This window comes from Nelumbo lutea, chromosome 4 (assembly GCF_056320005.1).
Source record: "Nelumbo lutea isolate HS-2025 chromosome 4, American lotus-T2T, whole genome shotgun sequence".
NCBI classification, from domain to species: domain Eukaryota; kingdom Viridiplantae; phylum Streptophyta; class Magnoliopsida; order Proteales; family Nelumbonaceae; genus Nelumbo; species Nelumbo lutea.
In genome coordinates this window covers 23,496,005-23,640,183 of record NC_142687.1, presented here as the reverse complement: position 1 = coordinate 23,640,183, position 144,179 = coordinate 23,496,005, and the positions used below count along the sequence as shown (strand labels likewise).

At 39.0% G+C, this 144,179-nt stretch overlaps 6 protein-coding genes and 3 long non-coding RNA genes across 10 annotated transcripts; 5 read left to right on the top strand and 4 right to left on the bottom strand.

Moving 5' to 3' along the window:
- The first annotated feature begins 22,627 nt into the window (after positions 1–22,627).
- LOC148854631 (uncharacterized) lies at positions 22,628–23,976 on the top strand. Its single transcript, XM_088941412.1, has one exon. The coding sequence runs from the start codon at positions 23,155–23,157 to the stop codon at positions 23,665–23,667; it is 513 nt and encodes a 170-aa protein (XP_088797538.1). The 5' UTR covers positions 22,628–23,154; the 3' UTR covers positions 23,668–23,976.
- A 13,130-nt stretch (positions 23,977–37,106) lies between these two features.
- Positions 37,107–37,633, bottom strand: LOC148854630 (uncharacterized). The gene is made up of 2 exons (XR_016112366.1): positions 37,564–37,633; positions 37,107–37,474 (listed from the first exon to the last, which is right to left on the bottom strand). It is a non-coding gene; the product is annotated as an uncharacterized LOC148854630 (long non-coding RNA).
- Positions 37,634–39,029: 1,396 nt separating this feature from the next.
- Positions 39,030–42,058, bottom strand: LOC148854629 (6-phosphogluconate dehydrogenase, decarboxylating 2). Its single transcript, XM_088982601.1, has 2 exons — positions 41,731–42,058; positions 39,030–40,764 (listed from the first exon to the last, which is right to left on the bottom strand). The coding sequence occupies exon 2, from the start codon at positions 40,753–40,755 to the stop codon at positions 39,295–39,297; it is 1,461 nt and encodes a 486-aa protein (XP_088838727.1). The 5' UTR covers positions 40,756–40,764; positions 41,731–42,058; the 3' UTR covers positions 39,030–39,294.
- Positions 42,059–57,563: 15,505 nt separating this feature from the next.
- Positions 57,564–58,640, top strand: LOC148854628 (Acyl-CoA N-acyltransferases (NAT) superfamily protein). The gene has a single exon (XM_088982246.1). The coding sequence runs from the start codon at positions 58,034–58,036 to the stop codon at positions 58,604–58,606; it is 573 nt and encodes a 190-aa protein (XP_088838372.1). The 5' UTR covers positions 57,564–58,033; the 3' UTR covers positions 58,607–58,640.
- A 4,481-nt stretch (positions 58,641–63,121) lies between these two features.
- Positions 63,122–108,850, top strand: SPPA (signal peptide peptidase). Its single transcript, XM_088984207.1, is given in 15 exon segments — positions 63,122–63,372; positions 63,375–63,617; positions 63,619–63,657; positions 65,460–65,643; positions 66,955–67,092; positions 69,747–69,917; positions 70,001–70,104; positions 81,370–81,437; positions 82,179–82,345; positions 84,322–84,391; positions 89,814–89,968; positions 106,255–106,360; positions 106,660–106,747; positions 106,834–106,977; positions 108,241–108,850. Coding segments are annotated over 15 exon segments (2,115 nt in total). The 5' UTR covers positions 63,122–63,165; the 3' UTR covers positions 108,472–108,850.
- Positions 108,851–109,040: 190 nt separating this feature from the next.
- On the bottom strand, positions 109,041–111,109 carry LOC148854626 (uncharacterized). Its single transcript, XR_016112865.1, has 2 exons — positions 110,413–111,109; positions 109,041–109,461 (listed from the first exon to the last, which is right to left on the bottom strand). It is a non-coding gene; the product is annotated as an uncharacterized LOC148854626 (long non-coding RNA).
- Positions 111,110–113,324: 2,215 nt separating this feature from the next.
- LOC148854625 (uncharacterized) lies at positions 113,325–114,264 on the bottom strand. The gene is made up of 2 exons (XR_016113370.1): positions 113,841–114,264; positions 113,325–113,765 (listed from the first exon to the last, which is right to left on the bottom strand). It is a non-coding gene; the product is annotated as an uncharacterized LOC148854625 (long non-coding RNA).
- Positions 114,265–117,039: 2,775 nt separating this feature from the next.
- Positions 117,040–119,998, top strand: LOC148854624 (putative galacturonosyltransferase 9). Its single transcript, XM_088982600.1, has 3 exons — positions 117,040–117,887; positions 117,977–119,224; positions 119,350–119,998. The coding sequence occupies exons 1-3, from the start codon at positions 117,714–117,716 to the stop codon at positions 119,623–119,625; spliced, it is 1,698 nt and encodes a 565-aa protein (XP_088838726.1). The 5' UTR covers positions 117,040–117,713; the 3' UTR covers positions 119,626–119,998.
- Positions 119,999–130,182: 10,184 nt separating this feature from the next.
- Positions 130,183–137,429, top strand: LOC148854623 (Pentatricopeptide repeat (PPR) superfamily protein). 2 transcript variants are annotated; one of them, XR_016112365.1, is made up of 2 exons: positions 130,183–134,049; positions 137,030–137,429. XR_016112365.1 is itself a non-coding variant. In XM_088982599.1 (1 exon), the coding sequence occupies exon 1, from the start codon at positions 130,566–130,568 to the stop codon at positions 133,524–133,526; it is 2,961 nt and encodes a 986-aa protein (XP_088838725.1). In that variant the 5' UTR covers positions 130,183–130,565; the 3' UTR covers positions 133,527–134,366. The 2 variants fall into 2 exon arrangements, 1 of the variants encoding a protein (XP_088838725.1); XM_088982599.1 differs by lacking the exon at positions 137,030–137,429 and having other exon boundaries at positions 130,183–134,366.
- Positions 137,430–144,179: the final 6,750 nt, after the last annotated feature.

The following is a 144,179-nucleotide window of genomic DNA, read 5'->3' as shown; positions in this document are numbered from 1 at the left end:
ACCGACTTAGTTCTTAGTTCAAACATGAAGTTCCAAAGCCCATTAGGCCACCTGGTTTTTGAATGGTTGCAAGAAACTTTGGATTAGTGAATAGTGATTAATGAACAACTTTTGTGATTAACTTTTCATTTAAATTTTATCATAGGAGATGGCTGAAATGATGTTCAATTTATGATTGTTTTTTAAATTAGCAAGATTTTATCATAGGGATGAACTTAGAACCGAAACCGACTCAACCTAACTCAAACCGACCAAGTCGATTTTGCTTAACACTAGGTAGGTTTCAGTTTCTATATCAGGTAACCCGACCAGGTCGAATCGGTTGAAAAAACCGCAATAAACCGATCCAACCCGACCCGTAAACCTACCAAAAGGTGAGGAAAGGTTTAATTACTTATTAAAAACGTCAAGGGAGGTATTGCCTCATTAAAATCTTGAACGTATCTTGAAAGGTGAGGGGAGGTTTAAGTAATTATTAGAAACATCAAGGGAGGAATAAGTATTTTACCCAGGCATGATTGATGAGTAATTTTGATATTTTAAAAACTTTTAAAAATATATATTTATATTTCTGTTAAATTTCTAACATGCAACTAATGGAAGGAGTCGATAAACAGATTTTACGCCAAAGGTCAAGGGAGGTCAGGTTTAAATACGTATTAGAAACGTCAGGGGGGGTATAAGTATTTTACCCCTCATAAAATTCAACTTTTAATAGATAATGACTGATCTGAACTGTCCATCAAAAACAAAGATCTCTGGATTTGCTACTCGTTCATTTCCTTATATTAAAAGAGACCCGTTCCATGCATGCATGGATTGGTGTTAAAAAGGTGCACATGTTTCATAGGAAATTGATCATGTTTGGTTTTCTAACAAAAGGGAACTAATTAAACTGGTTGCAAGCGAGTTTAAAAAGGGTCATGTTTTATTTTTTTTAAATTCAAAATATCAAAAAATTCTTAAGGGGTTGATAAGCAATATGAGCAGGTTGACGCATGGTTTTCAAACCGCCATTAACCCAGATGGTTAGACCGATCAGCCCAGGAATCATTTAGGTAACTGGTTCCGTTTTTTCCCAAACCCAATTCTTGGTCAAAAACCATCGAATCAGTAATGACCTATTGACCCAGACGGTCGAACTGTTGATCCGTTCAATAGTTTTTGGTCATTTTTTATTTTTAATTATTTTTTAATTTTTGTTGTCAAAACAGACTGTCATTCGAAATGGACGGTCAACACAAAAATCAGTGGCTATAACGATTTCGTTTTTAGGTCATTTTTTTAAACCATGGGTTGGTGTAGATAATACATTTTAAGTATACAGAGTAAATATAATAACAAGTATTCTAGTTTTTATACAAAAAAATATATCATTCATAAATACTCAGATTACAAATTCAAGATATAGGATCAAAAGAAAAGTGAAAGATGCAAACAGCACAAAAGTCATGAGACCCTGAAAAGGAGGACCATCAACCTCCAACATAGATCATTTCAACTATTATTTGAGTTTTACATTACAACCACAGCATAAAAGATCTCTGTACTTTGGGATAATCGCATTAGCCAGCCCCCAAACTTTTGTTTGCGACAAATATCCACCCTGGACATTTAGATTGATTGTAACACCTTGCCCTTGACTTGTCAACTGGGTTGATTGTGAGGTTGAAACTATTAAATTGTCCTTTTGAAATTCAATGGATTAATAATGGTAATTAATTAGTGAGCTGAAAGTAAAATACTAAACTGTTGAAAAAATATGTTAATATACTCTTCATGAAATTTATCCTTTTAAACATAAAATATAATAATAATTATGAAAAAAAAGGAAATGTTTATATGCTTATATCAGTTATATAGTTGGTTCATGTTTGAACCAGTTACAGTTTCGAACAATAAGAATCAGTCCTGACCCAAACAAATAAAAAATATGAAACCAGAACCCACATAATGGGTTCGATCGACAACCTTACGGTGGAGACACAATAAAAATAATTATAAAGGGTAGTTTGGGGTTTAGAAATATTTAAAGTGGTACAAGGACAGTGATATATAAGAATATTCCACAGAATTAACTGAGAGAATACCAATGGCGGTGGAAAAGTACTGGAATCTCAAAATTCATGGTGGGTCTTTCAAACGAAAGTTGAGGGGTTAAAGTGTCTGTGATTATAAGCATAAAATCTTGAACCGACAACGTAAAAATATGGATTCAAATCCTAGAGCACACTCGGGATTTGTTCGCCTTAAGGATATGTTTGGTTTAATGGAAAAGGCAGGGAATGAAAAGGAAAGGAGGGGAACTATGTATAAATCTTATATAAGTTTTTTTACCTTTGTCTTCTTTTCCATGCCTTTTCCTTGAAATCAAACACAGCTTTTACATCCTAAAGTCCCACGTATATTATAGATGGGAGAATGGATTCAGTCTTCATAAAATCTTATTCATAATGTATTCATAGCTGTGCATTAGGAATATCTCCTTATTTGTTTTAATTCATGGGGAGATATTCCCAATGCATAGTTGCAAGTATGGTTTTGTGAGGACTGAATCTGATTTACATGGATGGTTATTTTCATTGTTAGATTTTACTCTCCAAAAATAAATAAGTTCTTATTCTTGTTCTACATATTGTTGTATAGTGTGGGCAATGTAAATAGTCATGAATGAACGTGCAGTAGCTGATAGTTGTGATTAGTTATATAGCCTGCGATATATAGCAGTGAGAGCATTGTTTTAAAAGGCTTAAGCATCAAAGCATGAAGCTTATGCTTTGAAATGAGGTGTTCAGACTTTGACTTAGGGCTTAAGCCTCACAACAAATAAGCCTTTGTTAGAGTGAGGTGTAAGTTTCAAGCCTCAAGGCATGAAGAGTAGTTTGAACCGTAAAAAGGCATAAGCCTTAAGTATTAATGATTATTTAACGATTTTATGTAAAAAAATATATTTTATGATTTTTTTATAGTTCAAAATATATGGAAGTAGGCCAAATGAATAAAAGGATAAATTGCCAAAACCTCCCCTAAAGTTTGGCAATTGTAATTACCTCCCCTAAACCTTTTGGCACAGTTGCAAGTAGACTCTCTCAGTTAGAATCCTCTATATAACAAGAGACACAAATTCTCAAAAAAAAAACCCATGCAATTATTATTGAGGTTGGTTTCTAAAAAAAAATACAAACTTTATAAACAATAAAAAATAGAAAATTTAAAGTTGCAACATTACCTTTAAATGATTGATATTAGGGGAAATTTTGAAAAAAAAAAATCAAATTCATATAAGAGACTGGAAGGGTTTGGACTAGCGATTCATATGAAGAGAAATGGCTCTTTTTAGATGATTCTAACAAAAGGAATCTAATTGCAACTATGTCATAGAGTTCATGGGAGGTGATTGCAATTACTAAATTTTAGGGGTTGTTTCAGCAATTTACCTTAAATAAAAAGTGTAAAAATGAAAAAACCATTAGGACAAATCAAGTTCTGTTAGTTTCTCTTAGTGTTTTAGGAGAGTCTATTATAAATAAAAGAGTAAAAGGGGCCAATCAAGTTTTTGGTTTCTCTTGGATATATCAAGATTTAACACCCCGAGTTTGTTATTAAATAATCAAAATCTAATGTCCAATGATATAGATCATTCTTCATATGTTTCCTTTCTTCTAAATCGATCATTTGAATTATTGGAGAACTTCGCATTTTAAAACAGGAAATGTAAAATATTTATAATTGTTAGTTGATTATTTATTATTTTATTTAATGCATTGGGCTTAACTCAAGATAGCCCAACTCAGCCTCAGACCTTAATTTTCATATTAGGCAGCCCGAAGAACTTTGTGTTAGATTCATTTAGTTTGAAATATTTCACAGATGAAATCATAACCTTCCACCATCATAGAAATCACCTCATAGCAGATACAGGACGGATGAGAGCCCGTTAACCGTTCAGATCGTTCTCCACTGCAGGATGGAATATTGCAGAATCATGCATTGGGTCAAGTAATGATGCTGCTTATTTTTTTGCCACGTAGAGTAATCGTTGGCCACGAGTTTGTTCTGTCAGCCAACGGACCACATCAGCCTTATAAACTGTTTTAAGGGCATGGGCCCCCCCACCCCCCACCCAAAAGGGCTATTTCTTTTCATAAGCTACACGAGTTCTGGCTGGGGTAAGCCATTGCAAATTGCACGTTTTAGGCCCAAAATTGAGCCCAAACTGAAACACTATAAAAGATTGAGCAATGAGATGCACATATGTGTTGGTTAAGCCCGGTAAAGAGTATGATGCCTTGAACACCGTAGATCCGTTAGAATCATGTAAGCCCACAGTGTTATTGTTATGTAAGGGACAGATTTGAGCAACCTGTATGGTTAGAATTCCTCAGTTTAGAGGGGCTTATCAGATCCAAAGAATTCGGCTCAGGCCCAATGCTTATCCTTCAAACAAAGGCTTTTAGGTTTTATCCTAAATTGGTCATGTGGGTCGACACCCACTCCAATGTAGCAGGTCTCGAGTTCAACTTGAGAGAGGTAAAAGCAAATGACCTCAATAGTGAAATTTGCTAATCGTTGTGACCCCTACTCCAGATTTCAGATCTGCGCCCCACGACGTCCCATAGCACATCCATAGCGCATCCCCGCATTGTATTGGGAACATCTCCTGATGATGACATCACTGAGAGATGTTTCCAATAAGGATGCGCCACAGGACATTGTGGGCCGCCCCCTTGTGGGGCATAGATGTGAATTCCTACTCCAATATAGTATATCTTGAATTTGCAACAGAATTAGGGGGTGTTCTATAGTATGGATGAAAAAATTGTGGATATGGACTGGTCCACACCACACCTTGTGACAAGATTAATCCACACCACAACATAATCCATAGATGTTCTGAACTGTGGATAGATTGTGTGAACCAAGCCAGTCCACACCCACGGTGGGTTCTGTAGGTGTGGTGTGGACCGATCCACACCACATTTTTCGATTCCATGTATTTTATATACATTTTATGGGAGATCTACATAGTTGATCATGAATGTTTAATTTTTGCATTTTACATGGTAAATAAATTGAAAAAAAAGGCACCAATATGTAGACAACACTTGCATTTTTAAATACTTAAAAATATTATTTTAAATAATAAAAAATAAAATATTAATATTTTAAATATTATTTTATTGATAAAAAGATTTAAATAATGAAAATAAGAATTGAGAAGGAGAACCGTCATACTTGTGCTAGAATTAGCATTAAAAGATTAATGAAAGTAATTAGACCAATGTAACATAAGTGCGTTACACTAAAACCTTCCCACAAATTGCCCACGCCATAATGTTGACCATCTAGGAGAAAAAATTATGGACGATAAATTGGGGTGTGGCTCGTCCCTATTCGTGCTATTTTGTCAATGGAGATCGTCCACACATATCAGAACACCATATCTTACTACAGACATGACCAAAATGGTCATATTTATGATATTTACACACTATCGAACGCCACCTTAATTAATTCACAACATATATCACTTTACATTGTGTATATGAGATACCGCATAACACTTTGTAGAATTTGTGTGGTGTGGTTCAAGCTATCAAATTTTGACTACAAACATAATGCCTATTCTACTATGGGGTGGTGTAGTTGAGAAAATACCACCCAATTTCTCGGCTACATTACAAAACACCCCCTATATATAAATTTAGGAAATTTTTTAATGTTTCTATTGGGAATTTATTAATTCGTCATTTAAGCTACTTGAAATTACGGGTGCAAACCATATCCATTTGTCCCAAATCGGATCGGAATCTTATTTTGTTAAGACCATCCCAATTTGATATGTTTGTAATTGGATCAAATATGGATTGAGTTGAGATGACCAACCTCTGAAAAATGATTTGAGAAATCTCATTTCTATAATTAATACTCATGTTTGAAAAATACTTTATCTTCCTCAGCATTTTACATGCAACCAAACACTGAAAAATATTAATTTTCAGGAAAAATATTATTTTCCTTTCATTTCATGCACAACCAAATGGAGCCCAACAGATTAAAGTGCAACTGCCTGCTTATTGCCTTGTAGATTCCGGAACCCTTTTAGTTTTAGAAGCACAGTAGCAAAACAAAAGCAATTTTAGCAGTAAGATGGCATTATAATAATAAAGATCTCCTTGTAATATATAATTGCAAAAAAAACTAAAAGGAAAAGAAATTCTTATCTTCTGATACTTCTTTTTGAGAAGTTCTGAACTTGTGCTGGGTGGCCCCCCCAGTGGAAGATCTTATGTTTCACTTTCTAATCTCTAGGATCCTCCACCCACTATGCCAAACATGGCATTCAAATTAAAGATAATATAAAATTATCCATTTTGGCCAGATTTTTATTTAACCATGCCCACCAAGTGTTGGCAAATAGTTCTCAATGGCGTTCACTCATATGCACCATGATTGATCCTTATCCGTTGGCTTAATCTGGCTGACCCTGAACGTGGTCCTGCTATTCACATACCTGCTAAGTTCTAACCATATCGTTTTCATCAGTATGGGCTCCTAATGTTAGGGTGGACCGTGGGAGGTCCAGGTGTAGAAATGTCTAAGCCTAATCCAATCATCCACTATTGGCATTGGCCACCCTATACAAGGGAAATTAAACAAGACAGGTTCTCCTTAAAACCAGGTTAGAGTTAGAAACAGACAACCCCAACTAGGATAAGAAACCGGGTGGATTTGAACGAGTTGGACTAAGAATTGGCACCACTGCATGGATTTATGCTTCACAGTAGCCTCCATCAGATCTGTCAGATGGATGATTACTACGCCAGTATGAACTGAGACATCTGCTCCACATAATACATTCCTATGTTCTCTGACTTCTGTCCAACATGAAATTTAATTTCTGGCAGGAAAATTTAAAGCTCTAAGAAGTATTGGGCCCCTTTGCCCCTCCTTGCTCAAAAGAATATGTAATTAACCACATTAACAAGGACCCAATTTCTAGTTTCCACACAAACATAAACAATGTTGGATTGGAACTGGACCTGGTGTTAGGTTATCCAGGTCTCCATTTAGCCAATCTAAACTCAGTTGGGTCCATGGAATAGAGCTGTCTCTTAACCATAGTCTGTGGAGTGTGGACTTTTTTCATGAAAAAGGGAGAAAGGATCAACCGAAAGCATATCCAATATTCCAGAACAAGTAAACGTTATAATAAATTAAGGCTAGCTTGTATCATTATATCTCTTTCTTTGCTTGTTTGCAGAGATTTGGACCTTGCTTTAATCTAGGTGCTACTAATATCTTAGAATAAGCATAAGGGTTCACTTGGATTCTCATTCATTAATGATGGCGCACAAGTGATGGAAATTGGAGAACCCAAAAAGGTCAGATCTCATATTTGCTCAAATCGCCTCTCCATCTTGAATTGAGTGCCCTGCCTTAATTGGTCCCAGGTGGGGCTCGTCCCTTTGAAAATGGAGAAATAAAGAGAAATCTTTAATTAATGCATTTCACATTTAGGAGGCCGTCTGAGAAGAGCTGAAATCGCTGAACTGAATGATTTGTTGCTTTGTTTTTAGTAAAGAATTTGTTCCATTGATGGCTAAAGCTCAATGAGATGATTGTTGTACCTTTCAATATTTTATTCATCAACAGACAAAAGTATTAAGCCATTCGATTCATCCACTTTAGTCTTTGTGAAACCTCCCTTAAATGGTTTCTATTATACATTCCTCCTACAGGCAGTGTTTTCATTCTATCACTGACTCGCATGGTTAAACCATTCATTTGGCCACGATTTTCGGTTCTGTATACCTAAAATCCAGGATTTGTTCAAAACTCCGTATGATTAAGCCATTCGAACTATCATTTGATCACGATTTTGGGTTGGGTTTGACTAAAATCTAAGATTTTTTCAAAACTATTCAAACTGTTAACCCATACGGCAGGATCATAGATTGTATATTTAATGTATATGCAAATTTTGAGAGGCCATAATTTTGTATTTGGATGTTTCATGGAGTGTTTTTTGTTTTTTTTTCTTAATTTTGGATAACTTTATGAGATCTATGCATCCGAACGTACCTTGCCCTGCTATTTTCATCTCAAAACCTTTTTTTAGCCTCAATTTGCAATTTTTAACATTCTTACAAATACAAAAATTAAAAATTGAATTAAAAATATAAATTAAATTATAAAAGTATACATATATTACATGTAAAATATAATTATTGATAAAATATTATATTTATACATCATACAAGCATACATATATTAAATGTACTAGTGTAGATAGTGTGACTTGTTCAACCCGAATGGTCGAGCCGATTGACCCACAACCTAGAGGCAAAAACGCTTCAAACTCCATATCAGTTTTTAAAACATTGCATAGGACTATTAGTATGTGCTTGGCATCGATGCCGCATATACAGAAAATAGTGTTGTATATATGTGGGTTGGAAGCACCGTTTTCTCTTTTTATTTTTTGTTTGGAAACGTGGCCGCCAGGTAGGACGTTTCCTGGGACAACAATAATACATTTTGTTTGGTATCAATGCTCGATATTAGACCTATTCATGAGCCGGGTGGCCCGACGGGCCGGCCTGGCCCCCGGACGGGCTTGAACAGGCTTTTTGGCCCGTGGACTTAACCTCGGGCCAAAAAGCCTGGCCCGACCTATAGTTAAACCTAAGTAAAAACCCTATGTGATGTCTATTTCAACAATTTTTTTTTATTTAAGAAGGTTGTCAATTCACTTGTAGGCCCATTGTTCATTTAAATAGGGGAAAAACATCTGAATTAAAATAGATAATGTTCATTTGAATAGGGAAAAGTTTGAATTTCTTTTATTAGGTCGGGCTCGGGCTTCGGGCTTTTTATCAGGGCCGGCTCGGGCCTAACATTTTTCTGTTAATAAAGAGTAAAAGCCCGACCCGACCCAGCCTGGCAAATGAACATGTTTACTCCATATCTGTTTTTAGTAATAGTACCCATTATAGGAAGTCCACATTAATGCCACATCATGTCTTCGTTAGCATCAACAAGCTCCAAATTGAAAAAGCATCAAATTCAACATTTTGCTATATTATGTCTTCTCAATTTTCAAGATATGACCATTTTTTTATGAAAAAATGATTAAAACACCGATTTTTCCAACGTGGCACTGATGTATCATCGTTTTCTATAGGAATGATACCTTAATTGATTGGTGAAATGACAAATTCTAGAGAGAGAAACATTAAAATGTGTATTCTAAGTCTGAGAATTAGTCACTTTGTATTGAAAATATCGGAGACTTCCAGTTCACCCCTCCTAGAGCAGAGAGACACAAATGATCATGAGAGAATTGGAAACTATATTGGGAACACCCAGGCAATAAATGCATGAGGATGGATACGCGTCAATTGCATGATATAAGCTTATGCATGAGTTGTTGATAATTGACATCTCGTATAGAGCAAAAAGTACTTCTAGCAAGTGAGTTAGATAGATAGATATTAATTAACATCTACATTGTAGCAAACTGTTTTTTGTTTTTGACATAACTACCCAGTTTCTTGAAATCCTTGAAAATCAAAAAACCAATTCTATGAATGAATAGGCGATATTGGCTTATTTCTTTTGTTAATTCATATGTGAATTATATCTATATGAATGAACCATATAACTGAAATTTCGTCTAGCTAATCTCAGCGCGAGCTGGTCTTAAGTGAGGTCTGAGTCGGATTGAAAAGTGGCGGATGACAGACTCAATTTTTCCAGCTCGATCCGGTATGAACCCCAAAACCAATGTTGTAAGATTTGGGCCAAAGACAAAACCATTTCGATCACTGAGAAGAACTAAAAAATAGCAACATTGTGAATTATCTTTTTAAGATGTCGTGTCATATTTGTTATCAAAATAGGTTATAAGGAGAACTTGCATATATATCGAGGTAGGTTTAACCAGGTGTAAAAAGGATCGAATTTGAATCAAATCAAACAATATCTGAATATTTGAATTCGATCGATTAATTATCTTAATTAATTAATAAATGTTTTATTTATATAAAAATATATATAAGTTATTTACATATTTTAATTATTATATATAAAAATGATATAAAATATTTAAATAGTTTATATATTATATAAAAATTAAATAATTGATCGATTTTAAATATTTATCGAATTGAATCAGATGATATCCAAATTCCATCGATTATGATATTTAAATTATCCAAATTTAATTTAATTATATTGAACCTTAAATTTCGAATACTATTAACACTCCTATACGAGGGCGGAGGGTATATAAAAAGGTAAAAACCCGCATCCTCATCGAAATTTCCTAATGCACGATTGTATGTATCTTTCTTCTTTGTGGGCAGCCCATCCAAACTCGTTTAAACAGTCAATTCCTGTTTCTAATATGGTCTGATTGTCCGGTCCGGTCTGCTTCTACATAAACCGAAAAAACAGTAATAAACTAACAGTGGCGGGTATATATGGATTTGTCTTAGCTTGGTTGGTGGGTCAAGTCAATAGCCGTTTCTGTACTTGAAAGGGTAATTTGGTGGATACCAGAAGAAGTTTTGGAGTTTTTGAAATTTGATCAGTATAGAAGCAGCACGTGCTTCACATCTGCACACCGCAATGCCTCACATTACATTTCCACCTTGTATTGAGAATATTTCTTGATAACAATTACAGGAAATGATGAAAAGATGTTCTTAATACACGGTGGGAATTCGCTGCGGGGGCATTGTGAGGCGCCCTAGTGTGGGGCAGTGGAAGTCATTCTGGGAAGGAAAAAGGAGCAGCCTTTTGTTATTTATTTATTTATTTATTTTTATTCAAGCATAAAAGGAGTGACTCCTGAACCATAAGGCATTCTGGGAACAACGGTGAACATTCAAGTAGCTTGTGCATTGCTCTATCCTTGGAATCCGTAAGGCAAAAGAAAGAGATCTATACTTTTAATTAATTGGAGGGCATTTTAGTAACTCAAAGAAAAACAACCCAGTTAGTCTTTTCTGACTCCTGAACCAAGCACGGTGCAAATTCCAATCCTAAATCAATTCTATAAGAATGAGACATCGTGAAATTCATCTGCCTGTACTTTTACAAAGCTACCAAGAGAGAGAAAAAGAGAAAATAAGTGCCCCAAGAGAAGAGAAGAGAAGAGAAATACAGAGAGAGAGAGATGGAGATGGGACCTGCAAGTGCAACTCCGCCTGCATCTGCTACTGGCGGATTCGGGGGATGGAATTCTCCACTACCATACCTCTTCGGTGGCATAGCAGCCACGTTGGGTCTCATCGCTTTGGCATTGCTGATCTTGACCTGCACTCACCGAAAGCCTTCCACTTATTCGTCGCATGAAACTGAGGAGAAAACAACAAAGCCCACCAGCCCACCGCCCGACACCGAGTACAGGGTTGTCGTTCTCATGCCTGGAGACAACGAGCCAACATTCATCGCAAAGCCCGTCTCTTCAGCCAACATCAGTAGCAGTGATGAACAGGTTTAATAGTTACTGCTGCTCCATCGCTGGTCTTCAACAACTTCTTCAGAAGATACGAGAACGAGAGAGGAGGAGAAAGATTAATTTTGTTGTTGTCATATGCCTGATCATATTGTTGAACTTGAAGCTTTCCTTCTTTCATTTATTATTAATTATTATTTCTTTTCATTTGTTTCTTCGTTCATTCTTCTTTCGTTGCTGCTTTTGTTAATTTGAAGCTTAGAGGTAGCTTACGGGAATATGTAGATATTAGAGCATGAATGGATTATGGATGTCACTTGGTTCAATGATAATCTGTGCTTTAACTGAACACACTTACTCTACCAGTTCTAATGATGTTTTTCTCCTTAATTTTCAAGGTCAGTGAGACCCCTGATCTGAACTTACCGGCCAGTTTGTAAATAGAATAAGTAATGTCGCACAACACAACGGAGACGTTTCTGGATGCCTTCCACGATTTTTCACCTCAGGGATCTCTATTGTCTGACTTCATGGCGTCATGTAGTTCTTTCCCCACAAAGCAACTGAAAGTACAGTACGCATTTCAATACTTGTTTTCCTTTGTGGGTTTGGTGAAGAGTTACTTTTTAAAATTCATAATGGCAAGCTAACAAAAATCTACCGGAGATTAACGATTTTTGTGGCTCCTCTATCTCTATCTGAAACATAGGGAAGGATGGAGTTTGGTTTCCTGTGCCATTCGTCTAACACCTAAACGTGGCAAATGATTGCTGTTTATATGTAATGCCGATTGTTAGAGCACAAGTCCGAACCATGGTAGCCGCCTCCATGGTTAGTTCTGGTGTTTAGTTCAGTTTCTTAGCTTTTTTCCGCTTTTCTCTGGTTTTCTCTCCTGTGTCTTTGGTGTATTAGTCTGTGTTTCTGGTGTGGTTGTTTTTGGTTCTGTTTTTTAATGAAGCATCTGTGTTTCTCTGGTTCTGCTTCTTAACTTTATCATTTTGAAATAAGAATGATCATTCTAGCTTGACTCAACCTTTATAATTTATACAGTCACTTTGAGGGCTGATTCACAAAGTTGATCTCATTGATATTTTGGGGGTAATTTGATGTGAAATCAGCTACGCCTACTGAAACCGTGAAATCACGGCCTTGGGAGGTTGTTAGTAAATGAAAATTTTAGACTTTTCCTATGAAACCATGCAAAAGACTAAACCTAGGGTCGTAGGCTATTTGGGCTAGAACAACGATGAAACTCAAATCTAGATAAAATAAAAATACAACTTCTATTGTCAAATGGACATACATATAAACCCCATCAAAACATAGATTGAATCACCACTCTGTTCTTGTTGTTCTTTTGCCGTTTGTTATTTTTTTACCAACAATAGTTGCTATTACCATAGCATGGCACAATCCCCTATTTAAGCCATTCATTGCAAACTCAAACCATCAGTCTGCTATAAAGGGACAATATTGAGTTTTTGAAAAAACTTAATAAAGTTTAACAGCACATCAGCTCACATGAAACCAATTCTTAACAAATACCTAGTGGAAGGGAGGTCTTTGTCCAATGAGGTCAACCAACAGGGGAGTTGTCAGTCCATTTTAAAAATAAAGGGGAGGCCTTAGTATTTAGCTTGAATTTCAAGGGAAAGGGAGGTTTAAGTCTTTTACCCTAAAAATTAAAACTGTAGGTTTTATTCTTTTGAGCCATGTTTGGTTTGAAGGAAAAAGTAGGGAAAAGAAGAAAAAGGTAAAGAAACATTTACAAATCTTATATAGGTTTCCCTAGCATTCTTCAAATCGAGTTCGGCTTGCTGAAACTGTTTTAGGCTCAAACTCAATTTGAGTTAGAGACTTGAGCTTGAGCTCAGCTCAGTTCAAAGCTCGCAAGTTCGAGCTCGACTATAGGCCAAGTTTTTTTAAATAAAAATTATACATATAAAAATATTTTTTATTTGACATACAAAAAATTAAGAATTATAAACATTATTATATATATATATATATATATATATATAAATAAATAATATACATACAAAATGTTTTTATTTTATATAAAAAAATAAGAGTTACAAAAATTATTTACTATTATACATAAAAAATAAAAATGTTATATAAAAAATATTTATTATATTTATTTATATGTATGTATGTATGTATGTATGTAATAAAAAATTATTTATTATTATACTAGGCTCGTAAACCTCACGAGTCGAGCTTCATTGGGCCCAAGCTCGGCTCGAAACTTTGCTTAAACCGAGCTTCAAGTCGAGTTTTTCACAAGCCACCCCTATCTATTACACATTGATGGGGCTAGAAAATTTTGAGATAAACCAAAAAGGATATGAATACAAGTAGTAAAAAATGATTTAATCACCAATAATTTAATAATAGATATGACTTTAAATAAAATGGATTAATAAAACAAGATTCATATAACCAACCCCATGTAATTGAAATATGACATGGATGATGATGAAGAGAATTTATATCAAAACTTTCCCTTGAAAGAATGAAATTGAAAAGAATTTTAGTCACCGAGAAAACTCTTTCTTTTTCGATGAAGATTAGTAGAATATTTAGCAATTACAGTGCGTACAGAATACTGTACCAATATTCAACAACTAAATGATTTTGTTGACAAGAATGTTTATTGTAACAGGGCATTAGCTCCCCACATTTGAGCTTTGATTAAAAAAGTGTTTCAAAGTGGATTAGGTTGGCAAATGCGGCGGCCTGGGGACGCATGTGATATGTCACTATATGATCAGATGAATATATAATTAAAGGGTGTATGATGATCATACGGGAGCGGTCTCACTGAATAAGCCATGTGAATTCAACCCTGTTGGGCCACTTTTGGGCTTAAAAAATGGGTTGAACTTTTCAAATGTCTTGGCCCATGAACAATGCATATGATAGGACAGTTGGGTTCACATGATTTATTCAACGTGATCGCTCCCACTAAATCTTCACCCCTTATTATTATTATAAAGTAGAAAGTGGAGAGAACAATTGTGAGTATTGGAATTAGCAAAAAGGTGTAAAGGTGTGGTTTATATGAACAACTGAGTCTGGCATACAATTTCATTTCATCTTCTCCATTGGGGAGATATGTGCAAGTATAATTTCCACTAACTCCTTCCTATAAAAATATTCACATTTTTCTTCATGGAATTTGACCCTAAATGCGTCTATTTACATTCAGTGATGACTATGTTTTTATTAGTAGAGGTATGAAGACATTTATTGTCTTTTATGTATAAAATAATAAAAAATAATAATAAATAATTTTCCACTAACTTTTATAAATGGCCGCTCTTAGACTCAAATCCACATTTTCAATGCTTGTTAGCCTCAGATTTTACCATTCTACCAACTGACAGATTTATCTTTATGTTTTAAAAGAATCGTTGATTACTTTCACAAAAATAAAAAGTTTATTAATATGTCATTGCCTTCTAAAACATAATATGAATTTAAGAAATATTTTAAAAACCAACTTGGAGGTCAAATTGTTTTTGCCCTTGGGTCGTGGGTCATTGGTTTGATTGTCTGATCGAATAGGTCAGACCATATCATATACCACATCAGCATCTATGTATTTAAGGTATATATAATTAGTTGACCCAGAATCCTAGCTGAGTGATAGTTTTTTATCCATTGATGGATTTTAACAGAATTGGACCCAGAATCCTGGCTGAATGACGGTTCAAACAGTTCAACCAGCGAGCTAAAAGCACTGAATTCAACTATATTCTAGATCTTTTGAAAAATTAACCATTTTTAAAATTTTTTTTCAATATTTTAAAAGACGATTGGAATTAGAATCATTATGGCCACCGATTTTTGGGTTGATGGTTCAATTGTCTGATCTGAATGAATGACCCATTCTGACAAAAAACTTTAAAAATAATAATTAAAATAAAAATAGTCAAAAAATCATTGAACAAATTAATGGTTTGACCACCTTGGTCAATAAATCACTAACCAATTCAACAGTTTTTAGTCAGGAAATAGATTTGGAGTAGAATAGAACCGATGAATGGTTCGGGTGGAACGGCAGTTAAAAAACCATGCTGGTTTTCTTTTTTTTTTTTCCTTTTAGGGGGAGGGGTGGGGTTCCTATTTGCTAAGTCTAGCAAAAGCACTCATGAAGTCATGAGCATGACTCATGTCACGTTGAGGATGCATCGAAAGGAACAACCTATTCGGCTAGACCAGCGAAAGCTCTGCCCAGCTGGGCTCAGGCTCAGAAATTTTAGTTAGACCGAGGACTCTAAGCCTTCTTCTCAGCCAATTGAAAGCCCCAGCCTAGGGTGTGGGTTTTGGTCCTCACATCGACACATCCCATTGCAGCTGTTTATGGGAAATATCTTCCCATGAATAAAAGCATACAGAGATATGCAGTGATCTGGGGAGGCACTAAACCTAATACCAGCCTAGTCTAGCAGTGATACGGGGAGGCACATCTATGAGTGACTGCCATAAGATATCCTTTACTGATCTCAGTGGTTCTGAATCTAAAATTTCCTGTTAATAAAATACGTTCTAATACCCTACTAATATGATCTAATACCATACATTTCACTACGAGATTGGGACTTACCAAAGGGATTTCAGCCTGATCGCCTCATAGCCTAGCAGTAACAGACCAGCGGCAAGACAAATGGTATTGCCAGCCAGGGCACTAATTTTGTTTTCCTGTTGAAATTTTGGAAAGACCTGACCCTCAGTATTACTTACTTCCCCCAGGGGGAAAGACTGAAAATCGGCATGGCATTGTGGAGCCGCGCAACCTCTACTTGTCATTTCATAAAAGTGCTAGTAAATATGTATGTTTGCATTTGTACATAGACAAAACTATTTATAATTCATAAACAGTTTTGAATAATTATAAGTGGATATTTTTTGAATATTTATAAGTGGATAGTTTTTTGAGTGATAGTAAAGGACATATATGCCCTTTTTATGCCCATTGTATATTGCTTAGATAAGGGTAAAAATATCTAATAAAAATTCCATAAAGTGGGGTTATTCACTCTTTTATTAGTAGTATAAATTAAGTATGTGGATATATGAATGACAGACTTGTTTTCAATGAAGTGAGAAAAGATTTAAGTCCAATTTAATCACTGTTGCTGTCGGGCACTGAATGCCTACATGCTTTCAATGAAATGATTTTGATAAATTTTGTGTTTAATTTAAAAAAAAATGTTTTAAATTATCAATTTAATAATGGATATGACGATACTAAGGCCATGTTTGGAAGTGATTATTCACATAAGTATTTATTTGCATTTGGCACCCAACTTTTTCAATCACTTAATTTATATTAGGCGTTTGGTAGTCTTTTTCTCTAATAAGCACTTAAATAAGCATTTGTGACTATTTTGTCCTTCATTTTCTTTCAAATTTTTAAAATATACCATTTGAAAGCACTTTTATTAAATTACTTTTATAAAAACATTTTTATGAAACTACTTTTATAAAAACACTTTTATGAAACTACTTTTATATAAAAACATTTTTATAAAAGTATTTTATGAAAGCACTTTATAAAAGTACTTTTAGGAAAGCACTTTTAAGAAAGTATCCTTATGAAAGCACTTTTGTAAAATTACTTTTACAAAAATACTTTTATAAAGTGCTTTCATAAAAGTATTTTCATAAAGTGCTTTTGTAAAAATACTTTCATAAAAGTGTTTTTATAAAAGTGTTTTTATAAAAGTTCTTTCATAAAAGTACTTCTATAAAAATGCTTTTGTAAAAGTTTTTTTTTATAAAAGTACTTTCATAAATATAAAATTCAACTAGGGATAATTTTATGTGGCATTTTAAAAATTCAACTAGGGATAATTTTAGAAGAAAAAATTGAATAAATGCTTATTGTATAAGCACTTAAAAAAGCTGAAAATTTGGGCTTAAAAATAAGCCCTAATTTTTAAAACAAATACTTATTTCAGACTAATTTTCTAAAAACCAATAAGTGCTTAATAGCCCAAATAGGCACTTATTTTGAATATGCACTCCCAAAGATGGCCTAAAACAAATGGAATGGCAAAACAAGATTCATGTAAATGATCATAGTTGCTAATAAGGCTTAGATGATGTTCTACGAATATCTTTTGAACTTTTTTTTTTTTTTTCAGGGCTTGAAACTCATTCTAAAATTGATTATTTGGAGCTGATAACTTTTTAACATTAGAAAGAATTATTTTTGGCCCAATACTCTCATTCTTCAAATAGTAATTCTTTGGAAAAGAATTATGGAATGTTGGGGTAGTCCAACTATTTGTGTGAATAGCTAGGTTTACCGTTTCTGTTGTTTTAAGCTTGTTTTATAGCCTAAAATTAAAAGTCTGAAATCTATTTTTTTTTTTTTTTTACATTTTTGCTTGAGTGAGTAAAATAGTTGAATCCTTCAAAGCTTCAACCGTTGACCCAGTCACCAAAACTGTTTCATGCATGTCTGGGCGAGTCTGTCAAATTGAGTTCAACAACAGAAGAAGTGATTACAAATTGAAATTCCCTGTATCAATATTTAATTTCTGTTTGCTGCTCATTATCTGTGTCTGCATAATTCCACGACCACGCGCAATGATTTGGTTCACAACTCATGAACCTAATCAAATTAAAGGCGGGAGGACCCACCATGTATCAATTACATTCTAGAAGATAAATTAGATGAGCCTCTCCTCTATATCAATATATGCCCTCATAGTCTCATGCAATAATGGTAAAATTCATGGATTTTTAAACCGGACCGGTCAGGGTCCGGTTACTGGTTTGAGTGGTCCGACCGTTTGACCCGAATGATTGGCCTATTCCAACAAAAAATAAAAATTTTAAAAATAATTAAAATTTTGAAAAATAGTCAAAACCATTCGAACGATTTGAACAATTAACCAGCCAGTTCAGCGGTTTGCTGACCAAAATCAAGGGAAAAAAACGGTTTAAGGGAAAAATGGAACCGATCAGTGACCAGTTCCTAGTTTTTCTAGTCTGACTGTCCGGTCCAGTCCGGTCATGGTAAAATTTATTCTATCTCATCACCAAAGCTACAAAGACCAGACTGGAAACCTTCTATATGTTATCTATATAGAAAAAACCAATTAGCCTCTTTTGATATCATCAAATAAATGGTTCATTTTGCTTTAAAGTGATCTGGATAAATGAGTGCGGATCTGCATGTTTTAGCGCACTGAGATCTACTCCTCACACATGGCGCCCTAGACCGACTTTACAGATACATCTCATCATGCATTGGGAACACCACTGTGAATAATAATGTATAAATATGAGAGATATTCTTAATGTATGGTAGGATGTACCTGTGAAATCATTATGAGATGCCCTGTGTGAGGAGCAGATCCGGTCTCTGTTTTAACTGTATATCAAAAACATTTCTATACTTATTATTATTTATATGAGATGTTCCCAATATATGATAGGATGTAATTATGAGGAAGATGTATGGAGAAGATTCCAATTCCTATCCAACGAGACTAAAAGTAGACAGTCCTTCAAATGACTGTTGACTGATACCCTCAACTTGGGTTCTCTTGATTTTCACCAAACATAGTTTATAAATTGTCTGTGTGGAGAGGGATCTCCTGCTGAAAGTAAAAAATCATGTGTCGTGCATCCGCTTGTAAATACAAATATCTCCCCAGAAATTTAATATATAAGAATGGGAGGGAGTGTATACAATTTGTGATTTCAGGAGATCCTTGAACTAGGTAAGCCCTCCACGTGCAAGGCATGTGGAATTTTTCAAATCCTGTTTCTTTTTCTGTCTGTTTTTTTTTTCCTTTTTTAATGTATATATATACATCAAATTATAATTATTTAGTGTATTAAGCCTGGCACTTGTACATGAATGCCTTCATGAACTTTTTATTTTTTATTTTTTGAAAATTTAAACAATGATCTTAGTTATATACTCTTGATTGTAAAATCTAATTTGAAGAAAGATGAGAAAATTGTTAGAGTAATAGCATTTAGAAGTTATATATTTATGTTTACTTCAAGGTTAAAATTGTATCTTGCTTAAGAGGATAGATGTAGGGGAATTGTGCATTTTCTTATCTTCATCACCTAAATCCATATCATCCCTGTGCCCAACTGTGCATTGAAGATGACCAGATGATATTAACTGTTTTTATGCACGCTAAGTATCCAGGCAATATGACATTGTTTGATTGAAAGGCGGAAATATAAGTTATGAGTGCTCGTTGAAGTCTCACAAAGCATAAAAGTTCATAAAACACATGTTTCATAAGCACATTACGTACTGTTAGTTGATTACCATGCATGCCACGCAAATACGAGTACTATCAGGAAAAGACAAAATAGGTATCTGAGTCGCATGGTAGCTTCAAATGGTGACTCTTATCATTTAATTTTGTCATGGATTTGACAATTCAATTTAGCACTTGATTCCCGATATTCAAGAACCAGGATATGACAATTCACTGCTGGTACAAGTGCTTTTTTTGTCCATTCAGTTATACAGTATTGTGCATCTAACTCCTGATTAATAGGATATCAGATTAGATTATTTTTTCTCAAAGGAGGAAATTTGTTTTGTTTAAACTCTAACAGAAGACACTTCTGAAACTATGATTGTGTATAATGATATATATATATATATATATATATATATATTTCTTTTGAAGGTCACAGAGAACAGTCAACTGAACAATCTCTTGGGCTATTAAAAGAACTGATCTGAGCTAATGAAACTTTCCGGGGATTTGTGAATCAGGGCAGTACATGGGAATTTTTGTAGAGATATATAACCTCATCAAGACCAGCTTACTTGAATCCAAACATCAAAACAAAATTTCCATCAAATTTATACACCCTTAATCATTTAATCATCAAAACAAAAATTACATTGCAGTCCCAATAATAAGGTCTAAAGTTGTAGGCATACCCATGTTCCAGGGGAATAGGAGGTCTACATTTAATGGTCCATATTACTTCTCTTTCACATTCATGACAAGAGGATCATCAACACATGATACTATCCTTTAGGCTATGTTTGGTTTGAAGGAAAAAGTAGGGAAAGGAAGGGAAATGTAGGAAAACCTTTACCAATCTGTATAGGTTTCCTTACATTTTCCTTCCTTTCCCTAATTTTTCCTTCAAAACAAACATAGCCTTAAGGGAAAACCCAAAGAAATAGTGAAATGAAAAGGTCTTTGGATCATGACTCAATTCCATATGGGTAGTTAAAGATTTCTCATGTCATATCCTTTGCCCCTCTTAAGGCCCTGTTCGCTTTTCGGTAAGTTATTTACCCAGGTAAATGCAGTTACCTGGGTAAGTTTTTCCTTGGAAACACTTACCTGGGTAAGTGCATTTACCCATGTTGTTTAATTTCTCATGTAAATATGGTAATGAACATTTTAGTCATAAAAATTCATTATTAAAAGGGGCATTTTTGTCCCATTCAAGTGTTGTCAACTTCCTCCTAGGTGGGAAAGTTATTTATCCACCTAGGAGATGGGGTAAGAATATAAACTTTCCCTGATCCCCATATAAATCTGAAAAAAGAATATGGGATTCTTGGTCAATGGGAACTAAAATCCCATTGACCACCTTTACCCCCTCTCAAAATCCAAAAAAAGGACAATCTCTACAAGTGAAGTTTCTAAATCAAATGATACTTCCCCTCCCAATAATCCTGGGTATCTTTACCCACCCAAAATCTCTGTCATTCTTGCACCATGCATGCATTGTCCATTTTCATATATCTTTTACAAACTAAATAAGAAGAATCTAACCTATGTGGATCTCCACTTTCCCTAAGGAGAATTGAATGGACATCTTGTTGAAACCCATTTTCAACAAATGTCTTGTTTTGTACAAATTTCTGAACGATTATATTTGAAAGTACCCTTAGTTGTATTATTTGTGTTTTATGACAAGGAATGGAGGGGGAATATCTCTATATACTTCATCACAGTTCATATATTTGACAATTTGTACTTCCACTGTGATGATTTGGGGTATTAGGTAAGGTAGATAGACGTCTCTATAGGTCCAACAGTTATCCGATCGAGCATTCAGCCACAAGTGTGAGAGAAGCTGGGTCTGGCCATATCACTCTGCAACTTCTTCCATTTAAAATAATGATATTGGGATCGACTAACTGCACCATTTGTCCTCTTATTGAATAATTCTTTTTTTGTCTTTTCTCTTTTAGGCTTGCATTTTAAATGCAAAAGCTTGAGGTCTTGTGGATTTTTACCCAGGAATCAACTCAATGTGTAGAAACATATTATCTTATTGTCAGTTGACTTACTGCCTTAATCAGCAACCTAATTGTACTATCCTATATGTGAAAGTCACCCACAAAGTAAAACAGAGTGATGAACCAGCCCTCAACTTTGACCATGTTGTCCTTTCATCAAAGAAAACTTCCAAATTAATATCTTCACATGGAGCCAAGACCAAAGGACAGGCAGCAAGAATAATACAAGGGAACTCAGTTGTCTACCTTGAACGGATAATATGCCATGGGAAGAAACGAAAGCGGGGAACAACCGAACCCCTGCTAAGAAAAAGATGGGTAAGGCATATATGCCCATCTGGTTTGGATTAACTTGTAGATCCTTCTGTTCCTCTCCCAATCAGCCAGACATCCATTAAAGAATAATAAGTGAAAAATTAAGTGATTGAGCCAACATATATGCACTTGTGGCAAAAGAACGATTGAAAGACAACAACCAGAATTACTTCTGCAACTATAATTGCTTCTATTGTTGATTGGGGCGATGAAAATTACTATATATTAGGCAGTAAATTCTGAAAAAAAAAATCTAAAAATGCCACGTTCATCCCCCATGACACAAAAGACATAAGCCTGCTTTATGGAGAGACAAACAACAACAAACAGGGAAAGGACGGAAGAACAGGAGCAGAAGAGACTTTTGAACCTTTTGAAATTTCACCTCATCCAACCTGATCTAAAAGCTCAATATCCAGTTTGGCTCTCTGCATTTTGTATAGGAAAAGGCTGCCTAATTGGTGATGACAAGACATAAATTTGTGAAAGATAAATACAGCAGTTAGTGAACATGGCTGGACTCTACCCTATTTAAGAACATGGGTTACACATCTTCTCTGTTTTGGAGTGGGCTCCTCTATGCTTGTATTGAAAGCTGCCTTTTTCATTTATGAGTGAGGCAGAGAGAAATAAAGATGATTGCATTTTCAGGTGTGATATCTAATAACCTAGTGAGCAACCCTGGTTCTATCAAATTTAAGAAATTGGGCTTTATTCCTTTTGTGAGATCGGTTCTCTCCTGTTTACATAGAAAGCTGTCCCTGGTGATTAAAAGCCAGAGAATTAATGGTGTTAGGATGTCCAGGTGGTTTAATTTATACTAGCTAGCTATTCAATAATGTGGGTTTTATGTAGTTCTCAGATAGTCAGATTGTAAAGAGCTCCGTGTGGAAAGCTGCTTTTTGGTTTATGGTGGATCAGAGAAATAATAAAGACATAGTTGGGTTTCCCAGATGATCAGAAATTTAGCTTAAATGATCTTTAGAGTTTAGATACAGCCCTGTTGGTATCTTATTTAAGAACTCCAAAGGGTTGCATTCTCTTTGTCTGTTAGGTTGCCTTCTTTTTTGTTCTCTTCTCTTCCTCCGTTCCTCTACCTACAGTAATGGAGTCCTCCCAACTCTATGGAGGTACAGAAGAATATTGTAGTAGCAGTGAATCTGGCTGGACAATGTATATTGCCTCCCCCATGCAGAATGATGATGATGACCATGGCCATGATTATGAAGAAGAAGATGATGATGATGATGATGACGACGACGACGACGACGATGATGATGGTGATGGTAACAACGGCAACGATGACAGTCATGATGACGACAACGACAGTGGCGATTCCATGGTTTCTGATGCCTCAACGGGTCCCAGTCATCGTGAGCATCCATATGAGCATGGTGATGAGAGAGCCCATGGCATGACCCAGTTCGAGCATAATCAGGATGAAGACGATAACGAGTACTGTTCATACGAAACTCCTTACAGAAGCATGAAGAAAAGAGAACAGAGAGGAATAAGCAAAGAGAAAGAAGACTCGGTGCTCATGGCGAACAGTGCAACCAGTCATGTTCAGAATGGAGCAAAGGTGAGGAAAACCAACTGGATGGGCAAAAGGAATTAGATATAATTTATTTGCCTTTGGGTTTATTGCTAGGTCTGTAGCATGTTTCTGGTTACGCTTGCCAAATTAGAAAGGTGAGATCCGTTGTTCATGTCTACGTTGTATGCGTCATTTTGTAACAGTTGAAAGCTTATGCATGTATGAATCCACAAATGTCTGAGTGGGTACTTAGGCTTTTATTATGTTTTCTATGTACTATACATTTTTTTTTTTTACTTCTTCATGGTAGGGATTGGTGTAGAAGGAAGATTAACCAGGAAGAGACAGTACTACGGTTTCTCTATAAAAATTTATAATATTGTTTGGTTAGCACTGAAAGTTAATTAGCTGATTCTTCATGAGTTTGGGAGTGATAACCCATGAAACCATGGATTTGATGGCAAAATCAGAGAAAGAGAGAGAGAGAGAGAGCATGGAAATCTAGGAAAAAAAATATGTGGATGTGGTAACCTACATGAGAATGGATGCTTCTGGAAGTGAGAGAGGGGAGATTATTTTAAATAAAAAAGGAGTGAGACTTCGCCTTTGACAGAAGATTCTATCCAATGCCCTTATCTCTGTGTGTAGGAGAGAGAAAAAAAAACACAAGACCAAGAAAAAAACGTATAATGAGCACCCATCTGAGGTAGCGAAGCACTGCTAAATGGCACATGGGTGTCCATTTGTTTTAGACTCATCAGAATGGCTGCATCAAAACTGTAAAGCTCACAAGAACATTCAGACCGAAAAAACCATCAAAAAACCAAGACCCAGAAAGCAGCTCAGTGGGCAACCGGTTTACCAGTTCAACCACCAGGTCAAATTTGATTTTGAGAGCATTGCAGGAAAGAGGAAACCATTTAGCTAAAGTGTATATATCTTTTACCACTTACTATATATCTTGGGCTTCACCAGGTCACCCAGACAACCTCCAAAATCAATGAAACCCAAATTGGAAAGGGTCACCTTTACAGCTCTCTACTTTGTTGCCAAGTAATACAAAAGATCATGTAGTGTACTAATTCAACCAATACTAACCAACCAGCCAGCCATAATGCATTGAAAGTTTGAAACAAATCAACCAATTAATACGGCCGGCAATGTTCACTGAATGCTAAAGTAAAAAAGTTAACTAGATCTTGAGTAAAATGTAAAAAAGCACCAAGGAGACAAAATATGTCAAAGAACCAAGGGTTCAATAAGTAAGTAATGACTCCTTGTTTTTGTGAACCAAGTACCTCCTCCCCACAGAAAGACTCGCCTTCAGATCACCCAGATGGCTTAATTCCATGGTTGACAGTGGCTACGTGCAATGCGCTGAACCTGCCCATCCTGCACTGCAGTAGCTAGGCAGTCCTAATTCTTGCCACCGCCTACAGAGAGGTGGTCCAAGCTCTTGCCACCACCCCTAGCTACTGAGCCCCACAGAAATCAATCCAGTCTTCTGGGTTGAAAACCTGTTGTGAACTGTGATAGCCAAAGGGAACTCCATTCCCATTAGATGGTAATGAGCTTAGGCTTCAGTTACAAGTCTAAAATAAGGCTAAGGAAACGTACGTATTTATGACCAACTAAGTTCAACTTCAGTTGGTGGGACGCCCTTTCTTACAACTAACCACCAAATGGAGCATGAGTTGTTTGTGGTACAAAAAGTAAGTGTAGTACTCTGCAACTCACTCCCTCTCTTCTGAAACGATACAATAAATGCGTAATAATGAGTGTTATTGATGTCAAACAACGCGGAATGGAGATGATAGAAATTCAGGATCAGGAACCACGCATCGCTTGAGCTTGTGAACAATGTGGTGAAAAAAATGGTAAAGGGGCTTGCCCAGCCATTTCCCAACAGTTCACAGGAGTTAGAAACTGGGGAGGCATAAATTCTCAGCCAACAGAAATAAGTTGACAAAGGAATGGCCGACCATGCTGAGACAACTTCGCTGGATGCAACCCACTAGCTTGTAAAGAATTCAAATACTATATATGACTATACCAGATTCTTCTGTCCTGGCCTTCTTTGTAAGGATTACAAATTTTGACAAAATATTACTTGATATATATAATACTGCCGGTAAATAGGGGAAACGTGTAAACGAGTGTTAAGAAATAGGAAGATAAGGATTAAACAGAAGTAACTTTGACAAAATATTATTTTAGAAAGTCCTGATATTCCTATAATATCTTGAAAATTTCACCCAGATTTCAAGGGAAATTTTGGTCAAAAGGTGGTTCAAAACCGAAATTTGGTGAGAGCTATAAACTCATTTATAAGAGCTCACAGTACAAGATTGAACCACTTTTGTTGAAACAGATAAGGAAGTGCAATATTTCATTATCAAAACAAAATGATGAGCACCCATGTACAGCAAGGCACTGTACAATGGGAATGTAGAAAATTTACAATACATATCAAGAGTTACAGTTCATGAAAAGAGTTTCAAGTTCAAACAAAAGAATTGTACGATATTCCCGTGAAAGCTATATGAACTGACAGCCAAGAACCGAGTTCCCCATTTCCCTTCCTCTTGGGTCTTGATCACGTCAGAGCCGAGCAGTTCAGTTCTTATCTTCAAAGATACAAGAATTTCTGTCACCCTAAATGGTCCCAAAAGGCTTCATACTCCATGCTACTTTACCTCTTTTACAAGGCAGATCAGAGCCCATGGCGAGAGCTATAAAATCAGTAGTACAAGAGAGGAAACCAGGCAGAGCCCCTGGGAAATCTAGCAATGTAACGGTCCATTGCAATTGTAGTGATTACCCACTTCATAATGTAAGTAACTATGCTCATTTTAAGAACAGTTACCAACACGTGGGATCACTTGAATTTGTATGAAAAGTGATGGAGCGCAATACGGTCGGTCTTAGCTATCAACGATTTTGCCTCTGATTAGAGCAACGGGGAGCATGAAACGGAGAAGATGAGGGAACTCCGGGGGGGACCCGATGAGATAACTCCGAAGCTCAGGTTAGTATTCTCTCAAAAGCAAAGTAAAGACCAGATGGCGCAAAGTTCACATACCTTGTTGTTGGGGGTAGGGGGCCTTTCATAACCACTTCGTGCACTCGCTCCGAGGCCTCTGTCAGGTCGGGTATGAATACCTCTGTTTCTGCCGGTTCGGGTGTCATCCTTTCTGCTGGGACAGAACCGCCACTGCTCCTTGTCGGAGCCGTCTCTGTAACTGGAGATGGCAGTGTCAAGTGGCGGTGGCAGGTGGCCATTTGAAGTTTGGCATCCTGGAGGCGAAATGTTGGAGTGGTGAGCGAGGTGAAGTCTAGAGTTCGGAGGTATGTCCTGTCTTACCATAGTGCAGGCCAGTTCGGTGAGGTGTGTCCCGAACTGCCATAAGGCAAGCCGGTTCGGTGAGGTATGTCCCGAACTGCTATAAGGCAGGCCAGTTCAGTGAGGTGTGTCCCGAACTGCTATAAGGCAGGCCAGTTCGGGTTACTGTCCTTTGAGTGGCTTGGGGCCTAAGGGAGAGTTTGGGCTCCTAGTTGGGAGTTCGGACTGCTGGTAGGGGAGTTCGGTCCGCTGGTTCCTCCCCTTGATGCTCGCGCCTTAGGCGTGTTTTTGTGTCAAGCTGTTGCCTTTGCCACGTGTTGTGTAACTATGAGGTCAGGCCAAATCTTCCTTCATCAATTGCCCCCACTCCTCGCGCCAAAGGTCTTGCCCTAGCGCGGGGAGTTTGCGAGGTGGTAGGTGGATTTGTCTCGTTCTTCGAATCTTGATAGCGCGAGGTGCTTTTGTTAGGGTTCTTCGGTTTTCTGGAGTGTCTACCTACTTACAAATGCTGACAGACATGGCGGCGTGCGTTTATTTCAAATTTCAAATAAGCACGCCGCTGGGAGACGTGACAGCAGGTCTTTTGATTTTGAAAAAAGCGCGCCACTACCGTTTTGAAGAGACGTGCGCTGGCAGTTGTCAGTTACAGAAAGACGTGCATGGCGCATTGTCAGTTTCAGAAAGACGTGCGCCGGCGCATCGTCAGTTTCAGAGGGACGTGTGCCAATCACGTCTCGGTCTCAGAAGACGAACAGTCAGCGCGAATGCGGGCCGTCGGATTGGCTTTGATCTGCACTGTTGGTTCTTGATTACTGTGTCTATAAATAGTAGGGGACCCCAGTCGATTTGTCACTTCTGCGATTTGCTTCTTGAGCTCGTGTCCAACTTTTCAGCTCGCGTCCAGGCTTGTTATTTCGCCTCCAAGGTTTTCTTGCTTGTTTCAGTTTCCGGAGCCTTCAAAACTTTTTTCGGGTGAGTACTTTCTTGAATCCACCTTTTCTCCTCGATGTCTAGCTTGGATAGCTCAGACGATTCTTCGAGTAGGTCTGATGTAGGTCCTACGAACCGAGTCTCATCCCCCGATGGCCTTAGTGATCCTGAGGTGGAACTTGAGGACAAATTTGAACCCGTAGGCCAAGCCGCTTTGGGCAATTTGGCGATTACCTCTCGTTGAGGTCGGATGCTAGATAGGTTTGGTCCTTCGACCATGATGCCCAAGGAGCTCCAATCTCTTATTATTTCTTACAATTTGCCTAGCGGGTATGCCTATTTCATTCCTTCGGGTAGCTTTCCTTGGGAACACGGTCCTGATGAGATCGTGATATTTCGGGAGCAGCTTGCTGCGGGGCTGCGATTGCCTTTCCACCCCCTTCTCGTCGAGGTCATAAACCACTTCGCCATTACTGTTGGCCAGCTTCATCCGAACTCCATTCGGAATTTGGTGGGGGCAACCTCCCTTTTTTGCGAACAGGGCTTCCCTTTAGACTTGGAGATATTCTCCTCCATTTTAATGCTCAAGAAACAAGAAGGTTCTCTTCCCGAGAGAAGGCGGGCATATTACCTGTCTCCTCGCCCGGGTTTTAAGCTTCTGCACGAACTTCCCAACAAGGTCCCAGCGTGGAAGCGGGACTACTTCGGGGTGCTAAGTGCACAAGGGTGGCATTTTCAGACCAGGTGGGGGGAGGTCGTTCCTGATTCTGGTGTCACTCTCGATAAAGAGACGGTGAAGGGCCTCTGGCAATGGGCAAAGCACAGGTTAAAATGCCATCAGTACCTAACAGAGGCCAAGCTTATTGCGGTCGGCCTGAGTTCGGGTAGGTTCCTTGCTCAAAGGTTTCTTGTTCGTTTTGTTCCTTCGTTTTTTCTGATGCTGAACTCTTTTCTGCAGGTGTAATGGACTCAAAGAGGACTCATGGGGGGTGCCTGTTCCAAGGCATGAAGAGGAGGAAGCAGGTCGCCAAGCGAACTCGTACCAAGCTGCCCCAAGATGAGGAGCCTCAAGTTCCAGACCACAAGTCAAAGGATCTGCCCAGGGAGCCCGAGGTGGCTCCTTCAATGCAGGAAGCAGCAGGGGCCCCTTACGCCGAGACCACTCACACGGGTGCTCCCGCCTACTCTAGTGCTCCTGCTTACTCTGGGTTCGCTCATACACGAGCTAGGCCCTCGGGCTCGGGAGCTTAAGGGGAGTTCAGGAGCGTGTTGTCGCCGAACTACGCTCTTCAGAAGAGTAGGGAGGCCACTTTCCCCAAGGAGATCGCGGCGTGGACCGGTCTTCCCTTGAACCAGGTCACTTGTCGTACTCATGCTATGGTGGTGAGTCAAATTTCGTCTGCCCTCTTTATTTTCTATCCTTCTAGTTGTCGTTAATCACTTGTTTCTTTTGGTAGGTGAACTCTTCTATTCACGCCTTAGCGGCCCAGGTGGAGAGGAGTTCAAGGCAGGCGCGAGCTGCCGAAGAGGCTTTTCGTGCCGCTGAGGCGAATACCCGAGCTGTTGAGGCGGCTGCTCATGCTGCCGAAGAGGTTGCCCGTGTTGCTATGGCCAGGCAGGCGATGTCTCAACGGGATGCTGAGGCCATGGGGGTAGTCGTGAAGCATATGGCAGACCTGAGGCTGGACCTGCAACATCAGGTTGAATATCTTCATGAGGACATCAGGGAGAAAAACGTAGATCTTTTCCCAAGGTATCGAAGATGCCAAGAAGAAGGTTGTTGAGGACTACATCGCCTCGCCGCGTTTTGACAACCTGATGGTGGATTCTTACAAAAGGGGGTTCAAACTGAGCCAGTGGACAATCCAAAACACGTACCCCGACCTCGATATTAGTTCCATATCCACTTCGCGTATAACTCAAGAGATGGCCAACACTGCTAATGGCGAGCTAGATTCCGAGGGCGAGGCAGGGCCTTCGGGTGTCGTTGAAGTGCCTTCTGATGGGGAAGAAGTAGCTCCGGGCTTGTAATTTTTATTTTTAATATATTCTTCCTTTTCTTGTAATGGAATAGACAATCTTTTCGATTAAGTGTTGTTCTCTTTTCTAAACTGATATTTTGTCGAACTGATAATATGCCCAATCTGTTTCTTGCTCGGGTTATTGCACTCGCGCGACCTGTTTCGGTGTTTAATACTTAGTCTCTGCTTCACTTTAGTCTTTTGACTGGTATTTTTCCAAACTGATAATATGCCCAACTTTTCTTTGCTTGCCTGTGCCGAGGTTCCACTTGTTAGCACGGCATCCTGGCCCTTAGGCTCTTGTAGCAATTTCGTCCACTCCGCTTGGCGGTTTATAGGTAGTATCGCCTTAAGTTAACGATGTTCCACACTCGGGGTACTTGTTTGCCTTCTAAGGTTTCGAGCTCGTATGCCCCCCCGAGCGCTCTCTTTACTCTGTAGGGCCCTTCCCAATTTGGTCCAAGTTTGCCCACATCGGGTTCGGCCACCATAATCTTACAGAGAACCAGGTCACCGACTCGAAAGCTTTGCTTCTTTACTCTGGCGTTGTAGTACCGAGCTACCTGCTGCTGATAGGCCACGAGGTCTCTTACCTCATCCCGTAGGTCGAGGTTGGTACGTAACTCGTCTTCGTTCGTCTGATTGTCATATGTTTCTAGTCGTAGTGTAGGTACTTCGATTTCCGCTGGGATTACCGCTTCTATGCCGTAGGTGAGGTTGAAGGGGGTCTCTCCCATGGTGGTTTTTTCTGTAGTTCGGTGAGCCCATAAAACACTTGGTAGCTCTTCCGCCCACAACCCTTTAGCTTGGTCTAGATGTGCTTTCAGTCCGCGCAGGATGGCTCTGTTCATTACTTCTGTCTGACCGTTTGCCTACGGGTGCGCGACCGATGTGAAGTTCTACCGAATTCTCATACTCTGGCACCATTCTTGGAACTTGATATCCTCGAACTGTTTGCCATTGTCGGGGATCAGTACCCGAGCTAACCCGAAACGACATACTATGTTTTTCCAAAAGAAATTCTGTATGTTTCGGGCTGTAACTGTTGCCAGAGGTTCGGCTTCTATCCATTTGTGAAGTAATCTACTGCCACCACTAGGAACTTTCTCCCACCTGTTGTTGGCGGGAATGGCCCCAGGAGGTCGACGCCCCATTGTGCAAAGGGCCATGAGCTGGCGAGGTATTTGAGGTTGGAAGCAGGCTGATGGTGGATATTGGTGTGCTTCTAACACCTGTCGCATTTTCTGACGAGGTCGACGGCTTCTGCCTTCATCGTTGGCCAGTAGTATCATTGTCGAAGTGCTTTTTGGGTGAGTGCTCTGCCCCCCAGGTGTCCGCCGCACAAACCTTCATGAGTGTCACGGAGTACGAGCTCGGCTTCGGCAGGTCACAGGCAACGCAAGTAGGGAGCGTGTAGGACCATCGGTACAACCGTTCGTCTATTATGACGTATTTGGCTGCCTGGCGCTACACCCTCATGGCTGCATTACGGTCCGCAAGGAGGGTTCCATCTAGCAAGAAGCTCGCGAATGGGTCAATCCAGCTCAGCTCTACTTCAAGGACGGGAGCGACCTCTGCCCCACCGAGAATGCTAGGCCGAGGTAAGTCCTCTATGTACACGGTTCTCATGGTGTTGTGACTTGTGCTGGCTAACCGGGACAGAGCGTCGGCCTCAGTGTTCTCTGACCTCGGGATTTGCCTAATAAAGTGTGACTAGAAGTTGAGTAGGGCCTCTTTTACTTTCGCTAAGTATGCAATCATGGAGAGCTCGCGTGCTTCGTACTCGCCCGTAACCTGGTTGACCACGAGCTGGGAATCACTGCAGATGACTATGTGCTTTGTTCTTACCTTTTGCACTAGGTCCAGCCCGGCTATCAGTGCTTCGTACTCTGCCTCGTTGTTGGATGCCGCAAACTCAAAGCTTAGTGCATATTCCAACTTTATGCCACCCGGGCCGCATAAGATTATTCCAGCCCCGCTGCCCTACTGGTTCGAGGAGCCATCTACGTGAAGGATCCAGGGCTCCTCATCCCAGTTCGCGCTTGGCCTGACAAGGAGAGATGCCATACTGACTGCTACTTCATGGGGTTCAGACTCTATTGGCTTGGGAGCTCCGGGTTCACCCGAACTAGGGATCTCGGGCTCAACCTGCTCAGGGGCTTCGAGGCTGAATGTGCACTCGGTGATAAAATCCGCTATGGCTTGGGCCTTAATGGCGGTCCGTGATTTGTACTGGAGGTCGTACTCGCTGAGCTCGATGGCCCACTTCGTCAGCCGACCGGAAACCTCAGGCTTGAGCAAGACTTGTCTCAGAGGTATATCAGTCAAGACGACGACGGTGTGAGCTTGGAAGTATGGGCGGAGTTTTCGAGGTGAAATCACCAGTGCGTACGCTATTTTTTCTATCTGCGGGTATCTCGTCTCTACTCCCTGCAGAATTTTACTAACATAATAGACGGGCCGCTAGACACGACCTACTTCCTTTATTAGTACCGAACTGACCACATCGTCGCTCGCCAAGAGGTACAGTTCTAAGACCTCGCCCTCCTTGGGTCTGGCTAAGGTTGGCACAGTGGCGAGGTAGGTTTTTAGCTCGTCTAACGCGAGCTGGCAATATCGGGTTCATTCGAACCCTTTGCCTTTGATTGCCTTAAAGAAAGGCAGGCAACGGTCTGCCGATTTGGACATGAAACGGCTCAGAGAGGCTATGCGGCCGTTTAGCCTCTAAACCTCTTTTACTTTTCAGGGTGGTCTCATATCTAGGATGGCCTTTATCTTGTCCGGGTTGGCCTCAATACCGCGCCGGTTGACAATGTATCCTAGGAACTTACCCGAGGTGACATCGAAGACACAATTGTTTGGGTTCAGTCTCATTCTATACTGACGCAGAATTTGGAAGACATAATCTAAGTCTTTTATTAATTCCTGTGAGAACTGTGTTTTGACGACCATGTCGTCTACATAACATTCTATTTTTGTGCCAATTAAGGGCCGAAAAAACTTATTTACAAGTCTTTGGAAGGTCGCCCCAGCATTCTTTAGTCTGAAGGGCATGACCTTGTAACAGTACAGGCCGAACTCGGTTATGAAGCTGGTTTTTACCTTGTCGGACTGGTCCATCTTGATTTGGTTGTAACCTGAGTAGGCATCCAGGAAGCTTAGCAGCTCATGTCCCGAGGTCGCGTCCACTAGGCGGTCAATTCGGGGCAGGGGGAAGCAGTCTTTTGGGCAAGCTCGGTTCAGGTCGGTGCAGTCGACACACATGCGCCACTTGTCATTTGCTTTTTTCACTAGCACTGGGTTGGTTACCGAGCTCGGGTAATGAACTTCCCTTATGAAGTCCGCTGCGATGAGCTTTTCGACTTCTTCGTCGATCGCCCTCCGACGCTCTGGGGCTAAGTTGCATTTCTTGTGTCTAATGGGTCTGACTATAGGATCAGTGTTGAGTTTGTGAGTTATAAGGCCAGGGTCGATATCGGGCATATCCACTACGGACCATGCAAAATATCTAAATTTTGAAGTAAGAAACTCACCAATTCAGTTCGTAGAGGCTCCTTGACGGAAGCACCGATCTGTAGCGTTCGCGCCGGATCTATAGCCGAGGTCGGGACCACGACTGTTTCCTCAGTGGGCGAAGCTCATTCCTTGCCCTGCTCCGTAGGCCGCTCCAGTTCAAGGTCGTCGGCTGCCTTGGTTTTTCCCTTTAGGGCTGCAACATAGCATTTGCGAGACTTAAGCTGGTCGCCCGCGCTACCCCCACACCGAAGTTCGTGGGGAACTTCATTGCCAGATAGTAGGTGGAGACCACTGCCCGCAGAATATGCGTAATTGTTCACCTTATTATGGCGTTGTATGGGAAAGGGGTCGCGACCACCAGGAAATCGTGGATGAGTCTTACCGCGCAAGGCCATGTGTCGACTTCCACAGGTACTGTTATCTTCCCCAGGGGCCTGACTTCCTCTCCGTTGAATCCCACCAGAGGAGTGTGCGCGGGCTTCAACTCGCTTCTTTGCAACTGTAGTTGGTCAAACACCGATTTGAAGAGGATGTTCGCCGAACTGCCTGAGTCCACAAGTACGCGCCGGACTTCGAAGTCGCTGATCCTTAGTTTTATGACGAGCCCGTCATCGTGGGGATAGTGAACACCTCACGCATCATCTTCTATGAAAAAGATTAGTTCTTCCGTCTTCGGCCTCTTTGGAGGGTTCTGCTCCTCTCGGGCCACCTTGCGAACTGACGTCCGTGCTGCTACCGAAGTGCAACCTGCTACCACCGAACTGCCCACTATCACGTGGATGGTTCCCCGAACTGGCCTCTCTTCTGGGAGAGGTCGCTGCAAGGCTTCGGTCGGTCTACTGTTGGACTCGGGGGCATCCTTTCCGTGCTCCCCTTGCCGACCTGCTTTATTATTATTGTCATTATGTACAAAATTTCTCAAGTATCTGCGATGGATGAGTCCCTCTATCTTGTCCCGGAGATTATTACATTGTTCGGTACTAAGACCGTGATCTTTATGAAAACTATAGTACATATTTTTATTTCTCTCGTTTGGATTACTCTTTAGGCGAGATGGCCACTTTATGTAGGGGCATCCTTGATTGTCATCAAGATCTCAGTCTGCCTTGTGTTCAACGGTGTGTAATCCATCCGAACTGCTAAGGGAGCTTGGGACGGCTGGCTTGGCTTCGCCTCTCGGGCCTGGCTTCTTCTGTCGCCTGGGTTTGAGGGCTCGCCTTCTCTTTTTCTTTTCTTGACCCCACCTTCGGTTCTTTGGTTGATTTCTTCCTCTGTTCTCATGAACTTGTCCGCGAGCTTGAAGAAATCGGCCACGGTTGCTGGCTGGCTGGCCACCATGTGTCATTTGAATTATTTGTGCGTTACCCCTCTTTTGGTTGATGCGAGCTATACTGCAGGGTCTAACCGTGGTATCTGCAAGCATGTTTCATTGAACTGCTTGATGTAGCTCCGGATGGATTCTCCTTCCCTCTAGATTACCCCGAAGATACTTTCCTTGGTTCTGGTGCACCGCTTGCTGGTAACAAAGTGTGCGGTGAAGATCTGCAGGAACTAGGCCCAGCTTCTTATTGATCCGAGAGCTAGGTTCCGGTACCAGGTGCGGGCCACCCCCCTGAAGGTGGTGGTGAAGGCCACGCACATGCATGACTCACTGGCCCTAGCAAGGTGCATTTGTGACTAGAATGCGTCGACGTGGTCGTTGGGGTCAAAGGACCCATCATACTTGTCCAGAGATGGAAGTTTGAAGTCTCTGGGCATGGGGACTGCCAAAAGTTATAATGAAAGGGGGGAAGGAACTAAGAGAATTGGGACAGTTTTTACTTCGTCTCTTCCTTGCCTCTGAGCTCGGGTAAGACACGGGTAGCAGTTCAACGACTTCATCGGTGCCTTCTTTGAGCGGGCCTGGTGCTGGCGCTGCTGGCCTCCGTGTTGCCGAGCTCGATGGGCCCGAAATGTTGGTCTACTACTAGGGCGCTAAACCGATTCTCCGTGAGTGGGAACTCGGGCTTGGAGCGCCCCTGTGACTTTGTGGGCGAGGTTCCTGACCCGCCTGCGAGCTGCGAGGCGGGGGTAATTTTTCTTTGCTTTCGGCCTGGGGATGAGGCATGGCTATTAGGGGGGTTCTGGGGTTGGGAAGCTTCTCCTCAGTGAGGTCATCCACCTTGAGGGGAGGCCTTAACTGGCTTCGAAACAGGGTGTCGGGGGGGAAGTAGTGACTGGTTTAGGGGTAGCTTAGGGAACTGCTGTTGATAATGGTATTGGGAGAGGTGGTGTAGTACCTGGTGTTGCTGAAGTTGGTGCTGCTGGAATTGTTGCATTTGGGCTTGCATTGCATTAGGTCGTCCAGCTGGTTCTGACGGGTCACCAGTGGTACAACAGTTGGTTCAATGAAGTTTGTTTCAATAGAGAGTGGAAGAGGGGTGTTTAACGAAGGAATTGATGAAGGAAGGTTCAGGGGCGCCACTGCTTGTGGCATATTCAAACTAGGAATCCCATCCACTGAAAGAGGGATGGTGAACTGCACAATGCACACCACGGGAACTTGGAGTTGCTCTCCACTGTGGTCGTTTCTGTGCCACGTCCGGCGTTGTTGGAGGAAGCTATGGGTGTTGAGTTTTTAGAAAAAGGGTAGGTAAGAGAGGTAAGAGGGATTTAGAGGGAGGCTTTTAGAAGCGTTCCTACAGACGACGTCAATTAATGGAGCGTAATCCGATCGGTCTTAGTTGTCAACGATTTTGCCTCTGACTGGAGCAATGGGGAACCTGAAACGGAGAATATGAGGGAACTCTGGGGGGAACCCGGTGAGATAACTCCAAAGCTCAAGTTAGTATTCTCTCAAAGGCAAAGTAAAGACCAAATGGCGCAAAGTTCACATACCTTGTTGTTGGGGGTAGGGGGCCTTTCATAACCACTTCGCGCACTCGCTCCGAGGCCTCTGTCAGGTCGGGTATGATTACCTCTGTTTCTACCGGTTCAGGTGTCATCTTTTCTGTTGGGACAAAACCGCCACTGCTCCTTGTCGGAGCCATCTCTATAACTGGAGATGGCGGTGTCAGGTGGTGGTGGCAGGTATCCGTTTGAAGTGCGGCCGTCAAGCGTCAGATCCCAAGTCAGTCAGGTGCGCCGCCCCTGGGTACGAACTTCCTTGGTGTCAGGCATGGTACGGTTTGTTCAGTTTGGCATCCTAGAGGCGAAGTGTTGGAGTGGTGAGCGAGGTGAAGTCTTGAGTTCGGAGGTATGTCCTGTCTTGCCATAGTGCAAGCCAGTTCGGTGAAGTGTGTCCCGAATTGCCATAAGGCAGGCCAGTTCGGTGAGGTATATCCCGAACTGCTATAAGGCAAGCCAGTTCAGTGAGGTGTATCCCGAACTGCTATAAGGCAGGCCAGTTCGGATTACTGTCCTTTGAGTGGCTTGGGACCTAAAGGAGAGTTCGGACTCCTAGTAGGGAGTTTGGACTATTGGTAGGGGAGTTCGATCTGCTGGTTCTTCCCCTTGGTGCTCGTGCCTCAGACATGATTTTGTGCTAAACTATTGCCTTTACCACGTGTTGCATAACTATGAGGTCGGGCAAAATCAGAGAAATAGAACCTTTTAGAGATCCTAATATGGTGCCATGGAATAACTGAATTGCCACAGCGAGGGCGTGTTGATGAAGATGAAATATACGAGTCTAAAGCGCTGAAACAATTTCTCACAATCACCCAAAAATCTGCATAACAGTACAGGAAAAAAAGTTTCATTGATTGGAGGAAATAAGCAATGTTAAGTTAGACACATACGTGTCGCTATATCAAAAATCAAAACAAAAGGAAAAGTTCCCGGGTACGGATCTGTTCTAGAGGAGCCTTGACATGCTGACACAATTGAATCAGTCCAAATATGAACATACTGAAAGTACAGAAACAGTATTAAGATAGATCAGATAACCATGCACAGATAATACAAAAATGAATGCCGAGAGAAGCTATGCAGCTTTGGTGATGGTGGTGGTGGTGGCGGTTCTGCTGCTTATTATGGTTTTGGTGTGTACTTGTTTTCCATTCTTTTCCTTTTCTTCGCAGATGAAGATCAGAAGTCACTGTGACATTGGCCAGAGGGTTAGAATGAATGCATGATGAAGTGGGATCACAAACCAACGTCTGGGGGTTCAGCTTTCATGGACTTTACCTCTCACTCTCAGCTAGCTGGCACCTTGGATGGGTAAGTAACAGTATTTCTCCTGTTACACATGGCAAGCATAAAGAAAATGCCTCAGAAATGGCATTGCAATTCCATCCTCAAGTAGAATATATATTTTCTTAATTAAATGAACATTCATACTAATTAAACTGACGGTGCCACCAAAGGGAATTTTAATCCTTATTATCTCAATCTTTATTTGAAAATTAATTAACACAGAAACACTTGACATGGGCACATGGTGAGAGTGCAGCATCTCTAATCCTACTTGCAAATGTATGGTTTGCATCTCCTTTGCCTCCAAATGGTGTATACAGTACAATGTACATCCCTATTTTTCTCTTAAGGCTGCCTTTTTTAAGCCTGCACTCGGTTTCTCTTAAGGCTGCCTCCAAATGGTGTATACAGTACATGATCTCGAACTCGTAGCAGAGAGCTGGGATCAAATTGCACTGCCACAAATAGACACAAGGTATAAACGTTCACGCTTGGTGAGTTGGTGGGTTACCCATGGGTCAGAGCTGGGGGCCTCTGAAATATGAAGAGAAATTGCCTGAACTTAACCATGAGGGCAGCACTAGAGAGAGTCTGCTGTAGTGGCTATTGGAAGGGTAGAAGCGTCCCTTCCAAATCCAAACTTTGGATCCTTATTGGGCTGCTCTAGAAGTCGTGTTATCTGGAACATGACACAGCGTCGGGGTTTTTTATGGAGTTTTAGACTGAGGGCTAACACTCAGCTCAGGCTATGTTTGTTTGATAGAATACAAGAGACAAACAGAAAATGAGGGTGGGAAGCTCCAACCAAATTTTGTGAAATGCGTTAACTTTTCCACAACTGTTCATCTCTTATCTATCAAACCAAATATAGCTTTAATGTTGCTTTTAAGAACCCTGCCACCAGGACCTTTGAGTGCAGATGGCATATGCAGTCAGCAACCTGCATTCGTTTTAAGTTTTCAGAACGTTGATGTGCCAGAGTCCAAAAGTTGTTAAATTCTAACCATCCAGTCCAAGATGAGTTCACCTACTATTTTAAATCCCATTCATGGCCCGTTTGGGAGGGCTTAACAATGGTTGAGCTGCTACTGGAAGAGGTTTTTCCGGGATGACCAAAATTTTGGCTCTCCGGATGTTTTACTGAACATTGTTTATAGGCTTTCTGGGTGGCCAAAGACCGCCATGTGTAACAGTGTAAGCCCTCCCAAACGGGGGATTCAGTATAGTCATCTAGCTGCATATCCAAGAAAAATTCCATTTCCATCGCATACAATCAGATTGGAGATGTCTGCCACTTGAATAAGCAACAAAATTGCAAGTGAGGCCAAGTTTCCTCGTACAAACAGATGACTAATTTCCAGGTCAACTACAATAGAATCAATCATTATTACCATTGCTAAAATCTACGAGAAGAAGCAGTGAAGAGTTTTGCCTTCACTGGCATCCATAGAACAAAGTAAAAACAAATGTGAGCTTCAGTAATGCCTCAAAAGTCTATCAAACATTACAAACAACAAAACTAACAAAACTAGGCTCTGCTAAGGCCAGTTGCAGAAATACAAACAAAATGCAAACTCAACAGGTTTGATTAATCCAATTTGAAAAGATGCTTCCGTTAAACAAAACAGTGAACCTTTATCCTGCTGCCATTTGGTCCCAACCGGGAGGGACATTATTAGGTACAACCATTTCCAATTACTTAAAAGACCACTAACAGAAAGCTTAGATCTTTAGCTGTTTAGCGATCTTGAACCATTCAGTATGGAAGGATCCCTCTACATCAATCCTCTCATAAGTATGGGCTCCAAAATAATCTCTTTGTGCTTGGACCAGATTTGCTGGCAACCTTTCCCTCCTGTAAGTGTCAAAATATGCAAGACTGGATGACATACCCGGGGTGCTGATACCTGAGTTGATAGCAAGGCAGACAACTCTTCGCCAAGCAGATTGTCGCTCAACAATCTCCTTTGCGAATTCTGGGTCCACAAGAAGGTTTGCAAGATCTGTGTTCCTGTCATAGGCTTTCTTAATACGGTCCAAGAAGATAGCACGGATGATGCAACCGCCCTTCCAAATCCTAGCAAGTTCTCCCAATTTCAGGTCCCAACCCTTCTCAATGCTCTTTGCACGGATCAGATTCATACCCTGTGCATAACTGCAAATCTTGGATGCATAAAGAGCTTGCCTCACATCATCTATCAACTTCTGCTTGTCCACAACTTGATCAGTCAAGATGTCACAAACTCCACTTGATTTGAAAACCTTGGCAGCTTCAACCCTTTCTTCCTTTAAACCACTAAGGAACCGTGCATCCAAGGATGATGCTACTGTGGGAGCTGCAACTGATAAATCTGCAGCTTGCTGAACAGTCCATTTACCTGTACCCTTCATTCCAGTCTTGTCTAAAACCTTGTCAACCAAATAGCCATCTCCCTTATCATCTTTAATTCCAAAAATATCAGCAGTGATTTCAATCAAGAAGCTCAAAAGTTCCCCCTTGTTCCACTCTGAGAAAACCTGATGCAACTCCTCATTAGTAAGCTTCCCCACTGATTTCAGTACATCATAGGCCTCTGCAATTAGCTGCATGTCTCCATATTCAATCCCATTGTGAACCATCTTGACAAAATTCCCAGATCCTCCTTTGCCAACATAAGTCACACAGGGACCGCTGTCAGGGACTTGAGCTGCCACTTTGAGAAGAATATCTTCAATGTACTTGTAGGCCTTGAAGGACCCACCAGGCATCAAAGATGGACCATTTCTTGCACCCTCTTCACCACCTGAAACTCCCATTCCCAGATAGAGAAGACCTAATTCAGCCACGGCTTCCTGTCTCCTCTCAGTGTTTTCATACCACTCATTACCACCATCAATTATGCAATCACCTTTCTCCATGTAAACAGAGAGGGTTTTTATGGTTTGGTCGACAGGAGCACCAGCCTTAACAAGCATAATTATAACACGAGGCTTTTGAATAGATTGAACAAAAGCTTCAGGATCATGGAAACCATATAATGGGAGGTTTCCTTCCTGTTTAGCTCGTTCAACGGTCTCATCAACCTTGGAAGTGGTTCGGTTGTACACAGAGATGGGAAATCCTTTCTCAGCAATGTTGAGGGCAAGATTTTGGCCCATAACAGCAAGCCCCGCGAGGCCTATTCTAGTAAGTGGAGCAGCCATTTGCTTTTCCTGTTAGAAGAATGAGATCATCAGGGGGAAAGCTGGCAAAATACTAATCACATGGAAATGAAAACATGGATCCCATGATCTAAAACTAGGACTTGTCAGAATTCTTCAATGAAAAACATAGAGAGAAAGAGAGAGGGAGGCCACACTTTTCTGTTCTTACACAAGAAGTTGTAACTCTAGCAGAATAAATCAGCTTGGGAATCCTTTTTTATTTTTTAATACATACAGTAAAGAAAAGAGTGAAGCTCAAAAATTTTGTGATATCAGACAAGAGGCTGAATGCTTGTTGAGTACTAGAAGAAAGATCGACCACACTGAATGACATGGAATATATGGGATCTAGGGTGAAATCAAGGGAAGAGAAAAATCCCATCACTCACATCACAAAGCAAAGGTAGGACTTCTTACCAAGAATCGCAATGTTCAATGAAATTGTGGTTCTTCTCACAGAAATAAACAAAAAAACAAAAGCTACAGATTCACATTTAGGGAGGAAATCGTGACTCTAACAAATGAAATCTACAAGTAAGTCCTTCTATAAAAGTAACCTGAAAAGAAAATTCAAGATCTTGTAATTTCCATTTTCCACTTTCCAGAGAACAAAAGGTTAATAGATTGGTTTGAATCAAAACAGATCACATTAAAGAACATGTTAACGCAAAAGAAGCGTAGATTCAGGAAAAAAAAAATCACGAGAACATATCCTCTAACTTCATCTAAAATGCAAAACAAAAAGCCTTGCAACTTTTTGATCCTTTTGCCGCAAAAGGTAGGGCTTTTAACGAGGCAAGGAAGAATTACCAGATAATCTAACAGATTCCCAATTTAAAACAAAATAAAGCAAAAGAAAGGGAAGAAGAAAAAGAACCCACTTCAGCAATTCACAAAGAGAACAAACAAATCGAAAGAGAAAAAGAAGAAAATTGCAACAACTAGAGCAAAACCAAGAAAAGAGAAGGAAAAAACCTGTAATGAAGAATCGGAGATTGCTTCAGAAACAAATCGAGTCCCACGATATCGAAGATCTGGATATTGCAGATGAGATAAACAACGAAGGATGAGACCGAATTATAAAGCTCAACAAATTCAAAAGTTGAGAAGATTCGACGCTTTTGCTTGACCGACCCAAGCTCTTCGACAAAGACTTCCCACTTCTTCTCATATATATACACACAGGTCAAATTTGGCTAACCAAATTTCTTGCTTTCCCTCTCCCTTGGCTTCCTCGACGCTAGGCGCTTTCCCACTCGCTCTAAAATCTCATCACTATCCTTATTTCGGCCTGATTCACTAATAGTATTAAGGGGTACTTTAGTAATTTAAAAAATAAACGCGTGTCAACGGTAGGAAGCGAGTGGCAATGAGGCGGCTACGTGTCTAATTGTCGAGACGCTTTTGCATCCAGTGATTTGGGCACCTCTCCTCTCTTATGACTTCTGAGCACATGTAAAGACCCAATTGCCCTTAGTAGTTTGCAGGGAAAAGTGTCGGGAAATAAATGCTTTTAGGAGAGGTAATTCAGTCTTTTCATTGAATAGTTGGATCATGAAAAAGGTAGGTGATACCCAAAGGACAAAAAATGGTTTCTTCGATGTTGGTTGAGGGGGGGTTAGGTGCGGGTGCGAGTGCAATTGCGATGAGTATGAACGTTCGAGATCAAATCATAGCTTAATGGTTAGGTGGCAGAGAGAGGATGTAGTACCGCAGGATCTTTTGAATTACAATGCATCCATCTCATGGTCCGTTCATATGTCCTCTCCGGCTCTCCCCAACCCTCTGATCACCTTTTTGATTGAATGAATAGTGCATCCACAATTCAATTGGGACCGTCCAAATCTATGATAGACAGGGCAAGGGGTGTAAAACGGATCTAAGACTGGTATTTTTGTTTAGACTTCAGATGTATGTCGCAAAACGTGGTCAATTTCAGATTATTTGTATCAAACTACCAACGCGCTTAACAGTTCTATATATTATAAGTTTCGGGGTCGTTGAAATCAAGTGGACCCGACCCATTTGTGAAGTATCTAACAATGGGACGTCACGTGAAGGTTTTTAAAATCCAACTGGGCAACAAATCGTTCAGGGTCCGGTTCCAGAGTTGAACGGTGTTATGGTTCAAACTGAATAGATGGTCCATTCTAATAAAAAAATAAAAAATAAAAAAAGTCAAAATCATTGAACAGTTCGACCTTCCAAGTCAATAGTTTGTTGATCAAATCAGTGGTTTCTTTCTAAAAGATAATTCTGGGGAAAAACGGAATTGGTCTGGCTTTTCCGGTCTAGTCCGGTTTTAAAAATATTGTGTCACTTATTCATAAGCAAAAAATGGATAATTGCAATACTTGAGTATCCTACCCTTAATTCTCAAAATATTGACACTTGGGTTCATTTCTTCATTAAATATTATATAATGCCAAAAATATCCACACTCCCCACGATGATCTGCTCACGTGGACTGAAAATAATAGATCCAATTTTTCCGATGAGAATAGCATTCTCTAGTGGATATCACATCTCCTCCCCACAAGGGATCACCCCACAGCGCTCCACAGCACATCCTGTCGTGTTTAGGAAATATGTCGCATGTTAATGTCTAGTGATGATTTTACTCCATGTACTTTTTCCATTATGTAAAATTTAACTGATGGAATAACATAAGTATCTATTTTAAGAGTTCAAGGTATTCAGGTGTTGCAATTGAAAATTATGAATACCTATCTGTCACTACCTGAAAGTACAGAGAACCTATCTATCTGTATGACAGATGACCCCAATGCCTCGAACATGGGCTCCAACTTCATAACCAGTACTAATTGTTTGAATCAGATCGGACTAAATCGCTAGGATGGATCGAAGCAGCTGCATTTTAAGCTTGAATTTAATTATCATGCTGCTGCTAATAGTTGATGATTTATTGAGCAGTCCATTTATGAACTATCATGACAGATGAAATTGGAACCCAATATTTAAAGCCCATCAAACTGTATTGTTCTGTTTGAAATCTATCTATCAGTTTTACATGAAACTAGTGTCTTTGCTTTAAAGAGCAAATTTGTACAAGTTTTTCCTCGGGCTGCAACTTGTGAAGGTTGGCTCCAGAGCAGGGCCAATCCAGGCCCAACCTAATCTCATTTGGATATTCTGCATCCCCAAGGATCAAGGAGGCTTCATTTTACATAAATTGTGTAATCTGTAAATAGTAAATACCTTTCTGTACTATAATATGAGAAAAATGGGTTCTTACTTTTTGTTTATACTTATGTGGCCAGGGATGTAATGGGCCAGTGAATCACTTCTATTCAACTTACCGAATGATTATATTGGTCTTGGTTATCTGATTTTGCCCTAATTTTCAGCTCATTTAAATTCATGTTCAAACCAGATTTGGGGAATAAACCATTTCAATTCAGATTCAAGGGATTGTGATTCTAATTCCAACTATGAACCAAATAGACCTAAAAACGACTTTAACATTATACTAGTAAGCCATGATACTAGAAAGTGTTTGCCTATGATACTAGAAAGCCATGATGCCAAAGGAACTTGTAACCACTCAATCAATATCATAAAATTAAGGGTAAATTCCAAGTGTTTGCCTATGATACTAGAAAGCCATGATGTCAAAGGAACTTGTAACCACTCCATCAGTATCATAAAATTAAGAGTAAATTACAAAGACCCCCTTATACTTTGTTTTGCAACAAAGACTCCCTTACTATGATCGTAAGACAAAGACCCCCTTTCGTTAGCCTTCCGTCCAAAAAGACAGTATTTTTTAAATTTTTATATTAACCTTCTAACGAGAAAAGCACTGTGCATCTTCTCAACATCACGATACACTAACAACAGGGGTGGATGGGCGGTAAACCCCTCTACCTCACCCTGCTGCTGGTTCAATTCAACTATCGCCGTTGACGTACCATGTAAGTTAGCTCGCTTCATATAGAAAAGGGAAAAAGCCCTAGCTTCCACTTTCTTCAAATCTGAAACTCTGCTAGGCTAGGTCGGGAATGGCTTCTTCGAAAGCCGATTCCCGTTTGAGTCTGGTAATTACTCCAGCTCTAGAGAAGATCATCAAGAACTATTCCTGGAGGAAACACTCCAAGCTAGTTCATGAATGCAAATTTGTAATCGACAAATTAGCTTCTCCCGAAAAGTTTTCTTCTACTCCCGACGATGCTGAACTGGACAGTTCAGTCCCCCGTCCATTGCACGACGGTGGCCCACTTGAATTCTCTCTCGCTGTGGCCGAAACGATTCTCAGTCCCCTGATCGATGCTTGTAGATCAGGAGTTCTTAAGATTGCCTATCCGGCTATTGATTACATCCAGAAGCTGATCACCCATGGCTACATTCGTGGTGAAGCGGATCCTTCTAGAGGGCCTGAATCCAAACTTCTCTCTCGGATGATGGACTCTGTCTGTAAGCTGATCACCCCGCTAGGGAGTCAACACAGCTAGGTTGGCACGGTTCCACCACCTAGTCGGCCACGCACAGTGGGCCGAGCCCACAGAATCTGGCAATAGTCGGCCAACCGACCCACGCTCCAACACTTTTATGCCTCCCGACCAAAGGGAGGATAATTCCGGACCCCTCAGTTGGAGAGGGGGGAACTCTAGACCTCCCATCAGAAGAGAGGAAGAACCAGGATAATCGGAGGACAGCCACTAACTCTCCGAACAACAACACCCATGTCGAAAGGCCAATCCGAGGGATGAAGGCGGGCATTGAGACCGCCCCAGCGCTCACTCCAAAGCCGAGGGCCGGCGCCAAGCCTCTTCCCCTAATGTCACAGACCTCCATAACGTCCTGAACGACCATTGCACTAGGCACGCGGCTTCGACTCTGAGCACTTTGGCGTTCACGCTGAACACCACTACATCCGCGAAGGTCGGGACGGCACCCAGGTCGGGCCCGACCCCATGTACGTTGAGCTTGGTGTAGTCAAGGCCGAACTCAAGCAGGTCAAGGGGGGCTGAACCGACACCTTGGCCGGACAAAGCTCTTGCCAATGCAGAATGGATGCCTTCTCCTCGGATATCATTGCCAAGCCTCTACCCCCAAACTTCAAGGTCCTCGCCTTGGAGATGTACGATGGGAACTCTAATCCGAATGACCACCTGGAGAGCTTCAGGGCACTCATGATTCTATATGGGTACTTCGACGCCTTGACGTGCCAAACTTTCTAGGCAACCTTCAAGGGAGCCGCCCGGCAGTGGTTTTCAAGCCTCCCACCTCAATCTATCAATTCGTCAGAACAATTTTGCAGCATGTTCCTTACATGCTTTATCAGCAGTCGGCGTCCTCAGAAGAGTGCCGTCTCGCTGATGACTGTCAAGCAAAAGCCAGGAGAAAGCCTATGGTCATACATTGGTCGCTTCAAGAAAGAAGAATTGGAGGTCCGCGACTTTGACCCCCTGGTCTCCATGCATGCCACCATCAGCGGGCTCCTCCCCGACTCGGCCCTCAAATGCTCCGTGGCTAAGAGCCAACTGAAGACGAAACTGGAGTTCTTGGAAAGGGCCCATAAATACATTACAGTTGAGGAAGCCTCGGCCACAGATGCCTAGGAGAGGGGCACGGAGCACCGGGACAGAGCCCCTGAGAAGAAGAGGAAGAACGGGGACCAGAACCACAACAACAATAGAAAGCCTTCAGCCTCGGCTTACAACCAATACATGCCACCCAATTCTACCCGCATGCAGATTCTGATGTAGATCGGGTAGGAGAAGTTTATGAAGTGGCCTGAGATGTTGAAGAAGAACCCCCATCGGGGGAATCCCAAGAAGTACTGCAAGTTTAACCGAGAAACAGGCCATGACATTGAGGACTGCTACGATCTCAAGAACGAGATAGAGTCCCTCATTCGTCAGGGGTACCTCAAGCAGTACACCGGGGGTGAGGCAGATACCTCATCCCCTCAGTAGCAGTAGCACCAGCACCAATAAGCAGCAGGCGTCATTGACGTCATAATGGGAGGCACGGCCTCAGGTGGAGAAAGCACGAGTTGATGCCCTCTCCAAATTGGCAAGTACTTCAAGTGGAACTCCTAGTCGGGCCATACATGTAGAGAAGCTGCTTCATCCCTCCATAGAAGAAGTCCAAATATTCCCCGTAGAAGCCGAAGCCTCATGGATGGATCCTATCATTAGTTTCCAATCAACTATGCGACTGCCTGAAGGTAGAAATGAGGCAAAGTGACTCAAGCGACAAGCAGCCCACTACACCTTGCTGGAAGGGAAGCTATACCGAAGACCCTTCACCTTGCCTAACCTTTGATGCCTTCATCCAGAGGAGGGCAACTATGTGCTACAGGGAATTCATGAAGGCATCTGTGGTAATCACCTCGGCGGAAGAGCCCTAGCTCAAAAAGCTCTGAAACAGGGTTACTTCAGGCCTACTCTCCACAAGGACGCAGCAAAATTGGTGCAAAAGTGTGATTCTTGCCAGAGGCACGCCAACTTGTGCCATCAACCGGCCACCATCTCTTCGCCTTCAGTAGCTCGTGGCCCTTCGCCAAGTAGGGCATGGACCTCCTTGGCCCATTTCCTCAAGACACAGGGGGGAGAAAGTACCTCGTTGTAGTAGTAGACTACTTCACCAAGTGGGTCAAAGTCGAGCCCTTGGTTGTGACCACAGCGTGAACTATCCAGAACTTCTTTTGGAAGAATATCATCTGTCGCTTCAGCCTACCCCACATGCTGGTAACTGACAATAGGAAGCAATTCAACGATGCTATGTTTCGGGAGTGGTGTGCCTCCCTTGGTATCAGACAACAATACACCTCGATAGGCTACTCTCAAACTAATGACCTAGCCAAAGTCACCAACAGAACGATACTGGAGGGACTGAAGGCCAGGTTGGACCGAGCGAAAGGCCTATGGTCCGAAGAATTAAGTAGTATACTATGGGCTAATCGAACTACACCTTGGATAGCCACAGGAGAAACTCCCTTTGGCTTGACCTAAGACATAGAAGTAGTAATCCCAACATAAATTGGCCAACCAACACTCCAAGTCGAAGCATACAATGAAGCCGAAAATGATGAAGCCCGCAAGGCAAATCTAGATCTATTGGAAGAAGCCCAAGAGCAAATGCAGATAAGGGTAGCTGCCTACCAGCAACGCGTGGTCCACTACAACTCCAAGGTAAAAGAAAGGCATTATCAAGAAGAAGACCTAGTCCTCAGAATCAAGCGAGTAGGGAAGTTGAGCCCCAACTGGGAAGGCCCCTATAGAATCAAGCGAGTTTTTGACCCTGGCACCTTCCACTTGGAGAACCTAGATGGAAGACCTGTACCTAGGACATGGAACTCGGAAAACCTTCGGATGTATTACCAATGATTGTAATATCTTTTGTAATCAGTGGGTAAATGAAGCAAAGTCCCTCTTCACCTCAGTGTTTAGTGCGTGTACATACTAAGTTTTGGTAACTCTTCAGCCTCGCGATTGGTAGGGGCGCATAGCCTCCTTTGGGGACCATATCCCTCGTTGGATCGGCGCCAAGACTTAAGGAATAAGTAGCGAACACCCTAGCTAAAAGCCTAACGCGTCAGAACAGACCAGGACGATCGAGGCCTTACGTGCCTCAACGCCCCGTCTCGACGGCAATTAACCTCTTGAACCTTCACACTCGGTGCTACCAACAAAAGAAACTGGCCTCCTCGGAGCGTTGCGCTCGAGCTCGTCAAAACAAGTGTGTGGGGGTACGGGAGCTAGGCAAGCCCCAGTTCAGTCTAGGCCCCGTTGAGCCAGACGAGCCCTAGCTCTATCTCAGCCACCCCTCAATATGGTAGGCCTACCTTGGCCTTGCCAAGGCTAGTACATGGGGGTACGGGAGCCAGGTGAGTCCCAACTTAGCCTCGGCCCCACTCTACATCGATAGGTTACCTTGCCATCTACTTAGGTACAAGTAAAGGGAAGAGAGATAGGTAAGCCCCGTGCTTCGCTTCGGCCTCTCCCCATCACAGGCCTCTTCGGCCCTACCTAAGTGAATGCCTAAAAGGGTGTCAGGCCAGATAAGCCCTGACTCTGCCTCGGAGGCTTTGCCTCGACCACCCCTTCGCCATGCTCCTAACGCACAAAGTATAACAAACTGAATGGAACTACACTAGTCTTATGCCCAAAGTATAACAATGAAGCAAAAGCACAAGTGCAATAAAAACCAAAAAGAAAAAACAACACAAGAAATAGCAACGCAACAAAAACACAAGAACATAAGACATCAAAAATGCCCACTGAGTTCCATTCGTTTTAAGTATTCCTTTGGCTTTACAAAAAGTCTCACGGCCCCTTAGGATGAATACATGTGCATGTACAAAACAAAAGAGAGAGAGAGAGAGAGAGAGAGAGAGAGAGAGAAAAGAAAAAGGGAGGAAGCCCAACTTAAGCCTCGCTGCCAGCTGGAGGGAGCATGAAGTCGAACAGCCTCTTCAGAAGTATTAGAGATCACCTGTACAGACTCAACATTGAAATCTGGAAGCATCGCTAGGAGTGCCTTCTTGGTGTCCTCGATGCCATCCAAGTAAGCCTCGAAAGCAACCTCAGCCAGCTCGTCAGCCTGCTTCTTTGCTTCTTGGACCTCTTCTTAACACCCGTTGCCTTCTCCTCAGCCTTGCCAGCCCTCTTCGCTGCCTCCTCAGCCCTCTTCTCCGCTTCGGTCACTTACTTGTTCACCTTGGAGGCAGCCACCTCGGCCTGATGAAGACGTCGCTTAGCCTTGGATATAAGGCTCTCAACCTGAGCCCTCTCCATCTCTTCCTTGGCGAGGAAGTCCTATGTCTTCTTTAGTTTCTCCTCGGCCTCCTTGCGGAATTTCTACTCATCCACGGCAACCCACTACATCTCCCTCCACTTCTCTACAACATGGGCAGCCGTCTATTGAAGCTTCTCTTTCTCCGCCTCCAGCTTGTCCATGTTGGCTAGGGTCAACTTCAAACTGGTCCCCTAGACCAACGTAGTGAAGGTAGCCCTACGATGGAAGAAAGCAATCAGCACAAAAAAAAGAGAGAGAATGAGAGGTAGACAAAAGAAGAATGGACAATCTGCCACCTCAACCAGGCTCTGCAATTCCTAGTTATGTAGCTTCTTGGGGACCATCCCCAGCATCCGGAAGTGGCCTCGAGATAGCAAGGCCCTGCTCACCCAAGGCTGGGCCAACCCCCTTGTCGCAGACTGAGTCCCCCTCAGGGACCTCCCACTAGGGATGGAAAGATCTAGTCGGATAGTTGGGCGAGCTCTTCCAGTGGCGTAAGGGCCGGAGAAGGGTCCCATTCGCTCGTTGTACGACCTCCCAGAGGCGTCATCCACAAAAATCACACCACATGTAGTCTTCTTTTTTTGGTTGGCCCTCTATGGGCCCCTCAACCAGCTGTTGCAGCCCCTGCTCCTCGCGCCTTGGCTGGGCCTCCTTGGTGGGTCCCTTCCACTTCGCGGCGTTTTGGGAGGTGGCCCCCTTAGTGGGAGCCAAAGAAGAAGCTCCCTTGGCGAGGATCTATGTCTTCATCCCTTTGGAGAGGACCTATCGAGCCAAACCCCCCTTCACCGGGGGCGGGCACCTTCTCCCTCAAGGCGGGAGCATCCCTGGTGGCCCTCTGAGGGGTCTGACCACCGGTCTTCACCCGCTGCTTCTACATAGCACTGGCACACTCAACTATGATCTTCCTGGCATCCATTGGGAGATCTGTAAGCAAGGCAACGGTTAGTACCACTATACAAGAGCAAAAGACGATGAAGACGCAGAAAAAGATGGCGCAACCCGTCCTACCAAGGGGGGCAGGGGCTGGGCCCCATGAAAACTAATGGCATCTCCTCCAGTAAGGGGACACACTTCTCCGCAGACAAATGGGGTTCTCCCCACCCCAATTTGAAGGACCAGCCCTCGAGACAAAGACAGAAAAAAATACTTACTCTTCCAGTTATGTATGAAAGAGGGGTTATCTATAGGATTGGACTTACAGGGTTGGAAATAGAAAAATACCCACCTCGGAAGAATGATTCCTCAGCGCAAAAATTGCTCGAAAGACCTTTGGCGTCAGCTCCACCCTCTGGAGTCGAGCCTTCACCAACATTGCCACAATGGTCTCGACCGCATTGGGCACAAGCTGGCTAAGGGTAATCCCATACATCCTTAGTAGGTCGGAGATCAATGGATGTAGGGGAAACCGAAGACCGAATTGGAGGAAGTGCTGATAAACGCAGATCTCCCCCTCCTTGGGAGTCCATGGTCGTCCGACTCAGGCACCCTCACCCTGTAAGATGAGGGAATGAAATACTGCCTGATCAGGGCCTTGACCTGATCCCAGTCCAGAGAGCCTCTGAATTCTGGACGAGAAAGGTCAGTCTCGGCCACTACCCTAGCAACACTCTCAACCCTCCTCTTGAGGATGGGGTTCGGGTCTTGCTCTCCCTCGGCTTGGGGGGACCCCTCAGCGTCACGGATGCGGCGCTGTCACAGGAAGGATCATGGCCTCGGCAGATGCATTCGGCTCCCCCAGAGGCTACCCTAGCTCGGAGCACATCCACCTCACGCCAAGGGAGCACAAAGATAGAAGGACTTAGGGGGGAAAGGGGAGAAGGGGTTCGAGTAGAGCTCCCTCCTGATACATTCGAAAGTTCATATCACTCAGGTCTAGAATCTGAGAAAGACATTGTTGATTACCTAGAAGGGAGGTGGAAGAAAAAAATGAACAAAGATGGAGTGTTGAAAACTAGAAGATCTGGGAGCTGAGTTCACTCGAAGAACAAAGACGCTTGGAGGCAAAATGACAAGAACTCTGCCATCGAAGTTGCTATTTAAAAATGAGTGAACGATACATATCTCTCTAGATCCAAGGGCTGATAAGCCACCGCCTCCGCGGTCCAATCACAATGCACCGCATGACGATCCCCCACGAAAGACGAAATGGCGTGCCAGCAACGGCTCAGATTATCGCAGATCCAATGGATAGAGAGCACCTCTGCACCTGCGATCCAGCCCCGCCCACCCCCGAGCGCTCACTGTCGGAAGACGGAACGACGCTCAAGACCGACCAACAAAGTCCACCCAAAGCAACCTGCCGGTCTGAGCGACCCGTTCTCACGGATGAGCATATCAGTTCGACCAAAGAGCCGTCTTGCGCACAGATGCACACTAGCGCTCACCATTACTAATCCCTTCGATTAAAGTCTAATTCTTCTCCTCGACCTCGAGAGTGGGGGGCAAGTGATGTGGGGTGACCCAACCCAGCCCATTGAAGGTTGGGAGGCCCAACCAACAAGTGCCAGATTAGGGAATGGGATTCGCTACAGTAGGGGTCACCCTACCCCTTTGTACGAAACCAACCACAACGCTATCATATGGTCCTGCCAGAACCGCTGGCAGCCCTCGTACGGCTCCCATCTCAGGCGTTCATCCCTACCTACCTTTAGGCAGTTCAAGTATAAATAGGGGTGCCCCCCCTCCAGGTAAGGGGGTTATGATTTGAATCGTAAAACTATTGCCATAATTGCTCTAGCCTAGAGCTAGCCACTAGGATCCTCTCCTGGTGCTCTCTCTCTCTCTCTCTCTCTCTCTGTTCGTACCCTGTACTAACTTGATTGTCGGAGACTGCCTCAGGTTCTCACCCGGGGTCCTCTAATGAACTCCAGTCTTCCAAAAGAGATTGGCTATCTACCTCCGGCTTCTACCATACTTGAAGACCACCCCGCCTCAGCTTACACACCTCGGCCTCGACAGCATCCTCTCCGAGCCCTCAAAGCCTTTGACCTGCCTTTAGAGTTCAGGGACAAAATTACCTTGTTGTCCTTAGCCATTCGGAGAAGCAACAATTACCAAGGTCATGCAAGACATCAATGTGGTTTTGAATCCTTCCACCCTAGGGAAACCACCGCTGGGTGCCCATGATGGTGCATTTGAGACTACGACCGTTGAAACCACCAACCCAACAGATTTGTTGGATTCAACGGATAAGGACATGTTGGATGTCAAGTAATGGGAAATTAGTATGTATAAGATTGCTTTGGAACAGAGAAAGAGGGACCAGGGCTTGATCTGAAGAAGCAGTAATGAAGAGAGAGAGAGAGAGAGAGAGAAAGAGAGAGAGATTGAATTAAATGGGTTTAATCCCAACGCTGTTAAGGGGAAGGGGAAGAAGAGAGATCGGGGGAGAAAGAGAGAGAGAGGAGAGAGAGAGGGAGAGAGATAGAAATGTGAATGAATCTGAGGTAGAAGGGATTACCGCCCATTTGCCGTTATCGTTAATGTATCGTGAGGTCGGGGACGATGAAGAGTGTTTTTCTCATCAGAAGGATAGTATGGGGATTAAAAATACTATAATAGCATTTTTGAACGGAAGGGGTCTTTGTCTCACGATCTTAGTACAGGGGGCCTTTGTCATAAACTCTATTGTATGGGGGGGTCTTTGTAATTTACCCCAAAAAATAACCAATCTCATGGTATTTATCAAAATTCACAGTGGGGGGTGATTGGTCAAAGACTAGACTTTTCCATCTTTCATGAGCAAATGAATTGAAAATTATTTGTGTTAAACTTTAACCTATGACAATTTAGTAAAAACACAATTCAAACCAACTCTATATATAGATATTTAACTCAAAAATAATCTATAGATAGATAGAAACATTTTATAATTTGAATTCAGATTATAATTATAAACGGATGAAATTTGGATGACCATATTGTATGAACTATCATATTCGAATTTGAGTTCATACAATAAGACAACAAGATATTGTTTGCAGCACTATGTGTTCATGATTTTTTTAAAGCTTCTATCTGTTTGTAATTATGATTATCACCTGATGCAAATTTTGTGTTCTGTTTTTCTTACGTGCTTTTAAATGGACCGTCTAAATCAAAATCAAATTGGATGGATTAAACGGGTCAACAAGATATATTAAATTAGACCAATTCAAAATATTTAGTGGATTGGATTGGGTCCATCCATAATGGATTTATATTGGATTGGGACAAATTGAGCAAATATATGATTTATTGATAGAGGATATAAATACACAGGTCAATGGACTAGATTTAGGCCAAAATGATTCAAAGTATATATATATATTAATGATTTTTATCACCATTTCTATTACTATTTATAAAGTGCCATTTTTTAAGACATTGATACAATCTACGGGTTCATATAAATTGACCCTTATATGTCAAACCCGTAAAATTATACGGGTCATCAAATTAAACTTGAACCATTTATTACTTTAATTTAACCATTCTTCTTCTTATTATTATTTAATTAAAAATTTTTGTTATATAATTTAATTATTTACTTCAAATAATTTTTCCAACCGAGTATGGAATAAACATTAATGATTTGGCTTAACAATTTTAATGACTGTTAATAAATATTTATTCTTATTTAAGGTTTAGTTACTATATTCGGTAATTATTATGGGGCATGCTTTGAATAAACATTAATGATAAATGATGGTTGTTATTTCATTTTTTATTATTTACTTAATTAAGTACTTGATGATTGTAATTATTATTAATTATTTCTATAAATAATTGATTGTTATTGTTATTATTTACTTAATCCAATAATTTTTAGCAAGTAATTATTTGATTTAATTTGAATTATTTCATTTTTTAATTATTTATTATAAACATTTAGGGTAGGCTCTTTATTTGATTTAAGAGACTTACCATGTTTTATCTAGGCAATGACCCCATACTAAGTAAGGGGCAACTGCATTATCATTTAATTTAAAATTTACTATTTAACAATAAAAAATCAATGTCCTTTTGAGCAACCCACCCCCAAAAAATAATAATAACTTTAAAATCATTAATCTATTTATAAAATAGTATTTTAGATGGATGTTTACAACAATATCACCAATACTGCTTAATATTTAGGGACATATGAATGGATAAAAAGCATTTAAATGATATCAATTCAAAGAGGCAAAGAAGGAAAAAAATCATTCAAAGAGCTGTTAAGAAAAACAATCCCTGCCAAACAACATTTGCAGATGCATCCATCCTCTGAAGTAAGAGATGAAAAATATATGACTACAATCAAATCATCATCATATATGATTACAACCAACTGATAATATAATTAGGACTCCAAAGCCCATCCAAAAGAAGAAACATGAAAGAAAGGAGAATAATGGGACTATCATAAGTATGGAAGTCACCTCCATGTCAGGTGACAACACTTATTTTGGTCAATCATGGTTATGGATTTTAAGTCTAAGTTCCCCATGGTGCACATAACCTAATGGTATGTTTGAATTGTGGGAACTCGGAGGTAGAAATAGGAAATGTAGGTTGAAATTATAATTTTGGGCATGTTAATGTGTCAAACTCAAGTCAATTAGAATACTCATAGATATTTAGTTCATTCATTTAGTGGTAATTTGAATTTTTTTTATTCCATGTCTTTATTGAGTAATATAGATTAATAATATATTAATAATTATGAAATCAGTAATAATAATAAGTATATTATTATTACTACTATTTACTAATATTATATTCTTATTATGTGTGTATTGATTTTGAAATAAGTAATATTTATTTTTATTATGAAGTAATTAATTTGTTATAATTACGGTTTTTAGTTAATTCCTGAAATAGTAATTGTTTTTATAATTCTTTTAGTTTAACAATAATGAATAATTGAAAGTTTATAATTTAACTTCCACTAAATGAAACATCTATTGGAGAATAATACTAATATTACTTATAATTACTTATAATAATAATAATAATAATAATAATAATAATAATAATAATAACAACAACAATAATGTAAATAAGTAATAATAATAATAATAATAATAATAATAATAATAATAATAACAACAACAATAATGTAAATAAGTAACACTAATTATATATTTATAAAATAATGAATTATTTCATATAAATTATAAATTCTGATAATAATTCTAATATAAATAATTAACATTAAACATTTATTTTCAAAATAATTAATATGAGTTAATATAAACATAAAATTATTAATTACCACTATGAAAATCGTTATTAATTATCATTCCAAATTAATAATGAGAAAATGATCATTAATTAGTTAATATCAGTAATTAAGTATTAGTAGCAATTATTATAAGAAATTATTAATAATAATTAATAACTGAAACTAATTAATTATTATTAGTACCCCTCTCTTTCAAAAGGTTGACTCATCATCATTGTCATCATCAATGACAACAACTTGATAAATACATAATTTAATAAAAATAGGTAAATATCATTAATTTATTTTTTTATCTTTTGGAAAACTGAATAAGATAAAAATAAAATGGTTACCATTGCAAATGAAAAAATATTTGGATTTTTGCAAAAAAAATATTGAACATAAAAAACCGATTATTCAAAAATAAGATTGTTAAATCAAAGAGTAATTAAAATTATTCAGTAAATAATAATTTTAAGAAATTATAATTAATAATTAATTATCTGTCCAAATTAAAACGGGTAATTTCAGAAAATAATTTTAATTAATTAAAATTTTCTATTAACATTTTTAATAATAATCATTATTTTTAATGGATTAATAATATATTAATAATCTTGAAATCAGTAATACTAATAGGTATATTATTATTATTATTATTATTATTATTATTATTATTATTATTATTATTATTATTATTAACTAGTAATATATTCTTATTATGTGTTCATTCCTTTTGAAACTAGTAATAATAAAGTATTATTATTACTATTAGTATTATTATTAATATTCTATTTTTATTTTTATTAAGTAATTAATTTGTTATAATTATGATTTTTGTTAATTCATAAAATAATATTGAACAATATTGAATAAATTGAAAGTTTTATAATTTAACTTTCACTAAATAAAGTATTTATTGGAGAATAATAATAGTATTAATGATAATTACTTGTAATAATAATAATGTAAATAAGTAACACTAATTATATAATTATTTTAATATAAAATGATTATATCCCAATTAATAATTAACATTATTAAAATGCTTATTAATTAATTAACATTTTGAAGTAATAATTATCATCATTAGTATTAGTAATAATTAATTATCAATAATTATAATTAAATATTGATAATAATAATAATAATATAATATTATTAATTATAATTAATTATTTTATATAAATGTATGATTTGTAATTTCTGATAATAATTATAATATAAATAATTAACATTAAATATTTATTTTCAAAATAATTAATATGAGCTAATATAAATAAATAATGATTATTTCCGAATTATTAATTACCATTATGAAAATATTTATTAATTATCATTTCGAATTAATAATGAGAAATATTGTGAGTAATAAATTATCAACAATTAAGTATTAGCAGTAATTATTATAAGAAATATTTTCCGAATTAATATTGAGCATTATTATCACTAATTAATTATTATAAGCAATTACGTAATAGCAATAATTATTATAAGAAATGATTATCAGTGAGTAATTATTATTAGTAATTAATAGATGGAATTAATTAATTAGAAATAGTTAATAGTAATTAAAAATAATTATTAGTAATTAATAGATGTAATTAATTAATTAGAAGTGTCTAAGGGCAATTATTATTAATAATCAATAGCTAGAATTAATTAATTAGTTTAGTTGTTAATATTAATTACGAGCACAATTTCCTTTTTTTAAGGAAATGATTGAAAGTGGGAGCTTTCCATTTCTCACAACTCTGTATGATGATGGGCTCCACTCCGCATGTTAGTGGGCTATTTTCTTGAATTACCACTAATCAGAATTTGATATATCTAATAGACTGTTCTTAAACTACCGCTAATCAGAATTTAACATATGTTCATTTTATTTAAATATTTAGAATTATAGATGTTTGAATGGGTCCTTCGACCTCATTGACACCCTCCCTCCCTGTTTCAGAAACGGATTGATTGAAAGAGAAAAGGCCTAAAAAACACGGAGTAGAGATAAAGCCCACAATTTGTGGGACCGTCGAGGCATCAGCAGCATCCACGTCCACGTCTTCCAGAGTCTACTTATTCAAGGTTCCAGATTAAGTGGCGCACTGTACCCTTCCGCGTACTCTATCGAAAGTGATTCTTCGTTTCAACAGTCCATGATAACCACAAGTTTCCATCGCAACACACAGAGGATGAAGAAGCAGAACAGCCAATCACATCTCAAATCTAAAGATAATCCTTTCTTTTTCTCTTTCTCTCCTCTCTGAAAATCTCGATTCTCAACCTCCTTCTTGGGACGTCGGAATTGTAGAAGAAGACATAGACATGCTTCTACAGGGCATCACCTCGACGACGCCTCTGCGCTCGTCCATTCGGCTGAGGTCCCCGAACTACACCCACAAAAACCTCATAATTTCCGCCCAAATCCCCACGAAGAAATTCTCCATCTCCGACCAAGAGCTGGAATCTCGAGGCTTCAACTTCCGCCGCTCCATCTCCGACCTCAACCTCGACCACCTCAACTCCATATTCGTGGCCGTCGGGTTCCCGCGCCGGGACCCTGAGAAGATCCGAGTGGCCTTAGAGAACACGAACTCGCTGCTCTGGATCGAGTACTCCAAGACGAAAAGACCAGTGGCGTTCGCCCGAGCCACCGGTGATGGAGTGTTCAACGCCATCATATGGGACGTGGTGGTGGACCCTTCGTTTCAAGGGATCGGATTGGGGAAAGCCGTGATGGAGAGGCTGCTGGAGGAGCTACTGCAGAAAGGCATCACTAACATAGCGCTGTATTCGGAGCCTAGGGTCTTGGGTTTCTACAGGCCCTTGGGTTTTGCTGCGGATCCCGATGGGATTCGAGGCATGGTGTACTCCAGAAAACAGAAGAAGCGAAACTAGTTAACTGATTGACATTTCAGGTTTTCTATTCAAACATACTTTGCAGAAGCATTTGGAACTGGTTAATTTTCATCCAAAGCCCAAGCACTGATTTTTATAGCAGAGCTGAGATTGTCGATAAGGAATTTAGGATTTATTACTCTTCTTCTCTGCTCCCACGCTGTCCCTCTTTCCATTTCTCTCCCTCCAATCTCTTTTACTGCCCACCCTGCTTTCTCTGAGAATAAAACAGAAAATCCAGAGAGCAACTAGCCAACTACTATCGAAGAACTAGAATAAGAAGGAATAAACAGGAGCGACATGATATTCATATTCCGATGACTGAAGTCCGAAATTATACAGATTACATAGATGGAAAGAACCTCGAATAAACAACAAAGGATGAGGTCTTTGATGGGAATACTTGGCCCCATCGAATCAATACGCGCGTATATTGAGATCGAGAGGGAAGGGGAAGGAAGACATAGATATAGAGAAAGAGCAAACGGAAAATCGAACGAGCGAGGAGTGACGAGCGCACTACTAATCGAACGGAAAATCGAACTAGACAATGAACCGTAGTACGGGGTAACTAAATCGAAACGTGAGTATAATGTAGTTTGAAGTTTATTATTTAGTTATCAATAATTAAATTAAAAAATAATATGTATCTTGTATTTTTGTAATTCACCATTTATTCTGATCTATTTTATTTAAAAATCTATTATTAATTTATGTTTTCTTAATTTGTTTTAATATATTAAATGAGATCTTATTAGTAAATAATAACTCACCTTTGGTATTTACTATTTATATAATAAATCTATTTTGAGTTACTTATTTTAAAAGTTAAATTAGGTTATTTCTTAAAATTTAAATTAAGTTTATAATTAATAAAGTATTTTTTGAAAAAAATCATTTAAAAATAAATGCAGGTTAATGGTAATCTTTTAATCGGTCCCACCATTTGTATTTAATAGACTATGGATAAACATGCGATAAGCTAATAAATAATTGTCTGATGAAAATGTTTAGGATGAAACTAATGACTTTTTGAATCCTATTTCTTGAATTAATAGGATGCCACGTGTCTGAATGGTGATAGTGAGTTGTAGGCTTTAGCAACAAATTCTTAGAAAATGTCACATGTTTAGCTTTCTAGAAAAACGAGAAGGCCACATGTTTGAATGGTGGGGGGTTGTAGCCTAGTAGTGGGTTGTGGGCTTTAGCATGAATTTCTCAAAAATTCCCACATGTCTAGCTAAGGCCTCGTACTTAGTTTCAATTTTCAGTGCCTAAAATCCGAACAAGAGAGTGTATTTTATCGTCACCTCATTGGGCCCTAATAGAATCAGCATAGCTCCGCAGCCTCTTTGGTTGGACAAGCTGTCGACGTGGAGGATCCAAGACTCTTCTTCCCAGTTGGGGGAATGTTTCACATTGGTAGATACCTCTGAATTGACCTCTAGCTCATAAGGTCCTAAGGTCAACAAACTCAATGTACACTCTGCTACAAAGTCTGCTAGGATCTGTGTCTTGATTGACAGTTGTGATTCAAATTAGATGTCATACTCATTAAGCTCAATGTGATAGTGTTCGTATCGCCCACATTCCTGCTAGATGATAGCTCGGACAAAGGGATGCTAAGGTCGGCAAATCGATCTACAAGACAAATGAAATCAAAGCACTTGAGGGTTTGGACCCGAGTTAGGCACTCTAATGCTTAAGTTAGCCAAGCTAGTTACAATAAGCTAGGTAATGAATCTGAGAGCAAGAAAGTAATATAGTTTGCACTTTATTGCATGTACCTTGTGAAGGAATGGAGGAGCCTTTATATAGGCTTTTGGGTCCCAGAGACGTGTCTAAGGTATCTGGGAGTGATATGCATTATTGGCATGTTATCTTTAGGGCATGTTGCATTGACGCTAGCACCAATCCTCATCCAGGCTCTCCAAAGCGTGCGAGGACCAAGGTCGGCTTTGCCAGGTGGGCAACATGTCACCGTCGGTTTCAAAACTAATAGGTATGCTAGCAAGATAAGAATAGCTCGCCGCGTAGGTCGGTTGACTACTCAAGCCGATGGCTACCTAGATTGGGGAGGTCAAGCCGACATTCGAAGTCATCGGCTTGTTCTCCCGAGGTGATGTGCACTATTCAGTTGAGGGATGACCTGCTATTCTTCCTTAGGTTAGGTTAGTTGGTTTGGACTGACCTGACTCTTTTTGACCTGTCCCCATGTGGCATCGAGATGTTAGTAAACAGTTTGGATTAGCCACGTGTCCCATCGTGATTGGCTAGCCAAATCACCCCTCATCGACATGCACCCTCCACCCAAAAATATTTCTCAATTAGTGGTTAACCGAAAAGAAGATCAATACTTCTCTTCCATCCTCTCCCCCTAATTGGTCTATCCTTAATCCTCTTCTTCATCTTCCTTGACAAGCTCTACCGGTGCCTGAGGTTCAAGCCTCAACCAGGGCTAGGCCAATGGCTAATCATCGGAAACCTGTATGACATAAAGCTAGTGAGGTTCTGGCAAAAGATCGTCTTTCTCTCTCTCATATATATATATATATACATATATATAGTTTAAACTCTTTGGCAAGGTATCCTCTTGCGTGCAGTGAAGACTTAAGATTGAATCCCGCTTGCACTAGGGTTGGGGGGCTTTATGGGTTTGGGGACGATCCCTTTGTGTAATCCCATGGTGCAATATTTTTTAAGCCATCCCTATTCTTTGCCCCACGAAAAAAAATAATGATATATTTCAGATTATCAATTAATAAAAGTAATCAACTGTTATTTTCTCGATTCATTGCACGGGGCCCTATTAGTAAGATAAATAGAATTGACCCTTCTCGAAGTAGCTTATCCACTAAGCCAGTGTAAAACCTTGTATTTTGTATTATTTTTTATGTATTTGTACTGTATATATTTGTATTTGTACTCATTTTAAACTGAACATTACTTTTGACATTTTTATGTATATTTTATTTATTTTGTAAAATTCTAATTTGTTTAGGGATGACCCTAAATTGACCTGTAGGTCAATCCTAACCCAAACATTCAGGGTTAGGGTCTAGCATTTTGCTGGCCCAACCTGAAATCAACCCAAAGTGTCTTGACCCAACCCGAACCTGACCCACCAACTCAATTTCCAGATTTAATTGAGACCGTTGCACATCCTTTTTTAAAATACGAAAAATTAGGCACCTAGATACCTCAAAACATAGTTGAGATACAAAAATGTATACAAAATTGGAAGTATAATCACAACAAAATTTCTTGATAAATTATGTTCTAAGTGCCACATGAGCAATATCTACCAGCATGTTGTATTGTGGGGCTCTATGTTGATTTATGGTATTTACCAAAATAAATGTTGATTTATGGTGAAACTGAATTATAGAAAAAAAGTCAGCATTATCAAAAAAATCTAAACTAAAACAAGCATATGAATATATTAGACCTGTTCATGGGTTGGGTAGCCCAAGAGACTTGTTCGGATCAGTTGGGCTTGGACAAGATTTTAGGCATGTGAACTTGGGATTGGCCCCAACACACTAAACTTGATTACTTTTCCGGATCAAGCTTGGTTTTCTTAAAAAAATCCCCATTCGAGCCTGAGCCCAACCTAATAGTATTTTATATAATTAAAAATATTTTTTATACAACAATATATACTTTTTTGTTTTTCTTTTCCTTTTTTTCAAGTCATAGTGAGATCTTGTGATATTTTTTGGGTTTTGAGGTTGTTTAATAAAAATAAATCAGTTTTATTGTTGAATAAAACTAAAAAAAATCTTTTTGCCCAAGCTTGAGCCCTTACTTCAAGCTTTATAAGAGCTAGACTTGATCTCAAGATCTGGGCCCCATAGTCACAACCCATGAATATGTATAGGCTGTACACACGCATACACGACTGTATTTCAGGTTGTGTTTGGGGGGTTCCTCTCTAAACAAATTTTCTAATAAACATTTTTTTGAATAAGTGTTTACGCATTATAAAAAGAGAATAAGTGCTTATACGAGAAGTACCTTTTCAGTGTTTTGGTGGGATATTTTTTTTGTCAGTTTTCGTTTTTTTTTTTTCAAATATATGCTTTTCATAAACGTAGAAAGGCAAAAGCCATTTTTTTGGCTCTTTCAAAATGGGATTTTAGGTCCAAAAACTCCCATTGAGGCCTTTTTACCAAGCATTATTTTTGGGCGTCTTTGGCTTCTTAAACGTAATAAAAGTCTGGAAGTGCTTACTTAGAACCCTATCCAAACGCACCATTAATCAATTTGGAAGAGTGCAACTTGTTTCTCTTGTTTTGCACCGTACATATTTCTAAGGTAAACCTTGCTTTGAAACAGAAGCGCACTAGAATATCTAAGCAGAGTGAAGTCAATCTATCTAGATCGGTAACGGTTATGATCGTTTGATTAATTTTGACCGACGGCGTACCCGTGTCAGCATATGGATGACAAGCAAGACTAGGATGACGTGGGAGAAAAGCAACCTTGTCATCCTCTCCACAGGCTGCACAAACCTTCTCTTTTTTTACTCAAACAGGGAGAGAGAGAGAGAGAGAGAGATGTCGAAGCTCCTCTGCACATCTCGTTTGAATGGCTTGCATAGTCTGAGCTTCTCTGCAACCATACTGAAGTCTTCATTTCCGGTTCAACTCGGTCACTCGGCATATCGTCCTCACCTCGATTACCAAACCTATTTCTCTCTTCCTAGCTCACTCTCGAGACGGAAAGTTATTCTTCAATCCTTGTATGGTTCAATTCGCCCAAGGGGAACTTATCAGTTCGAGCTTTCGAGTCGGCTTCCGAAATTAAGAACGAGGAGATTCCGAGGAAGGACGAAAACATTTCTTCTTCTGATAGTACTAAAGCAGACACCAAGCTCGACGATAATGGAAGTTTGAGAGGATCCAAAGATGAGTATCCGAGCGGAGAATTTGAGTTCAAGGAGATTAGTGGCTGGAAGAACTTTTCCGTGAAACTGCGGATGCTAATTGCATTTCCATGGGAACGTGTTCCGCAAAGGCAGCGTTTTGTCCATGAAATTACGAGGCCAGGTTTGATTCTCAATTTATTTTTCTTCTTAATTTAGTGGTAAAAAAAGAACCTTTACAGCCTTGAATGATCCCATTGTTGGTTAATGTATGATGTAAGGAACTACATCTTACTGTAACACTTGTGCATTTCGATAACTTGAAGCACATTTGGAAATGGGACTCTTCCTACCCGAGTTAATCTACCTTTTCAATTATTCTCATCTCTTTTTTTTTCCCTCTCCTTTTCCACTTTGAAAATGAAGGTGTTTATTGCCTCAGTGAAAAAAGGGTGCTAAATATTGATGCTTTACATCTTAGCATGCAAGACTTTTAGAAACCTTCTTTCTCCATTCTATGCCAGTAGCATACATAATGGTTCTTATTGTGCCTAAGAACATTTCTCTCCTTCCCTAATACATCATTTCAAAATTAAGATTTTATATATCCTGGTTTCTGGGGTTACTGAATGGTACTTTGCATCTTCATCAGTTGCTCCAACCACATTCTTAATCAAGTATAATTCGCTTGTGAAACAGGAAAAGTGTATCCATTCTTGGAACTTGAACATTTTAGTTATCCAACTTCTAGTGGTGTTATCTGTTCATCTTTCTCTTTACCTGTTTCTGTATGTCGGCAATCATGCTTCGTTTTACTTATAAGAAGTCATTCAGATTTCTGTATAAAAAATGCTTTTCCTTATTCAGCATATTTGACAGTCATTATTTTATTTGTTTATTTTTTGAATGGTAAATTGTAAATTTATTAGACAATGAGGGATGTCATTATCAACATTTACATGTGTGACCATCTAAAACTAGATGCAGTGGGACTTAAGAAAGAACCTTGGATCAATGATGACATCACAAAAGAAAAAAAAAACTACTCATGTTGCATATACAAACTTTCAAAATCAAAATAAGGAGCAACATTCCTGATTTCTTTTTGGACAGGCAACCACGAGTTCACTGTACCAGTAGCCTTTCTTAGGACTACTTCCTGAGAATAGGATTTGTCCTCAGATACTCATACATTTTATTCACCCCACAGTGGCCATTATATAGCGAAAGGGAAGAATCTTCATTGGACTTTTCCTCTGAATCACGAACCTGAAAAATAAAATTCCACTGACAGCAATAAATGCAATACAAAAGAAAAAGAAAAATCAAGTGATTTGGTCCATCAAATCATGTTATTTATAATACATATGCAATATAAAGAAAATCTAATTTCATGTAACTTGGTTGAGGTTCTTTGTTTTCTTCTAGGAAGAAGAGAAGAAGAGAGGAAGAAGACAAGAAGAATAGAAGAATAGAAGAGACGGAACTCTTTGGGAGCCCAAAAAACTAGCTGGCAGTGCCAACTCTTTCTTATAACGATGAGATTAAAAAATAAAAGTAAGAAATTACAACCTTGCCCCTGGCAGCACACCCTAATAAAAAACAATAAGAAAAGCTGTAAACAAGCTGACAGAACCCTAGAACTGACAGCAGGAATGACTGTAACAGCAGAAATAAATCTCATTCTCAGGACATTCTTCATTTAAAAAATATGCATAAATAATGAAGTGAATATTCTTCTTTAACAAGGTTGGCATACACAAATTTTCTTTTGAGACCTGGTAAAATATTGACTGTTCAAACTTAAAAAGTAAATCTGAGATGACTCAGAGCTATGTCATATTTAAACCTTGTCTGGGCAAACAACTCCATTGATCTAAACCAAACCCCCCTTGCTTATGGTAGCAGATGCATGTTATTATGAAGTGTTTTTAATATATAATTACCTTGATTTCATAATGTTCATTTCTTTTGCTTTTTTTTCAGATATCTGATCAACTAAAAAGCCGCTTCTCTTCAGGGTTATCTCTACCTCAAATTTGTGAAAATTTTATAAAAGCAGCATATGATCCTCGTATATCTGGTATCTATCTTCATATAGAACCCTTGAGTTGTGGGTGGGGCAAAGTTGAAGAGATACAGAGGCATATACTGAATTTTAGGAAGTCAGGTAATAATATGAATTTCTTGGCTTCGACATTTTTAACGTTGGATTATGCAGATCTTAGTATGGCTCTTGTGTCTTTACCTTTTGGTTGGTAAATTGTAGTGCTGTTCAAACATTGGTACTCAGTATTTGCACTGTTGTTGTATAAAGGGAGAAGGGTAATATTGATTGTTCCTAACAGGGATTGGCATGTTTATTCCTGCCTATTCTATGCCCTTCTGGATATTTTGAGTCCTTCAAGTGGAGGTGAAACCTCTTGGAAAGGCAGTAGAGTTAAATGGATTCATCTGGAACAACACTTTTAGTAGGTATTTGATACTGGAGTTGTTTCTCCAAGGCATCTCTGTCTGGTCGGCACCATGTAGGCATTTTGCTTTCTCCCTTTATTTTTTCTTTGTTTGCTTGAACGTTTTCAGTCTGTTTAACACTGAGTGCCTCGGGTTCTTTGAGAGCCACTTTTGGAGAAAACGTCATTTTGACATTTCTTGCAATTGAGACAACGCTCTTACCTTTTTTGTCTATGTGGCACCTAATGGTGCCTAGGTGGCACCAAATATCAATATAAAATATGCACAGAACCCAGAGTAACTTTACTGAATTCCAAGGTGTGGCTGTTGCCTGTGAAAATGGCATTGATACCAAACATAACCTTAGTTTGTTGGTTTCAAATACAGACAGATCCAATTAAGTTAGCGGATGCTCTAACTACAAGCTACTGTTGCCTGTGAAAATGGCATTGATACCAAACATAACCTTAGTTTGTTGGTTTCAAATACAGACAGATCCAATTAAGTTAGCGGATGCTCTAACTACAAGCTACCTCCACATGTTTATCCAAGCATATGTAGACAAACAAATACTTCTACATGTGTAATTTGTTTGTATATGGACACAGACACACTATGCATTTTGGTGGTGAGAGATGTTGCATTTTTTTTGGTTAATCACCCATAACTTTTCCCCTTTACCCTTTTTTTTCCCCAAAGTGCTGGTTGCAGGACTTGATTCTGTGTCAATGCTGGAATATCCCAGCTAACACACCAACGAGCCAGCCTTCGATTGGTATGAGAGGTGTTGCATTCAGCCACATTAAGTAGTAATGCGTTGCAGACACTTCCTTAATTTCATAGGTTTCTTTTGTTTTAGTTCTTTATTCAGCTAAGCTTTGTCCTAACTATCATGTAACACAAATCCTACTCCAACAGTTGATTCTGTCTATGATAATATTATCTGTTAAACCATGGGTACTCAAGCCTTTTTGATAATAGAAGAATGATAACTTTGCTTTTTTTTTTTTTGTCATGGTGCTTGTAGGTAAATTCATTGTGGGCTATGTCCCAGCTTGCGGAGAGAAGGAGTATTACCTTGGCTGTGCTTGTGAAGAGCTATATGCTCCTCCTAGTGCTTATTTTGCATTGTATGGTTTGGCAGTTCAAGCAACATTCCTAGGGGGTAAGTTTATTTTGCTTGGTTTTCATGATTGAATCTGAAAGTTGATTGAAGAAGGCAGATACTATTAGAGGTTGTGAAATAATTGTTGAGGAATGCTTGCTTCAAGAGGGGAGGTTGGCAAGAATCTTTATCTGTACCATCAAATTGTCTACATGCAGGTGCTGTTGGGTCCAATCATTAGAGGTCCATCAGGAGAACTTCCTAACAGAAAATTTTGAAGGGGAGAATTTTTCCAGCTAAAAGAAATGATTGAATAATTTTAATTGAACTTGACATGGCTTCCTTTTTGAGCCACTAAACTTTCACAGAAAGATTTCTTACAAACATGTTGTCTGCTTCATTTTAACCTGGAAGGAATTATAACCTTTGTGTTATGACAGAAGAAGCACATATGGTAGAAATAGTTTTTTGTGTCCATCCTAGTATGCAACTAAGCTTAGACTGTCTGGTCATATTTGGTGCTGTCGAAGTCTGTTGCAACCTGAAATTTTGCATTGAACAACTTCACAACTCCAACCTCTCAGTTATATAGACAGGATCCCTAGGAGTTAGGGACTCAACAAGAGCAGAACTATTAGCTGTTTTTTCTGATCAGCAACACAGAACAAGAACTACTAGCTGTTTTACAAGGGCTGAAGCTGGGTAAATCTTTTAACTTCAGAAAAATATTGATATAAGGAGATTCATGGGTTGTTGTGGTGGAATGACTAAAGAACTAGGACCACAGGTCATGGTAATATCAACACATTATGAGGAAAGTGACATCCCTTGCTAGGAACTAGGAGGCACTTTCAACTATGTTCGAAGATCAGCAAATAGTTTGGTCAATATAATGGCCACACAAGGGGTAAACATAGTTTCCTTTTCGGAACAGTATCACAATGATTGATGTAGTTGGTAGGAGTTGGGGTTAGGAAGCACATGGCAGCCTAACAAACACAGGCAATCCAGCCCTTATGCTGTATATATACTCTTAGTTTTTACACGACCAATAAAATTTTGACTGTTAAGAAAATATAAAGAAGCTCTCTACCCTTTCAGCTTGTTGCTTTGCATTCATAGACGACTTCTTATTTGACTCCTCTTACAACGTAATATGCCCTTTCTTCCTACTTACCTCCCAGATAATTTTCTACAGTTCATCGTTGTTCCAGTTCAACTTGTAAAGATCACTGTATAATTGCACCTCATTATCATTGATCTTAATCTCAGGAGTGAAAGTGATGGCATGACACAAGACAGTTCAGGCAAATCAACCTGGATTGTGCAAGGTCAATGGAACAAAAGAGAAGACAAAGAAGAAAAAAGAAAACTAAGATAGTAAGGATCCATTTGAGCAAAATCAGCCAAAATAAAATTTAATTTTATTTGATTTTCATTACTTTTCCTTATACAATATTCAATGCTTATTTCTCAAAGCTGAAAATTTTCTAAAGATTCCAAACATTGTATCATATTAGGAAGGGAAAATCTTTGATACTGGAAAGACATGGTACTGGAAGAACTTTGACCAATCAAAGCACCCCCTTGAATTTTGATGAATACCACCTGATTGGTCACCTCTTTTATGATACCGGTTGATTGGCTGTAAATCTTTCTGGTATCATAGTCAAATCCTGTTAGGAAATATCTGAAAATAGGGGTTGGAACTCATAAAAGAACTTTGTAGAAATAGTTTATTTTGCCCCCATGACAACTTCAACAAATTTCTAAAATTAGTTTCACTTATATAATGAACTCTCAATGGAATAAGTTCTTAAATCAAAAGCTGTAACTTACAAGAATAAATTGAGAGTGCTATGAGAAAGATATGGACGACCTAAGGATACTTGGAATATATTATATATATATATATATATTCCAAGTATCCTTAGGTCGTCCATATCTTTCTCATAGCACTCTCAATTCATATCTAGATTGCATGCTCTTGGACTCCTTGTGTGTCAAATAAAATTTTTAGCATGATAAAATCAAATTTAAGCATGCTTGACACAAAAAACTAAGGCTCAAATAAAGTCACATGCTTTTGATTTAAACCGAGATCCTATTGGCTGATCATAACCTCTAGGCCAGCTGTTCTGCATCCCACATATGGTATAAATCTGGAAGTTCATTAATTCTTATTACCAAAATCTGTTTTCTTAGTTACACTGCCCTTTTGACTAGAAGTGGGGCTTGTTTTGGATTGTCTTACTCTAGAAATATTACAAATTAAGTGAATAATACATAAAATGAGTGATCTTGCTGTGTTATGGTTGCTAGATAGACTATTCTGGTGCATATAGTTCACAATATGGTGCCAAGAAAAAGTTCTTTTAATTCATTGTAACCTTGTTGAACTTATTCATCTTTATTGCCAGGCATCATATCATATTTCCAAGAAAAAAAAGGAAGAAGTAAAAGAGTTACAGGAAAACATTATAGATGCAATGTTGGAAAATATGCTTGAGTGTATATGTTGTGATTTCTTCTGTGAGAATAGCTAATATGGCATCATTATGCACTTAAACCTCCCTCTCACACCATGCTTATATTCATGTTTTTGCATTTCTTATAGAGATAAATGATAATTTTGTAAGATGCCTGTTCATATTCAATGCTCAAAGTGCCTTTACTAAACATTCAATGGGATGGCATCACAAAATATCTTGCAGGTATTTTTGAGAAAGTAGGAATTGAACCACAAGTCCAAAGAATTGGTAAGTATAAAAGTGCTGGTGATCAACTCACACGTAAGAACATGTCTCAAGAAAATTGCGAGATGCTGACTGCATTACTTGATAACATCTATGGAAATTGGCTGGATAAGGTTTCCTCCAGTAAAGGTGCTTTGCCTTACGAAGATTTTGGTTTAATTTATTAAACAATCATTATTAGATCTCACTTGTTCCTGAATTTTCTTTTCCAGGGAAGAAAAGAGAAGAAATTGAGGCATTCATTAACGAAGGGGTTTATGAAGTACAAAGGCTTAAAGAAGAGGGTTGGATAACAGATATACGCTATGATGATGAGGTAAATGGTCCTATTCGGGCTGTTTATTGCAGTAATGGGACATAAGTTATTTTGTAAAATAAGCTACTCAATATTAAAATATATTAGATATCACAGTAGCACAGGACTCATGTAGATGGCTCCATATAGTTGGAACAGGGCTTAGTTGAATTGAGTTAGGATATCACTGCCCTAGGATTGCTTTGCAGCTTTGAGACATAAACATAAACATTTACAGACATGTACTTCTAAAAATATTGCACATAACAGTTAATGGGCTTGTGGACATGTAAAGAGCATATATTTAGTTATTTACATGATACATGTGCCTAGTTCCATACATAAGCCAAGAGTTATTCTACAAGAAAATTGCACTGGATTTATGTATTGAGGGCATTTTCAAAACACCTTGTGATTTACATGGCTAAGCTGTGGATGTCAGGTGTGGACATATATTCAACAGGTGGACATCTAAGCTAAAGTCTTGGGATACCAAGATTTCGCTGAGATGAGTTCATTTAAAGGCTATTTGTTAAGTGAACAAGTCAGACAATGAAAGACCACAAGTTTTGTGTTTGCAATTATTTAACAATCTGGATCTATTCCATACAAGTTCATATAATTGAGGTACATGGAACCTCACTATTCTTGTGGCTGTGATAGGGACTTAACTATAGGAAGTTGCAGCAACTAGGGCTGTCAACAGGTCGGGTCTGGGCCGGAACCAGCTGGAACCATAACTGGCCCAACATGAAATGTTGAGGTCCCGGACCTGATAGGGTCTGTAATTTTTGGACCCAGAAACCGGACCAATCGGGTCTGACCCGACAGACCCAATTATAATAAATAAAAAATAAATATTTATGTTTAATATATATTAAATATTCTATATATATTATACGTATAGTATGTATATAATTTATTTAATATATTATACATTATAATATATATTATAATGTATAATATAATATAATATATACAAGACCCGGTTCCAAACTGATAGTAATCGGGACCCTATATCAGGACCCAGAACAGACCCCTTGGTTCCAGTTCCCAGAACCATAACCGGCCCAATCGGTTCTGGTCCATCAGATCCGTTGGGTCAGACCCAACCCATTGACAGCCCTAGCAGGGACCAATGTTGGTTTTCTTGTTGACAGTCCCGACTTTTATTTTTGTTATGAATGTTATCATGTTTCCTATTTGTTGGTGCATCTCCTCCAAATCTCAATAGGTTGCTGCATGAATGTGAGAGCGAGATTGCAAGTCAGAATTATAATCCTTGTCCCTGCCATCTGGGTCCAACTATCTAAATTTTCTTCTACTTCACTCAATATAGGCTCATGCCTTATCCAGAAGGCCAGACATAATCTTTTTTGACGTACTCCTTGGCCTTTAAAGCCTTGAAATTACACTGGGTCATCCATAATGAAGAGACCTATTAAAACTAGAGGATCAATGAAACTAGTTGCAAACTATGCGGACCTAGGTTGTTATATTGTAATGCCTTGACAGCTAGCCTATTGGGTAATTCAAAGACAAGGGTTGAATTAGGAAGCACACAATTAGCAAGAACTGTTACCATGATTAAGGTTACAATATTAAAATTTACAAAAGAAAATATTACATGCCTTGCATGAAAACCATCTGCATTAGCAAGTAATGAGTTGCGATAGAATCCAGGTGGAGGAAGAGATGGCTGAACAGATTGAAAGGGATGAGGAGGGTGACACTCCTAATCCTATTGTTGAAGAGGAAGTAAAGGGTGATGGTAGATTAAATGCAGAAGCTGGCTCAAAAAAACAAAAGGGGAAAACAAAGAAAAAGGGTCCAAATAGAAAGAAAGAGGGAAAGAGAAGCTAGAGGAGCCTAGATCTAAAGGAGCTGGTGTAAAAAAGCAGAGAAAGAAAAAATTAAGTGAGGTGGATTATGATAAAGGAAGTGTTGGAAAAAAGGAGAAGAAGAAGCGGTGAGTGGTTTGTTTGGTTAAAGGGTATTTTGTCGCAGTCTCCATGAAATTGCAGTAGTGAATGATGTGGTTGATCAGCTCACCCTTAGATCTTGACCTGTTTTCAAACAGCCGATTGTTTCTTTCCTCCCAAATTCCCCAAAGAACGGCGTGCAGTATTATCAGCCAATAGGTCTTACCTCTCTTGTTCAGACCTCTTCCTTGCCACTGAGAAATCAGTTCCTGAAGGTGCTTAGGAGCCACCCAACTAAAGCCAACTAAATGTAGAAAGAAGTTCCAGATACTGCTGGCTACCTGACAATGTATGAAGAGATGGTCTGTTGTCTCTCCCTCACGTAAGCATAGGGTACAGACGTGAGGGGAGATATAAACCCTTCCAAGATTTTTCTTCTGCAATAATTCACAAGTGTTCACTTGCTGCAGGCAAGCCTCCTAAACAAAGAAACACACCCTTGAGGGTATAAACTTGCACCAGATCTTCTTGTAAGGGAAGTCACTGTCTCAGTTAGCTGCAACCAGAGCTTCGAAGAAAGACTTGGACAAGAACTCACCTCCAGGGTGGGGTTTCCAGACTCAGGAGTCTTGGGAATTTGGGGAGATGTAGACTTCACTAAGAGAAAGAAGGAGGTCAATAAGCTCACTGATCTCCAGATCCTTTAAGGGTCTTCTGAGGTTCAAGTTTAAGTTTCTTTCATTGGTGGAAAAGGGAAGGCACTTGGAGATGGTTGCACCCTTATTTAGAGTAAGGTTGTAGAGCCTGGGATGCGATTCTGCTAATGTGAAGTTGCTCCACCACAGATCCGTCCAGAACTTTATTCTTGTACCGTTACCCACCTTATATCTAATGAAAGAAATAAAGAGGTTGTGAATGGCAGAGATACCTTTCCAGGGATTTGAGAAAGCTGATCACTTTGAGTGGAGATTGCAGTCCCAACCATTTACATTTAACCCGTACTTGTTGGTGATGATAGCTGACCATAGAGAATTTGATTCAGTGGGGAATCTCCACAGCCACCACCTCTTTTGGTTTACAGACCTGATTCCAATTTACTAGATGCCCTTTTCCGACACCTCCGCCTTCCCAAAGGAAATCTCTTTGGATTTTTTCGATTTGTGATTTGACTCTTGCAGGGATCTGAAACACTGATAGGAAATAGGCAGGCATGTTTACAAGGGAAGCCTTAGTGAGTGTAATTCTGCCCCCTTTTGATAGGTAGCAGCTTTTCCAAGTAGCTAACTTCTTTTCACACTTTTCCATCACAGGCTCCCAAAAACTTGGATTTTTTGGGTTCCCTCCTAGTGGCATGCCTAAATAAGAAAGGGGGAGATTTTTTTGATCAATAACCATAGAATTCATTCATATTGGAAAAAAGTTACAGGGAAGAGGAGCTAAAAATTCTTAATTCTTAATTCCCCAGAAAAGAAATACACCTGATAATTCAGAGTTTCCTTGAAATTTTCCATCAGGGACCCTTCAATCTGGTTTATTGCTGCTAGGCTACTCTTTGAGTAATTTACCTTCAGCCCTGATACTAATTCAAAACACTGAAGCACTCTTTTCACATTTGAGATGTTCTCCGAATTGGCTTCCAGGAACAAGATGACATCATCAGCAAAGAGGAGGTGGGAGACATTTATGGCATCACTTCCTACCTCAAAACCTTTGATTAAATTAAGGTTTTTGGCTTTCTCCATAAGCTGGCTGAAAACATCCATTACCATTGTGAAGAGGAGCGGGGAGAGGGGTCATCCCTGCCATAGACCCCTACTGGCTTTAAAATAACCTTTGGGATCTCCATTAATCATGATCGAGAACCAGGTAGAACTTATACAACCTTTCATCCTCTGCAGCCATTTTGTACCAAAACCCCTCAAATTTAGAATTTGGAGCAGGCAGTCCCAATCATCATAAGCTTTTTCAAGGTCTAGTTTCACAAGAAGGCCCTTCCTTCCACTCTTCCTTCTATCTTCTACAACTTCATTTGCAATTAGGATGCTATCTACAATCTGTCTTCCTTTCACAAAAGCAAACTGGTTATGAGAAACCAACTCTGAGTCTTTTTGCCAACACCTTTGCCATTATTTTGTACACACTCCCTACAAGACTTATTGGCTTGTAGTCTTTCACCTCCAAGACACAATTTTTCTTTGGAATGAGACAAATAAAAGTGGAATTAATTCCTTTGTTAACAACCCCCGTGGAGTGGAATTCTTTAAAGACCTCCAGAAGATCCTCTCTTACTACTTCCCAACAGATCTGGAAGAAGAAGATCGGGAAACCATCAGGCCTGGGGGCTCTATCTCCATCCAAATCAAAGATTGCTTCTCTTATTTCTTGCTCTTCAAAATCCCTTTCAAGCCAAATTCTCTTATCTTCTGCTAGAATTGGCCCTTCCTAGTTTCTTAAATTAAAACTCCTAGCACTTTCCTTAGGGTAAAGAAATTTGAAGTGGTTTAGAAAATTCTCAATGAACTCTTCTGCATCTTCCACTTCCCTCTGGTCCACCTTAATTTTTGAGATGAGATTCTTTCTGCGCCTTACCAATGCATAGTTGTGGAAGAATTTTGTATTGTTGTCTCCTTCCTTTAACCATCTAACCCTTGACCTTTGCCTCCAAAAACTTTCTTCTTTTCGGATTGCCTTTTCCCAAGAACTCCTTAGAACATCTCTCCTACTTCTTCCTTCTCTGTCCAGATCTCCTAATTGCTCCTTTTTATCCAACTCTTCCAGCTCCATGAGGATGGCATTTTTTTCCTCTGTGAACGATTTGAACTCTTCTCTCCCCCAAGACTTCAGTTTTCTTTTCAGGAATTTCAGTTTTTGCAGCAGTTTGTACCCTGCCCAGCCTTTGACTTTGCATTCCTTCCACCATAAAGCTACATTTTTGAGGAAATCTTTGTGATGAGTCCACATCTTCTCTAGTCCAAATGGATGTTTGCCTTTCAAAACCGGGTCTGTTCTCAAAACTAAAGGCCAGTGGTCTGAAGTGCAGCGAGGTCTGATTTCTTGGAGGAGATTTGGAAACTTTTCTGCCCAATCTGAAGATACCAGAAACCTATCTAGTCTGCAGCTTATTGAATTCTCTTGAAGGTTTGACCAAGTTAACTGGCCGTTATGGAGAGGAAGGTCACAAAGGTTGTGCCTCGAGATAAAACTGGAGAATCCTCTCATGCTCTTGGTTGTTGTTCTTCTGTTGGAGTTTTCTTGAGGAAACCTTGTTACATTAAAGTCACCTCCTAGGACCCAAGGGATTTCGTCAAACTCATGGAGAGCATCCAATTCTTCCCAAAAGTGTTGCCTGTCTGAAGGTGCATTAAGTCCATATACTCCAGTCAAAATCCAACTAAAACCATCAGACTTATTGGTAAAAAGGACAGAGATTGAGTGCTCTCCTCTATCTATTTCAGTACCCGAAACCTCCTCTTCACTCCAAGCTAGGATAATTCCCCCTGAGGCACCTAAAGCAGGAAGAAAAACTCATTTCTTTCCACGAATTCCCCAAATTGCTCTCAGAAGCTTCCTGTCCACTTCTTTTTTTGTTTCTTGGAGGATGACTATATCTGCTTTTTCTCTTCTCAGAGTTTCTTTTACCAGACTTCTTTTTAGTTGGCCTCCCAACCCTATAATATTCCAACTTAATAATTTCATTGAGCTCTGGTCTCTGATTTTCCCTTGACCGCCCTAGACCTTGTTGTTTTTTGATCTGACATTCCCCATTGAAGTCTCCTTAGCTCCCTTTTAGAGGTCTTCTTACCAATTTTCACAATTGCAGCCTTCTGTATTGCTTCTTCCCCCTATTTTGAATTCTGATTGAGAGTAGGTCCCTTCTCTTTACTTATCCCCAATTTCCTGGCCATTTCAGTAACTTCCCTTCCTGGATTATTGTCCCTTCTGTGTCTATCGGAACTGAGCTGCCCTTCCTCTGACTTTTTATGGAAACTTGGGTTACTGCACGGTTGGGAGAGATCTCCGTTCAAACCTGCATTCTTGATTGGGAAATGGCTTGGCGGGGTTTAGTAGTTACAGCTCTGCCAAGAACTGTTTCAGACCACTGCCCAACTAATTTGACCAAAGAGAGATTGGGGGGGTGGTCCCTACCCTTTTAGATTTAAGAATATGTGGCTTCTACACCCTGAATTCTTGCCAAAGGTGAAGGAGTGGTGGGAGGAAGATCAAGTGGATTTCTGATGGAAGGGTTATAGATTCTATAAGAAATTGCAATTGCTAAAAGCAAGAATTAAGTTGTGGAATAAAGAGAGCTTTGGAAAGATTGAAGAAAGAAAACAGGAAATTCTTAGTAGAATAGAGGATCTAGATGGTGAGGAAGCTGAGAGAAGTTTGAGTTCAGAAGAGAGGAAAGAGAGATGGGGATTGAAGAAGGATTTGGAAGACATTCTAAGAAAAGAGGAGGTTACTTGGAGACAAAAATCTAGATGTCAATGGCTCAGGGAAGGGGATGACAATACCGGTTTTTTCCATATGTTGGCAAATGGGAGAAAGAGGAAAAACTCAATGTTGAAATTGGAATGGAATGGACAAGTATTGACAAGAGATGAGGACATAGCCCAAGCCTTTGTGAATCACTTCAAAACACTCTATGAGGGTCCAAGGAGGTCAAGAGAAAAGAGGGTCTGGACTGGAGGGTTGGGAATAGAGAGTTGTTGGATTCCTTGGAAAGGAAATTTGAGGTTCAGGAAGTGAAAAATGCAGTCTTTTCGATGGAGAGATCTAAAGCCCCAAGACCTGGTGGTTTTACAATGGCTTTCTATCAAGGTTGTTTGGAAATAATTGAGGGTGACTTGATGGAGGTGTTTGATGAGTTCTATGAGAGAGGCAAATTCAACTTAGGTGCAAATGCAACCTTCATCGCTTTGATACCAAAGAAAGTGGATGCAACCCAGCCAAAGGATTTTAGGCCCATAAGTCTGATAGGAAGCATGTACAAAATCTTTTCCAAGGTTTTATCCCTAAGAATAAAATATGTTCTTCCTTCAATGATTTCTCCAAATCAAGGGGCTTTTTTGTTTGAAAGACAAATAATGGATCAAATTCTCATTGCCAATGAATGTGTAGAGTTTAGAAGAAGGATAAATAAAAAAGGACTGGTTTTTAAGTTGGACTTAGAGAAAGCCTATGACATGGTGGATTGGGAGTTTCTGTTGGAAATTCTTAAGCATAGGGGTTTCGGAGAGAGATGGTGTAAATGGGTGAAGGGCTGCATTTCTTCATGCCATTTTTCAATTCTGGTAAATGGAGTAGCAAGAGATTTTTTTCCTGCCAAAAGGGGCCTAAGACAAGGAGATCCTCTATCTCCCTTCCTTTTTACTCTGGTAATTGATGTGTTGAGTGAGTTGATCATAAGGGAAGATGCCAACAATATGGTTAGAGGCTGGAGAGTTGGAAGGGATGAAGTGGTGGTTACACACCTACAATTTGCAGATGATATTATTTTGTTTTGTGAAGGGACAACAGAAGAACTCATGAACCTAAAAAGGATAGTCCATAAATTTGAGAGGATCTTCAACCTTAAGATTAATTGGGGCAAGTAAGCAAGGAGTTACTGTAGAGGCTTTGTTTTGGGCTTGTTTATAAGTTTGTGATTTTCTTTTTCCATCCTTTTTGTGGGTTGTATGCCTGTAATCTTTTTAATTATCTAATGAAAGTTACTGTTTCCTATCCAAAAAACAAAGAGTCATGTGACAGGAGTAAATTTAGGGAGTGAAGAGGTGAGTCGATTAGCTAGACTTTTGGGGTGTGAAGTAGGGGATTGGCCATTACAACATTTGGGACTACCTTTGGGAGGAAATCCTGATATGGTTAATTCCTGGTATCCAATGATTGAGAGATTTACAAAGAGACTTGCGAATTGGAAGAGAAACTACATTTCTTTGGGAGGTAGGGTAACCCTAATAAAGTCAACTTTGGCTAACTTACCAATGTACTTCCTATCTACCTTTAGGATACCGTTGAAAGTGGCAAACCAGCTAGAGAAGATTATGAGGAACTTCCTTTGGGAACTAGGAGACACCAAAAGAGACCACCTAGTGAAGTGGGAGGTGGTTTCTATAAGTAGAAATGAAAGGGGGCCTAGGAATAGGAAATCTTAGGCTAAGAAACATAGCATTATTGGGGAAATGTTATGGAGATTGCCATTGGAACATGATAGACTTTGGCATAGAGTGATTATTAGCATTCATGGATTGGCAGACAATGGTTGGGATGTAGGAGTCGACCCCGGGGCTTCCTGATGCTCTCCCTAGAAAGCTATTCATGGTATCTTACCTTCGTTCTTTCCTTATCTCAAATTTGATGTTTGTATAGGAAATATAGTGTTGTTTTGGGAAGATGCTTGGGTTGGAGACATTCCCCTTAATGAAAGGTTCCCTTTTATTTATTCACTTTCTAAAAATAAAAGAAAAGTGATATCTTCAGTTTTTACTGATAACTCTTGGGACTTGGGTTTGAGGAGAGGTCTAATGGAGTAAAAAATGACAATGCTGGATGAATTAATTAACCTTCTAGGGTCAACCTACTTGGATCAATCTTGTTTGGACAATAGAATTTGGAAACCTTCCCCATCTGGTGTGTTCACTTGTTCCTCCTTTTTTGATGTCCTCATTCAATCATCAAACCCTGTAAGGAGATTTCCTTCGAAGGAGATTTGGTGTCAACCTGTACCCCCAAAAATTCAGGCTTTTTGTTGGGAGGTGATTATCCAAAAAATAAATACTCTAGATATGTTGCAAAGAAAAGGGCCAAATGTATGCCTATCACCCCATGTTTGTAGCCTCTGCTTGGGATCTGGTGAGACAATCACACACCTATTAATTTCTTGTCCATTTGTGTGCTTTATTTGGACCTGGTTCTTTTCTATCTTTGGTTGTAGGTGGACACCTCCCCTAGATGTGGCAAGCCTTTTTAACCCAAGCTTTTTCAGGCAACTGAAGAGACATGGAAGATTAATGTGGAGAGCCACAAGAGCAGCTATCTTATGGTCAGTTTGGGAGGAAAGGAACAATAGAATCTTTAAATGGATGGAGAAATCCAAGGAGGCAATTGTAGAAAGGATAATTATTATAACTATTCAATGGTTGAAAACTTTGGATTTGTTTAAAGACTTCTCAGCTGAAGACATTTATAGGAATTGGGAAGTGGTGGCTTCTACAACTTCCATGAAACCTATTGTGCAGGAATTGTGGTCTCCATCAACACAACAAGTGTGAAATTGAACTTTGATGGGAGTTCAAGAGGTAACCTGGGCCCTTCAGGTATAAGAGGATTATTCAGAGATGAAAATGACAGAATTGTGGCTTTGTTTTCAGGACCAATAGGAATGGGGGACTCATTGAGAGCAGAGGTGATGGCCTTGCTTCAAGGTGTAAGATATGCAAAATAATTGGGGTTACACCAAATCGAGATAGAGGGAGACTCTAAATTATTGATTGAGTGGCTGCAATCTAGTAAGTTGGGAGCCTGGATTTATAGACAGCCCAAGGGAAATCCTCAACATAACAAGGGAGATCGGTGCATGCTTCAAATGGACAAGGAGATCAGCTAATGGTTTAGCTGACACGTTGGCTAAACAAGGAACTGTGAGGGAGAGAATGTTCTGGGCAGTTTTGTAAGAAAGATTACTGGGGGTCAACACCTACTTAGGGGTTGACAGCTGTACTTAAATCTGGAAAGTTATTCTTAAGTTATATTAATGAAGTTACCGTTTCCAATAAAAAAAAAAGATAGTCTATAACTCTATATAAATTAAAATGAGAATATGAGATAAGAAGTTGGTGCTGCATGCAAGCATGTAATTTTCTGTATGAGGTGGAAGATAATGCCATTACTGACAAATTGCATAATGAATATAAGTTATTCTACTATTTGTTATTTTTTATGATTCTGCTGATTTTTTGTAAGTTGAATATGTACAAATGACAAGGCTGCTGCTTTAGCAAAGTGCATTCTGAACCTTGGCATGTCTATGAGACTTAAAATACACTAAGAGGTTCTGGAGGCTTTGCAAGGTAATATATATTTGAATGGAAATGGTAACTTTCATTATACTTAATAGTTAATCATGTACACTGTCAACCATTCAGAATATGAATGGTAGCGGCTTCCCTTGCTAGGTAGAGTATTTCCCTCATTTGTTGTCTAAGAGTCCATCACCCAAACTTTTTGTCTGCAGATCCTTTACTAGTTTAGAGTCTCCTTCTACCTCAAAATTCTGAAAGCCCCATTTGCTTCACCAGCCTTAATCCTTGTAGTAGGGTCAACAATTCATCCCTCAAAGAATCTTCTTCACCTATGGGGCCAGAGTATAGTGCTAACAGCTTATCCTCCCCATCTCTGGAGACTCCCCCAGCTCCAGAAGGTCCTGGATTACCCAAAGAGCTTCCATCAAAATTCAATTTTACCCTTTGTTGTGCTGTAGGTACCCAATAAGGGTACTTTAGCATACATTGTTAAGTAGTTATGTCATGGTAAGGGTACTTTAGTACCTTTGTATCTCTTTCTCATAAGCAATAAGCGAAGTTAGTAAGGGGGATGTCCCTATGACTGCTTTTTTTCTCCAATTTCTCTTGTTCTCTCGAGGCTCTTCATTTTCTCTCTCTCTCCCTCTCTCTCTCTCTCTCTAACAGGAATCCTACTTTTGTTTTTCTAAGAGAAGGATGTACAAAAAGAAACCCCAAAAATTACGTAGGTAAAGTACTTGCACTACACAAAATTTCTATCCACCTCTGGTATTTAACACAAATATGGTGCTTATATTGGGTTGAAAATTTATAGGAGCAATATTAACAAAACTAGGGTTCCTATGTAAATATGAACTTTTCTTGTTTGGATGTTATATCATGGCAGCCTAGGTCAGTGATAACTGATGCTGGTAATAGGATTGTTGTATTTATCAAAGGGAAATCTTTGGTCTACTTGCATTTTCAGTTGCACTGTACAGGTCAGATACATTGAACTTGCCTTGAGTAGAGTGTGCACTTCCAAGTGAGTTTGTCTTAAGTTAATCTGTGCAGATACCATCTTTTGAACATAGCCTTGATGAAGTTAGTTGAGTATTAAGATTATTTGAGGGAAAATGTAATTTTGGCTTGAAATTTTATCTCATCAACCTACAAATAATTTGCAACAAAAAATAACATGCAGCGGTTTTCTGCATAATGCTTTGGAGCTTGTAAATTGCCAACTGTGACATCCATGAGTCAGGAATAAATCTTCTCATGGACTTCTACCTAAACCTTCCTGTGGTAGTTCCAGATATTTGTTTTTAATTGGCCTTCAATTAGATTACCATGTAACCGTGCAGGTTATCTCAATGTTGAAAGAGAGGCTTGGAGTAAAGAAGGAGAAGAAACTATCAATGGTTGATTATAGGTAATCAAACTTGTTTAGAGGTCATCAAGGACGCATTGACATCTTTAACATTGCATTTGGTGAAGCATTGACAGCTTTAACATTGCATCTGATGAATGCTTTCATTTATTCGGACAACCATGGTAAACTGCTTGTTTTTATAATGTGCATTAAACTGGCATGCAAAATCCTTTATTTGATATATCTATAAAAATCCTTTATTTAATATATCAATTATTAGCTGGATCCATGTTTTTACAGTTGATAAGGGAAGAGGACTTTCTTCTTAATTCTTTAGTAAATTCCAGGTTTTGGGCATCTTCTTGCTATGCAGTTCTGCAATGCATATTTTTACTTTGGGCTGTCATAAATTTGATTTTTTTGGTCCTGCATTATTCCCTACAGAATCTCATTTTGCATAATTAGGGCTTGGGAATCTGTGAGGTTAATGACTGCATGAGTTGTGAAATATGCTTCCTTATGAGAAGGATTAAAAATTTCATGCTAGCAATTTGCTATTTTATAGATGTAAACCTTGTTTTTTTAGAATACTGTATTAATGTTATTGTACTGCAAATAAATGGAATTATATAGGTTTTGATACTATTTTCAGAAAACATAGGTGGTAGCTTATTTCTCAAGTATTGATTGCACTCTCTAAATTTTAACTCTCAATTTGCCTGGATATTTTAATTAATGAAGTTGCTTATATTAAAGAGTGAGAATGCTGACAGCATTCCATTTGTTCTACTGCAACTACAGGAAATATTCCAGAGTCAGAAATTGGACTCTTGGCTTGTCAGGAGGTAAAGACCAAATAGCGGTGATCAGAGCCTCTGGAGTCATTATTCGTGTTCGTAGTCCATTAAGTCTTCCCAGTTCGGGTATCATTGCTGAGCAGTTTATTGAGAAAGTCCGTAGTGTAAGAGGTAGGAATAAACCTTTGTATACATTGTCTTTTATGTATTGTTTAGCTTTTCTGATCAAAGAATCAAATATTAAACAAAGCAAGCATAGATCACCAACTGCATTGCAGTTTCCTACCCAAATAACTTCACATGCCTAGCTTACTGGTGTTGGATGTGATACTGAATACTACATCGATACTTCTGGATTAACTTTAGTATTCACACTTTTAAAATGGTATGTTTTAACAAATTATAAATTTTGTTTGATTAATAACTGTACAAATTAAACTATAATCTGCACATGTTAGAAATTTAATAATTTAATTAAATTTGGAAAGCCACAAATCTTGAGATATGAAAATATATCTTCTAAAATCAGATTCTCATATCCACATACATGTCCCAGATTTTAGTAAATGGAGAGTCATGTTCCCATTTCCCCTGTGTCTGTATCTATATCTGGACATCATAGGCTTTGCCATATCAAAGTAGTTTTTTTCTTGGGAAAGTAATTTCAGTGGAATAAGAGGGATTACAAATGTATACAAGAACAAGAACAACGTAGGGATTACAAGATGGGGAGTAAAAGGGCAAGGGGAGGGTCAGAGTGGAGATGGGTTCAGATGAATAAAAGAAAAATTTGGAATCCATCCTCTAAGCTCTAACAGAAGATATTATCCTGTATAGAGTGGAGGGAGGACTCAGCTGAGCATACATAGTAAGGTGATGATGATGATGAAAAAAAAGTATAAATCTCCATCTGATTCAAAAGAAATCTACGTATGAAAAAAAAAAAAGAAAGAAAAAAGTCCAGGGCCAATTGTTGGTTGGGTGTCTACAGTCTGCCATCTTTTGTGCGTGAAAGGCCATCGATTTTTCTTTCTTTTCTTGTTCATTGCTTTGAGCTCAATTGTTCTTAAAATTGGTTTTATTTCCTCACAATGCTATATATTTAATATCCATTCTATACTATTTTCTGAGATTTTACTCCCTCAACAACTGTACTTATTTTATGGAAGCATATATTTTTCGTCTTCAGTTAATTGTTACCATGGTATGTTTACAGACCAAGGTCTAAGGAGACATATACAAAGAGAACAGTTTATATGTTGCAACACTAACTGAAGTAGGGAAGGAATTCCCTACCCCCACCCCCAAGCAACTTCAACAAGAAAAATAATGAGTTGCATTGGAGAAAAATCAACAATATTAATATGTATTATTGATGTAATCTTAGTTATGTGTTGCAGGGGCACTTTTGTCCTTTTACCTTTTATTTTTTATTTTGTCACCCTAACATATAAATACAAACACTGATGCCGCCAGCTTGAGTTTTTGGTCTCAATTTTCATGCCTCTTCCTTCTCTCCTCTCTTCTTCTTCCTTTCTTCTCCTCCTCCTCCTCTCTCCTCTTGATTGAGATCATTCTTCCTTGCTGAAATCAATTATAAAATTGAAAAGGAAGTAAACTTATAAAAATTATTTTAGTCGTGGTAAAGGAAATGGTCTATGGAGGTAGACTTATCTTCCACCATTGCACTTTATCAAGAAGCTTGAAGAGCATCTTATGACTAAATGTTAGATTACTGTTTTGATGGCAGATTAATTTTGACCTTAAAAGCTGTAGGAAATGATCAATCTGATCAATTTTTATAGGGTTATTTCGATGTATATGCATCAAAGAGAATGATAGCAGTTACTTTTGGGTAATGCAGATTTGGTTGTTTAAGGAAATAATTAAAATCCAGTACTCTCCAAGGATAGTATACACTTTTTTTTGCTCCAGCCAGCAAACAGGAACTGTGGGAATATTATTGGATTATCAACTTTTCTATGCTTATATCTTTTCTTTCCCTATAATTTATTGTCATTTTCATGTGAATTTGTGGCTGAATTTGTCTCACCTAGGCAACCTATTGTAACCTCTTTTGCTGGCTTATTAATGTAGGTGCTCCTTAAGAATAAATTCTTTTCCTTGATATTTTAGTTTGTTTCCAGAGTCAAAAAGATATAAAGCTGTGATCATACGGATTGACAGCCCTGGAGGTGATGCTCTTGCTTCTGATTTGTAAGTGTCACCATAGCATAATATTCAGTTCTGGTGAAGTTTCAGTTTATATGTTGAATTGGATGAATAATCTGTAAAGAAACATTTTTTTTTTCAAGTAAAGGTGGCTTATAGTATATTTATTTATACCATTCTTTTTGATGGGTTATCTCTTTGTCAATTCCCAAAATTTATGGATATCTGTCTTTGGCAAATTATATTTAGGCCAATACTTAGGAACATAACATTTTTTCCAAGTTCCAACTAGAACTAGTATCTCTTTGAAACATCCTTCCAATTAACTCTTACTGTCATGTTTACCTTTCCTCCAGAACCTTAAAAGCCAGCTGTTATGTTCTGTTGATTATCTCTTTGGGTAGTAGCATGAACTTTGCATTTGTTGGAGACTTGGAGTATTCAGTTTGTATGGGGAAGGGTTATTTTAGGAAGACAATATATAATATAGTCAGGGACTTTAATGTCATAGCGTCTCCATTGGGATTTTCTTGTAATTTTGGATAATTTTAATATTATATAAAAGGTTTCTCAGGGGCTTTAATGTCATAGTGGCTCCATTGGGGTTTTCTTGTAACTTTGGATAATTTTAATATTATATAAAAGGTCTCTCTCATTATAGATATCTTCTGTCCTTGTTATCTCTTTTCTTCTCCCTTATTTCTCATTATTTGTAAAGAAAGTATTCAATAAATGTTGTGCTGTGGAAATATCTTTCTGAAACAAGATTTTAAAATAGGTAGAGCTTAATACTAAAATAGAATATATGAAATTTAAATTTAATAACAATAACATTTTTGATACTTTGCAGAAGAAAAGGCATAATTGGTATTTCTCACCTCATAAATGTTTTCTGTGTGAAGCAAGTGGGAAACTACATTCCATCTGCTAGTCTCCTATCCTTTTACCTCCAGTATTTGGGATTGATTTCTAACTTTCTTTGGTCCTAGGTGGACTCCTCCAGGAGATGTGAGAATTGTCATTTTGACTTCCTTTTTTTATCCACCCAGTAGAAGAGGTAAGATATTGTGGATCTGCCTGAGGGCCACAATCGTTTGGTCAATATGGGGGGAAAGAAATATAAGAATCTTTAATGAGAAGAAGAGGTCAAAAGGAGAGGTCATGTTATAGGATATCTCCATCAGAGTGGTGAATTGGGTCAATAGATTGGATGTTTTTGTGCCTTATTTGAAGGAAGACATTTTTATAGGATGGCAGAATGTAGCTCAATCACCTATGAGGATCACTATTCAAAGGGAGTGGAGTCCATCGATGTTGAGTCAGATTAAACTAAATCTTAGTGAGCACAACATGGGGAGTCCAGAAATTTAAGGGATTGGAGGGGTATTTAGAGATAGTCAATGATGGTAATAGCAATGTTTTCAGGGTCCATTAGAGTTGGTGGTTCTATTAACGCAGAACTGCTAGCAGTTTTGTATGGACTAAGGACAGGCAAAAGGCTGAACACGAAAATTTTAGTGTGTGGAACAAGATTCCAGGACCATAGCGGGTTTGCTAAAAAATGATGAACTAGGAGGTATTAAAGACAAGGCTCAAAGTATCGATACATCCGATACTCATGAATGTGTGTATCATGCATTTATGGTGACTGATACACTATTTTTTTGATACATTTACAGGGGGATTTTAATAGTTTTGTTTAATGTTTTAAAACATAAAAAATTTAAAAATTCTTAATATTAAGCATTTTGATGACCCCCAAAACAATATGATACGCCTGATATGGGGCGTACCGTATCGATACTTTGAACCTTGACTATAGACATTTGTTGAGAGAAACCAAGAAAATAGCAAAGGATATAGTGATTGCAAGTAACTGGGTGCATGATTCAGCAAATTGTTGGGCTGATTTACTTGTAAAACAGGGGGCAAAGAGAGGAGTTCAATGTATTGGGGGGTAGCAAATGAGAGCTATTTGTAAAAGCTATAAACTAGAAAGAGTAAAGGTGGGTAGGTGGGGAAAACCAGCCTTACAATGGGATCCAAAATATTGTACATAAAATTCTTTATTCGTAATTAATGAAGTTTATTGTTATCAATCAAAAAAATTAATAATAATATGAGAAAAATCACAGTACACTTTTTTTTTCTTTTATACCAATAACTGAAAATTTTCATTAAATTTATAAAAAGATTACAAGGAACACATGAAAGGAGATAAAACAGCTTATCTCCAATAAAAAGATTTTACATCTGAGCCCAAAACATTTGAGTCTTCTCAACCCCCTGTTTTGCCATAGAATCAGCCATGCTGTTAGCTGTCCTTTGCGCCCATTGATTTTAATATCCATTCCCCCGGTTATCCATTTAAACCTTTTGAACTCATTGTTGTATATCTACAAATTATTCCCTTTGTTTAATTAATAGCCACTTGCTCACCACTTTTGAATCTCTTTCAATGATCAATTTATGCAAGTTCAGCTCCTTTGCTCTAGTTACACCTTCCAAAACTGTCAACACGTCAGCCTTCAGGATACACTTAGGATTGAAGGCCAAGAGATATCTCGATGTTACCTTTCTGGAGTCTTATGTGATCAAAGAATACTGTTGCAACTTATGTGATCAAAGAATACTGCTGCTCAAAGGCTAAAGGTGAAGTTTTATAAAATAGTTATAAGGCCAGCAGTGTGTATGGAGCTGCATGTTGGGCAGCCAAGAAACAATATGTCCAAAAACTGAGTGTAGCAGGGATTTAACTGTTGAGTTGGATGAGGTGGAAAACTAGAAAGGATAGTGTAAGAAATAAACTTATTAAAGGAAGCCTAGGAATAACTCCAATAGGTGACTGAATGAGGGAAAGCAGACTAAAATGGTTTGGTCATGCAGGGGAGCCAGGGGAAGACCAAAAATGATATGTTACATGTTGAAGGGTCTAGAAGAGCCAGGGGAAGACCAAAAAGGACGTGGGTTAAAGTAGTGAGAAATGATTTAAGGGCTCATAATTTAACACATGTTACTAAACAGAGTGGAATGGTGGACCAATATTTTTGTAGCCAGAGTAGAAACCTTACAGGAGAAATGTACAAAGGGACAATGAGAGATGCTCAAGGATGCACACCTACCTGGAGCAACAAATACCAGCCAAAAGGAATGAAAGGAAGGGGGGATCAAGAACATCATAAAACCAACCACAAAATGTTAATTTTTAAAGACAACTTCCTGCAGAAGAAAAAGGAAAATAGTTAAACTGAATTTGTCACCATGATCAGCAATGAATTTTTGTGGTAGCATTATTCTGTAGTGTTTGAGGTGGCAGTGCTGTTGATCCTTAGCTCTGGTTCCTTTTCCATCCTCCTTGAAGGGGTTAAGGGTTTGAACTGACCTCTGTTTTAATCACTGTCAATTAATCTCAATCTCAGTCTTGCTAATGATATATATAAAGAGAGAATTCTTAAATGACCTAGTTCCATATGATTAACATGTGCTGAGTTTTATCACCAAATTCTGGCAGAATATTGGTAAAGAAGCGAGGGATAAATTAAAAATCTTACTACAAATACACAATGAAACTGGGCCAAATCTGGAGATCACCACTGCAGGGATGGTTGAAGTTAAACTTTGGTGGCTTTTCTCGAGGCAATCCAAGACCATCTGGGTATGAGATTCTATCATAAATCATGAGGGAGATACCATTCTGATTTATTAGAGCTCAATAGGAGATTGTAACTCAATGAGGGCTGATTGGTCATGGGGCTACTGTTTGCTGTTTCTCCGGATTGTGTCTCATTAGAAGCAGTTCACTCCCAATTGGTTCAGGTGAATGACAACAGGAGAAGATGGGCCTTGGATACTATGACATCGCATTAAAGAGATTAGACATTTGGTTTCTATTATGAGATTATCTTTTCTGGTAGGTTCCTATATCTGCCAATTCAATGGAAGATATATTGGTACTTACCAAAAAAAAAAAAAAGGAAGATATATTGGCCAGGGAAGGGTTTAATAGGATTGTTCCCCTTCACTCAATCAAGTGATTGAGTTTTTATTATTTTGGGTAAGGCCCATTCAGGGAATCATACGGATTGTTCCCCTTAATTACATCTCCACAAGAAAGTAGAGAACAACTTTTGATTCTGACTAGGAGAAATGAATGCATAGAACAAAAGAAAAGAACAATAGAATGCTTAAAAAGAACTTTTCATTTGTATTTCTTTTACATCAAGTGTACAAGAATGAGAAGAAAAGAAAAGAAAATACAATTGAGAAACTCTACAACAATACATTTCTCTCTTTTCTTTTTGATGCAAGGAAGATTTCCTTCTCACTCCTTTCTTCACACTAATTTGTAGTCAATCAAATGAAATTCTGACTGTAGACAACCTTAATCCTTTGGATTCTTGCATACAAGAAGGGAACCGTAGTCAATCGAATTGAATATTTGATTGTGGACGGTTTTTATCCCCCCTGCTCTTCATTTTCATTTGAAGGGAACCATAATCAGCCCTTGAGAATTAGACTGTAGATGGTTTAATACCTAACTATGTCTTGAAGGAGGAACCATAATCAACCAAGTAAAGGTACCTGGTCGTAGATGGTTTATTTCCCTCTATTTCCTTTCTCAAAAGTGAAAATAAAAAAGAGAGAAAAAATGATACATAGCAGAAGACATATATAGGAAGTATTCACGGAGAGGACTTTCCTTTTCCTACTTGTATTAGTGAGACTTCTTTTCCTTCCCTGTCTTCCCTTGAGCACTTCTCTTTTCCTCCCTCTTTATCTTGGTTTTTCTTAAGAATCTCTTGAGACAATTTTCTCTGAAGAGGGGGTGTAAGTCTCTAGCTTCCCCTTAAGGAGCTTAAATAGGGTGTGGGGTAGGTTATGTAACTACCTCCTGGCTCCTCCTCCTAGGAGATGGACACCTGTCCCTCCCACTTAAAGAGAGGGAACTCCCGTATGGGATACTTTTTTTATAGTTTTGATGATTTGGCTAGTAGACTAGCCAACTCACTTATTTGGGTTATTTAATTATTAAATATTATTCGGATTAAAAAAATGCCTTCAACAAGGGTCAAGTAATGCTATGGTTTGTTGATTGGCAAAGGGGATAATGAGTTGTTTAACGCTTTGCTTTCTGTATATATGTTTTCATCATTAGTAAAATTTCTTATCATGTTACCAATTAAAAAACAATCTTACTACAAATAATATGAAGGGGGATATGTTCCAAAAAAGATAGAGGGGGACGTCAGCTTCAAGATTTACTTTATCTGGATTTTTTTTTTCTAGCATGAATTAGTTTATATGTTGTCTTAACAACTTGATAGTTGAAATATGAATGATGTACTTTGATCAATTTCTTTTGCATATCAAGTTTAAATTTTTGTTTCTTAAGAAGGTTTTGTTATGAGATTTCTGTTTTCAACTCCTACTGTTAACTGTTTAACTCCTTGATGTTTATGTGATGAAGAATGTGGAGGGAAATCAGACTTCTAGCTGCATCTAAACCTGTCATTGCATCTATGTCTGATGTAGCGGCAAGTGGAGGATATTACATGGCAATGGCAACGGGAACTATTGTTGCAGAGAATCTAACATTAACTGGTTCAATTGGAGTTGTGACAGGTGAAAACAAAAGGCATTACCTTTTTTTATCCATAATATAATTCAAATGATGCTACATTATGCATTTTATAAAGGGGGAAACTTCACTAACTCCCACCTAACAAATTTTAACTTCACCATACAGTTGGGGAACAGTGACGGGGGAATTGTTGCCGATGCAAGGGGGGGGGGTATTGGTGTTTAGGTGGGGGTGTTGTAAGTTTTGAATTGTTGTAGGTGTATGGTGGAGTTAAAATTTCTGATGTGGGTTTCAGTGAGGTTTTCCCTTTTATAAACTTTGACCTAGATGAAAAACTAATATTTTTTTTGATAAACGAGAGTAGTTTTATTAATTCAAAAAATATCAGTACATTCAACCTAGGAAGAGGCACGGAGTGTTACCTCCCCCTAGGACTGAGTCATAAACACTAAACAAACACAAGCCTGAAGCACAGTTACAAAGTGGCCCAAAACAGATCTCCCCTTGACACCCCTTGCTTGGCCAAAGAATCGGCTATTGCATTTTCTGATCTGCTGACCCACTGAAACCTGACTGACATATTCCTTGTCTGCCATTTAACTTTCTTTAACAGATCCCTGTAGCCCCAACAAGCTGTCTTTGGACTTGTCAACCAGCCCACTACTACCTTGGAATCCCTTTCTACTATCAGATTATTCACTCCAAGTTGACTGGCCATCTGTATACCTTGTACTGCTGCTAGTATCTCTGCCCTTACAGAATCACCAACACCCACTGGACTGAAAATAAAGACATGTTGCTATCTTTGTCTCTCAGAATCCCTCCTATTCCAGATGGCCCTGGCCCCTGGGTTACCTTGGCAGCTACCATCAAAATTCAGTTTTACCACTCCATCTGGTGGGGATTCCCATTCAGCTTGTGATTTGTACTTTGTGGAGACTGTAGAAGCCACTGCTGCCCAGTTTCTCCTTAAGTCATCAAAGGAGTGATCTGCCAACAAGTGTGAAGATTTCAGCCACGAGACTGTCCTTGTCATTATGAATTCCTTGATTTCAGCAAGACTTCTTTCCTTTTCTTGAAATATTCTAGCACTTCTCTCCTCCCATAAAGTCCACAAGGTAGTGGCCCTGATAAATTTCTACATTAGCTTCCCTCTTTTTGTCAATCTCCCAAAGGCATCCGTAATAAACAGCAGTTTTACTTCGGAGGGCAAGTTCCACCTGCACCTAAATAGTGAAACAACCCAGTTCCAAATATTGGTAGCAAAAGAGCACGATATCAGTAAATGGTTACAGTCCTCACCCTTCACTTTACACAAGAAGCACCAATTTGAGGACAAACAAGTAAGCTTTCTTCTTTTGCAAGTTTTCCACCGTATTGGTCTTACCCAAGTAGGCTTCCCAATAGAACACTACTATTTTAGGAGGAACTGGCCTTGACCAGACCTCTTTAACAGGGAAAACCTGAGAGGAGTGGTTGGAGCAGAGGGCTTTAAAGAAAGAAGCACAAGTGAATGAGCCAACTGGGGTTAGAGACCAAACCCTTTTATCCGGGTTAGGGGGATCCAGGCACACTGAGTCTAGAAGCAACAAGAGCTTTGAAACACAAAGAAGTTCTTAACCCTCTTCGAAACCTAAAATTCCAGTTTAAATCCAAAGGGCAAACTGGGGGGGGGGGAGAAACCATGAAATTGGTTTCTTTTTAAAGAGGGAGATGGAATAGAGAGAAGGAAAGCGGTCTTTTAGGGGTTGAGTGCTCACCCAAATATCTTACCAAAAAAGAATGGAGTTTCCAGAACAAGCATCATACCTTACAAATCTGAGGAACTTTGGGAGAATGCCATAAATAGCCTTCCAAGGTGTTGTGAGCAAAGCCCTTCGGGATACCCCCGCGTCCCAACCCGATTCAGAACAGCCATGGATACTCTTCATTACTTCATGCCACAACCTTTCCCTCTCCAAGGGCCACCTCCGAAGCCACTACTTCATGCCATATTAGATGAAAAACTAATAAGGAGTTCAGTACAAAGAGAGGATTTGTGTAGTTCCTGAATCTGTATAGGACATGCAAGTTAGTGGATGATCTCACATGATGGTGCCCAAGTGAAAGTGGAATACTTTGTATATAGAGCGGAAGTCAGTACTTTGTATCATGTCTTAATGGTACCATAGTCAGATCTTTAGGAAATACAGAACCACATCCTGAAAAAATTACAACTGGACTCAACTCAACTAAAACTTGTTCCAATTATGTGGGGTCCACTACATGAATCATGTACTACCTCTCTGATCATTCAGTGCCACATCCAATGCTAATTCATGGGCCCTTAAAATCATTTCTTACTAAAATGCATGCCCTTTTTGAGATAAAGGAACACTTTCATTAAACAAGGGGGGGGGGGAGATGGGGTAGGCTATTTGCAGGTTTGCACTGTACAAAAACTCCCTTCCCAACCTGGAATTAGCTGAAGAAACAGTGATCTGATTGAGAACTCTTGGGATCTACTGTCCATAGATGCTGAAATGTCAATAGACTAACTTCCAATGCTCCTTCGCCTTTGAGGTAACCCAACTAATGACAGTCCTGGAAGCATCTTCAACCAGAATGGAGTCTATTTGGATTTTGGAGAACCTTAGCTAGCTGAAGACCCTTGAGAAGAGCTTTCACCTTGGCTTCAGAAGCATCAGCAGCATTAACAAGGCCACTGAAAGCCCATTGCAGGCTGCTGTTAGGATTCAAAATGACTTCCAATACCAGCTGCTGGAGGGTTTTAAAAATCTGTCCTTAAATTTCCATCAAACGACAGAATATAGGTATTGGGGGTTCTGGGGGAGAGGATGAAGCTGATATGAGGAGCAGGAGGAGCTGAGTGCAAGATTTCCAATAGGTTCCTGTCCACATCATCATGACTAACACCTGTAAAATTCTTATGAGCCAGCACTAAACAAATCCTGGAAATGCTGTCATAGACTGCGGACTACATGGCAATTAGAGAGAGTGCTCAATGGATTCCCCATCTTGTAGGCACATTATGCAAACATGGGGAGAGATGTCCCTACATCTTCTAGACTTTTCAACTCGTAAGAAATCACTTATTCTCACTGGTGCTGTAGACGGTAGTCTCTGTAGTAATAAACCATCTTAGTCCACTTCCCTCATTTTATTACCTGTGGGAGCTACTCCTGAAAGAATACCCTGATATTAAATCAACCTTGCACAGTTTAATTCCTATTGTGATGCTACATCATTTTTGAAGATAAATAAAGAAAAAAATTATTAGAGAAAAAGAGATAAATGATTACAAGGGGTGATAAGACATCACCCAAACCCATAGAACACCTCACCAACTCTAATAGCAATCATTGACCCTAACCCATAAACCAGAGCCCAGAAAACCCTCAGAAACACCAATCCCCAAAGCAAAAGATATGCAAAACGAGTCCCCTACCACATCCTTTTCTCCCATCATCCAGAGATCATACTAGTATTAATACAAACTCTACACTCGACAGAGACCATTTCCCGAGACTAATTTTAGGACTTGATCATTTCAGACCTTCCTCCGCTGAAGGATTACATTCTTTTTTCCTCTTCAAGGCCCATATTGTCTTCTTTACCCTTTTCTTAATTCCGATTCCAAATAGGCCTCCCCTCAATCTATCAAATACCTTCGACACTGTCACATTCCTGCCATTATTCTGGTGTTTTAATCTTTGAACTGCTGAAGGTTTTTTCTTAAATCTTCTCCTCTCCCCATAATTACCGCTAATCCTTTCTAGCTCTAAAATCACATTCTTCTCAAATACTTGCTCCGCTGTCAAAACCACATCTTTCTCCACCTCTTCAATTAAATGCCCACAACCAGGATTTGGAACTTCTACCTTCTCTTCCAATACTCACCCGGTCCATTCTTCCACTTCCTTAAAAGCTTCTCTAGCAAATTCCTCTCCTCCTAGGAAAAATAAACTTAGTGTTTTACTAACATTCACCTCTTTGTGATGCTACATTTTCTTGTTGTAATAGTGGATATTTAAAAAATCCAAAACCACTTTTTGAAAAGCGTACTAAATTATTAGCTATTTTGTAGGGCCTAAAATGAGGAGAATATGGCCTCCTATTGGGTTCCTTTGCTATTTTGTATCAATGAAAATTATTAGCTGGAATATAAGAGGGTTAGGGAGTGCAAGGAAGAGAAGGGCGATCAAAAACCTACTCCGAAGGGAAAAACCTGATATTGTGTTGTTACAAGAATCCAAACTGATGGAATTAGATGGGAGATGGGTTAGGAGTTTTTGGAGGTCTAGAGGTTTAGGTTGGAGCTCATATCCTTCTTGGGGAGCCTGGGGGGGGGGGGGATTGTAACACTGTGGAGGGAGGATGTGGTGGAAGTAGTGGAAGAATTGATAGGCAGATTCTCAGTTTCTATTAAGTGCAAGAATGTAGAAGATGGGTGTGTATGGGTCGTAACTGTTTTGGAATGGTAGAATACTGATATTTTTCATTCTATTGCCAATGGGCATATTTATACAGTAAGCTGCTGTAATAAATAGAAAGAAAGAAAAATAGAAAGAAAAGAAAATAGAAAGAAGAAAAAGTAGAAAGAAGAGAAAATAGAAAGTACAAAAATAGAAAGAAAAAACTTTCTAAATCAATCCTTCCACAATCCTAGGAATATATACAATTCTATTTTCAGATCTGAACTAGTAACCCCACATTTTCCAACACTCCCCCTCAAGCTGGTGAATAGAGATCCTCCATTCCCAGCTTGGCTATAATTCTTCGAAAGTCTGTACTATTGAGCCCTTTAGTAAGTACATCGGCCAGTTGTCCTTTTGTAGACACATAGGGAGTGCAAATTAACTTGCTATCCAGTTTCTCTTTTATAAAGTGTCGATCAATTTCGATGTGCTTCGTCCTGTCATGTTGAACAGGATTGTGAGCAATATTGATGGCTGACTTGTTGTCACAATATAGTTTCATAGGCTCTTCTCGTGGAATCTTCAGGTCTTCTAAAATTATCTTCAACTAGAGTAATTCACACATTCCTTGTGCCATAGCCCTGAATTCTGCCTCTGCACTTGACTGAGCCACTACATTTTGCTTCTTACTCCTCCAAGTGACTAAGTTTCCTCCTAAGAAGGTACAGTAACCAGAAGTGGACCGTCTATCTACTGGAGATCCTGCATAATCGGCATCTGTATATGCTTCAAGAGTCAGCCCTCCATTTCTTCTGAATAAAATTCCTTTTCCTGGATTGACTTTAGTGCAGAATTCGATGAGCAGCCTGCAGATGAACTTCTTTAGGATTATGCATAAACTGACTTATTACACTTACAACATATGCAATATCTGGTCGTGTATGTGCAAGATAAATGAGTTTTCCAACTAATCTTTGGAACATCTCCTTGTCTACACTTGCATTCTCGTTGGCTTCTCCAAGTTTATGATTGGGATCTATAGGCGTGGAAGCTGGTTTACATGCCATATTTCCTGTTTCTCTCAAAAGATCAACAACATACTTTTATTGAGAGATAAAGATGCCTTGTTTAGAATGCGCAACTTCAATTCCGAGAAAATACTTTAGTCTCCCCAAGTCTTTTATCTCAAATTCTCTGGCAAGGTAGTTTTTTAATGCTTCATTCTCCTTTTTATCATTCCCAGTAACGATTATGTCATCCACATAGACTAATAGTGCAGTAACTCCCCCTGAGGCTGTGTGTTTGATAAACATTGTGTGGTCACCTTGACTTTGCTTGTAACCTGTACTCAGCATTACCTTCGTAAACCTTCGAAACCATGCTCTCGGAGATTGTTTGAGACCGTATAGTGCTTTCTTCAACCGATAAACTTTGTCCCCTTTAATGCCTTCTCTAAAACCCGGTGGAATGTCCATGTATATCTCCTCTTCTAGATCACCATGGAGAAACGCATTTTTTACATCAAACTGTTGCAAATCCCAATTATAGTTAGCAACCAACGACAGTAACACCCTTACTGTATTCATTTTAGCTACTGGGGCAAAAGTCTCCTAATATCTACCCCATAAGTCTGTGTATATCCCTTGGCTACCAGGCGTGCTTTGTACCTTTTTAATGACCCATCAGATTTGTACTTAATTGTGAACACCCATTTACAACCTACTGTCTTCTTGTTTCTTGGTAGATCCACAACTTCCCATGTGTTATTTTTTTCTAATGCCTCTATTTCCACTCTCATGGCTTTTCTCCACTCCTTATTAGAAAGTGCCTCGGCTAGAGTATTAGGAATTGGAATGGTGTTAAGGTTGGCTAGAAAACTTTTATGGGATTTAGAGAATCTTTGGAATGATACATATTTGGCTAAAGGGTAAAATGGGCGTTTGGTACATTCTCTGGTTCCTTTTTTCAGTGCAATAGGTAGGTCATACTCATACTCAGACTGTGAAGGTGTAGGTTCGGGATCTAAGCATCCCTCAGTTCTAGGATTAGGAGTTGAATCTTGGACTTGCACAGGTTGAGGATCTGGATTTTTCCTCCTAGAGTAAACCTGCATATATCTCACATTATCATGCACATCATTTGTGGGGTTAACAATGTCCGAATTTGGTTCAATGGTCGGGTTGTTTGACTCTTGTTGAGACTCGGGAATGTGGGGCTCAGAGGAATGTGGCTCAGAGGGATGTGATTCTTGACGATTGAATGTCTGTGAGGAGGGTAATACATCTAGGCAGAGTAGATCCGAGGCCGTATCTTCCATTAATGAGGGCTCCCCCTGAAGATAAGGTTGAGTGAAAAAAGATTTTCCTTCCTCAAATGTGACATCGATGGAGGTGTAGAATTTTCTGATGGTTGGATGATAACATTTATAACCTTTCCAAGTTGGGGAATATCCCAAGAAGACACACCTAATTGCTCGTGGGTCTAATTTTCCCTTATTATGGACATGAACAAAGGCAGTGCAACCAAAAATTCTTTGTGTGAGATTATTTGAGGCTCAAATATCAGGGTAAAATTGAGAAAGGACTTGTATTGGGCTTCGGTTGTCAAGAACTTTAAATGATAGTCTATTTATTGTGTAGGCAGTAGTAAGGACAACTTCCCCCCAATATTGTTTTGGCACCTAATTTTGAAAGAGAAAGGCTCGGGTGGTTTGCAAAAGATGGCCATTTTTTCTCTCAGCTACCCCATTCTGTTGGGGAGTGTTAACATAGGAGGATTCATGCACAATGCCTTCTTTCTGAAAAAATGGGGACAAAGTCTGATTAAAATAATTTGTAGCATTATCAGATTGAAACCTTTTAATTCTCACACCAAACCGAGTTTGGACCATGTTATGAAAGTTGGGAAGAATCGTGCCCACATCAGATTTAGACTTAAGAAGAAAAATCCATGTGACCCTAGTGCAATCATCAATAAAGATGACAAACCATCTGGAACCAGTAATGTTGGGAATTTGAGAAGGACCCCATATATCCGAATGAATCAAATAAAAAGGAGTTGAAGATCTTTTATTGCTGATTGGGAAAGAACCCTTTTGTGCTTAGCAAGTTCACAAACATCAAAATGAAAGGTTTCAACATAAATTCCTTTAAACAAGGAAGGAGGCATTGTTTTTAAAATAGGAAATGAAGGATGACCAAAATGGAAATGATGACGCCAAATTAAATCTTTATTGGAGGTAGATAAGAATGACTCGTGTGTGACATGCATATCAGTGTGAGATGATTTGCTGGTTGCTTAAAGGTAGTAGAGTCCTTCTCTTTCCTTAGCAAGTCCAATCTTCTTCCCCGAAACCTGGTCCTGAAATACACAGTAAGAAGGGAAGAACACAACATTGCAGTTCACATTCTGGGTGAGTTTTGTTAGACAGTTTTTGTATGCCCTTAGCTTCAATCTGATTTGATGTACTTTTGTTATTTAGTGGAAATAAATAAAGTTCATGTTTGATTCATGTTGTTTGGTTTAATTCTGTGTAAAACCCTAAAACTGGACATTTATAGAGACTCGTGTTAGTTTTAAATGTTCACAGCCGTTGGATAAGTCTGGGGAGATTTATCCTGCCAAGGCTGATACTGGTGTGCCACCAAGTGTTGGGATGGCCTGTCTCAGCCACCAGGGTAAGACCCGAGGCACATGCAGTATGGGATTACTTGAATCCTTGAACCGGACCAGATTTCCAGTCTTGCCCTGGACCTTGGAGATAGATGGGCAAAACTGGAAAGTTACACCTGACCCCTAGACTCGATTATGACACTTCACTAGGTGTTGGATCAGGCTGCCTTTGATATGCCAATCAGTGAGATCCTTAGCGGGGATCAAAACCTGGGTATGTTGGGGCAATTTGAGAATTCATCTGAGTGGGTGATCATAGTGACAGAATCAGCCACTTTGTCGGACAGAGGGTAATGATCGGGAATGCACTCTCTCTGATGGAAACCAAACTGCCGGTAGTTGATTTCAATCGTTGGAATTTTGTTTTGCAAAATTAATATATTTATATATATATGTACGGTTTCAAATTGTTTGCAAATGGTTTTAATTCTCGGGATCCATGTGAGAGGAGAGTGCGGCACTGTTCCTTGCAGCCGAGGGAGAGGCCTTCTCTTGTCGGGCAGTGCTTGATCATTAATGGCTGAGAGGTTAAGTGTAAGACCATTGAGGATAATACCTGATGGGCTAATCTTGCACCTGCCCACAGTCCCTGGGTTTTTATAAGATGGCTTGGCCCAGGGACCACTTAATGTAAGTGTTGGGCCCATAGGGTCCATATGATGGACTCAAGGGGTTCATTGAGTTTTTCAGTGAATTCGGCTGGGCCTTGTATTAAAGGCTGGGCCGAACCCATGTGGCTGGTGTGTAGATCAATGCTTGGGTCCCATGCCATACAAAGAAGCCCAACTGGGCAGCAGATTGGAAAGTAATTAGACACTGAACACTTAATGGGCTAGAAGCCCATTTCGAGGTGGGCTGATATGATCACCCATCCTTGGGGCGAATCTGAGATTAATGTTAGTAAAAGGATTGGGCCTTTAGCCTTATCCACTCTTGGAGACCAAATTCAAATTAGATTTGAATCTGGTAACCTCCTGATAAGATCAGGAGTAAGCTAACTTTATCTGCAGATAGGATTAAGATTATCCCCTATCCAAATACTGATTTGGATTGGGATAACTCCTAATTAGGAGGTTTCTTAATCAAGAAGAAAGGAGGAGAAACCCTAACCAAGAAGGAGAGAAATACAACAGATTTCGAATCAAGAAAAATCGCAAGAAAGGTTCCTGCGATTTGAGATCAGATCTCATACTCCAGAAAAAAAAAAAGGCAGTTCAGCCTTTTCGCCTTTAGAGTTCTCCTCCTGCCGCCGCCATCTCCTTTGCAAGATTAGATATTTGCAGAAAGGAAAGTCAAGAAATCTGTTCTTGACATCAGTCTTGCAAGAAAGACTGAAATAGATTCAGTGTTTAGTGCTTCCAGAGGATACTTGCGAAGGATCCAGTGTGTAGGACGCACCCTGCTGGTTCTGTTCCATCCACAGCTGTGTCATATTCAGCAGGAACGGATCTCGGAGCATTCTTTGGGCGTGAACACCAACTTTGGGAGATAGTGCTTCTCCGGATCAGGTATATTCCTCCCATTTGTCTTTTGGTACAGATCTGGTTTGAGTATGGTTCAAGTAGGATCCTTGAATATTGTATTCTAAATTTAGGGAATATGATTCCCAGTTGGGAGAAGGTAGGAAAATTTTTGAAATTCGCCCACCCATTCCGCAACCATTATGGCGTCCATTAGATGGATCCTACCCTTCTTTCAAGTTCATGTATAGAGATAAGGCTAGTGGATAGCTTAGGAACATGAAACACATTTTTAAGTAATAAGGATGGAGTAATTTGAATATTCCCAATCCTTGCCACTGTGGTGAAAGAACCATCAGCAACAAAAATTTTTCTATTAGTAGGACAGGGTGTATAGGTGAGAAAATGTAGTGAAGAGGGTGCCATGTGGTCAGTAGCTCCAGAATCAAGAATCCATGGAAAACCACTAGCCGAGGCATGTAATCCTAGAGATAAAGACTCACCTGAGAGAGCAAGAGAGGTAGAACCACTTCCTGGTTTCAAGGATTTCAAGAAGCACCTTAGCCTTTAAATTTCTTCTTCATTAAATGGTCCCTGACTTGAGTGTTCTTGCTGCGGGGTTGTAGAGACATTATGGTCCTGTTGAACTCCTTTTGAAACTCCTCGATTTCCCCATTCCTTACTGGATGTGGGAGGTTTCCCATGAAGTTTCCAGCACCGATCTTTCGTGTGTCTGGGCTTCTTGCAATAGGTGCACCAGAGGTTATCATTAGAGTCACGGGTGGTTGTGTAACGAGCCAAGTTATGATTTTTCTCACCCTTTGAACCACTGTAACTTCCTCCCCTTGCCACCATGGCTGAGCCTTCGGGATCTTTAGGCTCAAGCATGATTCCATGGCGGCTTTCCTCAGCTCTGACAAGGGCTATGACTTCATTCAATGGAGGCACTTCTTCTTTGCCAAGAATTTGTATTCGGACCTGATCAAATTCAGCATTCGGTCCGACCAAAAAATCATACACCCTATCTCTTTCAATAAAATTCTTCAAGATCACAACATCATCTGCGCACTTTGTCTCAAGAACCCGATAATGATCAAGCTCGTGCCATAAATTTTGCAGCAAATTTGCATACTCTGTAACACTCCTGCTCCCTTGTTTGGCCGCCACAGTCTTCACTTTGACCTCATAGACACGAGCAGCGTCATGGGCTTTGGAATAGGTTTGTCGGATGACATCCCAAATAGCCTTTGCAGAGGGAAGAAACATACAAGTATCACTGATCTCGAGTGTCATTGAACTCCACAACCATGACATAATCATGGAATCCTCTTCGTCCCAAGCATCAAAATTTGGCTTGCCCAACCTTGGTCCTGTTCCAAGGAGGTGACTAATTTTTCCTTTTCCCTTCAAATAGGTACGCACTAGTTGTGACCACTTCAAGTAATTTTGGCCATTCGGTCTATATGTTGCCTGAATATTCTGCAAATCACCAGTGTGAGGATGAGAATTTGTTGCTCCTTCATCGGTTTGGACGGGAGCACTTGTTGCAGTCATGTCGGACATTGTTAATGGAGGAAAAATAAGGCCAGTAGGAAAGGAGAATATAGGAACACTTCTGGTTACAGATCAACACTGAAGGTCAGAAGAGAAAAACACAAAAAACTGTCAATGAAGGCCGAAAAAATCTCAAGGTTGACAAACCTAGAGCTCTGATACCATGTTTTGGAATGGTAGAATACTGATATTTTTCATTCTATTGCCAATGGGCATATTTATACAAAGCTGCTGCAATAAATAGAAAGAGAAAAATAGAAAGAAAAGAAAATAAAAAGAAGAAAAAATAGAAAGAAGAGAATAGAAAGAAAGAAATAGAAAGATAAAACTTTCTAAATCAATCCTTCCACAATCCTAGGAATATATACAATTCTATTTTCAAATCTAAACTAGTAACCCCACGTTTTCCAACACTAACCAATGTTTATGGCCCTAATTCCTATAGAGAGAGGAATGAGGTGTGGGAGGAACTATATGCAATCAAGGGGTTATGGGATGGTCCTTGGTGCCTGGGCGGGGATTTTAACATCATTAGATTCTCTGATGAAACCAGTAATCCCTAACAGGTAATCTCAACAAGCATGAGGAAATTTAATGGTTTTATTGAAGATTGTGAACTGAAGGAAATACCTCTGTTGCAAGCTAGTTACACTTGGTCCAACCTTCAGGAAACCCCTTTGTGCTCGAAGTTGGATAGATTTCTTTTTAACCTTGCCTGGGAGAATAGTTTGGAAAACTTGGTTGCTAGGGCATTACCAGGGTCACCTCCGATCACTGTCCTATCCAAATAGGAACTGAGTCTTTTCCTATAGGACCCAAACCTTTTAGATTCGAAAATATGTGGCTTACCCATCCAGATTTTGTGAAAAAAGTGAGGGAGTGGTGGGGTGAGGAGGAGAGGGGGATAAGATGGAAGGGGATCAAGTTTCTTAAGAAACTAAAAAGGTTGAGAGCCAAAATAAAAGAGTGGAATAGAGATCAGTTTGGTAAAATTGAGGAGCAAAAATTGGGCCTAATCTCTCGAATAGAGAATTTGGATGTAAAGGAATCTCACAATGGGATGACCGAGGAGGACAGAGTGTTAAGGAGACAATTAAAAAAGGAGTTGGAAGAAGTGTTATTGAGGGAAGAAATCAGTTGGAGACAAAAATCTAGACACAAGTGGATTAAGGAAGGCGATGGGAACATTAGATTCTTCCATGATTTGGCAAATGGCAGACGAAGAAAGAATTTTGTGACCAAGCTAGGGATAAGAGAGGAGGCGATTACCAACCAGGATGACATCGCCAGAAAATTTGTGGACCACTTCAAATCGATTTATAGAAGGCCTTTGAGTGAGAGAACAGTCATGGAAAGGGTGGATTGGCCAAGAATTGATGAAGGGTTGGCAAGGTGGCTGGAAAGGGATTTCGAGGAAGAAGAGATTAGGAAAGTTGTCTTTCTAATGGATAGATCCAAGGCTCCGGGTCCAGATGGCTTTACAATGGGTTTTTATCAAGACTGTTGGGAGGTGTTGAAAGAGGATCTAGCTGAAGTCTTTAAGGAATTTGCAGACAATCACACTATAAGCCCTGGAATTAATGCAACCTTTTTGGCTTTGATACCTAAGAAGAATGATGCCAACCACCCAAAAGATTTTAGGCCTATTAGTCTGGTGACAAGCATCTATAAAATTCTGGCTTAAGTGCTCTCGTTGAGGATCAAAACAATCCTCCCTACCATCATTAGTGAAACTCAGGGGGCTTTCATTCAAGGGCGACAAATAACAGATCAGATCTTAATTGCGAACTAGTGTGTGGAGGAAATGAAAAGGTCTAGTAGGAAGGGATTCATTTGTAAATTGGATCTTGAAAAGGCCTATGATTTGGTGGACTGGGAGTTTCTATTAGAGGTTATGCGAAATGGTGGATTTGGGGACAAGTGGTGTAGTTGGATCTTTGGGTGTATCAGTACTTGTCACTACTCTATTCTGGTAAATGGTACGGTGAGGGATTTTTTTCCAGCTTGCAGGGGTGTCAGGCAAGGGGATTCACTTTCACCCTTCCTTTTTACCTTAGTAGCTGATGTGATTAGTAGGATTATTACCAAGGCTGACAACGAAGATGCCATTAGGGGTTGGAGAATAGGGACACACACCAAGTCGCCGTCACCCACCTTCAGTTTGCAGACGACCTAATGATTTTTTGTGAAGGAGGTCTTAGTGAAAAGGCAACAAACCTAGAGGAGCTAATAAAAGGATTTGAAAGTGTCTCTAATATGAGAATAAATCTGGAAAAGAGTTGCGTAGCAAGTATAAATTTGGAGGTAGGGGAGGTCGAGGCTATTGCGGAGTGTCTTGAGTGTTCCACCTCTGCTTGGCCTATGTCATATTTAGGGCTTCCTTTAGGGGCAAATCCTAGGGAGAGTAGATTTTGGACCCCAGTGTTAGAAAAGTTTGAGAAGAGATTAGTCTCATGGAAGAGGAACTATATATCTTTAGGAGGAAGAATTACCCTAATAAGAGCTACCTTGGCTAACTTACCTACCTATTATTTGTTTGTCTTTAGGATACCAGTTAGGGAAGCTAGGAAGCTGGAGAAGTTGATGAGAGACTTCTTACGGGAGCCGGGACAAGAGAGAAAGGATTACTTGGTTAATTGGGAAATTATCTGCAGAAGTAAAGAAGATGGGGGTTTGGGAATTGGGAGGGTAACTAGAAAAAATCAAGCTCTATTAGGGAAATGGTTGTGGAGATGGCCTTTGGAAAGAGAGAGATTGTGGCATGAGGTGGTGGGAAGCATTCATGGGACGTCAGAGAATGGATGGGATGCTGGTGTATCGAGGCAAGCTAACCTAGCAGCACCTTGGAAGGCTATTCACAACACCCTTCCTCAATTCCTCAATTTTATCAGGTATGAAGTATGTTCTGGCAACTCTATCCTTTTTTGGGAGGATATTTGGGTAGGAGACTCACCGTTAAAGGTTTTGTTCCCTTCACTTTTTTCTATTTCTTTGTACAAAAAAGAGGTGGTCTCAAAATTTGTCTCACCTTTGGGAACACCCTTAGATCCTACTTGGGATTTTGGGTTTTGTAGAGGACTTAGGGATGCTGAAATTGAGTCTCTTTCTTTGTTGCTTGGGTGTCTTAATCAGGTTTGTTTGGATCCCTCCAAGCCAGATAAGAGGGTTTGGACTCCTAGACCCAATGGAACTTTCACTTGTGCTTCTTTTTTCAAGTCCATCTCTCAACTTCCTACTCACCAACCCTTTTCGTCAAAAGAAATTTGGTGTAAGCCAAATCTTCCAAAAATTATGGCTTTTTGTTGGGAAGTTTTCCATGGGAAAGTAAACACCTTATACAACCTACAAAAGAGAAGACCTTTTCTCTGTATTTCTCCTAATTGGTGTATCCTCTGTAGAGCTTACAGTGAGGATTGTTACCATCTATTAGTATCTTGTCCCTTTTCTGCAGACCTCTGGGCTTGGCTACTTTCATTGTTTGGGGGTAGTTGGAGTCTACCAGCAGAAGTTCACATGCTCTTCAACCATTCTACCTTTTTTTGGCCTACAAAAATAGGGAGAATTATGTGGAGATGTGCTCGTGCTGCCTTGACTTGGACTCTTTGGGAAGAAAGGAATCTTAGAATTTTTCAAGATAAGGAAAGGAACAGCCAAGATTTGAAAGACTGTGTGCTAAACAGGGCAATACATTGGCTGAAGACCTTGGAAATCTTTCATCAATTCTCCTTTAATGACATTTGGAGAAATTGGTCAGTAGTAGCAAGGTGTTCATCTTTAAAGGCCAAATCAATTACAAGCTGGTCTCCTCCATGCGAAGGCTCAATTAAGTTGAACTTTGACGGAAGCAACATGGGTAATCTAGGATTATCTGGAGTGGGGGGTGCTTTGAGAAATGAGAAGGGAGAGATTTTGTTGCTCTACTCAGGTCCTTTGGGAATTGGGAATTCCATCAAGGCAGAACTTTTAGCTGCTGTTCAAGGGGTCTAATTTGCAAACCAGCTGGGGGTACAACACCTAATAATCGAGGGGGATTCCAAAGTGGTGGTGGGTTGGTTGAAAAATTCTGAAGAGGCTATGTGGCGATACAAGAATGAAATGAAGAAATTTAGTTAGTTGACAAGGAATATGTTGGTCACTGTACAGTGGGTGGGGAGATCAGCAAATACCTTGTCAGATGTGTTAACTAAGCAAGGGGTAAATAGGGAAGAATTATTTTTGGCTCAGTTGTGATTCTTGTTTTTCTTTCCTAGTTTATACTTATAAGTTTCAAGGAGGGGCTGCAGCTCGTGCCTCTCGTTGGGATGATGTATGAATTCACTCTAATTTGCTTCTGAATAAATAAACTTATTATTATTCATAAAAAAAAAGTGTACTAAATCATCCTTGTAATCAAATTAAACTTGTAATGTTTTTTCACATATTATTATAATCAAAGTTTCATTGATAAAAAATATTAAATCATCCTTTTCATAGTTTTTATTACTTTACTACAATTCTCATTACATCTGTACCATTTTCCTACATTTACCATGCACAAAAGGAAGATATACAGATACATTGGTAGAAATACTGTTTCTACTCATTTCTGATTCCATATACTACCTTTAATTGTTAGATGGATGAATGTAAAAACAAGGCCAGGGTTAGTCATAAAACGGAACCTAGGAGTAGCTCCAGTTGGTGATAACATGAGAGAAAGTAGATTGAGATGGTTTGATCATGTGCATAAAAGACCATCTACAGTACCTGTTAGAAAAAATGATCCATTACAAATTGAAGGGGCTATAAGAGATAGGGGCAAACTGAAAGGGGCTTAGAGTGGAAGTAATAAGAAATGATTTTAGTGCCCATAATTTAACAATGGATAAGGCACTGAACAGAATGGAATGGTTAAACAGGATTCATGTAACTGACCCCCATATAGATGGGACAAGGCTTAGATGATGATGACGATGATGATAACATTCAATTGTATATATTTATTGACTCACTATTTCTGATGAATATTGAACATTTCAATTGTATAATTTTCTCATTTTTCTTCCATTTTCTCTTAAAATGAACTAATCTGTTACAAAACCATAAGTAGCTCCTTACTTGCTAGTAATATGCAAAATCTGCTGCTGCAGTAAAATTTTGGTCAAAGTTTTCTTTATTCTACTTGAGGCCTGTTTTGTTACAATACGCTGCAGATATTGATATTCTGATGTTTCTTGATTGTAGGAAAATTTAATCTGGGTAATCTGTATGAGAAGATTGGCTTCAATAAGGAGATCATTTCAAGAGGAAAATATGCTGAGCTCAATGCAGCTGAACAACGCCCTTTCAGGTAGGTAGCTTCTATTGCTTTGTTAGCCACGGAGATGCATAGGTAATAGGTATTTAAAGAAATTGGCATGCAAACTTGACAATTCAAAATTGCATGGCTCCTATGTTCAAACTATTTTGTCAGCATCATGTATGAATACTGGAATCCTATTTGAGTATTTCTTTCTGCATGACTACATTAACAGTTCTAAACAGGATAGAGACCCTTAATTTTTGAGACATGTATGATCATTATTTTCTTCATTGTTTATTTTCTTATTTGGTCCAACTATTGATTGGGAAGCAAAATTTTACTCACAGACCAGATGAGGCAGAACTTTTTGCCAAATCTGCACAGAATGCATATAAACAGTTTCGAGACAAAGCAGCCTTTTCAAGATCAATGGATGTATGCTAGCCATCTTTATCTTGAAAATCCTCTTTTTTCCTTTCTTAGCCATCATTCGGTGAAAGTCTCAATCTTTGGTTAACCAGGTAGATCAGATGGAGGATGTTGCTCAAGGGAGGGTATGGACTGGCAATGATGCAGCTTCCCGAGGTTTGGTTGATGCTATAGGTGGTCTCTCTCGAGCTGTTGCTATTGCGAAACAGAAGGCTAACATACCCCAAGATAGACAGGTTGGTTGCTGACAAATTTTTTAACCAATCTGCAGTAAAAAAAAAATTATTAGTGCAAAAGGAAGGTGTCAAGAGAGATGTAGAAAGAGAGCGATGAAAAACAAAAGGAAATTGGGAGGCATTGTCTTCAGAATACATAATTGACTCTATTCTTTGCAAAAACATGGGTTGCATTTTTACTTAAAATCCTAGAGAAACTGAAGTTCAAGCAAGAGGATAGGTCAAGGATATCATGGGGGGGAAGACTCAGGCCATCTCATCAAGGAAGGGAATTTGGGGCTACTCTCAAATATCAATGTCCCTCTCATAGTATGTTAAAGATATGGTTTTCAGTTCAGCCTCTTTGGTAGAGAATGTCCTTTTCGTGAGGATATCTCCACTCCACTTATCTGTTTCTGTGCAAGGTTGTTTGTGATTCCAAGATTCCTTTCCATTCCTGTCTGGAACTTCTTGAAATTTGATCTCCTTTGTAAAGACCTGATAGAGAGAAAGCTTGTTCAGTAAACTATCTTGGAGCAATTAACACATCCTTTTTTTTCCTTTTTGTAGACCTTCATCTTTTCTTCCTGCTGTTGTTCAAGAGTTAGGATCTTTGAACTTTGTAGCACTTTCTTCTCCTAAATCCTTTCCTTACATACATCCTCTTCCCCCCCCACCCCCACAAAAAAAAAAAAAAAGAACTGTAGCCTTGCAGCTATCTATGGATTCAGGAGGTTGCTGAGATTTTCCTTATTCGGACATTCACCTGCTTTTTGTCCCTGTTTTTGAACAAGTATGATTGTGATAACTACTACTGGAATATCTGCCATATAGAAAACAACATATCTCCCTTTATTACTACCCATCTCTCTTTATCATACCATAACTCTCAAGGGTGAGTTGTAGTACCCAAAAATCTGGCAAGGACACTTACTGAAATCAAATATATTTGGTTAATGTTTTATTTATCCTCTTTCGAAATCACTAATGTGTTTTTTTTTATCAGAATGATGAAGGGAATGATAGAATATTGCCGGTATGAAAGACCCCCATTTCTTTTGAAATATACCACGTACCCTTGACTACAAATGATGTTTACCATTGATCAAAAGTCAAATAACTATTTTAGTCGGTTTTGATTATTTGTCATGGATAAATGCCATTCAAATTAATTTTCCGTTGAAGTTAATGGGTGCACAGTATGCCCTATTATGCCACCATCTGTATGCTGTCTTCATAATGCCTTTTCTTCTCCCCCTCTAATATGTTCTTATGGGGTCCCAGGTCTCACTAGTTGAGCTGTCAAGACCATCACCTACCTTGCCAGAGATCTTAAGTGGCATTGGCAATTCCATAATTGGTGTGGACAGGACCGTTAAAGAATTGTTGCAAGACTTGACTTTTTCTGATGGAGTTCAAGCAAGAATGGATGGAATCATGTTCGAGAGACTGGAGGGAACTTTCAACACCAACCCTATCTTCACACTGATGAAAGACTATCTAAGCTCCCTTTGACACGAACTGACCTTTCAATCATTTTATTTTTCTTTGCTGATGGCAATTCAAGGATTTGAAGGAGAAATGGAGATTTCCTTGTGGCATCGAATGATCAGATGAGTCAATTTGAGGGTGGGTTTACCCACTTTGAGATGCATAGGACAACATAAGTAGGAAACAGGTTCTATCTATTTCAGTTTTTGTTCCGTATAAAAATCCCTAATCTATTTACATATATTGGGAAAATAAATGATTTATGCATGTTGTATACAAATCCTTGAAAAATACTCTGTATACATACTGGCCAAAGAAAGGAAATGAGCCAGTTGCTTTTTTAGATGTATTCTTTCTGCAAAGTGTGGATTCGATAAATTTATATATCAAATCGGCATCTCTCTCTCTCTCTCTCTCTCTCTCTCTCTCTCTCTCAGACACACACACAGAGACGGAACCCTGTATTATCAAAGGTAACAAGTTGCCAATCGGGTTGTTTAAAGAAGAATAAACATCTAGTTTCAAGTTTCCACTAGATTCTGCAAAGGATTAATCTAACAACGGTATGACTGTAGGATGGAAAACCCAACCAGTTAATCACGGTTCAAATGTTCAACTGCTCATAAAGGCTAGTATATTACATCATTTGCTTTAATTAGAAACTCCCATGGAAAATATTACCCAGTCGGTGATACATCTATATGCATTAATGATTTACAACAACTGCATCCCCTGCAGACAACCATCAACCTAAACTGTCACAGGTTATTGAACTTAATGCCTAGTAATTTGGTCCATGGTGATGCTTCGATCCCATATTGATTTTGCAAACGGGGCACGATGCTCCATGATCTCGACCATGTGTCAGAAAATAGCTTATTTTCCCTTTTTGTTGCTTCAACAAAACTGTTTCTAATTAATTGCCATTGTCTCATTCGAGATTCCAGAACGTCCTTGTTTAAAAGCAGGGATCTTAACTGAAGGTAGCAGATGACCACTCCGCCAGAAATAATCCTGGACCAAACCCAATTTGTTCCAACCAAGGTTAGGTTCAATCCTTTACACAAAGTTGTAATCACTACCATACAGAAATAAAAGCATGAAAGATGATTTTAGAACTGATATGAACTCTTTAGCTATAACATAACATACTAATTTAGTTTTAATTCCTTTTCAATGGTTTTGAGTTTTTAAGCAAGCAAACACTCAACATCAAAAGCCACGTACAGCAGAGAAACCAAAAATGATCTACTGCTGCTTTTCTGCTTATGGTGTAATGAGTTCCCATTTTTTACCTATTAACCAAAAATCCTTTTTCCAGTATTTCAAGATATTTGGTGCTGCAAGCAAGCCTGCAACTATCTTAAACCTCTCTTCATTTTATTTGTTAGATTAAGTACTCTCGTAGTCTCGTTGGTTAAATTAAAATTTCTATTTCAGTCGACTCTTAAAAAATTGAGTTTCCTCCTTCACTGCTTCACCCTATTCCCAATTCTACATTATTCTCTCTTGTAATATGCACATCCACAAACTAGAAGCTCAGGGCCCATTGACTCTTCATAAAAAAGAGGAAGCATCATCAAAGATACGAAATTCCGCACATAAAATTGAAATTGCCACAAAATACAATTAACTGGTTAATATGGAGTTCTAAGAAAGAAAAGTTTATCAAAACAGACGAATCTCCTAAAACAACGTCCATATCAGATTGAAGAGATAGTATTCCACAATCTCTCCAAGTCAGAGATTCTCACTGAGAACGGAACGAGATAAGGAAAGTGCAACTAAACAAGAGAAAAATCATGAAAACACCTAAAATCGACGGGAACCCATTAAAACTCACACATTATCAAAGAAGAAAAACATCTTTGCCTTTATTTTAATCATAATCTAGCTAATTTGGCTTAATAAATCTTACACGAGTAATGACTACCCAAATGAATAATTTCTAAAGAGAATACCTACTCCAAGTTAAGAGACATCCTTGGCTTTATGTAGAAAAACAGCAGAGCAGAGAACTGAAGCAATGAATACAAAGATTCCCAAACCAATAATCAAAGAGATCCCTGCCAAAACTATATCCATCAAGCACTGTACAGGAAGATCCATCGTATTCTCTTGCCTTTCTATGGTTTCCCGGTAAAAGAAAACAAGGAGATCCCAACTGGGTTTCTCTTCACTTGCACCTCAACGCCTTATATAGGATGAGAATCTGATGAATGTGTTGCAGACTTCAGAAGAGAAGAACCCAAGAGAAATTAGTTAGGAAACAGATGGATGGATTGGCAGACCACGGTTATACACGCGGAAACAATTTTGGCCGTTAAACCCGTTATTCTTGGAGGCTGGTGGAAGGAGATTACTAAACTTAGGCCCACATGAACTAGTTTCTTCATTTTGCAGTATTGGACCCGAAATTGCAATGCCCAATCGGCGAAGGGATGTTTGGAACCGTGGCCGTTTTTCGAAAAAACGGTGCTTCGACTGTAGGGGCTCGCTGCCTAGTTCGATTAGTTCCGTATCCTTTTCCCGACAGGCCGGGTTCCTGTAACAATACTACCATTTCTAAAGTCAGTGTTCCTTCACATCCTCGTAGGTTCTCGAAGTCCCTCATTGGCCTCAACCCTAGGCTTTTACGTGCTCCCCCTTCACCCCGTAAGCCAAGGGAATGACTCATCTTAGTAGAGAGGGAAGACAAGGCTCTATACTCCACCCGCTATTTCATATCCTTGGCTAGCTGCGTAAAAGTTTCATTTCATGGCTTATAGGCTGGGCCCACCTTGGATCCATATAGACGTTTTAACAAATACTCATGTATCTCATTGTTTATCGGGATCTTATTGGCATTTCATACATCGGTGATCCGTTTCCCCCAACAATTGATTAATGTGTATCCTATATCGTGCTTACCTGTCAGCATATACATGAAAAATGGTGATAAAAATTACCTTACGAAACAGCATAGTATTGCTCACTGCCTACATGGCAGAAGCATTTTTTTGTGAAAAACAGGTCTTAGAAGCATGAGTGCTTTTTTCTTGAAAATAAGTTCCAAAAAATGCCCACGCTTCCAAACACCATGGAGATCAACAATGTGCAATCATGGATCATGAATGGGTTGGCTAGCTCGCTCCATGGGATTCTGAGTTCTGAGCCTTTGGCCAAATCAGGTTTGAAGCCATGATCACCCAGAACTCAGTAATACTGGTTCATGTTAAATGACTAGCTTTGTTAAAAATTAACCTCACCAAATGATTGCACAGACAAGGAAATGTTTTTGTTTTACTTTTCACCTTATTTTGATTGTTTGCAGTGCAGATGAAAAAAAAAAAACTGAAGCAAGAGAGTAAAACCCAGAACAGAATTAAACAAGAAGTTGCACTCTTCTCATTTGTTTATTCACACGAACAAATTGCACTTAGGTTGGACCAAGTGGGGATGGTTCATCAATGCCAACACACAAAACCAGCCTGGCATTTGGTAGGTTGGCCCAGAAAATGGGGAGCAATATGTTTTGAAGCAAGCATCTTAAGGATCATGAAAAGTGTCCATGCATTGGGATTTGGGATGCCAAAAGTGCTGGAGACCAGTTGAGTCATGAGTGTGAGGGGCCCCAACTAATGAATGAATGGGCTTGGGATGACACAACTGGGCGTTGGCCTGTGGATATTGGCCCTCTCGAGTCTCGACAACGTTTCATTTCCTTCCAGGCTTCCATACAAAATTTATGTAGCCCAGCCAGATCCCCAGGAAGCTACAATGTGGAGTCAGGATCTTCTGCACTTCTTGAGTTTTTCCTTCACTTTTTCATTCAGCTTGTGACAGTACTGGCCCATTACCGAATACATGTCACAGACTGAATGGAAGTGCAGGGAAAAAAGTGCAGCCAATCCGACTCAAGAATGGGTGTGTTGACAAAGCTGAGTTGAAGTATTTCCTTTTCCTATTGATCTATGTTTTACGGTCTCCTTCAGTCCGAACTTGAACCTAAATTGATTTAGGCTATTTGTGGTGGTCATTTGTTTGGGAGTCATTTTGCTAGGTCACATGCTAGCTTCTGATAGTGAAATTTAAAGTCTGGGCATGGTAGATCAACCAGAACTACTTTCATCATCTCAAAAGAATCATTTGGTGTTCAAATTACTGTATAAAGTTGAATTATATCCAAATGCTGCAGCTTTTTTTTTTCAGCCTAGGAGCTTGATCATTTTGATAGAAAAAGGAACAACCTTAATCATTCGATCAAGAGTGGTATTGGCATCCAATGCTTTATTTTCTCACAAATGATGACTGTATGGACCCATATTTCTACTATGTCAAACCTTTGAATAACTAAAATTTCTAATTTCTGTATATTATTTTTAGCCTTGAAAAACAACTTGAAATTACATATATGAATATACATAATTTCTTTTCTTATTCTATCTGAAAATGGTCAAATGCACCAAAGTTTCAGATAAATTTCAAAAGATTTGGTATAAAAAATTTCAACCCAAATATGATGGATTTGGTATAAAAACTTTGTAACTTTTTTATCATCCTCAATTTCCTTCTTATTTATCAACCGACTTCCTTGTTTTTTACTTTGTTCTGGGATTCAACCTCGTAGTGTTTGTGAAGAGATCCGGGTGGAGAGGTTAAGTGCAGTTAAGCTTTCTGAAATCACCCATCATCGCTCGTGTATATATACACTGAAAATGAAGGTGATTTAGAAAATCTGCAAGAACAAACGATCATACTGAACTGCACCATTGGCATAAATTTCCTTGTTAAAACATAAGTGAGAAACAGAAAGTTGAGGGAAAGAATTAAAGAATTCTTCAACAGAAAGTTGAGGGAAAGCATTAAAGAATTCTTCAAGGGTTTGGATAGTGGTGTTAGCTAGAGGCAAAGTCTTCAAAATATATTACATCAACATAAGAGATACAATATGTAAGAGATAAGAGAGAGAGAGAGAGAGAGAGAGAGAAAAGAAGAAGAAGAAGAAGAAGAAGAAGAAGAAGAAGAAGAAGAAGAAGAAGAAGGGCTGCATTTGGCATTTCTTATTTTAAAGACTTATCTCCTTTTTGCTTTTGCTGTTAAAATTTCAGTGTTCATAGGGGCATTTTAACTGCAAAAAGGAGGTAAGTCCTTAAAATAAGGAGTACCAAATGCAGCAGCAGAAGAAGAAAATTAAGGAAAATGAACGGCATACATCAAGGACTCTTGATATCTTGGGTGTAGATATAGTCCGTATGATCATCAGCTTCCATCAACATCCTCCTCTCACACTCTTTGTCCTCCATACTTACGCATTCAGCATATTTGATGCTTGTTTCCTGCTCACATAGAAGGAAAATAAGAAACGCAAGATAACGCAGTTCAATAGAGAGAGAGAGAGAAAGAGAGCTTACTAGTGATGAGGTAACAGGAATTGTAGATGATGAAGGGACTCGTGGGTCAGACTCCGACGAGGTGGTAGTAGTCTTGCTGGCAGAGGTCAGGGGTGGTCTGGCGGTAGTAGCTACAGAAGCCAGCACAAGAGCCAAAAGGAGGGCGACGAGGACCTCTGTAGTTTTCATTGCCGGAAAGTTTGGCTTTTGAGAGAAACCAGGGAGGTGGCCCGTGGCCGGTAGCTGTGGATGAATGTATTTGAGAAGGGAAAGTGAGAAGGGGGACTACGAGTAAGCAATGAATGACGACTGGACTAATGAAAGAAACAAAGAAACCATTACACAGAGACGGAGAGACGAGCGCTTTGAATGTTTTATAGAGAAATGGGCGGTGGCGATTCAGTCGAGCAGAGAGAGAGAGAGAAGTTATGGATTACTGGCTTCGGGATATTAAAAGAAAAGGTCAAATGACCTGTATTATTCAGTATCATCACCCATTTATGATTCATGGATTGTTAAAAAGTCTACCTTTCTTCATCGGGATGGGAACCCCATAGGGTTGGTTTGGTCATGAGTCAGGTATGAACCACCAATTTTGGATGGCCGAGACGGGTCATCATGTAAAAATCCGGGTCAACCTTTCTCCTTTGTAGATAGATTGGACCAAGAATGTGGAACAATGAGTTTGACTTTACTAGTCGATGGATTTCCAGATCATTCTTGCTCCCTTTGTTGACATTTTTTGAGCATTGTTTCTGTTTATCCTAGAGAAATGGAGAGTTGTGAATCCCAACACCATGCAATAGAATCATAGATGTTCAGGTTCAAAGTTCAGACAACGGTTTATGCCGGTTCAATGGTGTTTGATTGGATATATATAAAAGGATTAATTTAGATGGTGCATTCATGCATTCATAATTTGTCATTGAGCCAAGTGTAGAAACCACGACCACAGTGTTATGTCTGAATTATAATAAGTGATGAACATTTAAAGATCTCCGATATGATGTTGCATGGAGAAGCTATCGAGGTTCTTTGACTGCCACCTTACAATATTTTTACATTGGCCTAGTAGCTGCATCCATTGTTTATTCTTTTAGAGTTTAGACTTGCTTGGGAAGAAGCTCCATTTCAGAACCAAAGAACAGAGATAATTCAAAAGAAAGGGATGGAAATTAGAGGGATGTCAATAGAGAATGTTTGGAATGAAGTGGGCTTAACCCAAACCTACTCAGTACTCACCCAAGTTGAGAAGAAACCTAATTGACCCAACTGAGAAGCCATTTTTCAAATTTGTAGTGCATGATATACAACTGAGTACATCAGTGGTTAAAGAATTGTGTTGGGCTGGACTAGATTGGGTCCCTTCACCTTGACTTCAGCTTAGCCCAAAGCTTATGTGTGTGGGTGGGGGGGGGGGGGGGGGGGGGGGGGCTGAAAAGCTAGTAGGATATAAAATTTGTTTGTCATCTTCATTGAAAGGAAGAAATAGAAGATGGTTGAATTGTTTGTCAAGGAAGAAGAAACGCGTTGCCCAATTGAGGAAGAAAGAAGAAGATTGATTAATGATCAAGATATTCTAATTAACAAAATTAAACAGGTTTTAATTAATCAATGCTGGTCACTGTCATCTGACTACATTTATTTGCTAGCATGTTTGGGGCCATTATGATGTAAGGTAATTAGACAGATTAGACAAGTTGACGTTGAACCAAATATACTAATCACAATCAATCAAATACTAATTCAATCACAACAATATAACTGCTTTATTAACGGTATCAACTTGGACATTTATGTATGACGTGCTTATCTCACTTGATCTAGCCAACCAAACTAGGGTAGCTAGAGGGAATTGCATATGGATCCGATCCAAAAAAGTCCATATTCACATCTGAATGAGAAAAACGGATTCATTAGGGTTTGATTTCTGGGTTGGGAGCAGGTCAAATTCTAGATCAACCTCTATCTATTTCATGCTCTAAACATAAGGGTCAAAATCTAGATCCACTTTACTTGTTCCTCAATGTACAAAACATTTGATTAAGCTAAACTGTCACCCCTCCCCTTGGTCCCAGGGTTGGCTGATTCAAACTACTCAAGTATAACCTAACTGGTCTGATCTCCAATCTTGCTCCTTGGACTTATGCTGTTATCTTAGTGCTAGTAAGCAAAAACCAGATCCACTGTCTAATGGGTAATGGGTACTTGGTTATATACCCGATGAACCTGTCTCAGCTCCTCAACCACAAGAGTTTGAATCCTCGACCCAATTATGAATCCAACATATAACACTGCCTAGCTTAAGTCCATGAATAATGAGAACCATAAAAAATTCCACTTTTTCTAATGATATTTAGATTTTAGTGTCAGTAGACTTATGATTCGAAAATGTATAAAGAAAATCACTTATAAAGTTATAATACCTAAAGGAAAAGTAATCGGTTATAAGTTGAAGGGGCAGAAGAGGCTAGGGACCAAGAAGGGCATGACTGGAAATAGCAAAAAAATATTTAAACATTTTTAAATTAACATTAAATAAAAGGGATGAGTGAGATAGTGGGCCTTAGGCCTGAAATGTAAGCCCAGGTCTGGGAAACTTTGGGCCTGTCACTAAATAATTTTATAAAATATGTATAACACATGCTATAATATTTTATATTATAGGTCCAAGTCTTAAGGTTATGTTTGGTTTGAAGAAAAAAAGTAAAGAAAGGTAAGGAAATTGGTTTCTTTATCTCTCTCTTCCTTTCCCTACATTAAAACATAGCCTAAAGTCCCGACAATGACTAGTGTTATCGGGGTTACTTTGCCTTCGGTTTATTGGTTGTGATGCAAATAATAAAAATTAAATAATAACCACCCCTATCACATTCGGTTTGATTAGATCCGGAAGTGATGCGTATAATAGGGTCCACCCATATAGGAACATATGAAATTATGAACCAAATCGAACCCGACCCCATTGACACAACTACCGTGATACAGAGGTGTCCAATAAATATCAGGTGGGATACGCCCCAGAGTGAGTACATGAAGGAGAGGACTCCTTTGACGTCAGATTATAATCAACCTCACGACGCTGTTTCCACTTATATCCAATCTACATCAATCCAACGGTGAATTCCAATGGGTGTAAGAAATCGAATTGATTAAATGATTAAATCCACAATATTCAATGAAGTCAGGACTTGGCAATGCAGCCGTTCCGTTCCCTACTTGCCTGTCGCCAGCCCACCCGGCCGTGGCTTAATGTGTGATCATAATCCAACTAAAATTCATCCCTTTTATATATGTGAAAAAAGGAACGCGTAAGGTATATCACCACCGACAGGATCAAGATCAGAGGCTATAATTCCGTGTGTCATCGATATGTTTTACCTTCCCCCTCCATCATCAAATACCATTAGATTGGAATTTTCATTTATCTGGAGACATAACATTCTAATCCAACCGTAATAATCATAGATCCTATGGTATACAGATTAGAATCTTACTACCATAAAGCTTCGATTGATCAATGACCATCCAACATTCGGCGATTGCAAATCTCAGACTGTTCGAGTGTGGCCCCCCGTCACTGACAGTAACTGGATCAACGAATTACAATTTGACGCGCATTTTCTGATACTCCCCCCTACTTAACAGTTAACAGCCTCGATGTGTTCCAGTGTCAGTCCCTAAAAATCGACTCTTTCGTTTCCGATCCAAACAGTGGAGCCAACATCGGAGAGGGATTCCGTAGAAGAAACCACCAATTCTGATCCATTCTCTTTTCGTTTCCTCGTTGATTCCAACTCCTTTAGATCTCAACTCTACTTGCTTTACTTCAGATCCCAAGTTCATCCTCTGTTACAGAGAAAGTGCGAAGAAGCATATTTTAGAGTGATAAAAATGGCGGGACCACTGCGCGGTGGTCGATTAAGCACCGGCGGAGGAGGGGGGACTGTCGGTGCCGGAGGACCTCTTCGGAGCTTCTTCTCTTACCGGATCTTCGTTTCTGCCATGTTTACTCTTCTCTTCCTTGTTACTCTCTCTGTTCTCTTCACCACTAACCATCACGATTCAGTAAGTTGTCATGATTTGTGATTTATGTCGTTCTTTTTTTTTTTTTATTAAAACAAAATTATCTTAAATTGTTATTGGGATTGGCACAGGTTCTGCCCAGTACCGGACCGCCGGTACAGGCCTACGTTCACCGGACATTTCTGGCTCTAAAATCGGATCCATTGAGGACGCGAGTCGACTTGATCCGCAAGCAGGCCAATGACCACATCGCCCTTGTCAACGCGTACGCCGCCTACGCTAGAAGGCTTAAACTTGATAACTCTAAGCAACTCCGTGTTTTCGAGGATCTGGCGCGAAATTTCTCCGATCTCCTCACTCGGCCAACTTATCGTGCCGCCTTACTCGAACCCGTTGGAGCCATCGAAGAAAACGTCCTCAGGCAATTCGAGAAGGAGGTGAAGGATAAAGTTAAAATTGCTCGACAGTTGATCGGCGAGGCGAAGGATTCGTTCGATAATCAACTTAAGATCCAGAAGCTTAAAGATACAATCTTTGCTGTCAATGAACAACTCACGAAGGCCAAGAAGCAAGGAGCTTTCTCAAGTCTAATCGCTGCCAAGTCGATCCCCAAGAGCCTCCATTGTCTTGCGATGCGGCTTGTAGAGGAGCGAATCGCGCATCCGGAGAAGTACAAGGATGTTGGCCCCAAACCGGAATTCGAGGACCCGAGCCTTTATCACTATGCAATTTTCTCTGATAATGTGATTGCCGCGTCGGTTGTGGTAAATTCTGTTGTGAAGAATGCAGAGGAGCCCTGGAAACATGTGTTCCATGTGGTGACGGATAAGATGAATCTTGCGGCAATGCAGGTTTGGTTTACCATGCGGCCGGTTGAAGGAGGTGCCCATGTTGAAGTGAAAGCAGTGGAGGACTATAAATTCTTGAATTCTTCCTACGTTCCCGTTCTCAAGCAGCTTGAGTCCGCGAACCTGCAAAGGTTTTACTTTGAGAATCGAGCAGAGAATGCAACAAAGGATACCAACAATATGAAATTCAGGAACCCCAAGTATTTGTCCATGTTAAATCATCTTCGGTTTTACCTGCCGGAGATGTACCCAAATCTTCATAGGATCCTATTTTTGGATGACGATGTTGTGGTGCAAAAGGACCTGACGGGATTATGGAAGATTGATATGGATGGGAAGGTGAATGGGGCTGTTGAAACCTGCTTTGGGTCTTTCCATCGTTATGCCCAGTATATGAACTTCTCGCACCCTCTCATAAGAGAAAGGTTTAATCCCAAGGCTTGTGCTTGGGCCTATGGAATGAATTTCTTTGACCTTGATGCTTGGAGGCGAGAGAAGTGTACCGAGGAGTACCATTACTGGCAGAGCCTGGTAAGGAGGATCTTCGTCCCCCTCTTTTCCTTCCAATTGGTTTCCTTTGCTTCTCTACTTCATTTTTTATATCGAATTGAGTTTGATCATAGGAAACTAATGATGTTTGGTGAATTTTCATGTAGAATGAGAACCGTACATTATGGAAATTGGGAACCCTGCCACCAGGTCTAATCACATTCTACTCAACAACAAAGCCGTTGGATAAATCATGGCATGTTCTTGGGCTTGGTTATAATCCGAGCATAAGCATTGATGAGATAAAAAGGGCTGCAGTCATTCATTATAATGGGAACATGAAACCATGGCTAGACATTGCAATGAACCAGTACCGGCCCTTCTGGAGCAAATATGTGGACTATGAGATGGAGTTTGTGCAAGGGTGCAATTTTGGCCTCTAGATAAATACCTTCTCTCATGAGACAGTGATGAGGTAACACCAAACAGAGTTGCAGTCATTGTTCTGTTTTGGGTAAGTCATCTTTTTGGGAGTTCTTGTTAGCACTTAGCACCAATTATCAATAGTCAGTTACAATTTTTGGAGCAAAGCTCATCAGTGTTTTCATAATTCTTTATGGTGGAAACACTATGTGATCCTCCCTTTGGTTAGTTATACTGTCTTCAAATATAATTTGTTTGTACCTCGACCAATTTAGTCTTGTGCACGTTGAAGCCATTCTTGTGTAGCTTAGATAATCTTTCCAAATGTAATCAGATATTGCTAAATGACAACAAACATCAAGATTGTGGCAGAAGTTTGCAAATTTGGTTTAACATGTTCGCCTTATTCTATCTTTGCTTGATTCCAGTTCTACCTTGAATTTATTTGGAATGCCTTTTGGCAACAGTGTTGTGATAAATTAATGAAATTTCAACATATATGCCCGTGAGCAATCCTAATCATTTACCGGTCTTGACATCTTGCGAAGTATTGATTTTCCGGTTTTGAGAATGTTTGAAACTGCAGTATTACATAATAAAGATTGTATCAGTTAAGGTTGGAGTGGTGGTGGCAAGACTATGTGCAGTTAGGACTTGATGGCAGAATCTGAAAATTTAGTTTATCACTAATGAAATTAAAGAGATGGTTTTATGGCATAAGCATGATGTATGTGCTTGAAAACATGTTTTGGCAAATGACTGAAGGCCTTTTGCTAGCTTGGAATTGAAAAATATTCATCCATTTTTTATGGGCAAAAAATATTCTACCGTACTTGCTTAAACTTTACAAAACCCTGTTGCCTTGCTTACTCTTGAAAAGAAAGATTAATAGGAGTGTTCAACCCAAACAGACCATGACTTCTACTCCAATTTAACATCAAAATTATCTTATCCTTTTTTTTGAAAAAAAAAAAGGAAAAAAAAAACTAGCTTATCCTAGAGATAACATTTTAAATGGAGTTTTTAAATTATTTTTATGTGTATTTATTAGTGGGTTTATTCATTTTTATTCTTTTGTTGGTGAGTGATCAGGATTTTATTAAGAAAATAATAGATATAGATGGGAATATATAATAGTGTGTTGGCTTTTTATCTGTCCCAGATAAAACAGTAAAAAAGGAGCCAGTCCCTTTGCTGCACAAACCCCAAAATCATTCTTAGTCCAAATCCATACAAAAAATGACTAACCTTGTGGATGAGGTGAGCAGAAGACTCCTATCCCAAGATCTTGCTTTTTCTTATTTCATGTCAATGTTTCCAAGGACTCATCCCCAAGTTCTGCCAGCACCCAATGATGACTTGAAAATCTCTCTCTGCCTCAGTGTCTGAGTAGCCCAATGAACATCCCAATATTACCTTAAGATAGAGACGACAACTGTGCTTGGATGGATAACTTCCCCAATGGGACCTAAATACATTTACTCATCTTTGTCTTATTTTAAGATAAGGTGATCATGAGTTCACACTCCCAGTTCATACATCTAAAAAAGTGAAAAGTCTTGTTTTAGCCTTTGGTACTTTATTATAAAATCCTATTAATGCGATAACAAGATTTAACATCGAGCACAAGCATGGACATATCACCGTCTATAGAATTTTGAAATTTATGCACTGATACAATGGAACTTGATGTAACCGTTTTCGGTCACGTACCAATGTTTTGTGATGTAAAATTTTTTGGCAAAGTACCTTGTTATTTGACCCAGTGTTGGCGTGCCTTAGTGACGAGCTACTTGGTGGCGAACTCCCTGGGGGAGAACTGCTTGGTAACTAACTGCTTGGTGGTGAACTGCCTTGGTGGCGAATTGCCTGGTGGCGAACTGCCTGGGGGCGAACTGCCTTGGTGGCGAATTGCCTGGGGGCGAACTGCCTGGTGGCGAACTCCCTGGTGACGAACTGCCTTGGTGGCGAACTGTCTGAGGGCGAACTGCCTGGGGGCGAACTGCCTTGGTGGCGAACTGCCTAGGGGCGAACTGCCTTGGTGGCGAACTGCCTGGAGGCGAACTGCCTGGTGGCGAACTCCCTGGTGACGAACTGCCTAGGGGCGAACTGCCTTGGTGGCGAACTGCTTGGGGGCGAACTGCCTGGGGGCGAACTGCCTGGCGAACTCCCTACTAGGCGGTCGATGCCTTAGAGAATGTTGGAACTCCCTGGTGCGGCGCAATCCGACTGCCCTCAGCATGACGTGGTCTTCTTTCCTTTGTAGGCTTGTGGGAGATAAGGGACTTGCGAGAACTTCATCTTTTCCTCCTCTTTATAGGTGGCGGGAGCTGAGAGACCTACGAGAACTCCATCTTTTCCTCCTCTTTGTAGGTGGCGGAAGCTAAGGGACCTCCGAGAACTCCATCTTTTCCTCCTCCTTGTAAGTGGCGGGAGTTGAGGGACCTCCGAGAACTCCATCTTTTCCTCCTTCTTGTAGGTGGCGGGAGTTGAGGGACCTCCGAGAACTCCATCTCTTCCTCCTCCTTGTAGGTGGCGGGAGCTAAGGGACCTCCGAGAACTCCATCTTTTCCTCCTCCTTGTAGGTGGCGGGAGTTGAGGGACCTCCGAGAACTCCATCTCTTCCTCCTCCTTGTAGGTGGGGGGAGCTGAGGGACTTCCGAGAACTGCATCTTTTCCTCCTCTTCGTAGGTAGCGGGAGTTGAAGGACCTGCGAGAACTGAATCAGAGGTCCCGGGGGTACTTTCCCGGTGGGGGCTCTCCGATGCTTAAGTTAGCACTCTTATCGTAGAGAGCTTTGAAGATAATATGAGAGAGCTAGAGAGCAGGGTTACTTCCCTTTCTTTTCCATCCCCTTCCCCTTTGGGGGGTGAGGTCTTTATATACCGGAGTCCTCGCTAGGTGGGTGAAAAGCCTCCAAACGGTAAGACTCGTCGCATCCTGTCAGAACCGGGGTACGGTGGTGAACTCCTCGAGGTTGTCAGGCTGGCGCTTGTGTCAGGCGGCCAGGTCGACGCCTAGGCTGGGTTGTCAGAGGGGTGTCTGCGTCAGTCGGCGGGTCAGTGTTTAGGCCAGGTCGTCAGGTCGGCGGGACAGTGTCTAGATCAGGTCGTCAAGTTGGCGCCTGTGTCAGTCGGCGGGTCAGTGTCTAGATCAGGTCGTCAAGCTGGCGCCTTGGTCGGATCATGCGCTAGGCTGGTCCAGGTCGGCCAGATCGCGCAGGCCGTGCGCAGTTCGCGCAGGCCACGCGCTAGGCCGTGCGCAGGTCGCGCAGGCCGGCCAGACAGGTGCCCGGGTGGGTCACCAACTTCGTAAGTTTGTTGGCTGGGTGTTTTCCTAGTTGTCACGGGGTGCCACGTGTCACAATTTTACTGGAGGGCCAAATCTGCCCTCATCAGAACCCATTGATAGGAGTCTAGAGAAGTGGGATAGCAGGTACCCTTGTCTTTTGGAAAGTAATTACACGGATAAATTGATTACTCATATCTCCTATAACTTGTTAAAAGAAACACTATAAGAAGTATTTGAGCAACTAGTTAACTTCATATGTGGTTTAAATCCCTCGATCAGGGGAAAACCCGAAACACACACATGCACAGACAGAAGAAAAAGAAAAGATCATAGTTCATTTTGTGCTAGAAAATAGTTTTGTAGCTTATCTATAAATGCAGTGCTTGCCTGAATGAAACCCTAGAAACTGAGAAATGGATGTAGTTGACATAAGTTTCACAGAGAAATGTGCCTTTTTCTTCTTGATAAATTGGTAATTATAGTACTTTCTCTAACAGTTAATAACCAGACAGCTACTCAAGATGCTGTGGTTTGTGCTGGCTGTAGCTATTGATGCTATCTTTGAAGGTGGATGACATCAATGGTAGGGTGCTCATGGTTCAGTTATTCAAACTGTGGTTTTTTTAAACTGAACCAGTCCTTTGATTTCTGTAAAATCCTGAATGCATATATATTTATAGATAATAGATAATTATAAAAATTGGTTAGCTGGATTTTTCGGTTCAGTTTTTTGGCTTTTCAATTTTTGTTGAGCACCCCTTATCAATGATAATTTGGAAAAATGAAGAAAAAAAGGCACCATATCATTTCCTCTTCCTCTCTTTCAGATTTGTTTATATCAATCATTCTGTGGTAAATTAATACATAAATCGAGTTAGTTTTAGAGTTTTCAGTTTTCTCATTTTTTCTATCGTTACTGTTTTTTAATGTTTCAAACACTTTGGTGGCATGGTAAAATCTTGTGCTGACAAGTGTGGTCTCATGGATTCAATTCTCAGAGTAATCACTTAATGCAATAAAAAAAAAAGAAAGAAAGAAAAGAGAGAGAGAGAGCGAGAGAGAGAGAGAGAGAAAAGAAAGAAAGAAAAAATAACAAAAAATCAACTCTAGAGGTTAGCAGACACCAGACTTGGACAATGGCCTTTCTTTACAATCCTGATGTCTTTCGACAGTCCTTTTCTCTAATTTTTTACATGAGTTTTGGGGCTCTGTATTTCACAATTAGACATAAATACGACATCTCATCATTATTTATATAGAAAGTTGTTTTTATATTTGCTTTTTTGGTTTAGGCCACCTCTTTGAGGTCAGGCCATGTATTCTTCTGATAGACCAGGCATTTTGTAGTTTGCACTTTTTTAGTTTGGTTGGAATTAAGGTATCTGTTTCTTTGTTTTCTTTTCTATTTAATGCATTACTTCCATTAAAATTCTGTTGAACTAATGAAGGTGATCTAGAAAAAGTTGTGGATCCTAGCTTCCATTATCATTTCAAAGGGCAGGGTTCTTTTAATTTTCCTTTTCTCTTTGTGACAAGTAAATGGTATGTATCTTCACTGAGAATGGAAGTATAGATCCCTTTGTAGAGGTTGTATACAGAAAGAAGGGGGAAGGTGGTGGACCCAAGGTTCAAAATATCATATCAGACTGTATCGAAGCTTGCGTCCCTTTTTTTTTAGTTTTTTTTTTTCCAACCTGGTTCAGAAGGGACGGTTTAAGGCCTGTCTACCCCTGAACTGGGTTAGACCCCGAAACACCCCCCTGTAGGGGTGTATCGGGAAGCCCACGATACAATATGTATCGGCCGATACAGCCCGATATATATCAAAATTTTGAACCTTGGGTGGACCAATAATCTCTCTTCCACAGCAGGGGCAAGCAAATGTTCTTGCTTTCTACAGAATTTATCATATTAAAATTAACATTGTTTTTACTACAAAAGAAATGGGATTGGTTTGATCTATTGGTGAATCACCAGGCTAGTATACCATTCAGATATCTAAGTGCCATCTTTCATTAGTCCCCTTAATATCATTGCTGCTCCCGGGAAGCTATGCTGGTGTCCACCTATCTTCAATAGAATGCATTTGTTTCTTCCTTATGTAGCTCTGAGCACATTTTAACATGAAGTGATACCACTTGATAATGTCACCTACTTGCTAGATTTGCAGTACAAACTGATACAGTTCCCCAACGAGTAACAAAAAAAGGTATACAAGGATAGCTCTAACTGGTTGATGTTGCACAACAAACAGTTGATCAAAAAAAAAAAAATGTTGCACAACAAACATGAGTCTATGGGATCAAACAAACTTCATATATTCTACTCAAATGGTTTTTTTCATCTTCAAAAGGACATTGGTTTACATGTTGAAGGGGCTAGAAGGGCCCAAAAAGGAAATAGGTAGAAGTAATAAGAAACCATTTAAGTTGCCATAATTTAGCAATGGATATGGCATTTAAATGGAACAGAATGGCAAAACAGGATTCATGTAGCCGACCTGTGGTAGTTTGGATAAGGCTTGGATGATTAACATAGAGGTGGGGGTGGGTAAAAAGCTGGACCTGTTTTTCTTGAGAGGAGAGGAATTTGCAAGAAAAGCCTTTTTTATCAGTGAATTGTAAGATTTCTTAATTCATAGCCAAAGAGAGTACATTTTAGGGAGAGGCACGAGATGCTACCTCCCCTTCAAGGAGGGGAAATGGAGGATACCATTAACCCAATACAAAGAGACCTGAGGAGCCCCTTGTTTAGTAAGATAATCAGCCAAGGCATTAGCAAGAAAAGCCTTTAAGGAAGTAGAATAAGTCCCTGGTGGTCTTCGGAAGAATTGTGAGGACTTTGCAATTGCTGATGAGTGGTCTAAGGTTACAGAGGAGGAGATGGGCATGATTTCGACAGCAGAGCAAGTGTTTGAGAGGAACACGGTTTTAGAGCTTGAAAGAATTAATGAAAGGTTGGAGGAGAGGGAGAGTGTTAAGGACATGACAATGGTGTTAAAAGGTTTAAACAACAAGAAAATTTCCGAGTTGTGTCAGTTTCAAAGGCTTTTGAAAGGTTAAGGGGAGGCTTATTTAGAGTTGGAATTAACAAGAGGATTAGGAAGACAAAAACAGCTTTGAAGAAAAGTTTTTGTTCCAACTGACGAAGGTCTGAAGTGAATTTGTCTTTTTTGTTCGGTAATTGATAGGGGAGTTTTGGGCTGTCTGCCTAATTCGTGTTCGGGTAATACGAGAGGGGGCTAAGATAGGGGTTTAGGCATGGACGATACTGGGCATTAGTTGGGTGGTTCGAGAGTATTGTTTGGGTTTGGTCTGTGATTAAAGTTCCGCAAATTTGGGGGTGGTTAGGTCTTAGGGTGTTTTGTTTTATTTGGGGGTGATGCCTTATCACCCATTGTAATCTTCTCTTATGTCTCTTTCTAATAATTTTTTCTTTATCTAAAAAAAATATGGCTTGGATGATGTTGGGAAGGACACTGGTTTGTTGTGCATCTCTCTCTCTCTCATGATATGATAAAATCGGCAATTTCTATAATAAAAAAATCATGCCTAAAAGAGTTTGACCAATCAGAATCCCATTGTGGATTTGACTGAAAAACCGTTTGATTGGTTATTTTAGGCTTTTAGGTACAATACCATTTAATTCAAGTTATTTTATTCATCATACCAAACATTAATGACCAGTCATTTTTAGATCACATCGATATTATATAAATATTTTGATCATGTAAACTTTTAATTTATTAATGATGTTCAATATCCAATTTTATCCGATTCCAATATAAATCTTTTTTACTTTTATTTATTTATTATCTCATGGGGGAGCCATGAGAAGAGTTCAAATCTATTACTCACAGAGTGTTCCTCACACTAACCTCACAATACCTTTCAGCTGCACATTGGGAACATTTTTCACACTTTGTATTGTCATTCATAGGGACATGTTTCAAATATAAGGTGAGATAAGACTGTGAAGTCGATATGGGGTGCACTCTGTAAGGAACAAATCCCCTTTCATCAGAGAACTTATCAATTGAACCACCATCAGTTGATCAATCTAGATCTGATTGATGTATCTTTTTCTCTAAATATACTTTAATAAAATTTTTATTATTTATCAAAAAAAAATCTAGATCTAATTGATATCCAAAATTCTAAATCAAAATATTAATGAATCAAATTTGAATTAGGCATATCTGAATCTGATCCATTTTAGCCCTAAGTTATCACAAATGTAGTATTGAACCTCATAACTAACATCAAAAGAACTCAAATAGGGAAAAAAAGGGAATTCGATTAAATATGTGAACTCCCTTAATGACCCATGGATAGCATGGGCAGAAAACAACAAAACAAGAATCAATCACGATTAACGAATGGAGTAATGGAGAAGAAAGCTGACAAATTCCTGAACCAAGATGGAAACATAGAATACACCATCACCGTCATTGTATTTGGTTTGAAAGAAAAGGCAGGGGCTTTCAAACCAAACACAACATTAAGGTTTGGTTTATTTGCAGTGCAAATGTGTAAATGCACGGGAGTGCAAATGGGCTGAGTGTATATTTTAGTTTATTACTGCTTCAAATTTGACCTTGTTTTATTTGTTTGTAAAAAGTAAATATATGTAATCCCTAATTTATATATAGGATAAATTGCTGATATGTACCTGTACTATGCGGCCAGTCTCACCTTAGAGCCTGAACTTTCACCACTTTCAATATATATATATATATATATATAGTGAAGGGTAAAATTACATCAATGTTCATGTTATGCCTCTTTTTTTTCATTAATTATCTTTATTGTCCCTTTAGACTTTGGACGCAAACTAGTGGCGGTAAATCCAATGAATAGACCGAGGTGAGCTTATTTTGCGGCTGGTACATTTAAAAATTCAGGCCCTAAAATGATACTATTTCCAAAGTACAGGGTACATATTTGCAATTTACCCTTCACTATATAGGAAAGAAAATTAAGGTGGGAGGAAATTTCACTTCACTTGTTTCATTCAAAGGTTCAGGTCCTAAATTGAGACTACCCTCAAATTACAGGGTGCCTATATTCAATTTAATAAGAGAATGGAAGCACAATAAGGTTACTTATTTGGGATGGGTGAGGTAATAAGCAAAATGATGTGGTCCCCATTTTATAGGAAAGAAAATTAAGGTAGGATGGATCACTTTTTTAGATGCAAAATTTGCACTGTAATAGATTCAAATGACACAAAAAGAACAAATTTTTGCATCAAATAAGAGCACAAATCATAATCACAAACAAATATATACAAAATTGAACTGGATGCAAAATTTGTACGTTGTATCTGATTCAGATTTGCATTTGCAAATAAATGGGTATTTAACAACTACTTTAATGATCATAATGTGGAGGCAATTTTATCATTCCTGCACCTAAATTCAAGGACACCCTTCTATGGAAGGAAATGACAGGTAGTGGTAACTACGCGGTTAAATCTGCTTATCAGAGAGTTTTGCAAATCCCCTCCAAGCATACATAGCGAAGGCATCAAATAAACTAAAGATTGTCTTTAAAGGTGTCATACACGTTTCAGATCTCTCTTCGGAAGCCAAGTTCACCACATTCGTGTATATCACATAATGATCATCAATATTTTAGGTTGTATTTGGTACAATTGTCATTTTTACTTGTAATGCTTTATATCGATAAATACAAATTTTATGAGAATATATATATATATATATATTTTTTTTAATCACAAATGCTTTGAGTTATCAATACAGCATTGAGTACCATTGGTGCTTCTTCAGAAAATATCAAATTTAGTGTTTTTACTAAAAATGTTAACACTTAATTCAATGCTTATATTAATGAATTTGATTATTTAATGTGATGTGACAAGACAATTTTTCAAAAATTTGTATATTGGCTGTTGGGGCCCAACAGCATAGGTAGTTGAGACAGTTTTTGGGCTGGGCACATTCTGGGCAGTTCATTTATTCATGCCCATGTTTTGGTATTTAGTCAAAATAAATTGATGTGTAATTACTAATTTACCCATTCTTATGGTAACTTGATATTTCTAGAAACTGTCTCAACAGCCTATGTTGTTGGCCCCCAATTTTTTTCCAAAAAATTTATAAGTAGAAGTAGCAATGATACCAAATTCAACTTTTTTATAATTAATGAATCAGATCAGGTCATAACGGATCAGATCAGCCAATATCTAAATTAGATCTGTTAAGTTAATGGATCAGCTTTTCCGATCAAATTGGATCCGACTTATTTGTGGCCCTACTAACCTTATTTTGCCATTTACATGAAGAATATATAGTGACTACGAAAATCAAGGAAAAGCAAAATGTTCTCAAGAGTGGTGTGGATACAAGCACAATTTAGACTAAAAATATCATCCCATGGTGGTTAGCCAACCATCAAAGAAGAATACCTTGCAAGAATTGCAATCATCTTTTGATTAATATGCGATCTTCAGGTGGCGCAAACCCGATCTGCAGAATGTGATAATAAACCTTGGGGTGTTCTATAATATGAATGTTTTTATTCACTTGTTTTTAAGATTATTATATTAGTAAAAAAATAAAACAAAAACAATATATATATATATATATATATATGTTTTTGGTCTCTATTTTTGTTTTCATAGGTGAAAACAAGTTGGTTTTTATTAAAAAAAAATATGTTTTTGGAACTATCAATATAATGATTTTTTAAACAAAAACAAATTCTGTAGTGTATAAATTTTATGATTTATAAAGTATGATATTAAATAACCAGATGAAAAAAGTGTTTTTGAAATCAGAAATTTAAGAATTTGTGTATTTGTTTTAAGAAACGTTTGTTTTCCTTGGAAACACACATAAAAAAAAAAAAAAAAAACAGTTCACAAAGCCTAAGCCTTGATGAAGTTCATTCACAGGAAAGCACAAGCGAGCAGGTCCATTTAGTGCATCTCTCATCAGAAATTTTAGAGAATTAACTTTCATGCGGATTCCAAGCAAGTAGTGGATGGAATTAAAATAAGATGAGAATGTTATGTTTGTGAACTAAATAATAGAACACAAATCATATTCTGTAAGAAAATGAGCTACCACCTCCATTTTCTATCTCCTTCTACGAAGGGTGGTAGTCTCCTTTCGTTTTGTTTTTGATTTAAAAAACATTCTTGCTTTTCAACATGTGCAAGGGGTTTTTACAGTCCACTCCACCTTAGAATTCATAATGCAATCGTACGTGCAGCTTGGGTCAGTATGAGGGGAAGATTCCCAATTCACAGGGATACTGTTTATAGAGGGAATTGGAGATAAATACATTTGGAAACTAATTGAGATGGAGAAGAATGTAAAACACTGAAACAATATGAAAATTTTCCCTCTGGAGTGAATATGAAATTTGAAGCAATGACACTTTTGATAAAAACACAACATTACATTCAGGTTTAACTAGAGATAAAGTATAAATTTTAAGTATACATAAACATATAAATTTAGGTTGAATAAAATGGAATTACAAGTACAAGTTTATCTTCTTCTAGGGAAAATTACATATATCACATATATCACAATAATATTGTGAATACTCTGGTAAAGGATATAATGAAAAAAATGTAATGCAACACCGTCTCTGTCTGGATTCTGGAACAAAGTGTGGAAACTGTTAATCGCTACAACATGGCTTTGGTAGCGCCGTCGATTTCATGCCACAACCACTACCATGGACCTCTTCTTCTTCTTCATAGACCCTGCAATCGATTATTAAATAATACAAATTCTTCATTGTCATTCATCCCTCCTGTCAATGCATCTTTTTCTCTTTCAGCTGAAACACGGAACAGAGACTCTGTGGTTCTAACCCAGACTTCAGACCATCAGCCTACCTTATCTCAAAGTGTAAACAAGCTCTGCGAGTCCGGAGACCTAAACGAAGCTTTTCTTCACCTGCAAAGAGAAAATGGGCTTACCAGCATGGCAGAGCGAGCTGACACCATTAGTGCTCTTTTACAGGCTTGTGGCCAAAGAAAGGATATTGAGACGGGGCGGAGAGTTCATGAGCTGGTTTGGGCGTCGACCCAATTCAGCAATGACTTTGTTCTTAATACCCGTCTCATCACAATGTACTCCATGTGTGGATCTCCTTCAGATTCTCGCCTCGTTTTCGATGGACTTCAGAGGAGGAACCTATTTCAGTGGAATGCCCTTATTAGCGGCTACACAAGAAATGAGCTTTGGGATGAGGCGGTGTCTGTGTTCTGTGAATTACTTTCCACCACGGATCTTAGGCCTGATAATTTCACCTTACCATGCGTTATTAAGGCTTGCGGTGGGCTTTCGTGTTTGGAATTGGGACAGGCAATTCATGGCATGTCGATGAAAATGGAACTGGGTCCAGATGTGTTTGTGGGTAATGCTCTGATTGCTATGTATGGCAAGTGTGGATCAATTGGTGAGGCAGTTAAAGTGTTTGTGAGAATGCCCGATAGGAATTTGGTTTCTTGGAATGCCATGATATGTGGGTTCTCTGAAAATGGGCTTCCGAAAGAGAGTTTCGATGCATTCAGGGAGATGCTCATTGATGGGGAAGGTTTCACACCTGATGTCGCAACGCTGGTGACAATATTGCCAGTTTGTACGGGGGAAGGAGACATTGAAATGGGGAGGGTGGTCCATGGGTTAGCTGTTAAATTAGGTCTGAGTCATGAAATAACAGTAAACAATGCCATTATTGACATGTATTTGAAATGTGGCTATGTAATTGATGGCCAGATCCTATTTGAAAAGGCCATTCACAGAAACGTGGTTTCTTGGAATACCATGATCGGTGGTTATTCAAGAGAAGGATACGTATGCAGAACTTTTGATCTTTTACGCCAAATGCAAAAGGAGGATGGTGCAACAAGGCCCAGTGTAATAACCATCTTGAATGCATTGCCAGTTTGTTTACAACAGTCAGAATTGTGTAGATTGAAGGAACTCCATGGCTATGCTTTTAGAAACGGGTTTCAATGTGATGATCTGGTGGCTAATGCTCTTGTTGCCGCTTATGCAAAATGTGGGTCGCTGAGATTTGCAGACCATGTCTTCTATGGCATGGAGACCAAAACGGTAAGCTCTTGGAATGCAATCATTGGTGGATATGCACAGAATGGAGACCCAAGAAAAGCGGTAGATTTGTTCCTGCAAATGACTTATTCAGGCATAGAGCCTGACTGGTTCAGTATTGGTAGTCTGCTTCTAGTTTGTGCCCACCTGAAATCTTTGAGGGATGGAAAAGCAATTCATGGTTTTGTGCTGCGCAACGGTTTGGAAATGGATTCCTTTATCGGAATTTCACTTATTTCTCTTTATATTCAATGTGGAGAACCATCATCTTCGCGGATATTGTTTGATGGTATGGGGGAAAGAAATCTGGTGTCATGGAATGCAATGATTGCTGGGTACTCACAGAATGGACACCATGACAAAACCCTTGATCTCTTCCGCCAAATGGTGCAGGATGGAATTCGACCTTCTGAGATTGCAATAATGAGTGTGTTTGGGGCTTGTGCACAGTTGTCAACTTTGCGGCTTGGAAAAGAGGCCCATTGCTTTGCTTTAAAAGATGACTTCATTGAAGATCCATTTGTTGGCAGTTCAATCATAGAAATGTATGCAAAGAGTGGTTGCACCAAGCAAGCTCGCATGGTTTTTGACAGATCAAAGGAGAAAGACGTGGTGTCATGGACCGTAATGATTGCAGGATATGGACTTAATGGATATGGACAAGAGTCCATAGAGCTGTTTGAAAGTATGCAGAGAGAAGGCTTGAAGCCAGATGGTTTCACATTTGTTGGTATTTTGATGGCATGCAGCCATTCAGGGCTGGTTGAAAAGGGTCTAAAATACCTTCTAGAGATGCAAGGGGAGCACAGCATTGAACCTCAGATAGAGCATTATGCTTGTGTGGTGGATATGCTTGGTAGGGCTGGACGCTTGGATGATGCCATGAGACTCATAGAGGAGATGCCAGTAGAACCAGATGCTGGAATTTGGAGTGCATTGCTCAGTGCTTGTAGAATTCATGGCAATGTTGGTCTGGGGGAGAAAATTGCTGAGAAGCTGTTAGAATTGGAACCAGAAAAGGCAGAAAATTATGTTGCAATCTCAAATCTTTTTGCAGGATCAAGGAGGTGGGATGTTGTAAGAAGGGTGAGAGGATGGATGAATGAGAAGGGCCTGCAAAAGGAGGCTGGCTGTAGTTGGATTGAAGTTAAAGGGAAAGTTTATAACTTTGTAGCAGGTGATGATGCACTTCCCGAGTCAGAAGAGATGTGCAGAATGTGGCAATCGCTAGAGGAGAAGATAATTAAAATTGGATATGTACCTGATACAACTTTGGTGCTACATGAGTTGGATGAACATGAGAAAGAAAAGATACTGCGAGGACATAGTGAGAAGCTTGCTATTTCTTTTGGTCTGTTGAAGACGACTAAAGGTGTGACACTGAGAGTTTGCAAGAACCTTCGCATATGTGGGGATTGCCACAATGCATTGAAGTTGGTGTCCAAGGTGGTGGACAGGGAACTAATTGTGAGGGACAACAAACGTTTCCATCATTTTAGATATGGGTTGTGTTCATGTGGAGATTATTGGTAGGTGGAGAATAGAGAATGAAGTTGTTTGTGTTTGGTGTAAGTTTGGGATGTTGATAGGGTCCTAATTTTATTTCGAAGTGCTCTTACAATGATGGAAGAGATTTCAGCTGCTAATGGTTGTAAGACAGGTCTGAAAGAGTAGAAAGAGCTGACAGGACATGTTGATTGAATATTGCAATAGGGAGAGATGGTGAGCAAATTCTTCATAGAAATGGAGCATGGAGGCATTGCAGACTTTGGTATGCTAAGTATTTCATACAAAGTAATACATTAATAAGAGAATGGTCTAATCTTGAAGATCTTATGACTCGATAATAACAAATTAGTGACATGGGAGATGTGGACAAACAGATGTTTGTTGCCATTTTTTTATGGAGGAGCTTTTTTCTCTACTATTGAGAGTCTGCTTGGAGGAATGTAGGGGAAAATAATTTCACATTTGAGGAAAATTTTTCTTTTAATCAGGGTTACCTTCAACTTTTGGAGAGTTGGGCACCTGCAGTAAACCTGTTTCAGGCATCTCAGTAAGTGTAGCAGGTTTTGAAAGATGGGTAGTGTTTACTGTTTAATATAGGCCTAACATGCATTTTATATTAGGAACATTAGTTCTAAATGTTTCAATTTTAATCCCATTTTCACTCGACTATTTTTCAACTCATTCATTTATTGCTTACCAAAGTGTTAACCCAACTATATGGGGTCAGCCTCCTGAATCCTGCTTTTTTATGTTCTACTCTATTTGAGGCCATATTTATTATTAAATGATTGTATAAAATTGTTCCAATGAGAGTATCATTTATAAAGAAACTTGATTGGAGAAAGGAGAAGTTTCTGATCTCAAGATGTTGCTTGTGTTTCCTTGAAGGATGAACATAAATTTGTACTATTAAAGAATCAGAGTGCTTGCTCTAATATTGAATAATCAACCAAAGATAACTCAATATTTGAAGTGTTAATTTAAATCCTAATCAAGATGTTGAGTTGGCTCATTGTACTAGCAGTTGGATTGGAGACAAGATGGCTTTGGCCCATGGATATGTAGCAAATGAAAGATTGAAAGAATTGTGAAACCAACATTTGAGATTCTCAAACACATACATACCTTCTGTAATAGGTGTGCTTGGTGACCTCATGGACAGGTGGGCATGCCTGGTAGGTATTTATGTGTTTATATACTGCTATGGGGTGCCTAGTGTTCCCAGTTGTTTTATTTATCAACCTTAACCAAATTCATGTACTGATTTCCTTGAACTTTGCACATCATAGTGTTCCTTTCGTTCTGCAAATTGTTGGTTCGCATGTCTATCCTTCCTCAAGTGACAAAATGTTTACCTTCTGACTCGAGTTTGATCTTCTTTGAATTAATTCGTGATCTGACACCTATCAAAAACCCCCAGCTTCCATGGCATACTGAGTATTTCCCTTTGGATGAATGGTTGTTATTCTCTCTCTCTCTCTCTCTCTCTCTCTCTCTCTCTCTCTCTCTCTCTCTCTCTCTCTCTGTTTATTGTATTCTCAACCATGTTAACATATTGTATCTAGTTTGATCTAATACTGATTTATTTTAGTTTAAAGTTGAAAGTCCACATCAAACTCTTCCTAGGAATACAGATACCAAGGACCGTATTGAGAAGTGTAACAAATATGAAGCTGAATATGTTTGCATCTATGCATCTAATAGTTAAGTTTTTCTCCAAGAAGAACTTGTGTGGAGGCAAATAAAGTCCTACAAACATGTTAGAAATGATATTCTGATTATTTGATTCCAACTTGTATTTGATGAGGACCACTATCACTTGGAAAGTTTCTTTTCTAGAACATCTGCAATGTACTTCTGGTGGTAGAAATGTGATTTAGTACTGGTTTTACAACATGGTGATGGGTTCAGATCTCACCATTAGAATAAATGAATGAAATAAATTTAAAGTAAGATAGAATGGATAAGAGAAAATGATAGAAGAAAAGGGCAACCAAGTCCTGAATATTAATTGAGATAATATGTACAATGTACTTGCCGATCTCACTCAACTAGTTTTGGGTATTCCCTATATCTTGACGGCCTCTGAATAGAATAGGATGATAAATAAGATGCTTGTGATGTTTTTGAACAGGAATGAGTTTGGCCTTATTTTAAAAATCGAACATCCTTGCAAAATTTAAATTGCACTTAAGAAGTCTGTCCTCCATATGGATATTGATGTACGAAATTCTCTGCACTTATACCAGTCGCCATATGAGGTAAATCAAGATACACTTGGGATTGGAGACCAAGAGATAACTCAGTGTGACCATTTCTGGTACCTTGGTGCAATAATTCATAACAAGGGAGAGATTGAGGAGGATGTCACCGAAAGAATTATAGCAGGATGGGCAAAATGGAGGGGGTGCATCTGGACTTTTATGTGATAGGCGAATACCACTGATTAAAAGGAAAATTCTATAAAACAGTTGCAAGGCCAGCTATGTTGTATAGAGCGGAGTTTTGGGCGGTCAAGAAACATGTCCAGATGGCAGAAATGTGAATACTAAGATGGATGAATGGAAAAACTAGAAAGGATGGGATTAGGAATGAAGTTATCCTTAGGAACCTACAAGTAGCTCCAATAAGTGATAAAATGAGAGAGTAGACTAAGATGGTTTGGGCACGTGTATAGAAGACCACCAACTGTGCCAGTTAGACGAAGTGATCTGTTACATATTGAAGGGGCTAGAAGAGCTTAGGGTAGACCAAAAAGGACATGGGTAGAAGTAGTAAGAAATGATTTAAGCACTAATAGTTTAACAGTGGATATGACTTTAAATAGAATGTATTGGTGAAACAAGATTCATGTAGCCAACCCCATATAGTTGGGATAAGGCATGGATGATGGTGATGATGACTTGTACCAATTACCATATTTATATTTATACACTGCACTGTAAGTTTTATGCTGGAAACATTGTGTTGTCTTGGTCAAACTGTCTTCTGACCCACTTGGAAGTTGGAACTCCTAAACAAGATATTTTCCAATAGGAAAACTTGGAAGGCATAGGCTTGGTCCAATAAATAGTCATGAAGAGTTGGAAGATACTCCAATTCAATCCAAGTTTTTCTTCTGCAAACTTCCTGTTCATATGTTTAAACCAACAAAAATTACTAAGATGATCGTTGGTTGGTGGTCAGAACTTATGCTTTAAACCATTCAGAGCTTATTATACTTCAGAAAGTTGTTTCTAAGATGGATGCAACTCCTTTAGTTAAAATGTATTTCTTATATGTCTATGACTTTTTTATAATCATTTTGGCGTTAGACTTGGTGTACTTGATGCATTTGTTGGGTTTTAATGAGTTTCCCTAGTATATTCATGCATATTCTAACTTTTTACTGTTTCCAAGCATTTCCTAAGCATATTTGAGTATGTATCTTAAAATCACCTTTCTGATACTCTTTGTGATACTGATGCATCGAACCTTGTTAACATCATTAAACAATACACAATGTTCAATCTCTGACGTTGTTGCAGGCAGTATATAAGTGATGATAGACAATAAGACTATTGGATCAAGCAGGTACCTATGCAAGTGAAGCATATTGTTCCTGAAATCTTCCTTTTGCATATGGTTTAGACAACCTAAGCTGTATGTCTTCCCTCAGATGGCCTTGCATGCTTTCGTTTATGGACCCTGTCTCAAGTGTGGAAGAGTAAATCAAACTTCCACCTTCTGTGAAGAAACCTTAACCAATCTATGAGTGGAAGAACCAATACAAGAACAGCAGTTACTATATTTCCCTGCCTCTCCTTCTGAAGAACCCAGAGAAAAACAATCTATTTCTAGCTAATTCTTATGATTTGGGTCCATGTTGTATCCATCCATTAACCAAATAATGAACCTAAACTTCTACTATTTAGTGCAGAAATAGTTGGTCTTTTAAATTCATTTGATATCTGTTTCACATGCATATATCATTTTAACGATCAACTACAAGCTTGGAGTTTCAAAACATTACAAAAGCTGGATGATATATATATATATATATATAGTAATTTGATATTAGTATGGAAAATGAGATCTGACACCATTTATCATGAATATGGATGCAACTATCCCATCCGTTCTGCTAATTAAATGCTTCTATTTGTTTTTTAAGCTGTTCTTTCAAGTATTTACATCATGTTAATTTTAGCCATACTTGCAGTATTTAGAAACATTTTTGTCCTTAGTACCTAACGAAAAATAAAAAGAAAATAAACTTTTCGAGAATAATATTTGATTTTGCATAAAGAAAATAATACCTGGAAAAAGCATCATTGATCTTTATCTTAATTTTTTTGACGCCTGATCTTTATCTCAAATTGAACTTTGATAGGAGGTGTTAGGGGTATTAGTGTGAATATTTTCATTGAAACCAACCCCAACCAGATATTAGCTCATTGTGAACTAGGGGTGCAACTTGGGCCGGGTTGGACCCAATCTGATGTGTTAAAACTTCGACCATAAACCCAGCATTTCCTTGGACCTTGGTTCGATGCAGATCATAAAAATTAAACCCAAATACCGTATATCATATATATGATTGAACATATAATCTTACATTAGGTACTATGTTTTAAAAAACAATTTAGAAATGGAACCGTTCTGGCCATCGGTTTTCGGGTTGATGGTTTGACCATTTGATCCGAATGGATGGCCTGTTCTGATAAAAAAAATTAAGATTTAAAAAATAATTAAAATAAAAAAGACCAAAAACTATTGAACAGATCAACAGTTTGACCAGTTGACTCAACAGGTTGTTGATTGATTCAACGGTTTTTGGCTAAGGACCAGATTTAGGATAAAATGGAACCAGCTGCCCAGACAATTCCCAGGCTGAACCAGTTGACCGGATTTCGAAAACCATGACTAGGTATATGAAAATTATACACAGTTTTATTATAGTAATATTTTACAATGAGCCATTTGTCATTTCCATCCTCTCTCTCCTCTATCTAACATGAATATACTTTTATATATAAATCAATATGTATAATATATGATGTACATGAATATATAATTACAAGTATAATACATCAGGTTTGGGTTGCGTCATGTGTGTGTGACGTTGCAAGGCATCAGCCCTAATCTCAACCCTATTTTATTTATATCGTATTAGCATTTGTCAACCTTTTTTGTTTACTAGCAGATATATATATAGTAAAAATTATTAATATGAAAGATAATTTTTTAAAATAAAATCAAGAAGAAAAGTAATACATTGTGAAAAATTAAAATTTTTCATAATCCTTGCGTATAAAGATTATTACAAATTCGAAGAATAATTGATTATATGATAGTTATTATAATAAATAATTATCAATAATATACAAAAAATAGAATCTAGAGAGTGGATAATCACTTTTATTAATTGGGAAAGCATTACTTAACTTTTACTTTTTACTTTCTCGTAGAGTTTTCTCTTTATAGCTATAAAGGTAAAAATAGGGTTAGTTGAGAATAAATAAGAATAACAATATATACAATCAAGATAAGGTGTTGATACTTGATACATTAACCGGTTTGAACCCAGTATGCATTGGAGGTTGAGGCTTTTAGTCTTTAAGGAAAAAACTTTGGATAGTGGTGGAAAATAGGGATGCCAATAGACCAGTTTTGGATTGGATTCAATCTGATCCAAACCTTATCAAATTGGATTTGGATGGTCTGTTATAATTATTGGATTAGACCAATCCAAAATAAATTGATCCATATACTTATCGGTTTGAATCAGATCTAAACCAAATTCCCAATAATCTTATCATGAGGCTAAAACCTTATCCAATTTGAAACCGACCAAAACTAAAGCCGGCATAAAAACACTTTTATGAAAAGACTTTTACAAAAGCAATTTTAAGAAAACACTTTTATAAAAGTAATTTTATGAAAAGTACTTTTACAAAAGTATTTTTAATGAAAGCACTTTTATAAAAGTAATTTTGCACGAAAGCATTTTTATGAAAGCACTTTTATGAAATTACTTTTATAAAAGCACTTTTACAAAAGTATTTTTATAGAAGTTCATGAAAGCACTTTGTAGAAGTTTACAAAAGCACTTTTATGAAAGTACTTTTATGAAAGTACTTTTATAAAAGCACTTTTATGAAAACACTTTTATAAAAGCACTTTTATAAAAGTATTTTTTACAAAAGCACTTTCATTCACTTTGGATTGGATTGGACCCAATCCGATCCCTTTGCATTTTATTGGACTAGATTGGATTGTAGTAGGTGTTGTAGATGTTTTATATTTTTTGGATTTCTCATGTTATTTTGGTATTTTATTCTATTGGTATGTAAATTTCAACTTACTGAAGATATTGGCCCAAGAAATGTATTCACTAAGGCCAAGTATGAAATTGAATGGAAAGGACCTACAGGTCTAGTAAGAAAGTTGTTGGGCCCACTAAGAAAAAAAAAAAAAAAAGGGTTTATTAAGATGAAAGTTTTTTTGTGGGATACAATATAGGGGTCTCTAAATATGAATTGAAGAAAGAAGGCGGGGGGGAAGATGGTGTAGGGGTGGGGTCCATTGTAAATGGGCATTAGTCCCATGCCACATGGCTATCCTTAAGCATCCTATTTAAGAATTGAATATTGATATAAGGCACACTATATGTCAATTAGAGAGATTTTCTCTCACGTTAAATTAGAATGATTCTTTCAAATCAAGAGGTTATCTAAAAAAAAGTCAGTGGGGGCCATTTAAATGGCTATAATTACACCGAAATTAATTAAGGAAAACCATGGCTGAATAAATTACCTTTTATGTGCAAAAACTGAAGACACCCAATTATTTCACCATGGCATAATAGGAAGAAAATAACAAAATATTGTAAAGTTGGCAATGAGAAAGATTTTCTCTCAAATCATGCTAAATTTGAGGGTTCACTCAAATTAATTTGAGGGATTTAGTCAAGTGAAACCCAATTGAATGGCAATCACACATTAAGTGATGGGTCTATAGAAAAGGAAGCATGGCTGGCTAAGAAGGACTATCTTAATCGGATTGGTGAAGGTCCTTATATATGTGGGATCAACCCCTTGCCAAGTAGCCCACCAATCAATGTTGGCTGGATTGATCCAAATTTGGTGGAGAGGATCATGTTAATAGAATTGGACAGGGCATTTCAAGTTAATCTTGTGGGTCCCCCTCTAAATTAAATGTAAACGAAAGGTAGTCACCGCTACTAAGGATTGGCTTTTCTTTCATATATGATTTTAAATGCATTTGAATGAAGTTGGGCGGACTCTTCAAATGAACCAATTCATTATAAAAGGGGGGATGGGATGAGGGGAATCCGATCCCCTTGGAAGAGGAGAGCAAGTTCTTTTACAGAAAGGAGAAGATGAAAAAAAAAAAGCAAAGGAAAGGAGAAGATAGAAGAATTGAAAGAAATCTATCTCTTGTGTTGCTATTAAAGTTTCAAGTTAAATGTTGTTTGCCCCGTACATGTCAAGAGGCATGCTCAACTGAAATCATTCTCTCCATCTTCAGTTTTCTCTTCAGTTTCCCCCCTTCAATTCCTCAATTCTACTCCATTGGCTCCATTTCTTTTGACAAGAAAAATGAAGGACAACTGCATCTAGGTCAAGGAAGGAAGAACCAGAACTTCATCCCCTCAACCATTGAAGATTAAAAGCTACTACAACTCTATGCTACATTAATTAGGGGATTTCGATCTTCAAATTCTCGCAGACAAAATCCGTCTGTCAATTTACTACAAAAATCAAAATCTTTTGTCAAATTCTTGCAGAAAAGGAAACTTCCATCAAGTTGCCACATCCAAAAGAAAAGAAAAAAATCTGTTACAGGTAAAGTGACTTCGGATTTTGTCCAATATGAGAATTAGAGGGAGTTCTTCAACAAAAAGAAGAAAAAAATAGTTTGTACCCCACTTACATTTCTGCAAAGAAAAAAAAAGTTAATTAAATTTCTTTGAATTTGTCTTCATTTTTTTTTTGTAATCCAAAATTAGCACGAAATTTGTGTCGTTGGATTCAATTTGAATTGCATTGGATCCAATCAAGTCCATTTGCACTTTTATTTGGACTGGATTGGACTTGATTTGTATGGATTTGGATTGTATTTGGTCTATTCCATTACCTATGATGCTAATGGTGCATTATAAACTCCTTTATCTAATCCAACATCACACCTAATAAAAATTCTATAATTTTCATCAGATGATATATCCTTCAGATGACGAAAAAATTGAGTAAGAATTTACTTCCAATATGTCCATCAACTTCTGAATAATACTCTCTCTCATTTTTGGTGATTGATACATTCTATTTTGCACTTCATTTTCAATATAATAGAAATATAACTGAAGGTATGATGGATGACCATCTGCGGTACCAATTCATTGATATAGTGGTAAACTAGTCTTTGAACTTTGAAGGTATATATGCCTTTGTTCCTCCTACAAAAGTTCTTTTCATATTTGACACCAAAAGATGTGAATGCAAACATATTATTATATGTTCGAACATATGTTTGAAATGAAATGGTATCTTCTATCTTTGTTGTAAATAACCGATATAATTCATTTGGAACAGAATTTGATGCCAATAATACCTGACCATTTGAACAACAAAATCTTTCAGGTTCATATGCAAACTTTTTTGCCCAACAAAATCTTACAAGAATCTTGTTCACTAAAGATTGATGCTTTAGTAGTAGGAATTTATAGTTTTGGAGAGTAAACTTCTGCATTTGTTAAAGCTTCTATATTAGTAGAATAACACTTAATTATTTACTATTTTGATCAATATCTGAGAATAGATGACATGATCTGTTCTATTTTGCTTCAAGACCTTTTTGATCTTGAAATCCGTTGAAAGTTCAAAAGGACAAGGCCTTTTGTGAGTATTTGAAGTAGAGCCTATAAGACATGTGTAATGGTTAATAAAATTTTTAACATAATAAGGTTTATTATTGGAATAATAATTGTTGTGAGAGAACAATAATATGTGTTAATGAATACAATTATTGTGTTTACAAGGTCTGGGAAATTGAGCTCATGGGTTATGGCCTTCAAGGAGAACTATTAATTGGGAGCCACTTCAAAAGTTCTAAATCCAATTTTCATGGTTGCTTTCTGATTAATCCTGGGATTGATTCCATCAATTATGTTCTGTGGAGTAGTTGAAGTCGCTAATTCATTGAGAGTTGAATAGTTGGTAGTTTTATAAGGACTTGAATTATTGGCTTCACAAAATTGGATGGAGTTTCTATAGATGAGTTGGAGTAGGTATTTCATTGAGAGTTGAACTAAGGATTTAAAACTGTTGGCTTCACAGAATTGGACTGGTGGACTAGGGTAAGTATTGAAGGTGATTGTAAAGTGGTCAACTAATGACTTAACTCTAAAATTGAACCAGTTTGGAACTTCATGTTTCTAGTTAAAGATGCCAAAGTCTAGGAAGAAATCAGAACTGCTTGTTCAAGTCTGGGCTAAGGGTCCGTATGCAATTTGATTTTTGTCTTGCTTATAGTGGTGTGATCAACTTTCTATTGCCCTTGTATTGTCTCTATTGCCTATTCTTGATAGATGTGGGTTCTTTATAATATAATTAATATAATGTTGTTATTTATTAAAAAATACTTTACCTAAATTCCTAAAAAATGTCATTCTCTCCCTCATTATTCATCCTTCATACTTTTGCACAAATTAAAAAATATGCATCAACCTAGAACAGGGGGTAGTTAACAAACATATAAACAAATAAAATCATCATGCATACAATGCTATAGAAGGAATTAATTGTCTAGAAGAATTAAGGTTAATAAACAAAAAAAAATAGTGGTGAGCAACATATTTCCGTTTTCTTAACTGTAACCAATAAGCTGGTTGGCTTTGTCTTCCAAAATATATCCGTTTCTCTGTTTCCAGATACACCAACAAACCACCAAAGGAATAGCTTTCTAGTGCACCTTACCCTATTTGCCAAAGCCTTAATCCTCCAATGAATCAGTAGAGATTCCAGATTTACAGGGATAACCCAGCTCACACTGATTTAACACATGGGACCATACTGATGTTAGTCTTTGGTCTTGTTTGTTTTCTGCTTATCTTTAATTTCTGATAAAAGGTTGGTTTGTTTGAGTTACAGTTTCAAGAGTATCTATCTGGGTTGTAGACATTGCATTAGAGCATGGTTTTCAAAATCGGACTGGACCGGATGGTTAGACCTTAAAAACCGGGAACCAGCCAGGTAACTGGTTCCGTTTCCCCCCCAAACCAGATTTTCTCAAAAAAAAGAAACGTTGATTCTGGTCAACAAATTGCTAAACCGGGCAGTTAATTGTTTGAACCGTTTGAACGGTTTTGACTGATTTTTATTTTTAAATTTTTTTTGTTAGAACGGGCTGATTCGAACAATCGACCCATTCAACCCAATAACCGAACCCCTGACCTGTTTGATCTCCAGGTCGGTTTTAAAAACCATGCATTGGAGTGGTGAGGAACATATTTCTGTTTTCTTAATTGCAATCAATAATCCTGTTTGAGATGTGAAGAGATCTTTATATTGAAGTTGGGGCCGCAATTCTCATATACCAGTTTTATAGCTCTTTTTCCCTCTTTTATAAAATTTTTATTTTCTTATTAAAAGGTTATAGCCTAAATTTTCCCAT

What these genes read in the sequence shown, in the direction of transcription:
- LOC148854624 (XM_088982600.1), top strand. Translation starts at nt 117,714, where the DNA reads ATGGCGGGACCACTGCGCGGTGGTCGATTAAGCACCGGCGGAGGAGGG. An exon ending in CCACTAACCATCACGATTCA is followed by an intron (nt 117,888 to 117,976) that starts GTAAGTTGTCAT and finishes GGATTGGCACAG; the next exon opens with GTTCTGCCCAGTACCGGACC. An exon ending in ACCATTACTGGCAGAGCCTG is followed by an intron (nt 119,225 to 119,349) that starts GTAAGGAGGATC and finishes ATTTTCATGTAG; the next exon opens with AATGAGAACCGTACATTATG.
- LOC148854628 (XM_088982246.1), top strand. Translation starts at nt 58,034, where the DNA reads ATGCTTCTACAGGGCATCACCTCGACGACGCCTCTGCGCTCGTCCATT.
- LOC148854629 (XM_088982601.1), bottom strand. Translation starts at nt 40,755, where the DNA reads ATGGCTGCTCCACTTACTAGAATAGGCCTCGCGGGGCTTGCTGTTATG.
- LOC148854623 (XM_088982599.1), top strand. Translation starts at nt 130,566, where the DNA reads ATGGCTTTGGTAGCGCCGTCGATTTCATGCCACAACCACTACCATGGA.
- LOC148854631 (XM_088941412.1), top strand. Translation starts at nt 23,155, where the DNA reads ATGGAGTCCTCCCAACTCTATGGAGGTACAGAAGAATATTGTAGTAGC.